At 40.6% G+C, this 101254-nt stretch overlaps 3 protein-coding genes and 1 pseudogene across 4 annotated transcripts in view; 1 reads left to right on the forward strand and 3 right to left on the reverse strand.

The window, feature by feature from the left end:
- Nucleotides 1–4571, forward strand: part of PKD2 (polycystin 2, transient receptor potential cation channel) — a 23920-nt gene extending 19349 nt beyond the window's left edge. For both annotated transcript variants that reach the window (XM_060779259.2, XM_060779260.2), the window contains exons 14-15: nt 251–398; nt 1120–4571. In XM_060779259.2, the coding sequence (XP_060635242.2) occupies nt 251–398; nt 1120–1359 (388 nt within the window). In that variant the 3' untranslated portion in view covers nt 1360–4571. The remainder of the gene's footprint in view (nt 1–250; nt 399–1119) is intronic.
- Nucleotides 4572–8729: 4158 nt separating this feature from the next.
- LOC132777014 (broad substrate specificity ATP-binding cassette transporter ABCG2-like) lies at nt 8730–39581 on the reverse strand. Its single transcript, XM_060779258.2, has 16 exons — nt 39556–39581; nt 38913–39137; nt 35145–35204; nt 34825–34939; nt 32783–32935; nt 32481–32638; nt 29984–30135; nt 27413–27517; nt 26232–26473; nt 19774–19856; nt 17709–17798; nt 17406–17530; nt 15623–15777; nt 14135–14224; nt 11831–11916; nt 8730–8927 (listed from the first exon to the last, which is right to left on the reverse strand). The coding sequence occupies exons 1-16, from the start codon at nt 39564–39566 to the stop codon at nt 8780–8782; spliced, it is 1998 nt and encodes a 665-aa protein (XP_060635241.2). The 5' UTR covers nt 39567–39581; the 3' UTR covers nt 8730–8779.
- On the reverse strand, nt 11993–12154 carry LOC132777375 (U2 spliceosomal RNA; annotated as a pseudogene).
- Nucleotides 39582–44092: 4511 nt separating the features above from the next.
- On the reverse strand, nt 44093–84296 carry LOC132777013 (broad substrate specificity ATP-binding cassette transporter ABCG2-like). The gene is made up of 16 exons (XM_060779257.2): nt 83961–84296; nt 72932–73149; nt 69256–69315; nt 66841–66955; nt 66448–66600; nt 64804–64961; nt 62973–63124; nt 61414–61518; nt 59209–59453; nt 56060–56142; nt 53736–53825; nt 52703–52827; nt 50697–50851; nt 49832–49921; nt 48741–48835; nt 44093–47394 (listed from the first exon to the last, which is right to left on the reverse strand). The coding sequence occupies exons 2-16, from the start codon at nt 73126–73128 to the stop codon at nt 47247–47249; spliced, it is 1971 nt and encodes a 656-aa protein (XP_060635240.2). The 5' UTR covers nt 73129–73149; nt 83961–84296; the 3' UTR covers nt 44093–47246.
- Between the last annotated feature and the right edge of the window lie 16958 nt (nt 84297–101254).

The raw sequence follows: 101254 nt of genomic DNA on the forward strand, positions 1-101254 counted from the left end.
CAATCCACTCTGAGTCCCCCCACTCTTTCAGTTGGTAAGATTTTCATTCCTGGGCAATTCCTGGTTGCAGAGATACTGTGATTTCAATTTGGGCCCATCTTTTTGAAGCACACTGTATTTTGCCTCTGCTGGAGCTGGAAAAATCCATTGAATTGCACTGGAGGACCTAGAAAGACCCACAGATATTTCTGATCTGTGGGAAAAATAAGCCACTAACAGTGATTAACACTAACATGTGATTGGTTTCTAGATTGGTTCGACGCGTGGATCGCATGGAACATTCCATAGGCAGCATTGTTTCAAAGGTCGATGCTGTCATTATGAAACTGGAAATTATGGAGAAAGCAAAACTCAAGAGGAAGGAGGTCTTAGGAAGACTGTTGGATGGGGTCACAGAGGTACATCTGCTTCTAGAAAAATATCAGTTTTGCTGTGCAGTGATATTTTTGTAGCCTTTTCTAAAGCTGAAAGTGTTAGGGGAAACTCCTAAAATATAGCAGAGCATCCAAAAACAAACAGGATACAAAAGTTGAGCATTCAGCAGAGCGTGAAGTGCTGTGTGATGACTGTAAAGAATTCAGAGCTTAGGAAGCAAGCATGCAGAGTCCAATCTTAAAAAAATCACAAAAGGCTTCTTTACAATAATAACGAACTACATTTCTTCATGGTAAAGAACTGGGTCTGAGCTACTCTAACACTCATCTCTTCTAATGTTTCAAAAAAACCCAATCTCTACATCTCTTCTTACACACAAGCAGAGAGAGATCTCAAAGCACACAGCACATACTCTCCATATTAAAGTGTAAGGAGGCAGAAGTCATATTCAAAAAGCTTGTAGTAGAAAAATATCCATTTTAAAAAACCAATCAGAATGAGAGCAGCAACAGAGGAAAGAAGAAATAGATACATTCTCAACTGTCATACAAGAGATATGGGGGAAGAGAAATCCTTAGTCTATACTAACTAAACTGTTCCTCATTGAAGACTTGAGACTTGGGCAGTGTGGAATTGAATTCCAACAGAAAGAGTAGCAGGTTCCAATTTACTCTGCTGCAGTAGAGTTTTTTTTTTAAGGTTCTGGCAATCTCTTCATGATCTGTTACGGTATTTTCTACTTAGGATGAAAGATTGGGCCGTGAAAATGAGGTCCACAGAGATCAGATGGAGAGGCTTGTGCGAGAAGAACTGGAGCGCTGGGAATCGGACGATGCCGCCTCCCAAGTGAGCCACCGCTTGGGGACCCCAATGGGGCTCAATGGCCAAAGCCGGGCAAGGAGCTCCCGCCCCTCTTCCTCCCAGTCCACAGAAGGCGCCGAGGGTGGCGGGGCCGGGAACGGCGGGAGCAACGTAAATGTCTAGGGGCATTTTTCTTGTAATTTCAAAAACTCCCACATTTAGTGACCTACGTAAATGAAACGGTGCTGTATCTTACCTACACAGCTGGGTAGAGTCAACAAGCAGAGAAGCAGCTTGGCTATTCTGGTTAAAAAGAACAAGACACTTATATGAAATATTCCTACCTGTGTTTTGAGGACCAGATACAGCTAAACTCCATTCCAGCCATTTACACTGAAATGGCATCCATTTTTCAAGTTAGAAGGAAATAAATGGCCAAACTAGGGAGGTTAATTATAGACTAAAGTTTTACTCTATAATTACCTAGAGACCTACCCGAGAATAAGCTCCATGGAATGCAGCGGGACTTACCTTTCAGTAAACATGTACTTTAGATACAAATTAAGTGCAAATTGAATATGCCTTATCTGAAAATTTTGAGACTAGAACTGCTTTGGATCCCCCCCCCCTCCCATATAATAATTGTATGTATATGTTTACATTATGTGGTATCTTGGAGATGGGACCAAGTCTCAATATGAAAATCATGTTTCATATACACCTTATGGGCAATCATTTGTGGCCAAGTAGGATTGTCTTCCAAAGACAAAGTCTTGGTGGTGGTTCCATAAGTGACTGTAGAGGCCTATTCTGGATCTGCGTGGTCTTTCAAAGTGAGGACATAGATTTGCAGATGGAAGGCAGTCAAGGGTTTGTTTGACGTGCCTTCTTCCTCTTCGCATGTTTCTCAATTTCACCCTCTATTTGTGCTTCTTCAGAATCCACAGCAGTCTTGGTAATAGCTGAAGTAATAACAATGATTACTTTTTCTGTTATAGAGCCTAATCCTATTTGTTTACCCAAAAGTTAAATACCTCTGATCACAGTGGAGCTTACTAACTATTATGGAAAAGGTATCTTTGATCTTTTCAGCTTAGAGATCCAACAGTTTTAGACTTTGAATTTATATTAAGAATTTATATTAAGATCTTTTGTCCATGTGATGGAAGGTTCTTTTTTGTAGTGTGTGGTGGCATTTTGCTTGACTGGCAAAATGAACTAGTCATTCATAAAATCAGTTACTTTGCCCTGACTGTTTGGTATACCAGTGTTACTTACTTACTTAGGCAATCCTTCATTGTTTGAGTAGGATAATCCTCCAAGGTGGGTCCGTAGGTGACTATGGAGCCTTATTCTTGATCTGCATTGTCTCCCGCAGTGAGGGCATTGGTTTCCAGGTGGAAAGCGGTCCCGGTCAGGGTTGGCTTGACGCACCTTCCTCTTGGCACATTTCTCTCTTTCACCCTCGATTTGTGCCTCTTCAAATTCTGCAGCACTGCTGGTCACAGCTGACCACCAGCTGGAGCGCTCACGGGCCAGGGCTTCCCAGTTCTCAGTGTCTATGCCAGAGATTTTAAGGTTGGCTTTGAGCCCATCTTTAAATCTCTTTTCCTACCCACCAATATTCCATTTTCCAGTGTTAAGGAATGACTAACACTAGATATTTTGGAAACAAAGATCAGAGATAGAAAGACTGTTCAATGTCACTTTGGATCAGTCACCCACATCCATACTACCTCTATGGATTCTTGAGCTCCCTAGAGAAAATGTAGAACACATGTTGAGTATTTTAACTCATTTCTCTGGGAACAACAGTTATACTGTTATACTTTTCTTCAAGCTTCTCCTCAAAGGGCTTGTTCTCCAGACAGTTGATCAGTTTAGTCGCCCTTCTCTGGACACATTCCAGCTTGTCAAGGGAGATGTTGACAAGCTGGAATGTGTCCAGAGCAGGGCAACTAAAATGATCAAAGGTCTGGAGAACAAGCCCTATGAGGAGCAGTTTAAACAGCTGGCCATGTTTAGCCTGTAGAAGGGAAGGCTGAGAGGAGGCACAATGAGGGCCATGTATCAATATGTGAGGGGAAGTCATAGGAAGGAGGGAGCAAGCTCGTTTTCTCTGCCCTGGAGACTAGGATGTAGAACAATGGCTTCAAACTACAGGGTAGGAGATTCCACCTGAACATTAGGAAGAACTTCCTAACTGTGAGAGCCGTTCAGCTGTGGAACTCTCTGCCCCATAGTGTGGAGGGTCCTTCTTTGAAGGCTTTTAAGCAGAGTTTGGATGGCCATCTGTTGGGGGTGCTTTGAATGCGATTCTCCTGCTTCTTGGCAGGGAGTTGGACTGGATGGCCCACAAGGTCTCTTCCTATGATTCTATGATTGTAGGATCTCAAACTTGTCATGAATTATTATCCCAAAGGAGAAAGATTCTGTAAAACGTCACCTACAGTATTATGATTTTTTATGAAATCAAGAGAGTTATGTCTTTCTTTGATGAGAGTTGTTTCTGTTCAAGGGGAAAATAATTAAACATAAAGAGTTAAAAATTCCTGCTTCCCCAGAGAATGACAAATTCTCAGAAAAGAAAACATTGACTTTACTGAATGGTTAAATAGCAATTGCCAACAATATATGGCTAATATTAGATATGACACAACAATCAAAAGTTGAGTTGGTATTATGGTGACCATGGAGATGTAGGTTTAATAGTTAATAAATGAACATGGTGCTTCTCTTAAAAAGTATGAAAATGAATATGATTTTTGTGGGCATGTCCCATTGCTTGTATTCTGGGAGCTAAACCTGTTGTGTTGGCCACTTTTGACTCTCATGGCAAAGGAAAACAAGCACATTTATTTTGTGCAGCAGTGCCAAAGGTATTTCAGGGAAAAGCTGTGTGCCTTTCTCAGCACCATTTCCTGAACTCATATCAGTGCCAAGCAGTTGAGCACGGCTTGAAATATGCATTGTAAAATGCTTTTTGGTCTTATTAGCAGCCACCAGAATGACTTTTGCAGTCTTTCTTTTGCAGTCTGTTATATGAAAACCAAAATGTTTGCTTTCATATATCATATTCGTTTATATTTCTGTAACATGTTGTTACGTAATAACAAACTTCATTTTGAAGTGCAGTAAGATTTCATGGTTGTCCATGTGTGCTGACAATGTACATACGGTTAACGTATGGCGGCTAAGACTGTACCTTTTTATTTCCCCAAAGGTAAGGATAGTAAATCCTTGCCTCCTTGATTGTAGAATAATTGTCTTTATACCAAAAATATGAATATCCTTGCTTTAGGAAGTAATTATACATACCATTTATATTGGAAAAATGTACTGGACTAGTAGCAGTTGGCTTCTCATCTAATAAAGACATTATATGATTTACCCAAGTTTGTGTATATTGAAATTTGTCTGGAGGATGTGGGTCATTTTGTATTGGCGTTATATAATTATAATAATAATAAACCTTTATTTATACCCCGCTACCATTTCCCGGAGGACTCGGTGCGGCTTACAAGAGGCCGAGCCCAAATACATCAATAAAAACAACACAGCAATACAGACAATAAATAAGTCATAAACAAAGCAATAAACAATAACAGTAACACCACGACGCATGAAAACCTATGGCAGGGCCAAATGTAGTAATTCAAATTTTAAAATACTGGGCATGACAAGGTGACATATAACTAGGATGGGTATTAGAAGAGAAGTGGAGTGAGCAGACAATCCTAGATCATTAGTAAAGTGCGATTAGGGACATATTGCTTAGGGTTCCTTATTCTGGGAAGGCACACTGGAACAACCACATTTTCAGGCTCCTCTTAAAGACTGCCAGAGTTGGGGCATGTCTAATGTCCATGGGGAGCGAGTTCCAGAGTTGAGGGGCCACCACCGAGAAGGCCCTATCCCTCGTCTCCACCAATCGTGCTTGCGATGGAGGTGGGAATGTGAGCAGGCCTCTCCAGATGAACGAAGAGATTGTGTGGGTTCGTACACAGAGATGCAGTCACGCAGGTAGGCGGGTCCCGAACCGGTTAGGTCTTTGTAGGTAAGCACCTGCACCTTGAATTGGGACCGGAAAATGAACGGCAGCCAATGGAGCTCCTTGTACAGGAGGGTTGACCTTTTGTTCTTTTGTTTTTAAACAAAAGCAAAAGGCTGCATATAAAATAGCAGCTCAGGAAATGTGGTTTACAGTATTTCTTTGTCCTTTACCTATTTATCAACCTCAGCCAAATTTACACCCTTACTAGGGAATACTAATGGTATGGGTAAAATGGTCATTGACTCATTTTTGAAGTTAATGAGAAAAAAATGTCATAGACATCAAATGTTTCCATTAATCCTACACAATCACAGGTGACTGCTTACAATTGGATGACTATTCAGCTGAACCTTAGACCTGGCAGTGTTTGGTGTCACTGGGTCACAGTAGTTTTGCTCTATTGGATTATTATGGGGGGTTAGAGATCTAATCTCTCTTTTTAATACTTAATCTGTCTTTATCATCATGTTTGGCTGCTTCTCAGTACAGACAAATAAATCCCTGCACACAGGGAACTAATATGTCAATGATTAAGTCTCAGGTTTTCCACCTTCTCTTTTGTTTGTGAAAACTAGGTCAAAACATGGAAGCCAGATTGGTTACCTAGAAATGACTATATTACACTAAAGCCATTCTGTTGGCTGCCAAAGTATTGGTTATTATCTTCGAAATCCTACATGGTTTAGGTCCAGATTATTGGTAGATTGCCTCCTCCTTTACAATCCACCACATACACTCAGGTCCTCTGGGAGACATTTACTTTCAAACTAGTCTGAATTACACAGAGGAATTTCTTTTGACCATCCCCAAACTGTTCAGTGACTTCGTGGGAGAGATTAGTTAGCTTGAGATGCTATCTGAATTCAAATCAGCAGTGAAGACCATTAAAGGTAAAGGTTGTCCTCTGACATTAAGTCCAGTCATGTCTGACTCTGTGGTGTGGTGTTCATCTCCATTTCTAAGCCGAAGAGCCAACACTGTCCATAGATAACTCCAAGGTCATGTGGCCGGCATGACTGCATGAAGACCATTAGTGACGTGCATTTGGGTAAAAACTTGTCCCATTTTGTTTCCAGGCATTTGTTGCGGGACCCAATCCGTTTTCAGTAAGCCTCCCGAAATTGGGAGTCACTGTGCTTCTCTTCCTCCTCCTCCCTCCCTCTCACCCGCAATGCCCCACATTTACTCATGGGAGTCATGGCCGGGCAGCCCGACATTCAGACCTCAGCAAGCATGCTTTATCAGGATGGAAGGACGCACCACCCCTCCCTCCTTTCCACTCGGAGTGTGTGGTGGGCAGCAGAGCGTGTATGTGTGATGAGGGGTGTGACTGCGGGCGCTCAACTACAGGCAGGCACTGACAGGTGCGCGCAAGCTTTCCAGGTCTGCCTGCACACCCGGTGCCACATGCACTCTTTCTCTGGAAAGAAAGTGTTTGTATGGCAGGGCACAGGCAGGCCTGGAAAGCGCACGCGTACCTGTCAGTGACTGCCTGCAGCTGAGTGCCTGTACGGTCATAAGCCTGGAAAGGAGGGAGGGGTGGTGGTTCCTTCCATCCTGATGCTGAGGTCCAGATGTGGGGCTGCCTGGCTGTGACTCCTGTCAATGAATGTGGGGCATTGTGGGCGTGAGGGAGGGAGGAAGAGAAAGAGAAGAAGCAGACACACATGAAATTTCGGCTCCACACAAAAGCAGGTTTTTGTGTCGGGCTGAGTTTCATGTGAGGAGGGGGTTTCCTGATTCGTGCTTCCGAATAAATGGAAGACACGGAAGAAACACATTTTGAAATGTGTTTCTCACTACTCTGAGGATGTTTGCCATAGATGCAGGTGAAAAGTCAGGGGAGAATACCTCTAGACCATGGCCATATAGCCCGAAAAACCTACAACAACCCATACATTTTGGCAGGCCTATTAAGATCAGTTTTTAATTGTGGCTTCTAAAATATCTATTGATAGATATTAATGTGGTTTTATTTGTGATTTTAACTGCTATATTTGTGTTATTGAGAGTACTTCTTTCTTCCTCCTCCTACACCACCACCTCCTCATCATCATTATTAATACTGTTATTATTATCATTCAAAGATCAAAAGGGCATTGCTTACATTTTGGTTTTACATGACTGATATTCTGTCTGTCTGTCTCTGTTTCTCTCTACACACACACACACACGGAGGGAGGTAGCCAGATTGGGACGAGTTTTTTTGCACTTCAATCTTTCAGCTCTGCCATTTGCAATTAGAGGAAATCATCCATTGCTATCACTGGAATCTTTCCTCCCGCAGTAAATAAAGAGTTCTGTAGGAAACACGGATTAGGACCACAATTTATTATTATGTATTTATTTCTTGCACTTCTACCCCGCTCTTCTCTACCCCCGAGGGGGGACTCAGGGCGGCTTACAAAAGGCACAATTCGATGCCAGCACAACGATGGGGCAAAGAATTCTTCTGATCAGTTTGTCCTTCTTCCCTGCATACATCTACACCAGGGGTCCTCAAACTAAGATCCGAGGGCCAGATACGGCCCTCGGAGGTCATTTACCCGGCCCTCGCTCAGGGTCAACCTAAGTCAGAAACAACTTGAAAGCACACAACAACAACAACAACAACAATCCTATGTCATCAGCCAAAAGCAGCCCCACACTTCCCATTGAAATAATAATAAGTTTAAATTTGTTAAAATTGTTCTTCATTTTATTTATTATATTGTTTTAAGTGTTTTTTGCAGTACAAATAAGATATGTGCAGTGTGCATAGGAATTCACTCATTCTTTTTTCAAAATTATAATCCAGCCCTCCAACAGTTGAGGGACTGCGACCTGACCCTCTGTTTAAAAAGTTTGAGGACCCCTGATCTATACAAACACTTACCTCAGTTAACAAAGCCTCTGACAAAGATGATACTTTTTACAGCCTTTTTGTGCCTTTTTATGCATTTAACTGGATTTTTTAGCAGCATCCGCATTAGGAGGAGGATGGTGAAACAGGACAGGACAAACACAGACTTTTGGAGTCAGTTTACAGCAATGTGTTAGCAGTAAACTATAAAGCTTGAGCTAAGAATGAATGGGATTCATAAGACAGAAATAATTTAGAGGCACACAACAACTAGTCTCCAGAATTTCTTACATGCATAAACAAAACACAGCAAAAAAAAACCATGAGTGCAGGTAAGCTTACTTACCAGCTACGTATCTCCATCATGTTAAAATAAAAGCATAGATAGCCGCTAAAATGGAATTTGTAAGAAAAGTGGAGGGTGGTCAAAGAAACGCTCTTCTTTCTCATAGTGTAGTAACCTATTCTTTCCTTGCAACGTCTGTCTCTGGTAGCACACTTTCTATTGAAGAAGCCATACCCAGGAACACATCTGCTCCAATAATGGTTAACAGATTCATACCTGCCGTTACAAGTTCTATAAAATTCACTACAAGGGGACATAATTCAATCAGAAATTTTTTTAATGAATAGCTTATTTTATAAATATTACACGTTTCCTATAACAGTACATTGCCGTCTTGAGGAGGAATGTGCACTCTACTTGTTTAAGTATATTTCTTTAGATATCTCAGTTTCAGGTATGCCACTGCCAGGAAGATCACTGTCATGACTGCAAGTGCAACATAATTCTGCAGCATTCCCCAATCACTGGCATCAATGCCTTGACTCGCCAGGTATTGTTCTCCAGTGCACCTAAGGAATTAAAACCAGCAGTCAATTTTTGTTAGAAATGCCCCATAAGCACACTATTATTACTATTTACTGTAAATCAAGATTCCTAGTGTAATTCTCAAAAGAATAATTAAGAGATAGAAGGTATGGGAGGTTAAAAGGCAAACAGTATAGAAGAATAGTGAAGAGTAGAGACATCAAGCGTCTGGAGAACAAGCCCAATGAGGAGCGGCTTAAGGAGCTGGGCATGTTTAGCTGAAGAAGAGAAGGCTAAAAGGAGATATGATAGCCATGTATAAATATGTGAGAGGAAGCCACAGGGAGGAGGGAGCAAGCTTGTTTTCTGCTTCCTTGGAGACTAGGATGCGGAACAATGGCTTCAAACTGAACATGAGGAAGAACTTCCTGACTGTGAGAGCCGTTCAGCAGTGGAACTCTCTGACCTGGAGTGTGGTGGAGGCTCCTTCTTTGGAAGCTTTTAAACAGAGGCTGGATGGCCATCTGTCTGGGGTGATTTGAATGCAATATCCCTGCTTCTTGGCAGGGGGTTGGACTGGATGGCCCATGAGGTCTCTTCCAACTCTTTGATTCTATGATTCTATGATTCTATCACATTGGCAACAAAGATCTGCATAGTAAAAGCAATGGTATTCCCTGTAGTCACCTATGGATATGAGAGCTGGATCATAGGGAAGGTTGAGCAAAGGAAGATAGATGCTTTTTGAACTGTGGTGCTGGAGGAAAGTTCTGAGAGTGCCTTGGACCACAAGAAGATCCAACCAGTCCATATTTCAAGAAATAAAGCCCGACTGCTCATTGGAAGGAAGAATATTAGAGGCAAAGATGAAGTATTTTGGCCACATAATGAGAAGACAGGGTAAGCTTAGAGAAGACAATTATGCTGGGGAAAATGGAAGGAAAAAGGAAGAGGGGTCAGCCAAGGGCAAGATGGATGGATGGCATCCTTGAAGTGACTGGCTTGACCTTGAAGAAGCTGGGGGTGATGACGGCCGACAGGGAGCTCTGGCGTGGGCTGGTTCATGAGGTCATGAAGAGTCGGAAGCGACTGAATGAATGAACAACATAGAAGAATATATACCTTTAAATCTCTGGAGAAAAAATGATAAGATCCAGTGAAGGTTTTGTCAGCCTATTCCATCCCATGATCACTCAGGATCTCTCATGGATAATGTAATAAACATTACATTTTTAGGTCATAGGTCCACACTCTTGTTACATCCCGAATAGATTACTGCAATGCACTCTACATGGGGTTACCTTTGAAGATTGCTAAGAAGCTCCTAGTAGTCCAACGGGTGGCAGCCAGATTAATCACTGGAGCAACGTACATGGAGCACACAACTCTGCTACGTTAGCTCCACTGGCTGCCAGTCTGCTACATTTCAAAGTGGCTTTAGCCTATAAAGCCCTGAATGGTTCCAACTCAGCTTACCTATCCAAACATATCTCCTTCTATGAACCATCTTGGACATTAAGATTTGCTAGGGAGGCCCTGCTCTCAGTTCCACCTCCTTCGCAGGTACTACTGGTGGGAACGAAAGACAAGGCCTTCTCAGTGGTGGTCCTGCAGCTGTGGAACTCCTTAGTAAAATCAGCCCCTTCCCTCCTGACCTTCAGAAAAAAGCTGAAGACGTGATTGTGGGATCAAGCTTTCGGATAGCAATCTCCCAATGCAATAAGTGAATGTGGAATAGTACAATGACAATTGGAATGGCCTTTGACTATGGTATTAGATTACGTGATTTTAAAAAGTAGTTTTAATGTTTGATGTTTTTAGTGCTTGGTTTTAGTGCATTGTTTATTTTGTCTGATGTATAATTGTGTGGCATCAAATTGTGCCTTATATGTAATCTGCTCTGAGTTCCCTTCGGGGTGAGAAGGACGGTTTATAAATGCAGCAAATAAATAAATTACAGTATTTCAAACCACTGTCAAAATTATTTTAATCTAATAATGGCATCTTTTTTAAAGGGACAGGAGATCATGTAGATTGGATCTACTTTTTACATTTCTGTATTTGTTACACACTCTGGATCTGAATTGTAAGGAACCTCCTTACTTCTGCCAGTTTCAACTTCAAGGAACCAGTTTGTCTCCCCTATCTGCCCATAATGGCAAGAAGACATATTGAATACTCATTCACAAAAATAAAAAAGGAAGTCAAAACCTGAAATTGCTGTGGGCTAATGCCTTACAAAGCTACTTTGGGTCTCCTTGTGGAGAGAAAAAGCAAGGCATAAATAAACATCATCATCATAAATACAAAGTCTAACGTAAACGTCTTTCTCTTAACTAATTTTTAGAAATAATTTGAGGGGACTAACTATATTAATCTCTTGGTCTAAACTTTGTATACATAATTCTAGAAGAAAGTATCCCATAGTACATTTTTTCAGTAACAGCAGCAAAAAGAGACCTCGGGGGAAAAAATAGAATGAAAATGTCCCTGCCCCAGTCCCCCCATATTTTTTCTAGGCTTTGTCATCTCTAACTTGGAGAACCTTTGTCTTGTTGCTATTTGTCCTTTTTCAAATAACTCAACCTATACATTCAAGTGGGCGTATCTACAGTGTACACTACAATTCCCACAATCTCATGGCATTGAGCCGTGCCAATTAAAGTGGTGTTAAGCTGCATTAATTCCACAATGTAGATGCATCCAGTGTCATCAAGAACAAGTAGAACATGCTCAGCTACTGCTTTTGTAAAAGGACAAAGTCAAGTATTCAAGATAATGTCATCCTGTCAGTTATGATCACTGCAGATTACTGGATTTCGATATTAAGAAATGAATTTAAAATGTTGTTAATCAAGGGACTAGCACTAAAAGCTATATAGATGCAGAACCCATTCTTAGCTTAAGAGTGGGCAACACTTTGTAATGTGATAAAAAAAATACTTACAGGTCATGCGAGACGTATGACGCATTGACTCCTGGCGGGAGATCCCTACAAAACTTGAGCCCAATAAATTCATTGACTTGCAGAGCCTTTGAAGACAAACAACTGAATTACTTTGTTATATTTTCTAATATGGCTTTCCTTTTCTTTCTTCCTTCCTTTATTTTTTGGTGCACGATTCTTCGAGGCACTACAATACTGGTAATGGATGGAACAAGCCCCTATTCCATCCCAGACCCAAAAATTCATTTAATATATAGTTCTCAAATACCAAATTGATAATAATAGATACTACACTTGATCTTAGCCAAAAGGCAGAGAAGATGACTTTCATTTGATGATATACAGAGGAGCAAAATTATAGCTGCAGTCCAAATATATATATTCAATGACAAACTACAAATTGTACTTCTCAGAGCCACCCCTAGTCCAAAAGACAGGGACCACCAAGACTAGTTCACCTCTGTGTGCCAGAGGAGTGCAATGTGCAACAGCGAAGTGATTGCTTTTATTGTGTGCCACCAAGACATTTCCAACTTACAGCAATCCTAAATCAAAACTACCTTGGGATTTTCTTGGCTAGGTTTATTCAGAGGTTTGCCACTGCATTCCTCTGAGATGGAAAGAAGGTGACCTGATCAAGATTAAGGTTTTTATGGCCAAGTGGGCGCAACATGGCTATCATCTGTTGCTTGTTGTTAGGAATGTCACCAGAGTTGCCTGGAATGAACAAGTGGCCTCATTGCTCCAGCCATCATCACTCCAGGCAATGAGCCATGGACACTAGCTAAGTCGTGCCCACTGGCCATCATTATGACAAGAATGGAAGGGGGACAGCAATTGTCATCCAGGGTCCCTGGGGTTGCCAAGCATGGAGAAGACAGAATATGTAAATAGTTGCATCCAGGTCTGTCTCAAAACCAGGCCAGCAGCTTACAAAGGCCCAAAGTCACAGTTTGCTCCAGATTCTGGGGGATAATTTGGAGCAACCAGACTGGGGTCAAGAGTATTGGCCCACATTAACTTGGAGCCATTCCATTTTTGTTTAGCTGCCACAGAGCTAATTTAATACCACGGCATTTGATGAGGACTTCCAGGTTAAACATCATCATTTGCTTTGGGGAGCAAACGGTGCGTGATTCTATAATATCCAGGGCTACTGAAGGGGAATTTGGTTTTTAGAGCCGTAGCAAACTAGAATTTTGCGAGAGCAAACTAAGCCAGCACGATTGATGCTCCGCCTCTTTCTCCGCCTATTTCCCTTTGCTAGGGCAGCGTTGCGAGCATACGCTCGTGCCACAGCAAACTACAGGAAGCTTGCGCTCGGGCTTGCTCCGAAGCCCCGCCTTCCCCCCCCCCCCCCCCAGGCTGCTCTCTCTCTTGCTAGTGTGCCTGTTTTCCATTGCAGAGGGCTCGCTCTCACTTCCAGTAGTTTGCTACGGCTCTAATAATGAACACACACGCTGTGCAAAACATGCCGGTTTCTAACCACTAGATGTCAGTGTTAGATATTGAGGATGATTTTGGTTACAAAACTGGAAAATCCTCAGCTTTTTTGGAAAGCCTTCCATGGGAAATTTTAATACTGTGTGCATTTCTGAAAAATAACATATTTGCTACCACCACCTGCATTTAGAAGTGTTACAAGTGACTGAAGACCAAGTAAAAATATTAAGGAATTGTGATTTACAAAAGAGGAAGACAATGTAATACCTTCAACTGTTTTACTTCCCTGTCTTTCTACTGAATACACTTTCAAAACGGATTTGTGGACCTCCTCATACTTTATGATCTATAAAAGGATCTTAAAATCATTTAATTCTACAATTTTTACCCCATCTTTCTCAACCCCCGAAGAGGGACTCAGGTCAGCTTACACTTGGCAACAATTTGATGCCGTTACATAAAGCAAACACAATAAAACAAATCATGACTGTATTGATGCATCCATGGAATCATGGGAGTTGGCAGAGGAAGTATTTTGATGTTTCTGCCAAGGATTGCTGGTGGCTCACCAAACTACAGATCCCAGGATTCCACAGTCTTGAGCCACGGCAATTAAAATGGTGTCAAACTGCATTAAGACTCAAACAAGGAAGATACAGACCCAAGTTTTGCAAAATCTCAGAAAAGTGCTAAGCAGGGTGTCTTAGAGGAGGTCTCTCATTCATAGGACCACCGGAAATAGATACCGACTTGACAGCCCTTCATAATAACTTGGACTTGGAGGACATCATTTGACGTCATGTTTAGAACTTTGTACAACAACTCACCATTTTAAAGAGAGAAAAAATACTGAGTGCTTACATTGTAGCCGTAGCGAGGGATGCTGAGATACTGCAGCCACATCAACCAAGGTGAAATGGTTAGAAGATTTACCAGCAAGCCAGAGAAAACCTGCAAACAAAGAAAGGTTTGGAGTGATACAGAATAAAACTCTGTTCTCTCTTGAATTTCTTCTCATCACCACATTGCTGGAGCCCCCAGTGGCACAATGGGTTAAACCCTTGTGCCAGCAGGACTGCTGACCGAGAGGTCAGTGGTTCAAATTCGGGAAGGATGGGTTGTGCTCCCTCTGTCAGTTTCAGTTCCCCATGCAGGGACATGAGAGAAGCCTCCCACAGGGATGGTAAAACATCAAACATCAGTGCATACCCTGGGCAACGTCCTTGCAGATGGCCAATTCTCTCACACCAGAAGCAACTTGCCGTTTCCCAAGTTGTTCCTGACATGAAAGAATTTATTTATTTTCCTTCCTCTGCAGAAACATTGTTGTAGTGCAAAGGATTTTGGAGTGCCTTATATCTGAATGTGCAATTAAGATCCAATAGCTTTACAAAAGTCTGACATCTGACAGTAATGAAAGCTGTAATTCTAAGTAAAGGTGCATCTACACTGGCACAACTTGGGGATCACAACCAGATACAGTGAAGGCATCTGCCCTTGTGCTTTGCTACTCTGCTGCTGAGTATGGATGGCCACTGTGGAACAGATCTCACCACACTAAAACAGTGGATATGGCTCTTAATGAGACATGCTACATTGCCACGGGGTATCTGCGCCCTACACCACTGGAGAAATTACACTGTTTAGCCGATATTGCACCACCTGACATCTGCCGGGAAGTAGCAGCCAATAATGAAAGGACCAAGGCAGTGACATCTCCAGCCCATCCCCTATTCGGATATCAACCAACATGCCAACGCCTAAATAATTTTCTATGATCTACAGAGACACTCGCTGGAACACCTCAGCAAGTGAGAGTCCAAAAGTGGGAAGTTAAAACCCAGAACCTCAATCAATGGCTGATACCAAATGAGGGATTCCCTCTGGGCACAAAGAAAACCGAGCGACTTGGAAGGAGTTTTTTTTTTTGTTTTTTTAAATAATATAGTGCAACTGTTTGTTTCACTCCTGATATGATAAATAAATAAATACTGCAGAATTAATGTAGTCTGTTAAACTACGACTCCCAACATTACATAGCATTTAACCATTGCAGTTAAAGTGGTGTCAGACTGCATTAATTCTACAATGTAGATGCACCCTTAGCCTACATTAAGCAGATGGATAAACTTTCTCTTTATCCATGTATTATTTTTATTCATATCCAACCCTTCTTGGGAAAGGTGCAAAAGGACTCACAACCAGCACACAAAACAAATTACAACACACACATTCTTAAAAATAGGATCACAGATGCATAACAAAATACAATGAAAATTATAGGAGCAGTTACTTCCTTTTAAAAAAAGATAATGTTCAAAATATTCAAATAATGTCATCACAACTCACAATCATAAACATGAAGCAAATGTTTATGAGGAGATTTGCAACCGATGTAACGCTTTGTCCTGTTGCTACTGCGAGGGCCAGAGAACTGGCTGCATAGGCTACTAATATAAGTGTGGCCATCATGATAAAGAAGGACTCTACCTTTGGCTTGAAACCTAAAAAGATAAAATTAACATTAACATTTAAATGAAATGCATATATTCAGGATGAACATTTCTGCATAGGAGAATATTTACATAATAACTGTGTGGTTCTGCATACGTCTACTGATAATTTAATACCACGGCATTTGATGAGGGTTTCCAGGTTAAACATCATCATTTGCTTTGGGCAGTTTACTGCAAACGCTGCAAGGCTCATCATTTTTGTGGCTCTGGAAATATAAGGCATATATTTCCAACACAATGCCTTCCTGGTGTGTTGGACTACAATTCCCATTATTGCCAGACAATACGGAAGGCATCGGGAGATTGAAGAACATGCCTTGTTTTTGTTATTGAAAAGAACAATTGCATAGCCCCTGGGCCAAGATGGAAATTGTAGTTTCACAGATTTGGAAGTCACTATGTGTTGCACTCCAAGGCTGGGAACCACCTCTGTTCTTGAGTTCGGAGTAGAGCAACTGCTCTGGGAGACGGTGGTCGGGCATCCGGACAATGTGGCTGGTTCAGTGGAGTTGATGGTGGAGGACCATCGCTTCAATGCTGGTGGTCTTTGCTTCTTCCAGCACACTGACATTTGTCCACCTGCCTTCCCAAGAGATTTGCGGGATTTTTCAGAGGCAGTGCAGGAATGTATAAGCAGGTGATGTCCAAATATTCAACACAAGAACAGTCCACAGGAACATGACACATGAAACATTTAATCAGGAAGCGTGAACACGAAGCAACATGGAACTAAAAATCCCTTGGAAGACTTGACTTGGCTCCAAAATCAACGTTGTCTGGACTGAGGGAATACTCTGCTGGCCTTTCTAATATAGACAGAAAACCAGACTGATAAGGGCTTCTTCATTAATAGGCAAGCTGACCTTCGCTGTGCTTCACGAGATACCCTATGTTGATGGAACATTAATCTTTTATCTAACCATTGCTCATTAGCTCCTCCACCTGGAGTTGTCTTTTCCTCCCTTGCATATTCCTACCTTGAGCTCATTTCTGCCTCTGACCTTGCATCTCAAGGGAACTGCCTTTCTGGAAGAGCTCTCATTTTCAGAGCTTAAAATCTCCCGATTCTCTTGCTCATCTGCAATCCCAGAATCCCCACTGTCAACATCAGGCTGCCTAAGAGGCCCAGAATCCCAAGTGAGATCAGGTACAGGCACAATCAAAGGCTGGACTACAACACTATGTTGGCAACTGGCAAACAGCAGCGACCTCATCAGATGCAAGTCCTCTTCCATTTCCACACACTTCTAAGACATTTCAGGGATGAAGTGCGTGAGTAAATTCTCCATCTTCTTTAAAGATGGAACCCCATGAAATGCCACGCATAGAAGATGATTTCCCCCATTTCCCCATTTTCCCCAGCTCCGTCTGATGAAATCCTCAGTGGGTTTCCATAGTTGAGTTGAGATTCAAACTCCAGAGTCACATACCAGTACTGAGACGACTATACTACATTGACTCTGTTGTGTTTCTGTTTTACTCGTATGGTCTAGAATTAAACTTCCATCTAATTTACAGTAAAAAATACTTTGGAGGCTAAAAAGAGAATGAAAAGAATGTATTTAATATCCCTATATTGAAGAGGAAATAATATTTCCCTTTGAGTGCATACTTACCTATTGTGAAATAATTTAAGCTGGTGATGATAATGCCTGGCAAAGTCCTCATGGGCATCATGTCAGCTATGATCTTTGAGAAGAAATATGCAGACACTCTATAGTAGCCACCGATATATTCATGCCTGCAACATCACAGAGGTAAATCATCATTCAACTCTTTGAACAATTGCTTTTAAATTAGTGATAAATAAAATAGGAGAAATGTGGAGGTAGGGCACATTTGTGGCTGCATTGACCTAAACTCTCCTTATAAACTCACTACTCAAGTGTCTTTCTTTTCCAAGCTGCATAGTTACTTACATAAATAGCCTTTTCTCTGTGATAAAAAGTTCAACAGTCGTAATACTATTCAAACACTGACTGGTCGTCATGAAGAAGAAAGCACCGACTCTAGAAAAAAAAAGAATACCCACAGAAATGTTGAAGTTCAAAAAAGAAACAAAAAAATGGGGCACAAACATTTAATGGGACTGTATCTGGTAACATCACATTGCAAGGAGGCAAATTAGGATTGGAAGTTTCAGGTTGGAGAAAGCTGAACTAGAACATGGATGCTAGGAGTGGCAAAATCAAGTGAGACATTTATAAGGTTTAATTAACAACTTCCAGAAAGCCCAGCCAACACATGGCCAAGGACTGTAGGAGTTGTACTCCAAAGCATTTGAAGAGTCAAAGGCTTCTCAGTTTTGAACAAGATGATACAAGGACTCTTTCCAGGTTCTACTGACGAGGATGTCCACATACAGTTCTCACATTCAGAAGGACGTTGATGCTGGGCTTAGCTTTACACATATGCTTTTCAGGGTGCTTTTACACCAGGCATGGGCAAACTTCGGCCCTCCAAGTGTTTTGGACGTCAACTCCCTAGCCAACTTAACAGCTATCAGGAATTGTGGGAGTTGAAGTCCAAAACACCTGGAGGGCTGAAGTTTGCCCATGCCTGATCTACACTATAGAATTAATGTCATTTCGCATGGAATCATAGGAGTTGTGATTTTACAAAGTCTTGTGCAAAAATACTGCTGATGTCTCACCAAACTACAGTTACGAGGATTCTAGAGCACTGAGCCATTGAAATTAAAATTGTTGAGAATCAGAGCTGTTAGGCTCAAAATAACCCTCCCTTGGGGTGATTCCACCAAAAATATAGCAGAGTGCCAGAAGTACACTTCATAACCAGCAGAAACGTATGTGTGGCAAATCAGCATTAGCTTCAATTCAACAGGATGGCACAAGATTGCAGTCACAAGTTTAGGTTCTATATATATTTACTGAAGTAAAAAAGAAATCCATTCTAGATAGAAAAGGATCTTGGAGCTAACTAGCTTACTAAGCTATCTTCTAAGGAAGGTACAAGGATAAAATATCAAAAGTATACATGCAGCTACATTTTGTCTGGAGAATGACAAAAATATGTCCTAACTGGAAGGAAGGCAAAAGCAGAAGAGAGGAGGGCCAAAATGGAGAATGACCACATGGCCAAACTCAGGATAGTAAAAATACCTTTAAAGAGGAAGTGACCCCATCCCTCAAGGAGATTTCATTGCTACATTTTCAAAGTGGGGAGGAGATAGAGGCAAGCATGCATAGGAATGTGGAGGGAGGAATCCCTCACTCTAATCCTATCTAGTCTACCCATTGAGGACCGGAGACTTGTGCAGTCCAGGGATGAAACCCAACAATCATTGTGTCAAACTCCATTGATTCTACAGTGCAAATGCACCCTCAGTGGTAAGGAGCTATGTGTAATGACTATTTACTTATGCCTTAGTGCTGTCTCTCTTTATCACACTAAACTGTTAAGAGTGGAATATTGTGCTATAACAATGCAGTGAGATAAGGATGTCAGTAAAACTCCTAAGGCAGCTTAAAACCAAGTAGTCAGACCCAAAATATAATGGTAAAATTATGTATATTGCAGTTGGTTCAATGATAGAGGAGTCCAGAAAAAGTCAATGTGCCAGATAAAATAAACCCAAAATCAGTAAGTTAGCCCTGCCAAGCTTGTACAGTCCTCATTACTGCTCAGTACATAACCAGTGATGGGAGTTATCATTCCACACAGCTGCAAGGCACTATGTTAGTAAACGCTGAACTAGGTGTTTAAAACTTTGACAAATATGTCAAAGGAAATTCTAAAGATGTCTCATCATAAACAACTGGAAATTATTCACTTTGTTCCAAAAGACTGGAAAAAAACAGGATAGTTTTTCTGACTCAAACCAATACACCGGAAAAAATACCCTCCCTAAGTCTCACGCTGGACTATAAAGCATGCTAATCTTTCCCCAAAAATCTTTTTTGCAGACACTAAAGCGACTAAGAGAAAATTAACTTTTACAATGCATTCCTAATATTTACTGACCTATTTTGAATGCCAGCCATATCATTTTTAACTCCAGCATAAACGGCTCCAAAAATTATTGCCATACCAGTGATAATAGCCAGCTAGGAAGGAAGGGATAAAATACTTCAGGTTACAAAGACATGCCGTGCTGAGCAATGGGAGGGGGAGGTTAGGAAATTAAATGTTACAGCTGCAGATTAAATATTATAACTCCAGTTTATTGTGCTCTCTCTCAGGAAACCAAAATGATAGACCAAAATGACCACATCTGCCTTTGCCTGCAATGGAAGTGAATACTAGTCATGCGACTGTTAGCCCTAACATGCTGGACTTCTCAAGCATTAATGACAGGGACCAGACTGGGATGAAGAGAAAGACACCCAATTTCTTAGTCCAAAGTTGGTCCTCAAGCAATTGCTAGCATTCAAAACCACAAGAGTAACAACTTTCAAACTGGTTTGGTTTATAAGAGAAAACATTTCACCTTAGCACCCGAAAGGTAAACTGCAGAAAGCAAGGGTTTCCAAAGGGATCATTGGAGTGGGACCCTGTATCTTGAATGGTTATGTAGAAACAGGAGTTTCTGCAGGTCACACAACTAATGCACAAGCCACACCTGCTGAAATTCCTACTTCTAGCCATTGAAAGTACAAGAGCTCTCTCCTGTTTTTGCTGTGGCAAAATTGCTTAATGATTGTTTGATTTCAGAACACAACAGGTATTTTGAAGACATGAAAACAAAGGAATGCAACTGTTAGACCTATTTCCAGAAAAAAACATAAGGCAGGTTAAGTATCCTTTATCTGGAATTCCAAAACTGTCTGCATAGGTGACACCTTTGTGTTTTGATGGTTATGCGGAGAGGAAGTGGATTAGACACTGAGAGATCACTACCAGAACCTCTGGTTGAGTACCATTTAGTACCTGGACTCAATCTAGTTTATGCTAGCCCCGTTACAATCACTGGCTATACAACCAACCTGCACAACTTGGTGAACTATCATTCATTTCTATAAATCAAGGTGAATATTTCTTTGTTTTATGCCATTATACAATTTTTGTTTGATTATGGTGGGTTTAATTTATTGATGTTAGGCTCTTATGTTGTTTTGATATGTGGGGTTCCTCTGGGATTATTATGTTGATATTTGTCTGTTTGTGGAGACATTGAGGTCCCCTGGTGGAATAGTGAGTTAAACCGCTGACCTGCTGAACTTGCTGATCCAAAAGGTTGGCGATTCAAATCTGGGGAGTGGGGTGAGCTCCTGCTGTTAGGCCCAGCTTCTACCAATGTAGCAGCTCAAAAACTTGCAAATGTGAGATCACTTTGGCAGGAAGGTAATGACATTCCATGCAGTCATGCCGGCAACATGACCTAGGATATGTCTATGGACAACGCCAGCTCTTTGGCTTAGAAATGAAGATGAGCACCACCCCCCAGAGTCAGACATGACTAGACTTATTAATGTCAGGGAAAACCTTTACCTTTACCTTTACTATAGAGGCATTGAATATTTGCCATTGTATGTTGGAATCCACCCTGAGTCTCCTTGGGGAGATAGGGTGGAATATAAATAAAGTATTTTATTTTATTTTTCATGCACAAAGTTATTAAAAAATGACCTTCCTGCTATGTGTTCATGAAATACAAATGACTTGTGTGTTTCGACATGTGTCTCTGATATCTGATGCATGTATATTAGGGTTGTTTGATCCATTTCGTTACCCTCATTACTCGTTATTTCTTTGTTTTTGTTTTTTAAGCAATATCAACCCGTTTCTGGATCCCGGAACTGTTCTGCCCATATCGAAGCCAATTCCGCCATTTTGGAAACGACTTCTGCCAGGTTCAGAAATGATGTAATAGATCCAGGGATGCTCGGAGTGCTGGTAGCCAATTAGGAGAAGCCAGGTAGTGGGGTGTGGTTTGGAATGGGCGGCCATTGGGGTTTAAAAGCGGCTGCGCGTGCTGCGTGGCCCCATTCCAGGCAGGAAAGCGAGGGTGGAAGAAGGGCTTGGGAGTGCTGCAGCTTTTTGGGGTGCTGGTGTTGGGAGGTTGGAGGTGCCTGACTGGGCCTTGCTGTGGCTGTGCATGCCTGCCTGTGGGTGCCACAGGCGAAGAGGGTTGGGAGGGTTGGGAGGGGAAGAGGAATTTTCTTTATTATAATTTTTCTTATTATTCTTATTTTTATTATTCACATTAGTGTAGTTGCAAATCTGTTGGCACAAAGATATTTTACTTGTTAACTCTGGTCAGTTTGGCCAAACAGGGGCCAAAACCTTTGAGATACAGCACCCTAGTTACAAATCTGTTGGCACAAAGAACTTTTACTTGCTAACTCCGGTCAGGAAAGGAAAGCTTCAGAAGATCCCCCTGTCCCGTTTGGAAGTGTTTTTTGCGCTTTGCGCAATCACGTCCGCCATTAACGAATCAATTCGTAATTAACGAAATTTTGTAAATTTCGAAATTTTGAAATCTTAAATTTCGGAAGTCCTAGGAAATTCGAAACGCTGGCACCCCCTGGAAACGAAGCGAGTTTAGAACCAATTTTTTTCTTGATCAAACAAGCTTAATGTATATGCAAATACATGTTTTTCAAAAAATCCTAAATCCTAAACATTTCTCATCCCAAACATTTTGGCTAAGAGATACTCAACCTGTACTTACATAGGAGTACTTCTCTGAATGTCTGCTTACAGATAATTATGTGCATTTTTACACTGAAATCAGTCCCACTGAGTTTGAAGGGGACTGACCACTCCTAGATGAATGTGCAGAACAAGTGACAATGATGAAACCTATTGAAAACTGAGCACAATGCTTGCTGAAGAAGGAGCAAAAAGTGAAGAAAATCTCTGCCCACATAATGGTAACAGGCTGTTCAGGAGTGTTTAGGCAAAAGGGGTTGCTTGACCTGTTAACGCTCCAAAGCACATTTGATCCATGGTACCGTAGTGCTAAGGACCGGCTGAAAGGACAAAATGTCAAGGATAATTCGACTGCTAAGCCAATTGAAGTGGGAAACAAAGATCATATCAAGACTAATTTAAGAAGATTATTGAAAACAAGGTCAGGGGGAGGCCTTAAGGAAACGTGGGTATTTTTCAAGAATGCACCCAAAATCCATCCGTAATGAGGTTAGGGAGATTGAAACGATTGTGAGAAAAAAGTCATGTCCATTAACCCTGGAAGATTATAAACGCTTAAAATTCATAATTCTTGTCACAAGGTCAAGCTTTTACAAAGCAATTAATAGAGATCCTCATAATATCAACACACATGGAAAGCTTTTAAACTTCACAGGCTCTGAATAGATGATTAGCCATCACTATGGGGATTTTTTGAAAGTTATTATTACTTCCAAAATTCCTTGAAAAATCTTGCTGGAAGCAAAGCTTGCATAAAATGCTGAGATTAGAAATACTGAGAGCTCTGCAAGGAGAATGCCTGCTGTCTGGGTCCTAAGACATCCCAAATAAACTATTGAAACGTGCTCTACATGGAGTTGCCTTTAAAGACTGTTTGGAAGCTTCAAATAGTCCAACGGGCAGCAGCCAGATTGCTCACTGGAGAGGAGTACAGGGAGCATACAACCCCCTCTGTTATGTCAGCTCCACTGGCTGCCAGTTTGCTACCGAGCACAATTCAAAGTGCTGGCTTTAGCCTATAAAGACCTAAATGGTTCAGGCCCAGCTTACCTGTTTGAACACATCTACCCCTATGAACCACCTCAGAGATTAAGATCCTGCTCTTGGTCCCACTTGCTTCCAGACACAATTGGTGGGGACGAGAGACAGGGCCTTCTCAGCGGTGGTCCTTTGGCTCTGGAATTCCCTCCCCAGTGACATTAGATCAGCCCCCTCCCTCTTGGTCTTCAGAAAGAGAGTGAAAACATGGCTTTGGGATCAAGCCTTTGGAGAAGTGCAATAGAAGGATATGGAATATGTACAATGACTATTGGATTATGATTGGTTTTTAATAAGGGTTGCAATGTTTTTAACCATTTTAATGCGTTTTAATTTTAATCTTAATTTAAATATTTGTTTTAATTTTATCTTTTTAAGGCATTGAATAGTTGCCTATGTGGAAAACTGCCTTGAATTCCTGTCAGGGTTGAGAAGGGTGGGGTATAAATATGGCAAATAAATAAATAAGATTTGTTGCTTGATGGTCCCTTCCATATTCAGAAGGTGTCTGGTCTGTTATTTGAATATTGTTGATGGAATAGCAACCTCACCATAAATGGTAGGTGATCATGTTCATGCTCTGGTCACTCTCTGGAATAGGGAGAAGACTAGGGCAATAGACATGATTGCTCCAGAACATCCCACCTCGAGTAGCAGAGCTAAACCATCTCCTTGGTTCAATGAGGAGCTGGCAGTGATGTAGTGAATGCAGAGGAAACTAGAGTGCATGTGGTATTCACAGCATAACGAGTCAGACCGAGCACAGCAGTGTCTCTATCTAAGGGCATTCGATGCCGCAAAAATATATCTCTTTGCATCCAACCCAGTGTCCACAAAGAACTGTCCAACAGAGCTGTTCTGAATGGTCAGAGGTTTGTTAAACCCCACCTCACAAGATGAGATCCCTGACCATTCGGTAGCCCGCTATGAAGCATTAACTCAGTTTTTTGCAGACAAATTCGCTCTGATCTGCTCTGATCTGGACACCATGTTAATGGCAGTCTCTGAGGATGTAACATGAGCACCTGCTTGTCCGGTTTTGATGGATTCATTTCAAGTGGTGCAGCTCAAGGATGTGGACAAGATCCTTGGAGAAGTGAGGCCAACCACATGCATCCTAGATCCCTCCCATCCTGGCTGATAGAAGAAGCCAGAGGGTGTTTGGCAAAATAGGTGAAGGTGGTGGTTAACGTCTCCCTTCGGGAAGGCAATATTCCAGCCAGCTTAAAAGAATCTGCAATAAAACTGCTGTTGAAAAAAAATCAATGGACTCCACTCAATTGAACAACTATTGGCCAGTTTCCAATTTCCCCTTCTTGAGCAAAGTCATGGAATGTGTGGTGGCCTCACAACTCCAGATGTTCTTGGAGGAAACTGATTATCTGGATCCATCGCAGTCTAGCTTTAGACAGGGCATGGAACTGAAACAGCCTTGGTCTTAGTGGATGATCTACGCCAGGAACTGGACAGAGAGAGTGTGTCCCTATTGGTTCTACCCGACCTCTCGGTGGCCTTCAATACTGTTGACCATGGTATCCTTCTGGGACGCCTCAGAGGAATGAGTCTTAGAGGTACTGTTTTGCAGTGGCTCCAGTCCTTCCAGGAGGATCGTTCCCAGAAGGTGTTGTTGAGGGACACCTGCTTGGCCTCACAACCATTGTCTTGTGGCGTCCCACAGGGCTCAGTACTGTCCCCCATGTTGTTTAACATCTACATGAAGCCATTGGAAGAGATCATCCAGAGTTTTGAAGTTCAATGTTATCTGTCCACAGATGAAGTTCAACGTTGTTACTCCTTTTCACCTGCTACTAAGGAGGCTGTTCAGGTCCTGAACCAGTGCTTGGTACCTGTGATGGTCTGGATGAGGGCAAACAAATTGAAATTGAATCCAGACAAGACAGAGGAACTCCTGGTCAGTTGCAAAGCTGAACAGGGTATAGGGTTACAGCCTGTGCTGGACGGAGTTACACTCCCTCTGAAGACACAGGTTCGCAGCTTGGGAGTTCTCTTGGATTCATCGCCGAGTCAGTAAGCTGTTAGGAATTTTGGAAGTTAGAGTCCAAAACATCTGGAAAGCCAAAGTTGGCCCATGGATGGTTTAAAGGCAGCGCTTTATCTCTGCAACTCCAAGAACCTACTTGATTGGAAAAGACTAATCTCCAATAGTTCAATAACATTTCCAAGTGCTCCCTATACACAGACCCTTGAGTCATTTATCCCTACATCTCCATCCTTTCCAGATAGAGGACCTACTTCCAGCCCCATCATACTCTTATATTATCCAATTCTTGAAAAATTTACCATACATTTTCATGGTGGTTGAGCTGCTACTGTGACCCATCTTAGGTTCAAGGTGCAATTCAACCCACTAACTGAAGAGCACTGGCTGGTTATCCATTCAATGTTCTCGCCCTCTTTATAGAAATATATATCAGTACCTTACACATGTATTCTAGTATGAAACAATGTAAAACTATAAAGGTTTTCTTTTTAAGAAATCACTATAGAAAATGACTAGTACTGAGTCTGGGTAAAAGATCTCTAGCTCTGTCTGGACCTAGAATCCTAATAGTTCTTTGCAAATCTTGGAGAAGTTACTTAAGTGATTTAAACATTCAATAGAGAACCAAATAAACTGGTTTGGAAGAGAAGAAAAAGATACATACTGTATCACAGAGAGTAACAAATATAGTAACCGTTGTAAATACATTTTTCCTGAAATGAAATGTATATGCTTTCCAATATGAACTACTTATTAGCAATTTTAAAGCCAGTTCTCTTTGGGTTACCTGGGCAGTGGAATTTTGTGGGTTGCCTATCAGATTTTTAAAGGTGCGCATCGACAACCATTTGAGCTGATGAATAAAGGGTGTGGAGTATGGAATCTCTTTATAAACTTCACCCTTTTGGGTGACTTCAAAGGACAGCTGATCCAGGTCTTCTCTCATCATCTTGTAGTAATCACATTTGGAAAACTTCAAAGTCAGTATTTCTGCAATGGTATCCTGGTCTTCTATGGTCCTATCAATCTCTGTTTCAGATGACAAAGAACATTTGAGTTATGACAACGTAAGTAAGCTGTATACAAAATGTATCTCTTAGTCTGTATATCTCAATGCTTTTAGACTGAGGAATGCCTTGTGGGGCCCAGATACCCTAAAGCCGTGTTTCTCAACCTTCCTAATACCATGACCCTTTAATACAGTTCCTCAGGTTTTGGTGACCCCAAACAGTTGCTGCTTCAGAATTGCTATGAATCGTAATGTAAATATTTGATATGTAGGATTCACAAATACCTGATACGCCTAAATTTGAATACTGGTGTGGTTGGAGGAGGATTGATTTTGTCATTTGGGAGTTGTGGTTGCTGGGATTTTTAGTTCACCTACAATCAAATAACTTTCTGAACTCCACCAATGATGGAATTGAACCAAACTTGGCACACAGAACTCCCATGACCAACAGAAAAGACTGAAAGGGTTTGGTGGACATTGACGTTGAGTTTTGGAGTTGTAGCTCACCTATATCCAGAGAGCACTGTGGACTCAAACAATGATGGATCTGGTCCAAACTTGGCACAAATCCTCAATATGCCCATACGGGAACACTGGTGGAGTTTGGGGAAAACAGACCTTGACATTTGGGAGTTGTCATTCTGAACCCCACCAATGATAGAATTGGGCCAAACTTCCCACACACAGAACCCCCATGCCTTGAAGGGACTATTGATCTACTCATATTTGCATGTTTTTGAGCTGCTAGGTTGGCAGAAGCTGGGCCTAACAGTGGGAGCTCACCCTGCTCCCTGGATTTGAAATGCCGACCTTTCGGTCAGCAAGTTCAGCTGCTCAGAAGTTTAACCCGCAATTTGTTTTTTTATTAAGTGCATATATATCTGGTTTGGCACCAAGAAATACGTTCCATTTGTCTAACAGCACATCTCTAGTTCAAGTAGTTTGAGTATCCATACCAAAAGTGTCAATAGAGGTTTTACTCATTTCTACAGCAGTTGAATCTCCATTGATGATATCCAGAAAAAAATCAGCAGGATTGTCAAAAGGCTCATGGACAAAACCTGTAAAAAAAAAAAAAACAAGGATAGATTTAAACAGCCTTTACTTGAGGCAGAATTAATGAAAACATCCAGAGGATTCATAAATATTTTCAACAGTAATTACAAATTAATTACTAAACTCAATTAAAATAGAATTACGGCCTGAGCATTCCTTATATAGAATTCGAAATACTTCAAAATCCAAGATTATCGACATGGACAGCTGAGATAGTTACACCTTTGCTTTCTTAAGATCCAATGTACACAAATGTTATTTCATGCACTATTTTTTTAAAATAACATATGGAACAAAATTACCTTCCAGCTACTGTACAAGGTGTCTATGAAACATCATTTAATTTGGGTCCAATTTCCAAGCTATCTCATTATGTATGTGTATGCAAATGCAGGTATACCAGATTCCAAAAAAATGTAAAACGCAAACCTCTTCTGGTCCTAGCCATTTCAGATAAAGCATACTCAACCTGTACGAGCTTTTAAAGATTTTTTTTCTTGCGGGGGAGTGAAGGCTTTGTGCACTTTTCACTCCCTAAGTTTGCACAATGCCCTGATACAAAAACTGTTTCTTCTTTTTTTTTGATCCCCGTAGGCCGTAGCTTTAGAGCTTTCTCTGTCTGAATTTTTTAAAAGAAGATCATAATTGCCAATTCATTTCATGAGATATTAGCAGAGGGCTTTGTTTGTAAACCGTATGTAGACATAAACTCACATTTATTTAACACTAGCTTGGGGACCCAACATTGTCCAGGTTGTTTTTAAAAGTCATATTTTTTATTTTACAAAATGCATAAGGTTGTGGGTGAACTACAACTCACATCATGCCAGGTTAATCACCTGAAACTCCATCAGTACTTAATAATAATATAATAAAACTTTATTTGTACCCTGCTACCATCTCCCCAAGAGACTCGGTGCGGCTTACATGAGGCCAAAAGCCCACAACTTAGTTTGCCATGTTGAGAAAGTTTGCTTGAGATGAATCATGAGGGGGGTTCGGTGTGATCTCTGGCTGCAGAATAAACTACAGCTCCCACCATGGTGGGTCAGTCCCCTCAAATCCCTCCAGTTGGTTCAGTTGGTCATAGGGGTTCTGTGTGCCAAGTTTGGTCAGATCCGTCATCAGTTGTGGTCTCTGGATGTAAGTGAACTACAACTTCCAGAAATGAAGGTCAGTTCCCCCCAAACCCCTCCAGTATTTTCAGTTGGTCATGATAGTTCTGTGTGCCAAGTTAAGTCCAGGGCCATCGTTGGTGGGGTCCAGAGTACTCTTTGATTGCGTGTGAACTATAAATCCCAGTACCTACAATGGCTAAAAATCAAGGTGAATTTCCCCCAAACCTCTCCAATATTTTTCTGAGTTCATGGGGGTTCTGTGTGCCAAATGTGGTCCAGGTCCACTGTCAGTGAGGGGTCACAGTGCTCTGACTTGATACGGGGTGAACTACAACTTCAATCATGCGGAGTCAATCCCGCAAACTCCTCCAGTATGTTTAGTTGCTGATTAGTTCTGCTCTATTTGTTATGCAGACAGAGTTGAAAAGAGTAGGAAAGGGTTAAGGGAGAGGCAGTGGGCGGGATCTTGCAAATTCCACCCCAATGAAGAGAGTAAGAATCACTGGGATGTCTGTATTGGAGAAAACATGTAAAATCTAGGATGAAATTGTCCCCAAATGAAAACATTCTTTGGGTAGTGGGCAGTAAGAGTTTGGGGAGGACATTGGCAGGGGTTGGGCTACCTCTTCATGGCGCTCTTTGATTCTATGATTCTATAACCTGAAATGTCATTGGAGGGAGGGCTTTTGGTGGCTCCTCAGCATTGTGGGTTAAAGCTGTTTGTGGAAGTGGGAGCCTGTTTGTGGAAGAGGACACCCCAGCCACATACACACACATATATTTTCATATTTATTGGGTATATAGATAGATGGGGAAAGAGAGTGAATTCATAGTGTTGCAATACCAAGCAAATATCTGCAACTAAGTGCTTCTTGGAAATGAGTTGGCCACCAAACCCTTCCAGTATTTTCTGTTGGTCAGGGGAGTTCTGTGTACCAAGTTGGGTTCAATTCCATTTTTGGTGGAATTCAGAATGCTCTTTGATTGCAGGATAACTATAAATCCCAGCAACTACAACCCTCAAATGACAAAATCAACCCCTCCCCCAACTCCAACAGTATTTAGATTTGGACATATTGGGTATTTGTGCCAAATTTTGTCCAGTGAATGAAAATACATCAGATATTTACATTACAATTCATAACAGTAGCAAAATTACAGTATCAATGAACATAATTTTATGGTTGGGGGACACCACAGCATGAAGAACGGTATTAAGGGCTCATGACGTTAGAAAGGTTGAAAACCACTGGTCTACATGGAAAAATTTCTTTAAATTGCCATTTCATCACTTATTTCGCACAATGTATCAAACACGGAACATCGGTATTTCTAAATTTAGGGGGAACTCACCCAAATTTTTAAAATACTCGAGAGCTTCATCAGCTGGCCCATGATAGATCAGCCTTCCAGCAGCAAGAAGTGTCAGGGTGTCGAACAATTTGAAAATCGAATACCGAGGCTGGTGGATGGAAAAAATTATTGTTTTTCCTTGATGTGACAGCCTGAAGGCAACACAGAAAAGACAATTCACTGCTGCAAGTGCCACATGTTTTTAACACTTTGAATCGTTTAAAGCAGTGTTGCTGTGATGTGAGGGGCTGACAATTATTTTATTCCCAGTGTGACAGGGTCTAATACCATATTTCTTTCTATCTTTGCTGAAAACTCACAACAGGATAGCAGTGAATGGCTCTAGGAGCAGCACTAGTTTGATTAGCACTATTTTATAGTATGCATGAATGTGACTTTGAAAAATAGCACTGTTATCTTGAGCAGAACTTCAAGATGATGGGCAAAATGTTTCAACGTCTCTTCGTCTGGCCTTACCTCTTTCATTAACATCTATCCATTTGGCATGACCGCTACCCAATTTTTCCATTGCTCTTCTTTAATCTTTAAAGATACTAAAAATTGACATAATAAAGGCCACATAAACAGCTCAAAGAGAGACATGTGAGAAGCAGGCAGGTTCAGGGAGCCTGGGGTTGGAGGTTTGAATGGAGTTACACTCCCACTGAAAATTTTGTTTACAGCTTATCAATACTCCTGGACCCATCTCTCCAAATGTCAGTCCATGTAGATGTGGTGGTCAGGAGTACTTATTAACACCTTTGGCTGAAATGCCAGCTGCATCCCTTCCCAGAAATGGAGAGCCTAAGGAAGATAATGCTCACACTGATAATCTCTGCTACCTATGTACCAAGTTTGGAAATTCCTGTTAGTTCAAAACATTGAAGTCAAATGTGTTATGGGTACATCAAGGAGTGAGGCCATTATACCTATACTAAAATCACTCCACTGATTGCCAATTAGTTTCCAAGCATTGTTGGCTATTACTCTTAAAGTTCTATTTGGATCACGTTCTGTATAATCCACACTGTACACTTAGGCTACATCAATAGGAATATACTGTCTAGGTCAAGGGAAGTCATAGTCCCACTCCATTTTGCTGTGGTCATATCTCAACTGGAATAACACTGGGTCCAGTTTTGGGCACCAAAATTCAAGAGGGATATTAACAAGCTGGAATGTGTCCAGAGAACGGCGACCAAAATGATCAAAGTTTTGGAAGTTGTAATCCAACATCAGAAGGTCCACATAAAATGATATGGGGGCTGAATTCGGCACATGTGGTGTAGATACACCCATAGTAGACAAACTGTAAAGGTAAAGGTAAAGGTTTCCCCTGACATTAAGTCTAGTCAAAGAGCAGCTGAGGAAGCTGGGTATGTTTAGCTTGGAGAAAAGAAGGCTGAGAAAGTACGTGATAGTCATGTTTACATATTTGAAAGGATGTCATGTTGAGGGAGCAGACTTGCTTTCTGCTGCTCTGGAGACTATGACACAAGGACACAATGAAACGATTGATTCAAATTACAGATTCCACCTTGGAAGAACTTCCTGAAGGTAAGAGCTGTTCGACCATGGAATATGCTTCCTGAGAGTGTGGTGGTGGTTTTAAAGCAGAGGCTGGATGGTAATCTTTTGGGGTTGCTTTGACTGTGTTTTCCTGCATGGCAGAGGGTTGGACTGGATGGCCCTTGTGGTCTCATCCATCTCTAGGATTTATGATTTAATGATTCTCTGGGGGCATCTTACTTCAACCAGCCAGAACCTCACGAGCAACGATCACCCAGAAGACCTTCTCATCAACTCCCCAATACTTTGGAATGTGCCTGCCAGAAGAGCTTTGACAGCTAATCCAGCTGCAAGAGGTTAAAGCAGAATTAAAGGACCTTACAATGTTTGCTCAGAGAGGGTTTGCTATTGCCTCCCTCTGAGCAAATAGAGAGACTTGCTCATGATTACCCAGTGCATCTCCATGCTTGAATAGGAGTTTAAACCATAGCTCTAGTCCAGAAGAACTAAAATATGGTCCGCAGCCCCACCATTACTACACCATTGCAACGAGAGCTACTGGTCTCGCAAAACCCTCTTATAGTGGTGAGGCTTATTAAATATGGTTTTCCATGGGCGAGCAGATGGTAACTACTGGATGGCATATGTTCTGCATTAGGAACTAGAGCTGATGTGGTCTATCCAATGCAGTTTTCTCAAATAATCAAACCAAATCTAAAGTTGACCAAAAACTGATTCATAACCCTTTTGGTACTAATGTTGGAGAGTGGTCCCTGGTCAAAATAGTTCCTGGTCAAGTGGTCTCTGGTAAAAAAAAAAAGGTTGGGAACCACTGTCCTAGTCCAACACTCAAACAACTAAACTACACTGTCTCCTAAAAGGAATACTATCTTTAAAAACAACCTTGTGTCCTTGTGTGTAATCTTATCTGGACATTTTTAAGGGTTCTAAAACTTTGACACTTCTCTCAGAGACTGGAATGGTTTACCTTTTCAAGAGCATCAGGACAGCATTGGCTGTGCTGGCATCCAGTCCAGTTGTGGGTTCATCTAAGAACAAGACTGTCGGGTGCGTAATCAGCTCTAGCCCAATGCTGGTCCTTTTCCTTTCTCCTCCAGAAATTCCACGGGTAAATACCGTGCCAACCTAACATGGGTAAAGAAATGGAAAATAGAGGCCCTTTGCACTGTAACAACATCCCTTTCATTTACAGATATTTATAAAGCACTTCTGACATCCCAAAGAATGTGCAGTGTCATCAAATCTAATCACGTGCAACCACAAATGTACCTTTGAATCTGCAACTTTAACCAAGTCCAGTTCTTTGATGACCATTTCGACTCTCTCTTGCTTTTCCTCAGCGTTCATTGACAGAGGAAGCCGAAGGGCAGCTGAGAATGCTAAGTTTTCTCTGACTGTCAGAGTTCCCATCACTATGTCATCCTTAAAAAAATACATAGAGGTTTTTATTGCAGTACCAGACTCTGTTATACCACATTCTTGTGACTGTTCATGTGCTTTAGCATTTACATGCTTCAGTCTTGTGGAATCGTCCAACCAGAATCAGCAGACCTACATTAAGCATTTAAGGCAAAACAAGCCACCCAAGGCAGACAGGCATATATAAAGCATTAAGGAATTAGGCAGCGATGAGCACATGCCTAACTCAACATCATGGAGTCTGCAACAGAATCAAATGCACCACCTCCATATTCACTTCTGGATTTCCCTCAAGTAGGAGGAAGGCAGCTATGGTGTTACTGCTATTGTTAGATGACCTGGAGTTTGAAATTCTTTCCAATCTGCTGCAAATGAAACAGAATTTACCAATAGGTCCTCATATATTTACCAATAGGTTCTTCTGCTCACATAATAATAAAAGCTGATAGGAGTTGGGCTGTTGTAGGTTTTTTCGGGCTATATGGCCATGGTCTAGAGGCATTTTCTCCTGACGTTTTGCCTGCATCTATGGCAAGCATCCTCAGAGGTAGTGAGCATCACTACCTCTGAGGATGCTTGCCATAGATGCAGGTGAAATGTCAAGAGAAAATGCCTGTAGACCATGGCCATATAGCCCAAAAAAACCTACAACAACCCAGTGATTCTGGCAATGAAAGCCTTCGACAATACACTGATAGGAGTTGTGATACAGTAATACCTGAAAGGCTGCAGTTTGTTCTGTTTAGTCAAGAGAGTGGGGTTTGAATTTAGATACAAAATCCATACAAGGCTTGTGGAGCTGATGTCTGGCTTTAAAATGTCCTTTCACCTTTACCCAACCTCATAGCCACATATTTTAGAAACATCATGAGAAGGTGTAACTCACTAGAAAAGACAACAATGCCTGGTAAGACAGAACGCAGCAGGAAAAGAGGAAGACGGCATTACAGAGGGGTAGATTCAATCAAGGAGGCCCCATCTTGAAGTCTACAGGACCTGATCAGAGCTGGAAGGGTGATTTAGGGCCCTTCCACACAGCCCTATATCCCTGAATATCCCACGATATGTCTTCTGAACTGGGTTATCTGGGTCCACACTGCAATATATCCCAGTACAAAGCAGATAATGTGGGATTTTATTCAGCTGTGTGGAAAAGCCACTAGGGCCCTTCCACACTGCTCTTTATCCCAGGATCTGATCCCAGATTAAAGGTAAAAGTAAAGGTTTCCCCTGACATTAAGTCTAGTCGTGTCCGACTCTGGGAGGTGGTGCTCATCTCCATTTCTAAGCTGAAGAGTGTGCTGTTGTAGGTTTTTTTTGGGCTATATGGCCATGTTCTAGAAGCATTCTCTCCTGACATTTTGCCTGCATCTATGGCAGGCATCCTCAGAGGGCAAGCATCCTTAGAAACCTCACAACTTCTGAGGATGCCTGCCATAGATGCAGGCGAAACATGAGGAAAGAATGCTTTTAGAACATGGCCATATAGCCCTAAAAATCTACAATAACCCAGTGAATCCAGCCATGAAAGCCTTCAACAATACATTGAAGAGTGGGCATTGTCCATAGACACTTCCAAGGTCATGTGGACAGCATGACTTCATGGAGAGCCAGTAACTTCCCGCCGAAGCAGTATCTATCGATCTACTCATATTTGCACGTTTTCAAACTGCTAATTTGGCAGAAGCTGGGTCTAACAACAGGAGCTCACCAAGTCTAGGGATTTGAACCACCGACCTTTCAGACAGCAAGTTCTGCAGCTTAGTGGTTGAACGCAGATTATCCTTAGGGATATAGGGGCAGTGTGGAAGGACCCGTACAGGTCTCTCATTCATAGGTCTAAGTCAACTTGAGAGGAGTTAACAAAAATCATTACTGCAGATTTTATTTACCTGTACTACATATCCAGAAATACATTTAAAATGTGGAGGCAGCTTGTAGCCATTTATCAAAATTTCACCAGACAGCCCTAAAGGATCTTTCCTTGTAGCTAAGATGTCCAAGAGCCTAGAAGAAGAAAAACAAAACATATTCCCATAGTTATATTTAACATTGCTTATGGCTCATGCTGATATTTCTATCCTTATTAAATATATCCTTATACTTCTAGACAGACTGTTCTCGTTGAAACTAAATATAATAAGATATAGTAATATCCTGAAATGTAACATTAATATAAAATCAATTGTGTTTTTATTATTTCAACACTTACGAAGATTTGCCGCAGCCAGTGGGTCCTAAAATGGCATTGAGACCAGGTTTCATGACACCACTGTAAAAGAAAATCAATTTGGCACTAGTCAAAATGCTTTTAAAATACAATGTAATTTTAAAATCCACATTAATAGCCCAATTCAAAGTTCACAGAAAGCCGTTTAAACTGTCCAGAATTCTTAATTAGACAAGAAGGAAAGGAAACGATAAGAAAATATAGGAAAAGTGATTCATGTTTAAAACATGATCTAAGTCTAAATGAAAAGTACATGGAGGCTACACCCCTTGCCCCTCTTTTTACCTTTCTTTCCTCTCACTTTCCTTGTTTTTCTCTTTTCCCTCCTTTCCTTGTCCCTTCGTTCTTCCCTTCCCCTTTTTTTTACTTCCCTTCCTTCTCCTCATAACTTGCTTCCCTCCATTTTCTTTATCTTTTTCTTCCTTTCCTCCCTTCCTCTCTTGATCTTGTACACCTGTCACCATAGTTTTAAATGCATGTGATTGATTTGCCTCTTCCTTACATCTAAGCACTTTTTTGCAAAGTTAGAGCTCATACACCATAAATCAGGGCTAGGGAATATCTCCCTCACTGTCCAGTCTTAGAATCATAGAGTTGGAAGAGACTTCACGGGCCATCCAGTCCAGCCACCTGCCAAGAAGCAGGGAGATCACATTCAAAGCACACCTGACAGATGGCCATCCAGCCTCTGTTTAAAAGCCTCCATAGAAGGAGCCTCCACCACATTTTAGGGTAGAGAGTTCCACTGCTGAACAGCTCTCACAGTCAGAAAGTTCTTCCTAATGTTCAGGTAGAATCTTCTTTCCTGTAGTTTGAAGCCATTGCTCCACATCCGAGTCTCCAGGGCAGCAGAAAACAAGCTTGCTCCCTCCTCCCTAGGACTTCCCCTCACATATTTATACATGGCTAACATGTCTCCTCTCAGTCTTCTCTTCTGCAGGCTAAACATGTCCAGCTCTTTAAGCCACTCCTCATAGGACTTGTTCTCCAGACCTTTGATATTTTAGTCTTTCTCATCGCTCTTCAAAATTTCAACACCTATAAACAGCATGGCATCCTGTTTTGGGTTTTGGATTAAGACTTTGGAGACCAGGATCTGAATTCCTGATTGTTCATGAAAACCCACTGTATGACCCTGGATAAGTCATATACTTTCAACCCCAGAAACCCCTATGATAGGATCGCTCAAAGTCAGAAATGACTTGAAAGCATACATAACAACAACAAGCAGAGCGATTCCAGATGAAAATGCATAAAGAACATTAGTCAAAGGCCATTTTTGGTGTAAATGTTATATTTTACCATCTACACCATTACACCATTTTGCCAGGAACCACAGTGGTGCAATGTGTCAAACCTTTGTGCTGCTGAACTGCTGACTTGAAGATCAGCAATTCGATCCAAAAACGGGGTGAGCTGCCATTTGTCAGCTCTAGCTCCTGCAAACCTAGCAGTTCCAAAACATGCAAATGTAAATAGGTACTGCTTAGGCAGGAAAAGGCAGAGACACTCCAAGCCATCGCGCCAGCCACACAACTAGGAGGTGACAACACAGGCTCCTCGACTTGAAAATGGAGGAAGCACCTCCCCGGAGACAGAGATGTGCCGGAAATGAAAGGAGAAGCCTTTGCCTTTGTTTGTGTTTGTGTGTCCCATTGTATATGATTGTAAAGGCATTGAATGTTTGACTATGTATGTAAATGCTGTAACCCGTTCTGAGTCCCCTAAGGGAGAAGCGCAGAATATAAATAAAGTGTATTATTATTATTATTATTATTATTATTATCATCATCATCATCATCATCATTATTATTATTATTACTATTATTATTTCAGAAATAATCTGCACATGGGTTGGGTTGCAGTTCAACAGCATCAAAAGGGACACACCTGGAGCGGTCTACATCCCTCCTACAGTAATATCTTTGCTATATTTTCAGAGAAGTAGCTGTGAAGTATAAAAAGCAGGAAATGTGGAAAGGAGAAAAAAGAAAGGCCAAAACTAACAAAATGAAGTTCAGCAGGGACAAATGCAAGATATTCCACTTAGGCAGAAAAAATGAAATGCAAAGATACAGAATGAGGGATGCGTGGCCATCCAGTCCAACCCCCTGCCAAGAAGCAGGAAGATCACATTCAAAGCACCCTTGACAGATGGCCGTCCAGCCTCTGTTTAAAAGCTTCCAAAGAAGGAGCCTCCACCACACTCTGGGGCAGAGAGTTCCACTGCTGAACAGCTCCCACAGTCAGGAAGTTCTTCCTCATATTCAGATGCAATCTCCTTTCTTGTAGTTTGAAGCCATTGTTCCACGTCCTAGTCTCCAGGGAAGCAGAAAACAAGCTTGCTCCCTCCTCCCTGTGACTTCCTCTCACATATTTATACATGGTCATCATGTCTCCTCTCAACCTTCTTCTCTGAAGGCTAAACATAACCAGCTCTTTAAGCCGCTCCTCATGGGGCTTGTTCTCCAGATCCTTGATCATTTTAGTTGCCCTCCTCTGGACATATTCCAGCTTGTCAACATCTCTCTTCAATTGAACACAATATTCCAGGTTTGGTCTAACCAAGGCAGAATACAGGGGTAGCATGACTTCCCCAGATCTAGACCAGTGTTTCTCAACCTTCCTAATGCCATGACTCCTTAATACAGTTCCTCATGTTGTGGTGATCCCCAACCAGAAAATTATTTTTGTTGCTACTTCATATCTGTAATTTTGCAACTTGTTATTAATCATAATGTAAATATCCTATATGCAGGATTTCATTCATTGGACCAAATTTGGTACAAATACACGATGCTGGTGAGGTTAGGAGAGATTGATTTCTTTCATTTGGAAGTTGTAGTTCCTCCCATAGTTAACCTACAATCAAAGAGCATTCTTAACTCCACCAAAAATGGAATTGAACCAAACTTGGCATACAGAACTCCAATGACCAACAGAAAATACTGGAAGGGTCTGCTGGACATTGACCTTGGGTTTGGGAGTTGTAGTTCAGCTACATCCAGAGAGCACTGTGGACTCCAAGAAATATGGATCTGGACCAAACTTTCCATGAATACTCAATATGGTCCAGTGTGAACACTGGTGGAGCTTGGGGAAAATAGACCTTGACATTTTGGAGTTATAATTGTTGGGATTTGTAGTTCACCTACAAACAAAGAGCCCCTTGAAACCCACCAAGGATAGAATTGGGCCAAACTTCCCACACAGAACCCCCATGACCAACAGAAAATATTGTGGTTCTTGTAGGTTTTTTCAGGCTATAGGGCCATGTTCTAGAGGCATTTCTCCTGACGTTTCGCCTGCATCTATGGCAAGCATCCTCAGAGGTAGTGAGGATGCTTGCCATACCTCACTACCTCTGAGGATGCTTGCCATAGATGCAGGCGAAACGTCAGGAGAAATGCCTCTAGAACATGGCCCTATAGCCTTAAAAAACCTACAAGAACCTAGTGATTCCAGCCATGAAAGCCTTCGACAATATACAGAAAATATTGTGTTTTCTGGTGGTCTTTGGCGAGCCCTCTGACACCCACTTGCGACCCCTCCACAAGAGGTCCCAACCTCCAGGTTGAGAAACACTGATCTAGACACTAGACTCCTATTGATGCAGGCCAAAGTCCCATTGGCTTTTTTGACACAGCATCACATTGTTGGCTCATGCTCAACTTGTTGTCCACGAGGACTCCAAGATCTTTTTCACACGTCCTGCTCTCGAGCCATGTGCTGCCCCCCATCCTGACTCACCTGACATCGTTCAAAACCCTTTTCTTGACTTCTTTCCGGAACCCGTAGTGGCCAGTTTTGATTTTGACTTGGTAGTTGATTTTGTGGAAGGTCATGGTGCTCCCTTCCGACTGCCTGCAACTTGGGAAAGTGATCCTCCTCTTCCGCAGGGCTGCCACCCGGGCCTCTTTCTCAGACGCTTCCTGGGACTTCTGCTCAGGCTTCAGGAATCGTTGGAACATGTTGCTGTTGGCATCAAGCAGAGGGAGAGATCATAGAATCATAGAATCAAAGAGACATCCAGTCCAACCCCATTCTGCCAAGAAGCAGGAATATTGCATTCAAATCACCCCTGACAGATGGCCATCCAGCCTCTACTTAAAAGCTTCCAAAGAAGGAGCCTCCAACACACTCCGGAGCCTCCACACACACTTCAGCACAACAGGTAAGACTAGACAGACCCAAAGGTGAGCCAAATCCCCCCATCTGCTTGCTATGACAACCTGGCAGACACACTCTCTCTCTCCTCTAGGAAGCATCCAACCCCCCAGATACCCCACCCTTCTGTTTGGGTGTATTGTTACACATCCTCTGCAGTGTGAAACCCGAGATTTCAGCGCTCCCTGGTTCAGCAAAGAAAGGTGACACCAGGGGAGCGACTTACAAGGTTTCCATACTGGCAGGTGAGGAAGGCGCTGCAGGTAAACGCAGAAAGGGGCCTCTCTGGGTCTTCGTGGGTCACCTCCTTCCTTCCTCCTCTCCTCTCCTCCCGGCACGTAACGTGTGTAACGTTCCTCTCCGTCTGTGGCTTCCAACGGCGACGGAATGCGGCTTTGGAATGAGAACTCCTGGCCATGCGCTCTGATTGAGGCTTGTTGTTGCAGTCGGATCTCCGTATCCACGGATTGGAAAGAAGCAAAAAAGAACCTGTCGAAGGCTTTCATGGCCGGAATCACTCAGTTCTTGTGGGTTTTTTCGGGCTATATGGCCATGTTCTAGAGGCATTTCTCCTGACGTTTCGCCTGCATCTATGGCAAGCTTCCTCAGAGGTGACCTCACCTCTTCCTCTTTTATTTTAAATTGGTGAATTTTTTTCCTTTGCCATTGCATTATCGTGTGGCTTCAGCATCCGCGGGTTTCGGTATCCGCAGGAGCGGGGGATAGTCTTAGGCTGCATCTCTCTCCAAAGCCAGAACTCTTGGGTGGGGAGCAGGGAGTGAAAATTGGGGTCCTGGCCACAGTTTTAAGACAATATTTTCCAGATCCAGTCCTTTAGCTTTGGAGACAGTGTAGAAGTGAAGCCAGGAAGATACACTTCCACCATCTCTCCTGGGTGATCAATTGGGAGCCAATCCCCCCAGCAACAATATAGTAATCAATAATACTAATATTGTGCTGTGCTCATAATATAATATATTGTATACACATATAATATTGATAGGTGTATAGTACAATATATTAATAAACAATACTAATATTGTGCGGTGCTCATAATATATTGTATACAATATATTAATAAATAATACTAATGTGCTGTGCTCATAATATAATATATTGTATACACATATAATATTGATAATAATATTATTATGTAATTCAATATAATACTAATCATAATACAATATAATAATTTAATATATTAATATATAGTAATATATAATACTAATGTGCTGTGCTAATATTATAATATATTGTATACACATATAATATTGATAATAATATTATAATTTAATACAATATAATACTAGTATTATTACAATATAATAATTTTATATTACACCTAATAGTAATATATATTTATTTGAAAGATCATTCATATGACCATTTCAAAATAATAGTAATATAGTATAGTGATATACTACAATATAGTAATAAATAATACTAATATTGTGCTGTGCTGATAATATAATATATTGTATCCACATATAATATTGATATGTGTATAGTACAATATATGAATAAATAATACTAATGTTGTGCTGTGCTCATAATATATTGTATACACATATAATATTGATAATAATATGATTATGTAATTCAATATAATACTAATCATAATACAATATAATAATTTAATATATTAATATATAGTAATATATAATACTAATGTGCTGTGCTAATATTATAATATATTGTATACACATATAATATTGATAATAATATTATAATTTAATACAATATAATACTAGTATTATTACAATATAATAATTTTATATTACACCTAATAGTAATATATATTTATTTGAAAGATCATTCATATGACCATTTCAAAATAATAGTAATATAGTATAGTGATATACTACAATATAGTAATAAATAATACTAATATTGTGCTGTGCTGATAATATAATATATTGTATCCACATATAATATTGATATGTGTATAGTACAATATATGAATAAATAATACTAATGTTGTGCTGTGCTCATAATATATTGTATACACATATAATATTGATAATAATATGATTATGTAATTCAATATAATACTAATCATAATACAATATAATAATTTAATATATTATATATAGTAATATATAATACTAATGTGCTGTACTAATATTATAATATATTGTATACACATTTAATATTGATAATAATATTATAATTTAATACAGTATAATAATTTTATATTACATGTAATATTACTAATAATAATATAGTATAGTGATATACTACAATATAGTAATAAATAATACTAATATTGTGCTGTGCTCATAATATAATATATTGTATACACATATAATATTGATATGTGTATAGTACATAAATAATACTAATATTGTGCTGTGCTCATAATATAATGTATTGTATACACGTATAATATTGATAATAATATTATTATGTAATTCAATATAATACTAGTTTCAATACAATATAATAATTTTATATTTCATGTAATATTACTAATAGTAATATAGTATAGTGATATACTACAATATAGTAATAAGTAATACTAATATTGTGCTGTGCTGATAATATATTGTATCCACATATAATATTGATATGTGTATAGTACAATATATGAATAAATAACACTAATGTTGTGCTGTGTTCATAATATATTGTATACACATATAATATTGATAATAATATGATTATGTAAGTCAATATAATACTAATCATAATACAATATAATAATTTAATATATTATATATAGTAATATATAATACTAATGTACTGTGCTAATATAATATATTGTATACACATATAATATTGATAATAATATTAAAATGTAATACAATATAATACTAATGCAAATACAATATAATAATTATATATTTTGTATTACATGTAATATTACTAATTTTTTTTTTTTTTTGGTCGTGTCAGGAGCGACCTGAGAAACTGCAAGTCGCTTCTGGTGTGAGAGAATTGGCCATATAGTGCCAAAAAGCAGGAAAATCTCATTCAAAGCACCCCCGACAGACGACCATGTAGCCTCTGCTTAAAAGCCTCCAAAGAAGGAGCCTCCACCACACTCTGGGGAAGAAAGTTCCACTGCTGAACAGCTCTCACAGTCAGGAAGTTCTTCCTCATGTTCAGGTGGAATCTCCTTTCTTGTAGTTTGAAGCCATTGTTCCACATCTTGGTCTCCAGGGCAGCAGAAAACAAGCATGGTCCCTCCTCTCTATGATTTCCCCTCGCATATTTATCATGTCTCCTCTCAGCCTTTTCTTCTGCAGGCTAAACATGCCCAGCTCTCTAAGCCAGTCCTCATAGGGCTTGTTGTTCAGACCCTTGATCATTGTAGTCACCCTCCTCAACATCTCCCTTCAATTGTGGTGCCCAGAACAGGACACAGTATTCATAGTGGTCTAACCAAGGCAGAATAGAGGGGTAGCATGACTTCCCTGGTTCTAGACACTGTACTCCTATTGATGCAACCCAAAATCCCATTGGCTCTTTTTGCTGCCGCATTACATAGTTGGCTCACGTTATGTGCCAACAATTCTCTCTTGACGTGTTGACCACATCTATGGCGGGCATCCTCAGAAGTTGTAATGTGACCTCACAATCTCTGAGGATGCCTGCCATAAACATGGGTGAAATATCAGGAGGCAATGCTTCTGAAGCATGGCCTTACAGCCCAGAAAACTCATAAAAACCCAGCCATGAAAGCCCTTGAGAACATAGAGTAATAATATTTATTTATTACCCGCCTCTTCTTTTGGCCCGAGCTGAGGCATAACATAATTAATAAAACTATAAAATGTTTACTAAATATCTTAAAGGCACCAGATCCCAACTGATATTAAAAGCTAAGCAGGATCAGCCCTGGTTAATACTTGGATGGGAGACCACCAATGGTTTTGTAGCTATAGCTCAAGCCCCTTCCATGCAGCGGTATAAAAGCCACATTGAACTGGATTATATGTCAGTGTGGACTTAGATAATCTTGTTCAAAGCAGATATTGTGGATTATCTACCTTACTATTCTGGGTTATATGGCTGTGTGGAAGGGCCCCCAGAGGAAAGAACAAGCAACACCACCTCTGAATATCCGTTGCCCAAGAACATACTATGAATTTCATAAGTCATCTTGAATGAGCATTTCTAATAAATAGCATTGTAAAATGCCCAACTTGAGCAACGCCAGGTGAACTACAGCACTCAGAAGTTTGGGAAAGCCACTTTTTCAGTTACTAACAGATAACCAAAAAGCATCTGATTAAATCTTATATAAAAACCCTTTGTGCACTATTATAGTTCATTGAATCCCCCATCCATCATGGTCAGTGTTGAATTTTATGAATTGTAGTCTAAAAAGGGAGCTCCCTGTGGCACAGTGCGTTAAAGCGCTGAGCTGCTGAGCTTGCTGACCAAAAGGTTTGATTCTGGGGAGCGGTGTGAGCTTCCGCTGTCAGCCCCAGCTTCTGACAACCTAGCAGTTTGAAAACATGCAAATGTGAGTGGATCGATAGGTACCGCTCCGGCGGGAAGGTAAGGGCGCTTCATGTAGTCATGCCGGCCACATGACCTTGGAGGTGTCTATGGACAATGCCGGCTCTTCGGCTTTGAAATGGAGATGAGCACCACACCCCAGAGTCGGACATGACTGGACTTAATGTCAGGGGAAAACCTTTACCTTACCCTAGTCTAAAAAGTTCCTTTCTCCAGCCTTCTCTACCTGAGATATTTCTTGCTCTGCTATCAGTAGTATCTCTTCCTGGCACACGGCATGCTTAGAGGATGGAATAAATCCACTCATTCTGATGTTTTATTATTTTCAAAATAGCTACAGATACAAAGTGTTGTACAATGAAAAAACAACAACAGATATAATCTGCTTTTACCATCAGGCTCACAGTCTTTAGGAAAAACACAAAAGTAGCTGCATTGTTCCATAAGAAGTAGTAATGAAACAACATAATCCAGAATTTGATCAGTTCATTCATTACAATGGATCAAAGTGGCACAAAATACACTATTGGATTTTTGTTTTTCACCTCCCCGTAGTGATGGGAACCACAAATAATGGTTCCCAATTGAATTAGTTGGTTCTAAATAAGGACTTTAAATTTTACATACAATAATTAAAACATGAGAGTGGAGGTAGAACCCCTATCTTAACCATCATATATATTTGGCTCAGAATGGGATAAAGAGGCAACATAATAGAAAAGCATTCTTATTCTTTAAATATATCCTTGAAGAATTAATAATACTCTGTACTTGATTGTACTCCAAAGAACACAATTATTTACATCAATTATGTTTAATAAGCAGTTATCCATCAGCTATTGGGTTATATTTTATAAACACTTCATGTGATGAATATAATATGACATACAGAAACATATCTAATTACACTTCATTGATTGGCTTCTACAATGGAGTAAGTATGGGATAACATATTGTGCTAAATACAACAGTGCAATGAAACAATAGCTTTCATTTGATAATGGGGGCAAGCTCAATGGAGTGTGAAGCCACAAGAGAGATTCATTCCTCCCAATACTTTTCATACAGCCAATCATCCCCTCCCCTCAACACAAGACTTCCTTGTGTTGAATGTAATTGAAACATCAGTTATTATATTGCATGCAGTTAGCTCTTTACAGGTTTGTTGATAAGTTAACCTTTGTCACATCTACACTGCCAAATAATTAATACAGCTTGAAACTGCATCATGTGATTGGTGTAAACTCATATAATGCAGTGCAGTGCCGTTGCATTACATGATCAGCATAAACTCATAATGTAGTTTAACTGCACTGAACTTTAATATATAGGTCTACACCAGTGTTTCTCAACCTGGGAGTTGGGACCCCTAGGGGGGTCGTGAGGAGATGTCAGAGGAGTCGTCAAAGACAATCAGGAAACACAGTATTTTCTGTTGGTTATGGAGATTCTGTGTGGGAAGTTTGGCCCAATTCTATCATTGGTGGGGTTCAAGATGCCCTTTGATTGTAGGAGAACTATAAATCCAAAATGTCAAGGTCTATTTTCCCCAAAATCCACTAGCATTCACATTTGGGCATACTGAGTATTTGTGCCAAGTTTGGTCCAGATCCATCACTGTTGAGTCCACAGTGCTCTCTGGATGTAGGTGAACTACAACTCCAAAACTCAAGGTCAATATTCACCAAGCCCTTCCAGTATTTTCTGTTGGTCATGAGAGTTCTGTGTGCCAAATTTGGTTCATTTCTGGGTTGTTGTAATTTTGGGGGGTTTTTTTGGGGGGGGGGGGGGCTATGTGGCCATGTTCTAGAGGCATTCTCTCCTGATGTTTCACCTGCATCTATGGGAAGCATCCTCAGAGGTAGTGAGGATCTCACTACCTCTAAGGATGCTTGCCATAGATTCAGGTGAAACGTCAGGAGATAAGGCCTCTAAAACATGACCATATAGCCCAAAAAAAACCCTACAACAACCCAGTGATTCCGGCCATGAAAGCCTTCGACAATACATTGGTTCATTTCCATCATTGGTGGAATTCAGAATGCTCTTTGATTGTAGGAGAACTATAAATCCCAGCAACGGCAACTCCCAAATGACAAAATCAATCCCCCGCAATCCCACCAGTATTCAAATTTGGGTGTATCAGGTATTTGTGTCAAATTTGATCCAGTGAATGAAAATACATCCTGCATATCAGATATTTACATTACAATTCATAATAGTAGCAAAATTACAGTTCTGAAGTAGCAACCAAAATAATTTTATGTCTGGCAGACACCACAACATGAGGAACTGTTTTAAAGGATTGTGGCATTACGAAGGTTGAGAAACACTGGTTCAGTTTGAAACTGCACTATTTGGCAGTGTAGATTGGGCTTTTGTGAGCTGACCATAAATGACTTGACACTGAGGCATGCACATACCATATTCAGAAGGCCCCATCCATCCAATTCACCATGTTCATAATAATTTTAAACTAGAAAGAGAGCTAATGGCTGGCCACCTCACTGTGAGCCTTGTGGACTCTCTTCTTTTAAATCATCATGCCAAACACATGGAGCCAAGGGGAGGGAGCCAGCAGAAGATATGATGTTGGAGACAGATCCCCAGGAAATACATTAGTTCTGCTCCCTCTGTGCATTTATCAATCACACGAGTGGAAGTTCATGAGTGAAGACATATCTGTGCAACACATTCTCTGAACATGCCAAAAGTGCTTTCCAAAGTAAAAGTAGTACAATGCTGCAAAAAAAATGATTGGTTTTTCGGTATCCATGTTTCTTGCTCCTAGCGTAGCCCGTGTTTGGGACAATGTGTTTACCATCCCTCAAAGTATGAGGCAACCAGTCCTTCAGGAATTATGACCCATGCAGGGGCTCTTTCACACTGAACAGTGTAAAATGCCACTTTAATATATACATGGCTGCATCCTATGTGAACCCGGGATCTGCAGAGTTGTGAGGCACAACAGCTCTCTGGCTGAGAAATGCCTTTCCTGGGATTCCATAAGATGCTGTCGGGCTAGTTCAAATTGAACAACTTAAGCCCTTTTGCCCATAGCTTTCAGTAGGAGGATTAATTTAACTCTCTCTTGTTTCAGTTTATGAAGCTTGCAAAGTCTTGATTACTTTATGTCACTTATACGTTGCAAAATGTGATATGATTTTCTGACTTCTGATCACTGCATGGAGGGTGTCAGTATAACAAATGAGAAAATGAATTATTTAAAAAATGCCAGTTTTTTGGCAATGCTGTTATAGTCATCCAGAAATAAAGAAAAAGGTGGGTTGACAACGGTATAGTCCATTTTATAGCACAGTCTTCTGCCAACCTGGTGCTTCCTGTGCATAAGTCTTCATTGCCCTGTGGGCTGGAGATGATGAAGGTTATAGTCCAAAACATTGGATATGAATTTAGCTTCTTTGCTGGACCACAGACCTGTCTACATGTCTAAGAGAGCTTTTTCATGAAAACCAACTTCAGGTATGCAATTGTAAGGAAAATGATAGTCATGCAAGCCAATGCAACATGGTTCTGCCACAGGCCCCATGAAGAGGCATCAATCCCTTGCTCTTTGAGGTACTCATCTCCAAGGCACCTGTAAAGAAGAAGAGGTTTAGAGAATTAGCCCACAGTTCATAATATGCTACATTCACCAAAGGCACCAGATCTCATCTGATCTTGGAAAGTAAACACAGTCATCCCTGGTTAGTAGGGCTGGGCGGTTTCGTTTCGTTAATTCGTAATTCGTTAATAATTCGTTAATTTTGTTGATTACGAAGTGATAACAAACCATTCTGGAGCAATTTTTTTAAAAAACGAATTTTTAAAGACTTTTTGTAAATGCTTCGTATTTCGTTATTGTATTTGTTTCGTTATTGTTCCGAGGTCGTTTCGTTATTATTTCCGCATGTCTGGGCCAGTTTTATGGTTTAATTAGTGAAAAATATTATAATATCACACCAGCAGTCAACAACAGAGGGAGAGGGAAGCTTCAGAAGTTTTTGGAGGTTTTTTAGCATATTTCGCGGTCGCGTCCGCCATTAACGAATCGATTCGTTATTGTTTCGGAAATCGATTCGTTTTTTTTTTTACCATTTACGAAATTTTGTAAATATCGAACTTTTTAAAAGGAAAATTTTGTAATTATTTTAAATATCGAAACGCAAAAACCCCCAAAAAACGAATCGATTTTAGAAACAATTTTTTCCGTTGTTACCCAGGCCTACTGGTTAGTACTTGGATATGAGACTGTTGGCAAATATCAGGTGCTGTAGGTTATATTTCAGGGGAAGGAACTAGGAAAACCACCACTGAGTGGTCTTTTCCCTAAGAAAACCCTATGAAATTCATGGGGTGGCCAAAAGTGACCATAAACAGTACATAAACAGACATAACACTGGCCAACACACATTTTGGTGCTTCAAATGGTAGACCTCTTTCTTAGTATATTTGACCTGCTGGTTCCAAAAATGGCACCAGTTTTCCCATATCAGCTGTAGTTTTTGAGATACAGAACATCTACCAGCCATCATCTCCTCACCGATAGAAAATCATGATAACTATATATAAGAAACTCGAGCTTATGCAATCAATCTGTTCAATGCAATTCTATCATGTGCTTTTTATCCTAAGAACAGACAAGCATCTCGAACTCTGAAGATTACATCGAGCATTGTAGCACACCCAAATACCTGGGATTTAACCTGGACCAGTTGCTGACTTCTCACATAAATGAATTCAAGAGTGTGTCCATTAATGTTACCATTATCCTAGTATGCCATATAACATTGAAACTCATAGTATTCCTTTCTGTTCTAATGCTGTTTTGAGTTTGCAGGTCTCCAAAAATATACATCAACTTGACTGATTCTCTTGCTAGGATTAGGGATGCTTCCAAATTACTGGCTATGACTGTTTAAAATAAAAAGGCATTGTACTTACTTGAGAAATGTACTATTATCTACACAGTAAGAACTAGTCAAATTGTTCCTCGGGCCACAGAAATCAAGACCAGTAAATTCATTAATCTGGAGTGCCTTTAAAAGTAAGGAATATATTCACTGAGTTAAAAAAGGCATATATGCACCAAATATAATAACTAGGCAACATAATAACCTGACTAATAATCTAGTTCTATGTGGAATGGCATTTTTTATTTATAAAGACAAATTTAAACCCCATGATAGAGCAGAACAGAAAAGCTTCTCTCCCCATTCCTGCCTAGTATTTAATTTTGAAAAATCCACAGTATCACTGCTAATTATTTCATTAACGTAATATGTAGTTATGCCCTCAGTGAGCTTACATTAGTTGTTGAAATTCAGTTTCACTAAAACAGAAGGGGAATTGTTTCTTTTTTAACTAGTGTGGGATACAGGATGATCCCTGTGGCATTTTGTTCTTACTTCAGTCTTTTGCAAAACAGCTTTACATAATGACTTATCATTCAGTTAACATTCTGCAGCTAACATTGTGCCAATGCAGGATTATTTGTTGGACTACAGTTCCCATCATTCCCAGGCAAGATGGGCATTAATCATGCTTGCTGGGGTTACACGACTTGTCATCCAACACATCTTAAAGATTGCAATCAGGCTTGGAAAAGCTGTTTTGAAGAACACCAAGGACAATAAAAAATACTCTCAATACTTATTGCGTTTTTCCTCTTTTAAAACCCATCTTGCTATGAATATGCTTTGTTTAAAAACTGTGTCTATCAGCAGGAGAATGGAGAAGCAGAAGGATAGGCAAGGAGTTACTCAGTATACAAATGCTCAGTGATCCATGTTGCATTCCTACCCAGTTCCTAAAAGGTTTTGCTTTTTAAAAGCAACTAATAGCCCTAGATGTGTCAATTCTACAGGATTATATTTGATTGACTGGCCAAGCATCAATGTGAAATTATGGGACCAATAAAGTAAGGCTTGAGCTAGTCTGATGAGTAGTTTCAGTTCACTATTCCATTATCAATAGAAGTGATGCTTTCTGAATAACATTTTGTAGCCTACTGTACAAGATAGCATTGTACTTACTGTCATGCCATATCGAGGAATGCTGAAATACTGGAGCCAAGAAAGCCAAGGCAGGATGCTGGTGAGGTTTACCAACAACCCAGAGAAAATCTGGAGATAAAACCATAATTGAGTATGTTAAAGTATATATAGTATTATCATTGTATTAAACCAGAATCCCTCTCTCCATCTAAAAATGTGTTTGTGTTTAATTCAAAATGCTGATCTGTCTCATAAGGCAAATAGAGTCAGTTAGCTGTACATCTTAGCAGCAAACAGATAAATATTAGTTTATTTATTTACAGTATTTATATTCCTCCCTTCTTACCCTAAAGGGGACTCAAAGCGGGTCACAGAACACATATATGGCAAACATTCAATGCCGGTTATACAATGACAAAACAGACACCATAGAGAGAGGTATATACAGGCGTTCCCATCTTTCGGCATCTTGGAGGCTGTGCTCAGTTCCAGCCACAGGGGGGTGGGGTTGCTCCATCTTCCCTGCTGAAAAGCTTTTTTGTTTGTAAACTTTCTCCTTTTTGATACAATTGCCATGTCTAAATACCTCTCAGCTTTTAATGCGGTCCTTATTTATCTACTCACATTGCTGATTTTGATCAGCTAGGTGGGTGGGGAGCTGAGCTGAAGGTCAGGAACTCACCCTGACCCAGCTTTGAACTGTCAACCTTCTGGATCTCCTTTGTAGTGGCTATAGTCCCTCCATAAATGGGGCCTCAACTGTAAAGACCTCTAGTCTATGTAGGACCAACAGATTATATGATCAGAGAGTGACATAACTCAGTTTTCCAGTTCTTTAAAGTGACAAATGTCATGAACCTTTCAATTTTCCAAGCCTACTGGAATGGCCAGAAAAAATACTCACAATCATGAAAACAAAGGCAATGGTCATGAGCAGATTAGCCACAGACACCACACTTTGCCCGGCGGCAATAGCAAGTGCCATGGAAGTAGCAGTGTAGGAGACCATCATCATGGTAAACATCATTATAAAGAAGGCTGATGCCGTTGGTTTAAAACCTGTGTGGACACAAAAAAAGAAGAGTGTTAATCTTTGCCTTTTCTTTGTCAAATAGTAGACCACATCTGTTAGTGTCAACTTACCTACTTCCCATTGATTCAGTGAGCTTCTCTATATGGATCTAGCAACTGAATTCAGTCCATTAAAACACCCTTTATTTTCATTTAGATGCTTTTTTATTTTTCCATAAGTCCTGCTTTCAAAAGTCTGAAGGAACGGGAACCAGCCCTCGGCTTTAAAAGTTTGAAAACTTCTGGAACACGGCTATATAGCCGGGAAAACTCACAGCAACTCAGACATTCCAGCCATGAAAGCCTTTGACAACACATTGAGATTGAAATTGATTACCATTGTTATTTTAGAGCAAGGATCCTCAAACTTTTTAAGTCAAGGGCTAGTTCACGATTCCTCAGAATGTTGGGGGTTGGAGGGGAGGGCTGACTATGGTTTGAAAAATGTATCTTATTTGTTTTGCAAAAAAAAAAAACAACAATGAAAACACAATATAATATTACAAATGAAGAACAATTTTAACCAACCTAAACTTACCAGTATTTCAGTGGGAGGTATGGGCCTACTTCTGTCTGATGAGATAGTCAAGTTAATTAGGACTGTTTGTTGTTAGATGTGTCTTCAAGTCATTTCAAACTTAGGACAATCCTAAGTCTAAAGTTTAGGGTAGAAGGCAAGTAAATAGCCTTGGAGGGCTGGCATCCAGCCCACTGGCCTGGGTTTGGAGACCCCTGTTTTAGAGGGAAAGCTCAAAAACTTTCTAAGAACTTTGTGTCTTTGAGATCAGATTTGCAAATCAAGCCCATGGTTATCTCCGGCAACCAAGCTCATTTGCAAAATGCAGATATAAGGATCAGATGTCTTACCACTTCAGGGAACACTGCTTTTAAATGCAGAGCTAATCCTGGCATCTGACTCTACTTTACTCAGATTTCACCTTCTTTTGATATCACGTATACCAGCAGCAAACTCAGTGCTCAGAGAGTGGATCTTTATAAAGCCACAACTATACCATCCATGCTCAAGAAGTAGGCTTCAAAGGTTTTCCCTGGTATTAAGTCTAGTCGTGTCCCACTCTGGGGAGGAGGGAATGCTCATCTCCATTTCTAAGCCAAAGAGCCAGTGTTGTCCATAGACGCTTCTAAGATCATGTGGCCGGCATGACTGTATGGAACACCGTTACCTTACTACAGAACCAGTCCCTATTGATCTACTCACATTTGCATGTATTCGAACTGCTAGGTTGGCAGAAGCTGTGGCTAACAGCGGGAGCTCACCCAATTCCCCAGATTCAAACCACCAACTTTTCAGTCAGCAAGTTCAGCAGTTTAGCGGTTTAACCCACTACATCACCAGGGGAGGGGGCAGGATTGGAATAGCATCAAATAAAGTATAAAAACTTTAGAGAGAAAAGTCCTCAAGGAAGGGAGAACCATCCACTGAGACCATTCAACAGGCCACAGAATCGCTATTGGTTGGTTTCCACATCTACAGATTAAGCACCAAAGATTCAACCATTCATGTCTTGGAAATAATTTGTTTAAAAAATCCAGAAAGTAAATCTTGATTTTGCAATTTTATATAAAGGACAGGATCTTACATCACCAATATATATAATGGTACTTGAGAATCCAGATTTCAGTATCCACATTGGGTCCTGGAACCAAACCCCAGTGGATTACTGAGGGCCTATTGCATTGTATCAGAAGGCATAACTGACTACTTAAAAACCTGCATTTCAGTCCACCCCACTGCAATATTGTATTGCAGGTTAACCCTGAAATCGTCTACTGTACAGCTTCGAGAACAATATATTAATATAAATTAGTGTTACTTACCTATCATGAAGTAAACAATGCATGTGAAAATGATGCTTGGTAAAGTTCTCATGGGTATTAAATCAGCCATTAGTTTTGAAAAGAAATATGCAGAAATTCTGTAGTATCCACTGATATATTCGTGACTAAAATACAATGACAAAAATAAAATCAGTTAGTTAAAAAACGTCACCCAGAAGCAGTCAAAGAAACAGACATTGTGTGCACTCCTTTCAACTGTTTGTGAGAGCTTTTGTCTGGAAAAGTGAGGGTCAATGGTCTTTAACATGTATTGTATGTTGTTTTTATGCTTTTTATACTGAATATTGTTGATTGTTTGTAGAGCTGTAAACCGCGTTGAGTCGCCAATTTTGGCTGAGAAACGGCGGTATACAAGTGCAGTAATAAATAAATAAATAAATAAATAATAAATAACAGAGACGCTTCTGCTCTCTCCTGAACTGCAATTCCCAGGTCCACTGGCAGAAACTATAGCAGTTAATCAGTCACAGAAATAGCATGGTTGTCATATAAAGGAGACCACTGATAGGACATGTATTTTGTCACAAAATTAGTGTTATATTGTTTTTTGCTGTTCATAACAAACTATCCATACTTTAAAAATTACTTCTGCATAACTATAGTTCCTTTCTGAATCCCATCATTTTGTTTCCTCTTTGTCCCACTGAGGACCTTTCCAGACAGGTCCTATATCCCAGGATCTGATCCCAGATTTTCTGTTTATCCCACATTATCTAGCAGTGGAGACTCATATAATCCAGTTTAAAGCAGAAAACCTGGGATCTGATCCCAGGATATTGGGCCTGTCTGGAAGGACCCTGAGCAAAGGCGTTTAATAAGTGGTTCAAATTTCAAATGACTAATTACAAGAGTTTAAGTTTGCAGCTCCACCCAAAAGTCACATTTGATAAGATAGCAAGAAAAGCTTTGTTTGTGATCACAAAGTATATTTCTAGTATTAGAGTCTCAATAGGCTCCTCTCAAGCAGTGATGCTGACAGCCAGCATGACCTACTCAGTGGTGGTGTACTTACATAAATATTTTCTTCTCCACGATAAACAGTTCAATGGCAGAGATGCTGCTGAAGCACTGGTTAGTGGTCAAAAAGAACATGGCACCAACTCTGTGGAAAAAATACAGATCATCTCCATAAAAATCAATAAAGGAAAATCAGACTTTAGGGGGGGAAATCGTTTGAAAGAAGCCACTATTATCTCTGTCTTCATACGCTTCTTAACATTTCCCTGATTTGAGCAACTTGAGAAACTGCAAGTCGCTTTTGGTCTGAGAGAATTGGCTGTCTGCAAGGATATTGCCCATGGGACACACTAATGTTTTGATGTTTTACCATCCTTGTGGGAGACAATGGGAGTTCATCCAAACTCTACCTGGATTCGAACCTCCGACCTGTCGGTCTTCAGTCCTGCCAGCACAAGGATTTCACCCAATGCACCACCGGAGGCTCCTGAATGTCCTCACAGGATCCTCTCTACCACTCGACCCTCTTTTTAGTCCATTTCCAGCTGATGACTGCACCAATGGTGTAACCCAATATATGCCACCTTCTGATTACTTTTCTCCCAAGACTCTAAACCAGAGCTTTCCAAACTATGTGTCATGATACATTACTGTGTCTGCTGCAATGTGTAGATGTGTCACATGAACATAACGCAAAACCTTTGAGTCTCTGTGAAGTAAGCAATAAAGAGTAAAGACAAAGATCCACCCAGAGGAAAAATATTCTTACTATACATCAAGGGAACCTCTGAATGTGTTGGGAAGCTGATGAAGAAACACAACCTACAAACTATCTACAGGTCCATCAAGTAAATCCAACAAATGATACATTCACCAAAGGACAACAGGTATCCTCTCACCTATGCAGGAATTTACTGTATAACATTTTTTTTTGTCGTGTCAAGAGCAACTTGAGAAACTGCAAGTTGCTTCTGGGGTGAGAGAATTGGCCATCTGCAAGGACATTGCCCAGGGGACGCCCGGATGATTTGATGTTTTTATCATCCTTGAGGGAGGCTTCTGTCATGTCCCCGCATGAGGAGCTGGAGCTGATAGAGGGAGCTCATCTGCCTCTCCCCGAATTTGAACCTGCGACCTGTTGGTCTTCAGTCCTGCCAGCACAGGGGTTTTACCCACTGCGCCATCGGGGGCTCCATACTGTATACCATGCAGCTGCGGACAAATCTACATAGGGACCACCAAAAGGAGCAGCGCTGCCCAAATACGAATCAAGGAACATGAAAGGCACTGCAGACTAATTCAACCAGAGAAGTCAGCCATAGCAGAGTACTTGATGAACCAGCCTGGACACAGCATAGTACTTGAGAACACAGAAATGCTGGACCACTCTAACAACTACCATGTCAGACTACACAGAGAAGCCACTGAAATCCACAATAATGTGGACAATTTCAATAGAAAGGAGGAAACCATGAAAGTGAACAAAATCTGGCTACCAGTATTTTAAAAAACTATAAAATCAGGACAGTAAATCAGGAGCAACACTCAAAAAACAGGGGAATTCCAGACAAGAATCAATCAGGGCCAGCAAATACCTCCAAACATAGAATCCACCTAGGCAGCAACCAGACAGGCTATGAAGCTACAAGGTCATTAAATGCTAATCAAGTTGGCCAACAGCAACATTCATACTTGCCTGAAGCAGACAAGAGTTCTTTCTCTCACTCTGGGCATTATTCCACAGAGATATAAACCTCACTCGCCTAGTTTCCAACAGATCTCACAATCTCTGAGGATGCCTGCCATAAATGTGGGCAAAACGTCAAGAGAGAATGCTTCTGGAACATGGTCATACAGCCCAGAAAACTCACAACAACCCGATAATTCATGCATTTTAAATATATATTTATGGACAATTTTCAAAAATTTCATATGTTTCTGTATGTTTAATTACAACAACTTATGCATGTGGGCGTATCTCTTATAAGGGATTGGTTTAATCTTCCATTTGCTAGTAAAATTGGATTACTGTGTTGCAAAATGATTCATGCCTAAAAAGTGTCACCAACAGGAAATGCTTGGAAAGCTCTGCTCTAGGTTCTCAGTGGGAATGAGCGCAGGTTTGCATAAGGCAATAGAAAAGGCAAGAATAATAAAAGCAAAACCTGTAGAAATCTAGAAATTTAAGTGAGTAACTGGAGCAAAAAATGGCAAAGAAATTGAAGTGCAAAGTGGTTGGAGTAAGGACAGAATCCTGTAACATGCTGTATTTTTGAGTCCTTAATATTTTGTAAGAGGGAGCTGTAACACTGGCTGCCTCACAACGTAATGAAAAACATAACATTCATTTTATCATCCAACAGCCTAAAAACTACTCACCTGTTCTGCATACCACTAGAGTTATATTTGGCATCAAAGAATATGGCACCTACGACCAGCCCCAGGAAAATGGTGACACACAGCTGAAACATAAAGTGACATTGATTTACATGCAGTATTGGTGCAGACTTCACTAGATGTCAACTACAGAACTGTAGACAAATATAACTGTAAAATAACATAGAAGGGTTATTATAGGGCATATTTATTATGCCATCCCATAAAATCACAGAGGTCGAGACTAAGCCTCGAGGAGGAAGAGAAGGATAAATGGTGAGAGGAAAGAGTGGAGAATAGAGTAGATTGACTAGAATAGCCTGAAACTCACACTGAGCATTTATGGGACTTGTTGTTGTTGTTTGCCTTCAAGTTGTTTAAATTCCATCATTGGTGGAGTTCAGAATGCTCTATGATTAACTATAAATCCCAGCAACTACAACTCCTAAATGATAAAATCAATCCCCCCCAACCCCACCAGTATTCAAATTTGGGTGTATCAGATATTTGTGCCAAGTTTGGTCCAGTAAATGAAAATACATCCTGCACATAAAATATTGACATTAGGATTCGTAACAGTAGCAAAATGACAGGTATGAAATAGCAACAAAAATAATTTTATGGGGATTATTTGGGGGTTGGGGGCAATTTTGTCATTTAGGAGTTGTAGTTACTGGGATTTATAGTTAACCTGCAATCAAAGAGCATTCTGAACTCCACCAAATATGGAATTGATCTAAACTTGGCACACAGAACTCCCATGACCAACAGAAAATACTGGAAGAGTTTGGTGGGCTTTGATCTTGTGTTTTGGAATTGTAGTTCACCAATGGGGTAAAGGCTTTTTTAAATGTTGGACTTGATTCTGGAGGTAGTAGAGTAAGCATTTGAACTCCATTTTAGGCAGAAAAAAGTAATTAAACTTCACATCAAAAACGTAAGCAGAGATCATTAAAATTTTCAGCTTAGATGGTAGTATCAGGCATTTTCGTTCATGTAAAAAAGAAAAAAGAAAAAAGAAGAAGCAGAACTTGAACCTTAGCACCGAAGAGCCCTCCAACCATGGTACCGTAGTGCTAAGTACCTGCCGAAAAGACCAAATGTCAAGGATAATCCAACCGCTAAGCCAATTGTGGTGGAAAACAAGGATCATAGCAAGGCCAATTTGAGAAGCTTAGCCCAGGAGGCTCAGCAGACTCTGGAGCATTTGAAGACTGCATTTCAAATCCATTCCTAATGAGGATATAGAGATCAAACAGGATGGGGAAGGCATGATGGGCTGAGTGTGGGAGTCAGGACTCTTAACCCTGGAAGATTAGAAGGCTCCAAAAAGGGCATAATTCTTGTCACAAGGTCAAGCTTTTACAAAGCAATTAAGAAGGATCTCCATAATATCAACATACACACAAAATCAAAGGCTGAGGCTCAGGGATTCAGAGCAGATTTTGGTCCTGTCGAAAGCAAAGCTTTAAGAAGAAAACAAATAGAGCTAATGATGTCTTTAATAAAGCCTCAGTCAGAAGGACCAACCAGGCCCAGGGCTCTGCTGAACTATATCCACCAATTGTTCTCATTTGGCAGGGACAGACCAAATGAATCTTCTGCTGTCCCACTTTTTCAGCTGCTTTTAAAAGATTCGAGTTTCCTCCTTTCCTTTTCTTTGTCTTGCATATTCCAAATTATGATGATAAACAGTGAAATCAGAATTAATGATAGGAATGATAGTGTGATGGCATGCCCGGTCCTTTGGGAAAAACTATAGTGTCTGGCTTTACTCGGGGGCTATCGGTATACCTTCTGTTAAGATTAAGACCCTTAACAGACAAAGGCACTTTAGGCAAGGTGAAAAGATAATCAAAATGAGTTTACTGAAAACAAGATGAATAAAGGGTTAACTCCACCTGGGACAGTTCTAAGATAGCTTAAAACAATACATTACAAAAGGAGATTTTGCTGGTTTCAGTCATCTTTCTGGAGTTTTTGAAAGTCTCCTGCCTCTGGTGCAAAGCGATGGTTTACTAGCTGGTGCTCATAAGCTGTCTCAATCTTCTTCCTTGTGAAGTTTAAACTGGTCAAAAGCTTCTGTTGTCTCTGGAACTGCTGGTATATATGAATACTGGCTGAATGCAGGTGCTAAGGATGCCTGTTTTGGATGGCTTGGGTCTTGGATTACCAGACAATGCCCAAGCCTCTGGTCACTGTAGCTCTGCTACAGAAAAGGGGAGGAGTCTAGCAAGAGAGCACTGTACAGGCAAATGGAATAAACCAATTAAGGCTGGCCTCTAGGCAGTTTTTATGCTCCACCCAAAAGCTAATACAAAAAAAAGGTACACTATTGGGAAAACCTATAAACAGGGGGAACTAAAGCAGAGGAGAGGAAAAGCCAGAGCCAAGACTTCACAGATAGGAGTTGCAGTGGCACAAAGGCTTAAACCACTGAGCTGCAGGACTTGTTGACCCAAAGGTCAGAGGTTCGAATCCGTAGAGCGGGGCGAGATCTCATCATTAGCCCCAGCTTCCGCAAATGTGAGTAGATCAATAAGTACCACTCAGGCGGGAAGGTAACAGCACTCCCCATGCAATAATGCCAGCCGCATGACCTAAGAGATGTCTACAGACAACGCCAGCTCTTCAGCTTAGAAATTGAGATGATCACCACTCCCCAGACACGACTAGACTTAATGTCAAGGGGAAATCTTTACCTATGTTATATGAACATGCCCATTATATTTATGCAGCTCCCAAGAAAACCCTGTGATAGAGTTGCCTTAGGATCACCATTTATTTGAAGACACACAACAAGAACAACCAATCCCTAAAGGAAAAAATTGAGAATGAATATGGTTCCCTAAGGTTTTGGGACAAACATTGATGTCATCTGGACTTTGAATATGCAGTGCATACTTCTCTCTTCCACAAAAGAATCCATTTGGAAAAATCCAAACCTAAAGTCAGTTTTTTCATAACCAAACTGGGGGTAATGAGAGAAATGGGTCAACATATATAGAATACAACAGAGCAGGGATGGATGGCTTACATTTATTTCTTGTAGGAACCGACACTACCAGCTTTGTAAGTAAGTGTAAATGAGTATATATGTTGAAATAAAATGATAAATATCCTATAGAACACATTTAAATGACTACGATTACCTGTGCTATAGAAGCTTGCGGGTTGCCTAGCAAATTTTTGAAAGTCCGTTTTGAGACCCATTTGAGCTGGTGGCAGAAAGATGTGATATAGGTGATCTGTCGGAATATGGGCTCTCTTTTGCTTGTTGGGAAAGATAACTTTTCCAGCTCAGCTTTTGTTTCTTGATAGTAGTGTGAGCTGGCATACGTCTCTGCTAATTGATCTGCCAATGACTTATCACGATCTAGATGCTCATCGATGTTATCTGTAAAGTAAAGGGACAGGAGGACATTTGCTGTGTTTACTCAGATCCTCTGGATCAGTAGGAGTCACACTCAAGAGCTCTGTTCCTCTTTTCTGGTTTGATTTTCTTATGTCTGAATGGAAGAAGCAACCACCAAAATATTTTACCCTAAATCATATTAACAAACATTGTGGGTAACGGTCAATACTATGTAAAAACCAACATAGAGTTGCTAGTTTGAGAAAGCTATGAATAGGATGGGCTGTATATTAGAATCCAGCAGGACCAAATGTTTATTTAGAGATGAAAAGAGGGTCCTAATTTGAAAAGGGGGATAACATTAAAGCACAGTGAAATAAGAACAACAGCAGGTTAAACCACCAGCTGCAGTAAATCTTGTCAGTCAAAAGGCTGCAAGTTTGAAGCCTGGGTCACGGTTGTTGTAGGTTGTAAATGGAAATAAACAGAAGCTTTACCACTGTTTCTGAACCAAAATATACCCTGCAATATAATAATGTGTCACTCAGATTTGTGTAACACGTAACAGTAACTTTACTTCAGTTCAAAAGGTCAAACAAAGCAACAATATGTACAGCAGTTTCTGAATTCTTACAGAGAACAGAGGGAATAAACAGTCCTTTTTAAACAGTCCCTAAAATATGCTTCATGCCTTAGACATTATCAGGCTTCAGAGAGTTGGCAGCCATTTCCTTCCTGGCTGTTTCCAGTTAGCGCTCTCTTCACCCTCTGAGATGAAAATGGCAGCTAAAACCGTTTCTCTCAGCAGCAAGCTAGAGACAGTAGCCAATCAGAATTCTGGCTCCTGGCATGCTCAGCCAATCAGCTGCCGAGACATACCTTCCCAGTCAACCCATTAGACCATGGTGCCTTTTTACAAATCCCCACAAGGGTGAGCTCCTGGCCTTTAGCCCAGCTTTGAAAGCAAAATGTGAGTAGATAAATAGGTACCGTTTAAAAAGCAGGGAAGTATTCTGAGGCACCCATAAAGAATGCCAGCAATTTGATCAAAAAGGGGGAAGTTACAAACAAAGCTCTTTTGCAGGGAGATGGAGCAACAGCATCTGCCCATGTCCAAAACTGAGCCCAAAGCATTCAAGATAATAATAATAATAATAATAATAATAATAATAACACTTTATTTATATTCCGCCCTTCTCACACCAAAGGGGACTCAGGGTGGATCACAGTACACATACACGACAAACAATACACAGACAATACACAGACAGACAGAACAGAAGGAAGTACCATGGAAGGTTGGGCTCGAGTCCAAGGGGTGCTATTGCTCTTTCCTCTATGACAAAGAGCCGTCAGGACTTCTTCCTTCCTTTTGGTCACCCAGCATTTTCTGATCTTCTTTCTTTATGGCGTCGTAAAACACCTCCCCCAGTATTTAGCGGTATCTAATTTCTCTAATCACAGCTAAAGCTGTTTTCGAATTGCTTAGGTAAACAATGAGCTAGGCTGATAGTTGGCAGCTCATGCCAACCCAGGGCTTCAAACTTGCAACCTTTTGGTTGATAGATCTTATAATTGCTGATGATTTACCAGCTGTGCTAAACCTCCGGCCCAAAGATGCCGATGTTTGGAAAAAGCTGATATATATATATACTTCTATCTATGTATAATCATCTGTCTTGCTTGTGTATAAAAAAAGCACTGAATGTTTGCTGCATATGTATGTTTTGTGATCCGCCCTGAGTCCCCTTCCAGGTGAGAAGGGCGGAATATAAATACTGTAAATAAATGAACAAAAATATCACCAAAAAGTGATTAAATAAAAATATCAAAAAAGGCAATTAAAAGCCAAAAATAAAGAATAAAAAAGACGTGAAACATAAATAAAGGTGCTGATATCCATTGATATCCAGGAATATTGAGCATAGATAAATAATAAAATAGCTTCCAGTACTAATAAGGTTCTTGTTCTTCTAAAACCAAACTTCATTTTGCATATTACCTATATCAATTTCCTCGGTCTTGTTCGAAGTCACCGCTGTCGAGTCTCCATTAATGACATCCAGAAAGAAATCAGTGGGATTGTTGTATGGTTCACATTCGTAACCTACAAAGAAATAAGAAATAAAAGGACCTCAAGTTATATGGCAGTCAGTGCATCATCTTTGGCAAATCACTTGGGATAAACATCTTGAGATAAAAGCATCTCTTAATAGTAGCCAGATTCCAAATGAACAGTAGAGGTTGGGTCAAATAGAACTCTTCCAGGTTCATGGATTGGCCATATGGAACATCAACATCAAAAAGCAGGGACACAGACACTCATTCTTGGACAGTGTTACATCATTGGCGGTTCAAATCCGGGGAGCAGGGTGAGCTCCTGCTGTTAGACCCAGCTTCCACCAACTAGCAGTTCAAAAACATACAAATGTAAGTAGATCAATAGGTACCGCTTTTGCCAGAAGGTAATGGCATTTCATGCAGTCATGCTAGTCACATGACCTTGGAGGTGTCTACGGGTAATGTCGACTGTTCGGCTTAGAAATGAAGATGAGCACCATCCCCCAGAGTTGGACACGACTAGACTTAATGTCAAGGGAAACCAAAAGGCATTTTATAAGTTTTTTTTCCTGCTTTGGTGAACACTTTGTTGTAAGGAGGAAAAAAGAGAAAGCTCAGGAAAGCATCAGAAGCTTACTGATGGCAGCTCCTTTCTCCACCACCTTGAAATCTGGTTTTCGGGGAAAATAAGGTACAGAATAATAGCCCCATCTCAAAACACCATTAGACATGGCCATCTTTCATGATGCCAGGAGATCAGGGAACAGATTGTTTTCTAATATATTTTCCTTTTTTTGAGTGTACGTGCTTTCCAGTCACCTATCAGCCTATAGCATTCCCATGGATTCTATAGGGTTTTCTAAGGCAAGAAATATTCAGAGGTGGTTTTGCTAGTTCCTTCCTCTGAAGTATAGTATACAAACAAAACCTAGTCCTCACAACTGGTCTTCCATCCAAGTACTAGTCAGAGCTGACCACAGAAGCATTCAAAAGATTTGGCACATTTTGGATCAAACATGTGCACGCGTACATATGCCCTGTAAACACTTACTAACCCAAAAGTATTCTCCACAAAGTTAGTATTGGTTGCAAACAGAAATCATAAAGTTGCAATAAAAGTACTCTATGTAATCATGCTTTTATTTATTTCGTATCAAAAGCATTGCATAAATTAATATAAAACTGATAAAAATAGAAGGTGTGCAGGCAGCTAAATATCTTTTGACCAAAAACAGGCAACAGCAACGGCATTTTCTGTAGCCTCCAACAATTCCTCCTCTGTACAATCATGTTATAGATGGATTGATTGAAACAACAAAGCCTGTGTTTGCAAAATTTGCAGGGTTGTTGATGGCCCCTGAAAGGTCTCTCATTCATAGTGTTGCCCAAAATCATCTTGACAGCAAGTAACAGCATTACTGGGAGATCCCTTCCCAAATCATTCATGGTTTGGCCTTCTGTGCTATATGGTATTATGTAGAGTGGGTTGTGAAAACCTACCAATGGACTTGAAGTAATCCAGGGCATTCTGAGCAGGTCCATGATACAGCATTCTTCCTGCAGCCAGCAAAGTCAATTGATCGAATAGTCTGAAGATGGAGTACCGAGGCTGATGGATGGAAAAGATTATTGTTTTTCCCTGCTTTGACATCCTGCAGGGAAAGCAGCCAGAAAAAGAAGAAAGAGGTCAACGGGCTACCAATGTTTATGATACACAGTCATAATAGTTTGACTTCACTTGAACTGTCTTGACTTCAAAAGGCAGCCACAAACCCACACTGTTGGAGGGAAGGCATGAACTGTACCTAACAAAAGAATTCAGTGAGGAATATAAAAAGAAACAGAAGACAGAGCTCACTCATTCAACAGCTATGCAGTATATATTGTTTATCAGGTTTGTCAGAAGCAGACTGGGAGACTGTGAAAAGGGTTAGGTCTCATTAAAGAATGTTCAGATTCCTAAACCTCTTCCTGGAATAATAAGGATAGCCACAATAACACTATTAACTATAAAAAAACATGGACTATGCATATCCACAGACAGAGAAATAGATGGCCTATGTACGGTACTAAAATTTGCTTTATTTATTGCAGTTGTATCTCACATTTTACCTAAGTAGCTCTGGGATGCATATGTGGACTTTACCCAAGTCAGAACATGCTTATGAGATAAAGCAATCTAAGAATACATTTACACTGCAGAATAAATGCAGTCTGGCACCACTTTAAGTGCCATGACTCAATTGAATTGTGGGATTTGTAGTTTAGTGAGGCACCAGCACTCTATGGCAGAGAAAGGCTGAAGTCCTTATAAAATTATAGCTCCCATGATTCCATAGCATGGGGCCATGTCAATTGAAGTGATGTCAGATTGTATTGATTCTACAGTAGCACAATGGGTTAAACCCTTGTGCCAGCAGGACTGAAGACAGACAGGTCAGAGGTTCAAATCCCGAGAGCGCACGGGTGAGCTCCCTCTGTCATCTCCAACTCTCCATGTGGGGACATGAGAGAAGTCTCCCACAAGGATAGTAAAACATCAAAACATCCAGGCATCCCCTGGGCAGCATCCTTGCAAACGGCCACTTATCTCACACCAGAAGCAACTTGTAGTATCTCAAGTCACTCCTGACATGAAAAAAATTCTACAGTGTAGATGCACCCTGAGAAAGCATCACTAACACATTGCAAATTGGGTTGCTGTGAGTTTTCTGGGCTGCATGACTATGTTCCAGAAGTATTCTCTCCTAAGAAATGCTTCTGGAACATGGCCATACAGCCCGGAAAACTGACAGCAACCCAGTAATTCTGACTATGAAAGCCTTCAACAACACATATCACAAATTAACCCATAAGTGCATATGCCTTGTTCTTGATTAATTGCTCTGGTCTTTTCTTTTGCAGTGGTATGGAACTTCTTTCCAAAAGAAGTCCTTATTTTCTTGTCACTGCTTTCTTTCTACAGCCAGGAAAAACTCTGTTTGACTTCAATATCCCACACGTGATAGCTATTTTTCTTGCACATGAGTAGCTTTTCCCACTTTTGAAAAATAGGGTTATAATCAAGCACTGCTTTATCGTTGCATGTTAAATATTGACACATTAACAAGAATTACATGCTGTGGGACATTTTAAGCACAATGGTAAAGAAAGAAATGTAAATGCATTTTGAAAAAACAGCTTTGAGTGCAAGTCCAATACACACACTTTCATTAAATCACGCAACCAGGCTGGCTTGGACTCTTGCCTCTTTTTATTCCAGTTGAAGCAACTGCTGTCCAGTTTACTAGAGGCAGAATGGAGAACAATGCCACCTTGCATAAACAATTACCTTTTGAGGAGCAACAGCACTGCATTGGCTGTGCTGGCATCCAGTCCAGTGGTTGGCTCATCTAAGAACAAGACGGCCGGGTCGGTGATGAGCTCCATTCCTATATTAGTTCTTTTCCTCTCTCCTCCTGACACGCCACGAATGAACTGGGTTCCAACCTAATGCAAAACAAGGATTTTCATGGCACCATCTGATCATATTATGGAAACCCTTTAAGACAGACTGGTTTCATATAGAAATGTTGATTTCAAACTCAAAAGCAGAAGTGGAGGAGGAGGAGGGTATGATACTAAAATGTGCAGTAACTCATTAAGGTCAAAATAAACAAAGCTGCAAACAGTAGCTTCAAATGCTTAATTGGGTGTTACCAACTTCCAAGACCTAATTACCAGTCCCCTATTATCTGAGGTGACAAGGCCCTTTCCATTCTAGCACCCCACTTATGGAATTGTGTTCCCAGGAAGGTTTGTCTGGTGTCGTTTTTCTCTTCCTATTGGAAGTCGGTGAAATCTTTTTTACTTGCTAAGGACCTATATTCATCAACATATATTAAACTAAGATCATTATTGACCCTCTTATATATTGTATTTTGTTGTGCATTTTTATTGCATAGTATTATTTTTATGATTGCAAGCTGAAGAACAGCTAATGAATATAGTAAATAAATGAAGTATGAGTTGCTTTAGAAAATATTTAAAATGTCCTATTTTATGTTGGAGCATGCAAGGAATCAGTAAGTGTGTGTGTGCCAACTGTAAAATAAGATGCATGAAGCTGATTGTTTGGCCAATGCCGGGGGAGCAGGCTGAGCATGGGACTTTTGGATACTGTTACATTTTTATTCAGACTTGAGTTATGCAAGTGAACAGAGAGGAGAAGAGAGAAGCAGAGGGAGAGAGTTTGAAGACTGTTGTGCTTCTGGCTGCTCAAAGAAGGTCTTTTCACGTGGACAAAAGAAAGACTATTTTAATTCTTTCATAAAAGGACATAATGTGAGTTGATACAACTGATCGCCTTGTACATATGTTGCTCTAAATTAAGAAGAGTAAATTACTTGTTCTTTATTATTCACCTGCATGGCATATTTTCTTTCTCTGGCAAGGTAGTGTGTGGGCTGATCAAATGTGAACTACACATGTTTTTTTTACATTACGCCACATTTTATTCATCCATGTGTATGTAATGAAGTTCTATCAATCTAGAAATAAACCAATGCAAGATTATGGACAGCAGTACGCAATTAAGTACTTGGCAACTCTTCACTTTGGAAGTATTTCTTTGTTGCTGTGTATTATCAAATCAGTTATAACTTATGGCGATATTAAAGGTGAACTTATCACAGGGTTTCCTGGCAGAATTTGCTCATAGAGAGTTTCCTCTTACATTCCTCAGAGCCTGAGCGAGAGTGACTTTCCCAAGATCACCCAGTGGTTTTCCATGGCCAAGTGGAGATATAAACCCTGACATCCCAGTGTTTGGTCCAGGACTCAAACAACTATACAACGTCTTAATACTTTGCATGTAGCACTTTGTAACAACAGATTTTGGAGGAGTCACTTTCTTGGAATACAACTCATAGACTTGCCTCCCAAAAAGAATGAATTCATATATGGAACTATTTCATGCTCTCCAGTAAGCCATTACCTTTGAATCTGCCACTTTTGTCAAGCCCAGGTCATTGAGGATCTGGTCAATCCTTTCATTCTTTTCTCTCTGCCTCACAGTCTTTGATAATCGGAGGGCTGCTGAGAATTGGAGGTTCTCTCTCACAGTCAAGGTCCCCATCACCACATCATCCTGAAAAGTCCAAAGGAAATATATAGGCCACTCTACGCACATGCCTTCCTGAAGCACACAAGAGGATCTCCATGCAAACACCCCTTGGCCCCTTGCTCTGCCATGCTAATCATGCACTTAATTCTTAACATATACAGCTTATTCTAAAAGGAAACTGGTCTACATACAAAACTAGTTGCTTCTGGTTTATCAGTGGCTTGTTTGAATGGTAAAATAATTGTATCAGAGATACAAATTTACCTGTACAACATATCCAGACATGCACTTGAAATTGGCCGGCTGAGGAGCCCCATTGATAAGAACATCTCCACTCAGGCCATGAGGATCTTTCCTTGCAGCTAAAATGTCCAGAAGACTAGAAGAAGAAGAAGATGAAAAACAAGTCTGTGTCACAGGTGACCTTATTCATGTTTAAAACACACTGGGGTCCAAACTAGAAATTGCAGCAACTGCAAATATTTCTTAAAGTTTTTGTTATATAAACAGGAGCCATGGGGACAGATCATTATTAACTGTCTGTCTTGGACTGTCTTGAGTGCATCATCTTTCTGAAAGCTTCTACTTGTTTTTCAAAGAAAGCGTCTATAAACCCAACGAACACTTCTTTTGAAATGCAAATAATAGTTTCAGATATGCCATTTTTACCAAGACTGTCATACCAAGATTGTTTAGATGCCCACTCCAAAATCTTGCAATTCAAACTTGCTCAGGTTTTCCCCAGTCTGTGATGCACACAATAAGCTGCGCACTCACTTTACTCAGATACCCATATATACTCGAGTATAGGCCGACCCAAATATAAGCCAAAACACCTAATTTTACCACAAAAAACTGGGAAAACTTATTGACTCAAGTATAAGCCGAAGGTGGGAAATGCAGCAGCTACTGGTAAATTTCAAAAATAAAAATAGATACCAATAGAATTACATTAATTGAGGCATCAGTAGGTTAAATGTTTTTGAATATTTACATAAAACTGGAATTTAAGAAAAGACTGTCCAACTCTGATTAAATCATTATTCTAACCTTCTTCAATATAAACGTGCTTACGTATCCTTCCAATAATCACCATCGTTTATTTTAACTATACATTTTGGGGGAAATGCTGTGTGTATATCAATAAGGAAAAGTGGGAAAGGCTGACACTGAGAAAGGAGAATAAGGTGTGTCCTGCATGAGAAAGGAGGAGAGGAAGGTGCACGCTGAGCAACAGAAGAGGAGAGGAAGGAGAGCTGGGTTGCTGTATAGAGAGGTGAGGTCCTGGCAGGAGGATGTGGGGATGAAAAAAGCCCTTCTTTCAGCCCCATGCCTTCCCACCAGGACCCTCACCCGCCTATAAGTCAAGGGGGCTTTTACAGCCTAAAAAGGGCTGAAAAACTAGGCTTGTATTCAAGTAAATACAGTAATTCATACATTTCATTTGATTCTGAGGTTTATAAATAAGTGCCACAGTAGATAAATTGCACAATGACATTTTCACATGTGATTCAACACAAAGCAAAAGATACTGTTCATTTTTGTTTGTGTAAAGGTTGGATTAGCAAGAAAAAAGTCAAAAGAAACACTGGCAACATAGAAACAGCTACAAATGAGAGTCTGGCTTGTATATACCTACAGTAAGCTTCTGTGTTTGAAGAAGTACAGTTGTACACTAAAACCTTTGTTTGGAAACACTCAGGGTAACTATGTCAATAAATGTGGTAGGTTACAGCAAGGAACCCACAAATCGATAGTACAGCTGTACCTTTTAGTTTTGAGTACCACCAAGCAATGGTAGATAATATGTAAATTAAGCCTATATTGGGCAACACCAGAACATCAGTTAAGATCATAGCAGTAAACATCTTGATAGCAGGCTGTCATTCATCAGTACACAGTTGTAGTTGAGATAATACCAAATATCACAGGAGAAGGAAGATATACCTACAGCATATCTTGGCAAAAATTCTGGCAAAACTGTTTGGAGTTGGACAAACACCTTCCTGATGTCTATGAAATCATGATTTCGTCTTAAGAATTTGTGTTTAATAAAAGTAAACATCTTTATTAATTATTAGAAATTATACTGTTTAGCCAGTATTGCACTACCTAACATCCAGGTAGCAGCCTGTAATGAAAGGACTGAGGCATTGATATCTCTGGCCCATCCCCAGTTCAGATATCAGCCAGCAAGCCAATGTCTTAAATCAAGAAATAGCTTCTTAAGATCTAGAGATCCTCGCAGGAACACCTCAGCAAACCAGAGTCCAAAAGTGGCAGGCAAAAACCAGTGGCTGATACCAGATGAGAGACTCCATCCTGGGCATACAGAAGATTGGACGTCTTGGAACATGCTGAACAGGCTGTGCTCTGGCACCACGAGATGCAGAGCTAACTTTAAGAAATGGGGGTACAAAGTGGAGTCCACAACATGTGTGTGTGGACAAGAGCAAACCACAGATCACCTACTATAATGCAACCTGAGCCTTGCCACATGCACAATGGAGGATCTTCTCACAGCAACACCAGAGGCACTCCAAGTGGCCAGCTTATGGACAAAGGACATTTAGCATAATGCCAAGTTTTTAACTTTGTGTTTTTAAATACATTTTAATTGTACCCTCCATTCACTTCTGGCATAATAAATAAATGAATATTAATTATTAGAAGACTTACGAAGATTTGCCACTGCCAGTTGGCCCCAGAATTGCATTCAGACCAGGTCTCATTATGCCACTGTAAAATAAAAATAGCCCATTCAATACGATCAATTTCATCACTGGAACATTACATCTGTGAATCAAAAACGATCACATTTCAAGTAGATTATTTTAAAAAGCACCTTTTGAATGAAAAGGTGGAATCTGGAAAGTAACATAATACCAATAATCAGAAGACTTGGATGTTTGTACAAGCCTTTGAGAATGTCTAGTCCGAATGGTCTGCAATTTAATGCCTCAGCACTGCACTTTCATCCCATGCCCGAGTTCATTAGCTAAAATTCACACTATCCTATACCCTGCTCTTATTTACAGTTGGCTATGCTTTATCACAGCTCTCTTAATAGGTTATGGGGTGCTGTTTTGAGCTTAAACTCTGTTTTATTTGCCTTTGGTTTTATTTTGTATTGTATTGTGTGTTTATTTTTATGCGTTGTTTTAGGCACACTGTGCCATATGTAAGCCACCCCAAGTCCCTTTGGGGAGATGGGGGCGGGGTACAAACATAAAGCTGTTGTTGTTGTTGTTGTTGTTGTTGTTGTTATGTATACAAAAAATCTATGTTGTCTTTTAAAATATTTTCATATACTGTGAAAAGCAATGAAGGAAATAAGCAAAGAGTTCCGGCAGCCATAGACCCACAGATGTGAAACATTAACATTAATTTTGTGACACGTTGTGGTTTGAAAACGACTGCTTTCATAACACATTGTTACAGTTTATGTAAGTACATATTATGGAACAGTCTTCAGGGAGTGACCCTTTCACCTCTCACACAATAAGAGCTACGTAATTCAGCTAGCATACAATATAAAGCAAACGGAAGTATTTAAAAGAAAAGAGGGAGCCCAGTTCAGAACAGCCTGACGTGTCATGATGACTTAGGGTGCATCTACATTGTAGAATTAATGCAGTTTGACACCACTTTAGCTGCCAGGGCTCAATGCTATGGAATCATGGGAGTCATAGTTTGGTGAGGCACCTGCAATCTTTGGCACTGAAAGCTAAAGAGGTTGTGAAACTATAGTTCTGATGATTCCACAGCAGTGAGCCATGACAGTTAAAGTAGTATCAAACTGCATCAATTCTACAGTGTAAATGCACCATGTAAGAAAAGAAATCAAGGAGCAATAATATGTGGAATCTTGAGGTTTACCATTTAACCTTTCACTGTATCTACACCAGTGGTTCCCAATCTTTTTATGACCAGAGACCACTCTCCAACATTAGTACCAAGAGGGTTACGAATCAGTTTTTGGTCAATTTTAAATTCGGTTTAGTTATTTGGGGTGCTGTTTCAGAAAACTGCACTGGATAGACCACATCAGATCTAGTTTCTGATACAGAACTTATGCCATCCAGTAGTCCCCATCTGCTAGCCTACAGAAAACTATATTTAATAAGCCTTGGCACTTAAAGAGGGTTTTGTGAGACCAATCGCTCTCGTTGCAACAATGTAGTAACGGTGAAGCCGTGGACCACATTTTAGCTCTTGCGGACCACTGGTAGTCCGTGGACCACAGGTTGGAAACCACTGATCCACACTGCCCCTGTTTCTGTAAATGTAACTGTTACATTTCCAGTTTCACACAACACAAAAAGAACAGAGGTAGTAGACTTGGATGGAGAAAAGGCAGTAATCCCAACATTTGACTTAAGGATTTAAGCCGGTGGCGCAGTGGGTTAAACCCCTGTGCTGGCAGGACTAAAGACCGACAGGTCGCAGGTTCGAATCTGAGGAGAGACGGATGAGCTCCCTCTACCAGCTCCAGCTCCTCGTGCGGGGACATGAGAGAAGGCTCCCACAAGAATGATAAAACATCAAAATCATCCGGGCGTCCCCTGGACAACGTCCTTGCAGATAGACAATTCTCTCAGACCAGAAGTGACTTGCAGATTCTCAAGTCTCTCCTGACACGACAAAAAAAAAACTTAAGGATTTGGGGAGTTTTAATCCAATAAGAAACTGTTAGATAACTACTGTTTCATAACTCATTATTTCAGCTTGTGTAACTTACATTGCGGACTCCGGCGCAGGGAGTGAGTCTGTTACCTTTCACACACATGGCAGCACAACACAGTTAATTATTTATAACCATATTGAACGTTTATGGTTTCGTATGCTCAGAGACCAAAGGGAAGTCAAATACTGAGGCTGAACTCCAAACAAGGAACACACACGTGAAAAAGAGAACTGTGTTCTCAGAAAGAGCTTTGCTTACACTGGTCAGGTTTTCTAAGAGGTGGTAAAAGTTACATGTTTGAGACATGAGCAGCTAGTGGTCAGGCTGTCTGGGGATTCTGGGAGATGTAGTCCCAAAAGATAGCATTTCCAAGTTTTAGGTTTTTCACTCTATTTTCTGGAGAGATGAACATATTTCAAATTGGGCAGCAGTTTATCTGTTTGGGGTTGCTTGGGGAAAGATGACAGGCAGTCTGGTACCAAACAAAACAGATTTATCAATAGCAAAGTAAGTTGCCTTAGAATAGTGTTTCTCAACCTGGGGGGGGGGTGTCAGAGGGGTCACCAAAATCCATAAGAAAACACTGTATTTTCTGCATTGTCAAAGGCTTTCATGGCCGGTATCACTGGGTTGTTGTAGGTTTTTCGGACTATATGGCCATGATCTAGAAGCATTCTCTCCTGATGTTTCACCTGGATCTAGGGCAGGCATCCTCAGAGGACCTCACAGCCTCTGAGGATGCCTGCCATAGATGTAGGCTAAACATCAGGAGAGAATGCTTCTAGAACATGGCCACATAGCCTGAAAAACCTACAATACAGTATTTCCTGTTGGTCATGGGGGTTCTGTGTGAGAGGTTTGGCCCAATTCTATCCTTGGTAGGGTTCAAAATGCTCTTTGATTATAGATGAACTATAAATCCCAGCAACTACAACTCCCAAATGTCAAGGTCTATATTTCCAAAACTCCTCCACATTTGGGCATATTGAGTATCCATGCCAAGTTTGGTCCAGATCCGACATTGTTTGAATCCACAGTGTTCCCTGGATGTAGGTGAACTACAACTCCAAAACTCAAGGTCAATGCCGCCAAACCCTTCCAGTATTTTCTGTTGGTCATGGGAATTCTGTGTACTAAGTTTGGTTCAATTCCATTGTTGGGACATGGGATAAGCCTCCCACCGGATGGTAACACATTCAGGCGTCTCCTGGGCAACATCTTTGCAGATGGCCAATTCTCTCACACCAGAAGTGACTTGCATTATAGTCAGGGGCGACTCAACCCATTACGCAAAGTGAGCATTTGCAGTATAGTTGATTTAACCCAGGGGTGCTCCTGGGGGAAAATAGACCTTGACAAATGCGAGGTGTCGTTACTGGGATGTATAGTTCACCTAAAATCAAAGAGCGTTCTGAACTCCACCAATGATGGAATTGAACCAAATATGGCACACAGAACTCCCACAACGAACAGAAAATATATATCAGTGATTGGTTGGGGGAGGGGGGCAAAATACTGTTTGCTTACCATTGAAAATTACCTAGGGCTGCCTGATTATAGTCTCGATTCGCTTCTGACACAATAAAAAAAATAGGTGAAGGTAAACTAGAAATTGTAATTATCATTTTAAAAGAAATCTAGTGGACAAATAGATTGAAAAACACATACTTGATATCCTTCAGAATGTCTTTTTCAACTGTTTTTCGACAACAGAGAAAACCGCTCTTCATCTTTACTCTGTAGTAGATGTTGTGAAAAGTCACGGTGGTGGCCCTCATTGAGCTCCTGGTAGACAACTTCCTGCATGGAACCCCGTTTGTATTGGGCTCCGTCATTGTGATGTTGACTTGTGGGTTGTGAGCCATCTTTCTGGAGCAGCTTTACCTCTGTGGACCATTAAAAAAATAAGGATAATATATTAATGAACAATGTTCAGGTAAAGATATTTGCACACCACACCTCATTAATGGGAGGAGGAATTCCTTGTGTCCGGGGCAACAGGAGGAGGGGTGAGAGTAGTGACTAAGATTAGTGTTTGATCTAATGACAACTATATATTTGAAAAATGAGAGAAAGCTGGTCTTGCTTTGTAGGAGAATAAAGTACTCTACTACTACCACCACCCCTCTTATACAGCATATTTGACAGACAACTTATAATTACCTCCAGCAACAATCTTAGCCATCCATCTTGCGCTTCACCCAAGTTTTTAGCTTTCAAGTTTTCTTTAAACATGTTTTTGGCATTTCTTGAGGCCCCAGAAGTTTCTAGGGGCAGAACATTCACTCTCAGGTTCATCAGAGCTTCCCACTCCCCATTTAAAAATCAACTAACATTGAATTTATTTACAAAAAGAAGAGGAAGACTAGGAAAAAAATCTAGGGATGGAGAAAGATTTTTAAAGTGTTATCCCATCAACACTGTTCATAGACAGCTTTTGCTGCAGAGGGAACCCAATGAACTTCCTTGATCTTAATCCTGGACATTATAGATCTGTGTATTTTTATTGTTTTAATGCTTGTTGGTGTACTGTTTTAATTATGATATATGTTTAATTGTGGTTTTACTATTGTAATTGTTTGTGTTGGCATCGTATCAGTGCCCAATGTAAGGCATTGAATTTTGCCATTATTTATGTGTGAACCGCTTTGAGTCCCCCCAGGAGTGAGAAAGGCAGCATATAAATACTGTAAATAAATAAATAAATATTTCATGTTAAATTCACCTCTACTGCATCTTTGATGCGCAATACTGTGAGCAAGCATGAATTTCCAGATTATAGCATGTTTGTTTATTTATTATTTATTTATTTACAACTTTTCTACCCCACATTTATCCACCCTGAGGGGAACTCAAGGCTGCTTACACATAGACAACTATTCGATGCCATAAACCAGTGTTTCTCAACTTGGGGGTTGGGACCTCTGGGTAGACCATCAGAATATACAATATTTTCTGTTGGTCATGGGGGTTCTGTGTGGGAAGTTTGGCCTAATTCTATCATTGGTGGGGTTCAAAATGCTCTTTGATTGTAGGTGAACTATAAATCCCAGCAACTACAACTCCCAAATGTCAAGGTCTATTTTCTCCAAACTCCACCAGAGTCCACATTTGGACATATTGAGTGTTCGTGGCAAGTTTGGTCTAGATTGAGCATTGTTTGAGTCCCCAGTGCTCTCTGGATTTGGGTGAACTACATCTCCCAAACTCAAGGTCAATGCCCACCAAGCCGTTCTAGCATTTTCTGTTGGTTATGGGATTTCTGTGTGGCCAGGTCTGATTCAATTCCATCAATGGTGGAGTTCAGAAAGCTCTTTGATTGTAGGCGAACTATAAATCCCAGCAACTACAACTCCCAAATGACAACATCAATCTCCTCCAACCCCACCAGTATTCAAATTTGGGCATATCAAGTATTTGTGCCAAATTGGGTCCAGTGAATGAATTTACATTACAATTCATAACAGTAGCGAAATTACAGTTATGAAGTGGCAACAAAAATAATGTTATGGTTGGGAGTCACCACAACATAAGGAACTGTATTAAGGGGTTGCGACATTAAGTAGGTTGAGAACCACTGCCATAAACAATCTACAATTTAAATAAACATTTAAATAGAATAAGACAATATCTTCACAATTAATCACGTAATCCTCAAGCATAATCCGGACTGTTCCAGTAGTCATTGTAAATCATTGCATTTCTATCTATTCCACAAAGGCTTGGTCACAGAGCTATGTTTTCACTCTCTTGCAGAAAGTCAGAAAGGAGGGGCCTGATCTAATATTCCTGGGGAGGGAATTCCACATCCGAGGGGCCATCACTGAAAAGGCCCTGTCTCTTGTCCCCGCCAATCACGCCTGCGAAGGAGGCATGACCGAGAGCAGGGCCTCCCGTGACAATCTTAAACTGCAAGATAATTCATAGGGTGATATCCATTCAGACAGGTAAGCTGGTATTACTAGCACTGCAAGAAATACCATGTTCTCCTGATACAAGCAGTATAGCAGGTTGCAGATGTACTAAGCCCTTTCTACCAAGAAAATACACCATTAGAGGAAAGACCATTTGGAAAACAATTTACTACTTTTAAGAAATTATTCACATGATCTCATTTTCTGAATTATCTGTTAAGAGTCCCTTCGCTCAGAAAGGATCTTGCTCAGAACCTCTCATTTGTTTTGTCACCTTCATCACCTATTTCTGTTCATCATGTTTCCAGCAACATACTCGAGTTCCTGGTTAGTTTCCATCCACTTCCCATCCTATACAATTTAAAGGACAAAATAACACCTGCAACTTTCACATCATGCTCATCACTATAGGTGACATCTTGAGGCACCATGACTTGGTCTTTCTGCATTATCTTTTTAGAGGTCAATGCTGATTCAAGCATCTGTTCTACTAGCCTTTGGAAGGTGGGAAATTCTTCAGATGCTTGGCACCAAATGTGTCAAGGAGGAAGTATTGTCAGATGATGACCTAATGTCATCATACTGTGATACAACTGCATCACAAAGCTTGAATAGGAACACAAAGTAGACAAGCCTGGGTTAAACAAGAGGTCTCACTTGGAGTTGGAAGAAGGGTAGGCTGGACTTTTTACAGAAATGTGTTTCCTTCCAGGAATAATCTATATCCAAGTATATTACAATGACAAGTTGACAAGCTATGTCTGTCCTTCTGTTCCCAAAGTATACTGTATATAGCAGGCATGGCTGTTAGGAATTGTGGGAGTTGAAGTCCAAACACCTGGAGGGCTGAAGTTTGCCCATGCATGCTATATAGTCATGTATAAGTCTAGAAATGGTTGTAAAAAATGATCCAAACCTGGATGACTTACCTATGGGCCAAAGTTAAATACACAGAGACAAAACTCAGCAGGAACCCTGTAAACTATGGTGCTGCTGATGGAAAAGGGAAAATCACACAATCTGAAGATGATTATCTTTTAAAGCAGCTACTCAAAACTCTGCACTATCTTTGCGGTCTACACTGCAGATAGGTAGAAGTGGCTTCATTCACCCAGAATAACCCCAAAGCCAACAGAGGGAAGAGTCAACCAAGTAAGCAACAGGAAGTAAAACTGAAAGAAATACAACAGTACTTGAATAAACTACAAGGTTTATGTGTGACCTTTCGTACTCTCTCCTGATTAATTAAGGAATTCCTGATAAATACCAGTGCTTTTGAATGCCGAGGCAACCATGGGCCAAGCTGAAAGTGGGGGAAATTCAGGCACAACTTTCTCAAAATATAATGCTTGCCTCTCCCCTTGAATCCCATCTTGAGGTTTATTTGTCTCAGTTGGAAAGAAAGAGGAAAGCAGATGAACAAGTTGTCTGGAAGAGTCAGCATTTACTAGTATACTTCCCTCTAACTATGTACCGAGGGGCCCTCGGAGACCAACACCTTTCTGGGAAGGATCTGCAGGGCAGGGCAAGGCAAGCGAGAGAAACTGGTTCTGGGTTGCTTTATTTTGTGCTTGTTGCAGTCTTTTCAAATCCTTGTCTTAAAAAATTTTCAGAACATTAGTTAATATTTTTACTGACTCCAAACTGCAGCATGCCCAATTGCATCTTTGTGATGGCCCTTTGAATCCCCCCCGCCCCATGACCGCAGAAAATGTAGGAAACAAAGAAACTGGCAAGAGTTAGGGCCTTTTCAGTTCTGTGCTTTTATTGACACTACATATTTGTAGCACTATGATTCCACTTTTACATCTACTGCAACTTTTGTGTTTGATGTAGCAATTGTGCTCTTTGGCTGAGAATAGCAAATTTCCCTCCCCAAACTTCACATCCCAAGATTACATCAAACATTACCATGGCAGTTATTGAGGGATCGGAACATTATAACTATGGTACAGGACCCTTTTCTCTTTCTCCAAGCGGAAAAGAAATCGAAACTGGTCTTAGTGGCTCTCAGTTCTTAATTTCCTGATTGTATTCATTTGTTGTGATCATTGTGGTTTCAATTCCTTTTCTAGCTCTATGAGATTATTTTTTTCTGCATCTGTATGATAACTTGGAGAAAGTCAAACTTTCATATTATTATTCTTAAGTAGTTTTTGTGTGTGTGTGTCAGGAGTGACTTGAAAAACTGCAAGTCGCTTCTGGTGTGAGAGAATTGGCCATCTGCAAGGACGTTGCCCAGGGGATGCCTGGATATTTTGATGTTTTACCATCCTTGTCGGAGGCTTCTCTCATGTCCCCACATGGGGAGCCAGAGCTGACAAAGGGAGCTCATCCACGCTCTCCCCAGATTCGAACCTCCGACATGTCGGTCTTCAGTCCTGCTGGCACAAGTGTTTAACCCACTGCGCCACCGGGGGGGGGGGGGGGGGGGTTGGTATGGTTATATCTAGATCCTAACTAGATATCGTATGGTTATGTCTAGATTCAACTTTTAAGGAACTAGCAGGGGCAACTAACTGCATTTTGATCTAGATTGCCATTCTAAAAAAGTATTGTTAAGTGTATGTATGCCAATCTAGAATCATAGAATCATAGAATCATAGAATCAAAGAGTTGGAAGAGACCTCATGGCCCATCCAGTCCAACCCCCTGCCAAGAAGCAGGAATATTGCATTCAAATCACCCCTGACAAATGGCCATCCAGCCTCTGCTTAAAAGCTTCCAAAGAAGGAGCCTCCACCACACTCCGGGGCAGAGAGTTCCACTGCTGAACGGCTCTCACAGGAAGTTCTTCCTTATGTTCAGATGGAATCTCCTCTCTTGTAGTTTGAAGCCATTGTTCCGCATCCTAGTCTTCAAGGAAGCAGAAAACAAGCTTGCTCCCTCCTCCCTGTGGCTTCCTCTCACATATTTATACATGGCTATCATATCTCCTTTCAGCCTTCTCTTCTTCAGGCTAAACATGCCCAGTTCCCTAAGCCGCTCCTCATAGGGCTTGTTCTCCAGACCCTTGATCATTTTAGTCGCCCTCCTCTGGACACATTCCAGCTTGTCAATATCTCTCTTGAATTGTGGTGCCCAGAATTGGACACAATATTCCAGATGTGGTCTAACCAAAGCAGAATAGAGGGGCAGCATTACTTCCTTAGATCTAGACACTATGCTCCTATTGATGCAGGCCAAAATCCCATTGGCTTTTTTTGCCGCCACATCACATTGTTGGCTCATGTTTAACTTGTTGTCCACGAGGACTCCAAGATCTTTTTCACACGTACTGCTCTCGAGCCAGGCGTCCCCCATTCTGTATCTTTGCATTTCATTTTTTCTGCCAAAGTGGAGCATCTTGCATTTGTCACTGTTGAACTTCATTTTGCTAGTTTTGGCCCATCTCTCTAATCTGTCAAGATCGTTTTGAATTCTGCTCCTGTCCTCTGGACTATTGGCTATCTCTCCCAATTTGTTGTCGTCTGCAAACTTGATGTTCATGCCTTCTAGCCCTTCATCTAAGTCATTAATAAAGATGTTGAACAGGACCAGGCCCAGGACGGAACCCTGCGGCACTCCGCTCGTCACTTCTTTCCAAGATGAAGAGGAAGCATTAGTGAGCAATCTAGACTACAAGAGGATGCTGTCGAAAAAAGGAGAACAAGATGAACATTGTTTTTGATAACAATAGGTGAAGTGGTAAGATAGAGAAATATGGATGTTGTCACATGTGAATCTATTGACGGACAGGATTCTTGTTCATTTATTTATTTTCTAAATATTTCATCTTGTCAGTCAGCAGGATAAAATAAAATACTGATATTGCTAGTGAGGGGAAAAGAAAAGCAAGAGCAAAAATAAACAGCATTCACAGTGCAACCCTATATCTGCCTGCAACTCTATGCATGCCATTGAGCTCAATTAGGAGCCTCCGGTGGCGCAATAGGTTAAACTCTTGTGCCGGCAGGACTGAAGACAAACAGGTCGCAGGTTCGAATCCAGGGAGAGTGCAGATGATCTCCCTCTGTCAGCTCCAGCTCCCCATGTGGGGACATGAGAGAAGCCTCCCCCAAGGATGGTAAAACATCAAAATATCTGGGTGTCCCCTAGGCAATGTCCTTGCAGACGGCCAAATCTCTCACACCAGAAACGACTTGCAGTTTCTCAAGTCGTTCCTGACACTGGGGGAAAAAGCCTGCAACATCAATTGGTCAAGTGTTCTCCAAAGCAGAAAAAATTAGCCAAATTTCTAAATGACTTTGCTAAAACTACCAATACGAATCTCAACAAGTGTTACACTGCACAAGAAATTTGCCATCACATAATAAACCATGATTGTCATAAACATAAGCCAATAGTGAGGCCTCGTAGGGTGATCTTGGGAAACAATTAAGACACAAAGTACAATAGAGTCTTACTTATCCAACATAAATGGGCCGGTAGAATGTTGGATAAGCGAAAATGTTGGATAATGAGGTATTAAGGAAAAGCCTATTAAACATCAAATTACATTATGATTTTACAAATTAAGCACCAAAACATCATGTTTTACAACAAATTGACAGAAAAAAGCAGTTGAATACATGGTAACATTGTGTAGTAATTACTGTATTTACAAATTTAGCACCAAAACATCACAATGTATTGAAATAGCTGTGGATCCGGGCACACTACGTTGGATTATACAGAACGTTTGATGAGCAAAGGTTGGATAAGCGAGACTCTACTGTAGTACCATAAATGATCTCCTTGATATATCTTGATATAACCCAATTATTTAGCAAAAAAAATCTGAGCAAGGAAGAACCATTTGCTTCCTTGTGCTCAATGTTACATAACTAAAAGATACAGGGAAAGTACATACATTAGTATCTGCTACAGATTATTATTAGATTGGCATTGATATATCTAATATCGTTATTTTTAAAAAGTCATTTGCAATATGTTTGAAAAACATTTAAAACTTCTAAAAAAGGAAAATCTTTGTGTAAGCTCTAATTCTGGAAGTAAAAAATGTGCTGAGTTCACATGCACTTTGTTACACAATTTTATGTGTCTTTCTGAGTCACCAATCTGCACTTAATTAATTTAGTGGACCTCTGAGTTACAAAAAAAGCAAATTAAAATTACATTTTTAGGAGGAGGAGACTACAATTCTGAATATCTCAGTAGGATCCAAAGAAGTAAATTTTCTAATCTGTTGAGACACTCCACAAGTTGAAAGTCTGTCCACTCATTATCCTGACGACTAAAAAAAAGCACACTGTTCATCAGTTTTCAATGTCACACAGCACTTTTCTATCTAAAAATGCACAGTCAGTGGGTAGACAAAATGCCCTGATCTTAGTTCTTATTTTAAATGGACCTAAGTGCAATTGATGTTTTTTTGGTGTTGGGTTCAGCTGCGTTTTAAATGAAATGTGAGCAAAAATCTCATGGTGAGTTTCCACAAGCGATATTCACAATAACTTTACATACTTTCTTGACAGATAAATTCTCCTGAAGCCCCTACTTCTTAATCAAAAAGTAATGTATTTATATATATTACATTTGTATCCATTATTTGGGAGCATTCTTATGTAGGGTTGAAAGTAATTTTCTGATTCGACATGCATTCAATGGCATTCTTACATCTGGATTAATAATAAGTTCTTGTGGGTTTTTTCGGGCTATAGGGCCACGTTCTAGAGGCATTTCTCCTGACGTTTCGCACAGAAATGCTGGACCACACCAACAACCACCATGTCAGACTACACAGAGAAGCCATTGAAATCTACAAGCATGTGGACAATTTCAACAGAAAGGAAGAGACCATGAAAATGAACAAAATCTGGCTACCAGTATTAAAAAACTCTAAAATTACAACAACAAAACAGCAGAGAGGAAACAACCAGGCACAGCTTAACACCTCTCAACAAAAGATTTTCCCAGGCTCAGCCAGGCCTTCAAATGCTAATGAAGGTGGTCAGTTGAAACATTCACACCTAGCTCCAGCAGAGAAGAGCTCTTTGCCCCACCACAGCCATTCCACAGATATATAAACCCATTGTCCTAATTCCAACAGACCTCACTACCTCTGAGGATGCTTGCCATAGATGCAGGCGAAACGTCAGGAGAAATGCCTCTAGAACATGGCCCTATAGCCCGAAAAAATCCACAAGAACCTAGTGATTCCAGCCATGAAAGCCTTCGACAATACATTGGATTAATAATGTTAATAATATTAAAAATGAGGAATGCTTTTCCTGGCTGTTTTCACTGCGTAATTAAAAACTCTTTTTATAAAAAGCTTTTGAAATACATATTGGCAAAGGCTTTTATGGCTGGAATCACTGGGTTGCTGTGAGTTTTTCGGGTTGTGTGGTCATGTTCCAGAAGCATTCTCTCCTGATGTTTTGCCTACATCTATGACCTCACAACCTCTGAGGATGCCTGCCATAGATGCAGGTGAAATGTCAGGAGAGAATGCTTCTGGAACATGGCCATACAGCCTGAAAAAAAGCACAGAGATCCTTTCGGAATATGCTTTACTCATAATATTTAATATTTTTATCTGTTATATATTATCTCGGTCACTCCTTGGCCAAGAGATGAAAACAAAGACTTAATAGGTATCAATTAATGTCATTTAAGTGACATTTCCTATTACTAATTCAACATACATATTCATGCCTATGTTATTTAAACCAAAAAAAAAATTATCCCTTTTGAGAAAAGAAGTCCTGTGTTTGGGAGAGGAGAGCAGGGAAATGAAAAAAAAAAAGGAAAATTACATTATTTTGCAAACCTTCTAATGAATTGGCAAAATCACCTCTGTATGTTCCTTGCCTAAGAAAACCCTATGATATCAATAGATTATAAGTAATGGTAGTAATAATAATAGTAAGAGGTCATAAATCATTTTTTATTTAATTGTGTCAAAAAAGACTTGAGAAACTGCAAGTCACTTCTGATGTGAGAGAATTGGCCATCTGCAGGGATGTTGCCCAGGGGATGCCAGGATGTTTTACCATCCTATGGGAGGCTTCTCTTATGCCCCGCAAGGGAAGCTGGAGCTGACAGGCGGGAGCTCACCCCGCCTCATGGATTTGAACCACCAACTTTCAGTTCAGCAGTTCAGCTGGCACAAGGGTGTAACCCATTGCACCACCACAGCTCCTGTATAAGTCATAGTAATAGTGTATGTATGTAGGTGTCTTCAAGACGCCTATCAACTATAAATTGGTAGGCGTCATAATGACACCCACATACACACAGTAGAGGTAAAGGTAAAGGTTTTCCCCTGACATTTAGTCCAGTCGTATCCTACTCTGGGGGTTGATGTTCATCTCCATTTCTAAGCCGAAGAGCCGGTATTGCCTATAGACTGCATGGAGTGCATGGAGTGCTAGCATGACTGCATGGAGTGCCGTTACTTTTCTGCCAGAGCTGTACCTATTGAAAACATTTGCATGTTTTTGAACTGCTCGGTTCTCAGAAGCTGGGGCTAACAGCGGTAGCTCATGCTGCTCCCCAGATTCGAACCTTCGACCTTTTGGTCAACAAGTTCAGCAGCTCAGCGGTTTATCCCACTGCACCACCGAGGGATACTAATCAAAACCTATTGCTATTATTATTCGGTAAGAGTTATCATCACCCATAGAGATAATACATTCCTGCAGATTTTAAATAAATAAGGCCAGGTAGAAACTCAGTAAGAACCTAATACTTACCAAACTAAAGTGCTAACTATTCAAAAGTTAAGCGAGTATTGAAAAGCTGTAGACAGATTCACATAACTTTTGATTTGACCCATTTTATCCCATTATACTGATTTGTATATTTCTTTGGAACCTAAATATTCTAGAGACACCAAGTTCTGCCTTAATTGTGAATCTAAGAAAAGTCAGCTCTGGTTAGTATGTACTTGGATGAGAGAGCCCCCCTCCATGGATTGTCACCTTGCTGTGGTGAGGGGTTTGCATGTTCCAATGAACCTGCGGGTGTAACTACCGGAGTGGTTACACTCCCAGGAGGGGACACAGAGGAGGATCCAGACCAAGAACAATCTAAAGACCAAAAGATCTCAATGGCGGAGCAGGCAGAGGATAACATGGTACATGTTACAACAGCTGTGAAGGCGGAAGAAGGCTGCAACAAATTGAGAAGCCACCATCATCATGTTAACCATGCCACTGGTTGGGACCTCACTCTGTGAAGACTGTGTGTTGATCGGCTGTGCACCGACCTCCACACATTAAAAAAACTCATGCACAGGCATCTTCCAAGAAAAAAAGTAAGTAAGTAAGTAAGTAAGTAAGGATGAGAGACTGCTGCCAATTAATATTAGACGCCGTAGGCTATATTTCAGAGGAAGGAATTTGCAAAACCACTTCTGAATATTCCTTGCCTAACGTTCATTGGGTCACCCTAAGACAATGGGCAGCTTGAAGGCACATACCGATATGTACATATGTCTATCATTTCAAATCATGCTCACTCAAAGCTGGTATCTTTAATTAACTAGTTGTGAGCCTTTCTCCCTTGATCTGGTGAAGTGTAATTATAAAACTTTCCCTTTTCGTTAGAGCAGCATGAAAAGGCAAGAAGTAACAGGCCAGTTGCACAAGCCGCTGGCTTGTTATCAGCACAGAACACTAACTGCAAACCCACAAGTTCTGTTGCCCGCCCATGTGCAACTGCAATTCTCCATTCACAGAGAACCACAACCGCAAAAAATAATAGCAACTACGGCTAAAAGGAAGACAGAAAAAGAGAAGGTAGAAGACAGTTCCGAGGGTTGATTTTGAACTTACCAGCTGCAGAGAATAAGAATGAGATGCCAGAAGAATAGGATGCCAGAGGCAAAACCAGATCCAGTTGGAGCAGGAGTTCGATTCTAGTATCTTGGAGAGTTTGGAGAAAGGCAGAGTCGTCCTCTTGAGAGGGGCATCCAAGGGCCACTTTCTGTGACTTGCAGGGCTACCCTATTCAGACTTTGCTCCTTCTCCGTCTGTCATCCAGACAACTGCTCTTGCAAAGGCTTTGTACTGGAGGTTGTTCACCCCTCCCATTTCCAGATGCAGTTATTGAAGGGGTGAAAGTTCTCTTTTTAGGGAGGGGCAAACACAGAAGCACGCTTCTCCCTTGACTTTTTGTTTGAAGAGCTGACAATGCTGGCAGGAACCACCCGCTGCTCTGTGGCAGAATGAAACACTTTGGTCCTATTGCCAAGCTAGAGACCAAATTTGCAGGATAGGTGGGGGGGGGGGGGGGCTGGGTGCATTGATTTGGGATGGAAGCCTGTACATGGGAAAGAATATTAAGGCTCAATGACTGGTCATATTTGACAATGCTTATGCAAACTTATTTCTTTGTCATCCTTGCCCTAGTTGGGTGTTCAGATGACTCATGGCACAAGGGAGAGGTCTGCCTTGTCATATATTCTGATATCTTCAATTTGCAATTTAGAAAGGGGTAGGTAAAGGTAAAGGTTTTCCCCTGACATTAAGTCCAGTTGTGTCCGACTCTGGGGTATTGTTTTGTGCTCATCTCCATTTCTAAGCCGAAGAGCCGGCGTTGTCCGTAGACATCTCCAAGGTCATGTGGCCAGTATGATTGCATGAAGGACCGTTGCCTTCCCACTGGAGCGGTACCTATTGATCTACGCGCATTTGCATGTTTTCGAACTGCTAGTTGGCAGAAGCTGGGGCTGACAGTGGAAGCTCATGCCACTCCACAGATTCGAACCTGTGACCTTTTGGTCAACAAGCTTAGCAGCTCAGCGGTTTGACCCACTGTGCAACCAGGGACTCCTAGAGAGGGGTATCTAGATATAAAAACCAGCATGGTACAATGCTTTGACTGGAGAACAGGATTTGAATCCCTGTTTGGCCATGGAAACCCACTGGGTGACCTTGGCTGAGTCAATCTCAGACTCGTTTTAGGGTCACCATAAGTCAGAAATGACTTGAAGGCACACAGCAGCAACAGCAATCTGGAATTATCATAGAGAGCCATCTGAAACTACAAATCCTAGGATTTCATAGAACGTTGCTATAACCATTTATTTATTTATCATGTCAGAAGTGAACTGAGGGTACAGTTATAATGCATTTCAAAACACATAGTTAAAACTTGGCTTTATGCTAAATGTCCTTTAACCAGAAGCTGGCCACTCAGAGTGCCTCTGATTTCGCTGTGAGGTGGTCCTCCATTGTGCATATGGCAGAACTCAGGTTGCATTTTAGGTGGTATGTGGTTTGAAATAGAACCATGGTACTTCTGCTGTGTGGTGTGGACAGATACATGGAATGTGGAATGAGTGCCACTTTTTCCACACTTCGGACAGCAAATTGCCAGCTCAAGCATATAAATATGTTTTGATCACGCAATGTTTGCTAGAAACAAAGAAAGCCAGAAGTTTGAAACAAAGCAGCATTCTGAATAATGAGTTGCTGACTCAAGACCAGAAAAAGAACTTCTCTTGGAAAATGAGGTTCTGTTTTCTAGAAGAAATGTGTATGACTCAGGGCCCTTCCACAAGCCCTATAACCCAGAATATCAAGGCAGAAAATCCCACATTTTCTGCTTTGAACCGGGATATATGGCAGGGTGGACTCAGATAACCCAGTTCAAAGCATAATTTTCTGCCTTGATATTCTGGGATATAGGACTGTGTGAAAGGGCCCTTAAAGGCAGTCCCCAAGTTACAAACAAGGTTTGCTCTTAAGTTAAATTTATATGTAAGTCAGAACAGGTACTTTTTAAGTCTAACTCCAGCCATATAAAAAGTATAATTGGATTTTGAGATATATATTTATATTTCAAAATCCAATTATAATCCGAATATTTCAAAATCCATTTTTCAAAATCCAATTATCACATGGAGAAAAAGTGAAGTGAAATGTTCTGAACATGGGAGAGACAGCAAAACAAACACCACAGGGGTGATAACTCCTATGCTGTCCTGTTCAGAACATTTACCCCCACTTTTCATCCCTGTGATAATTGGATTTTAAAAAATGTGACTTCTTGTGGAAACAATGATTGGTGATCAACCTTTAGTAGAGACACCTTTCCCCCATGATAACTCCTTCAGGAGTTAATTTCTCTTCCTACGGGTAGTTTTCTCTCACTTCCTGTAGTTCTTAACAATTTGTGTGTAAGTCAAATGTTTGTAACTCAGGGACTGCCTGTATTCTCTTAAGAACCTCATATCTCAGAGCTCCTTAGCTGCAACTTACTAATGTCATTTTCTGTGTAAATGCTGAAAATCTAATGTGGCACTATAAGAACAAGGTATGTTGTGACCCAGTGCTGCTCACTGAGTTTAGTAACCCAAATACACACACACACACACACACATGTATGTATGTATGTCCCTCCAGCATGCCAGACAGAACTGACATTAGAATAGACTCTTTAGACACACTGGTATCAAAGTGCTTTATCTAAAGAGAATAGCCCCCAGTGGTGCAATGGGTTAACCCTTGTGTTGGCAGACTGCTGACCAACAGGTCAGTGGTTAGAATCTGGGGAGATCGGGTTGAGCTACCTCTTTCAGCTCCAGCTCCCCATGCGGGGACGCCCCCCACAAGGATGGTAAAACATCAAACATCTGAGTATCCCCTGGGCAACATGCTTGCAGATGGCCAATTCTCTCACACCAGAAGCAACTTGCAGTTTCTCAAGTCACTCCTGACAAGAAAAAAAAATCTAAAGAGAATCATCACTCCAGTAAAGTCAACAAGGCCAACCCAAAACATTTCTGCTCCCTGAGACAAAATATCAAATGACATCTATAATGTTACATCTATATAAATAAAAATGCAATGTTTGTTTGTGGGATTAACATAACTCCAAAACCACTGGATGAATTGACACCCAATTTGGACACAGTACACCTATCAGGCCAACGGGTGACCATCACTCATAAAAGCACTGAAGAACACAGCAAAAGAGACTTAAAAGGCCAAAAAAAAAAACCCTCACAAAATTATATTACAACGCATGCGCAAAACCAATATATATATGCAAACACATATGTACACAAATATATACACACAAGTATACACACACACACACATATATATATATACATACACACAGAAAACACATATACATAGACTAGGCCACAGCAATGCGTGGCGGGGATGGCTAGTAAGCTATAAACATAGTGTGTCCCTCTGTATAGTAATGTAATGCCCTGGAAGGCTGATAGAAAGGTGTGGAACGCCTGTGATGAAGTGTATTTGCGTAAGGATGGAAACGAATTAAGAGATGAAGAATTTTATCAGAGGAAGCAAACAAATCACACATGCAACAAGGCTTATCACATGGAGTTGTCCTCTTCTGTTCTTGGAGAGGGGCGAGGCCATTGAAGCGTTTTTATATAACTGAGGTATTTTTATATTTTTAATGCTTAAATTTACAAATTGATTCAATATTTTAAATTATATCTTTATATTTTTTGTGTGTTTTTTAATATGTTGCTAGACAACTTGCATCCCATCATTGGGAGAAAGGCAGAATTTAAATATAAATAAATACAATAAAAATTTAAAATTGACAGATATTTGAGTTTATAAATGAAATGCTTTCTGCAGCATATAGAACTGCGGTGGCGCAATGGGGTTAGACCAGGGGTCCTCAAACGTTTTAAACAGAGGGCCAGGTCACAATCCCTCAAACTGTTGGAGGGCCAGATTATAATTTGGAAAAAAAACATGAATTAATTCCTATGCACACTGCACATATCTTATTTGTAGTGCAAACAATACAATAATTAAAAATGAAGAACAATTTTAGCAAATATAAACTTATTAGCATTTCAAGAATGTTATTTCTTTTTCAAAATTTACCGATAATCAGGAACCAAAAAAACATAAAAGAATGGAGCAAAGATATTAGGAAATTTATATGGCTCAACAAAAAACCGAAAATAAACCACAAAAATCTAATTGATGAGAAGGAAAGAGGGGGACTGGCTCTTCCCGACCTGGGCCTATACGCAGAAGCCTGTGCACTAGCCTGGGCGGCAGACTGGATTAGATTGAAAAAGGATAAAATCTTAAATCTAGAAAGCTTTGACCTGCGCAGAGGTTGGCACGCGTACATTGGATATGAGAAATTAAAAATTGAAAAAAACTTCGGTAACCATTATATAAGGGCGGCAATTATCAAAACGTGGAATAAATATAAAAAGAGAATGTACAACAAAATACCAACATGGCTCTCCCCACTAGAATCATGCCAGAGAAAGGAATTAGGCTGGATAAAATGGCCAAACTACAAGGAACTAATAAGGGAAGAAAAAAGAAGAAGTAGCCCTAAGACCACTAGCGGAAATAAAACTGAATTACCCAAATATGACTTGGCTCCAATACAGGCAGATACAGGAATTCTTTAGTAAGGATGGAAAACTGGGATTTGAAAAAAAAGGAAACAGATGGGACAGAATATGGGATTCGGAGAAGAAAAAGATATCCAAAATATATAAAGAATTACTCAGATGGAGTACTGAAGAAGAAGAGATAAAAGAATGTATGGTGAAATGGGCCAGAAATGTGGGAAGAACAATAGGAACAGAAGAATGGGAGATGATATGGAAGAAAAAGCTGAAATATCTAAAAGCCCACGATATGAGAGAAAACTGGCTTAAGGTCTTCTTCAGATGGTACATGACTCCCACAAAAATAAATAGATATTACAAAAAGGCAAACTCAAAATGCTGGAAGTGTGGATCAACAGGGGGAACGATGTTTCATATGTGGTGGCAGTGCAAAAACACGAGAAGCTACTGGATGGAGATACAAGAAACACTACAAAAAGTTTTGAAAATCAAAATTCCCCTAAAACCGGAAATATTCTTACTGGGTATCACAACAAATGTAAAAATAGACAAAAATACGGATAAACTACTATTCCTGGCAACAACAGCGGCAAGGATCAGTTTGGCAAAACTCTGGAGGAAGAAAGAAGTTCCAAAGATAGAGGATTGGAAAAGGAAAATAATGGAAGTCAGAAACATGGATAGACTGAGTTTTATCATCCAAAGAAATAAAGGTATAAATGAATCGGAAACTGACTGGACAAAACTTAATGAATATTTAAAACTAAACAATTAAATCTAAGAACAAACTCAATAAGAGTGCAATTAGAATAAAGAAGAAATCCAAAGATGACATGAAAAAGAAATAAAGGAAAAGCCGATGAACAAGGAGACAGACATAAACCATATACTAGTCGAAATAGGATAATAGGACAACGCAAACAGAGAGAAAAGAGAGGAAGAAACGAAAGAAAAGGACAAGACCTCCCCCAACGGATCTTGGAAGTCACCCGAAACGAAGGAAGAAACTTCTTGAATCTTCTTTTTTTTTTAACTGTCACTTTCATCTCCCTTACACTCCCCCCTCCCCCTCCCCTACTTTCTTCTCTCTTTCCCTCCCACCTAAACACGCCCACTCCTCTCACTCACTGCCTAACGCCCCCCCCCCCTCTTTTTCTTCCCTCTTTCCCCAACCCCAACCGGCCATATATGTATTTAAGAAAACTGTAATAAAGAATTATTTTTTTAAAAAAAAATAAACTTATTAGCATTTCAATGGGAAGTGTGGGCCTGTTTTTGGCTGATGAGATAGGATTGTTGTTGTTGTTGTTGTTGTGTGCTTTCAAGTCATTTCAGACTTAGGTTGAACCTGAGCGAGGGCCAGGTAAATGACCTTGGAGGGCCGTATCCGGCCCTTGGGCCTTAATTTGAGGACCCTTGGGTTAGACCCTTGTGCTAGCTGGACTGCTGACCTGAAGGTTGGGTTGCTGACCTGAAGGTTGCTGGTTCGAAATCCACAAGGTGGAGTGAGCTCCCGTCTGTCAGCTCTAGCTTATGCGGACATGAGAGAAGCCTCCTTACAGGATGGTAACACATTGACCGAGCATCCCCTGGTCAACGTCTCTGTAAACGACCAATAATCTCACACCAGAAGTGACTTGCAGTATTATCTCAAGTTGCTTCTGACACGATAAAAAAAGGGAGAAATACATTGATATGTGAACTTCTAGCAAAAATCTTTATTACTGTGGATGTTTTGCAATGGTAACAAAGTGTTGATGTGCTGGAGGATGGTAAGGAGCTGGATATAGCATCACACATTTGTAACTAATAAAATATCCATGGTGACTTCCAATAGAGATTAGAGATTAAATAGATGGAAGGTGAGAATCAAATAGCTCGGCTAACTAAAACTCCTAGCATGTTTGACCGTTTGCTGTGCTTTCTAGGGCTGCTGGAAATGGCACCCCAATAACATTTGGAAGTCCGTTCCTGAATCAGAGCGTGAAAGTTACAGGTTTTATACACTGGAAGAAGTGAGAGCTGTGACTGATAAAGATGCTGGCAGCAGAAAAGACCTGCAAGAAGACATTTGTGTTTATTAAATATATTAAATGTATATTAAAACATTAATTGTGCTTGTTATGTGTTTCAAAGTCATTTCCAACCTATAGAAATTCTATCACAGGGTTTTCTTAGCAAAATTTGTTCAGCAGAGGTTTGCCATTCTGTGTCTGAGAGTGGAACTTGCCCAAGGTCACTCAAAGAGCCAAGATTTGAACCCTGTTCTCCAGAGTCGTAGCCCATCACTTGGAACACTACATCACATGTATGTTTAAATATGCTTGCCATGATATGGAGCAAAGGGACTTCCAGTGTCCTCTGCCCCCATCGCTGGCCCTCCACCACATCTTCTGCTTCAGCTCCACCCTCGTAATAAATATACCTGCTCCCATCATCGCATCCGGCTATAGTCAAGCAGCCAGAAATTAAGGTCCTTAAACAAAGGGAACTAAAACAAGCTAAAGAACACCACTTTTCCTGTTTTTCAAAACAATGCTTCCTTGTCGATTTTCCAGATCGCACAAGGAATCCTGCAGGAAGGGGAGCATGTTATTCTTTTGCACTGGTCCAAGAGAAATAAATGTTTGGGCAGTGACCCAAGCTGTACCCATTAAATGGAATCATAGAATCATAGAGTTGGAAGAGACCTCATAGGCCATCCAGTCCAATCCTGCCAAGAAACAGGAAAACTGCATTCAAAGCACCCCCGACAGATGGCCATCCAGCCTCTGTTTAAAAGCTTCCAAAGAAGAAGCCTCTACCACACTCTGGGGCAGAGAGTTCCACTGCTGAACAGCTCTCACAGTCAGGAAGTTCTTCCTAAGGTTCAGATGGAATCTCTTTTCTTGTAGTTTGAAGTGCTTGCGATTATTTCAGCTTTTATGGAAAGGAGTATGTTTCAGTAGTAGGATGTGGGATTTGTCAGAGATAAATGATGCCCAGCGGAAGGAATGCTAGATCAAGCAGACACTGAGTTGCAAAATAAGGACTCTGCAGGCTTTGAGTTACAAAAGAAACTAAGTTTACTAAGTACATACATCAGACACGTCTTTCTACAGTGAGCTACAATTCAGAACTAGTCAAAACCGAAAGCTTCTTCACATCTGCTTATTTTCTCTTGCTGAGACTGGCAACTCCCTTCTGTTCCCAGCAAGAACAACCCTTATCTTACTTTTCTCAAGTTCACTTAATCACAGCCTCAAAGTATAAACATTTCTGCATGGCATTTTCAATTCACAGTAGCATCCATCTTGGCAATACATAGAAGTACATTGAAAAACACATACATAACTAACTTAATCCTGACAGGATTTTCATGTTTTTATTCATTCTCATTGATCATATGATGAATGTCATTGCTATGATCACTATTTCATCATCATTAGGCAGCCTGATGGCTCTACATTTTCCAAGGTCTTTCTTTTATCCACATATCACCAATTAGAAGTAACAATCCCAAGGATTTGTGTTGACATTGTGTTGTCACAAAACTTTAGCCACGAAACCAATGTTTAGATAAAATATAAGGCATTGCTGGGACTAGCACAGCTGTCAATCATTATTCCAAACATTATTCCAAATGTCCTCATCCATAAAACGTTTTTCTTTTCCTGTTTGGTAATAAATGCATGACAGCCACTCATATAACTATAAAAGTACCCACAGCAATATCATAAAAAGCTGCCCTGCCCCAAGAGAACTCGTTATACAAAACTTGACCTTTTAGATCTGGTATTTATGATGATCTGTCAATTATAAAACATATGTTTTAGATATGAAAACTATTTGACATTCTCTTCGTCTGGACCAGTGTTTCTCAGCCCCTTAATACAGTTCCTCATGTTGTGGTGAGCCCCCCCCCCCCCCCACCATAACATTATTTTTGTTGCTACTTCATAACTGTAATTTTGCAACTGCTATGAATCGAAATGTAAATATCTGATACGCAGGATGAATTTTCATTCACTGGACCAAACTTGGCACAAATATCCGATACGCCCAAATTTGAATACTGGTGGGGTTGGGGGGGGGGGATTGATTTTGTCATTTGGAAGTTGTAGTTGATGTCATTTATAGTTAACCTACAATCAAAGAGCATTCTGAACTCCACCAGCAATGGAATTGAACCAAACTTGGCATACAGAACTCCCATGACCAACAGAATATACTGGAAGGATTTGGTGGGCATTGACCTTGAGTTTGGGAGTTGTAGTTCACCTACAAGCAGAGAGCACTGTGGACTCAAACCATGATGGATCTGGACCAAACTTGGAATGAATACTCCAATGTGAATGCTGGTGGATTTTGGGGGAAATAGACCTTGACATTTGGGAGTTGTAGTTGCTGGGATTTATAGTTCACCTACAATCAAAGAGCCCCCTGAACCCCACCAATGATAGAATTGGGCCAAATTTCCCACACAGAAACTCCATGACCAAGAGAAAATACTGTGTTTTCTTATGTTCTTTGGAGACTCTTCTGACACCCCCTCATGACCCCCCCCCAAGTGGTCCTGACCCCTAGGTTGAAAAAAAAACTGATATAGACTTCTATGAAATCTTGGAAGTTTTATTTTTTTTAAAAACACGGAGTGACTTCATATAAACTCTGTCAGAAAGTATTTGAAAGCAGGCTTCTTTTATGTTGTCTTTATTCACTATCTACTGCTAAGTCTCACAAAGATATGGACTTGACTACTCCAATCAGTAAAACCCAGGAAACACATGTTCACTGTACTGTAGAGTAAAAGGCAAGAGAATTGGGAACAACCAAGAAACAGATTCACATATGCAGTTATTTGTAAATGGTAAGTTCTCCTGCTATCAGCTTTAGGATTTCTACAGGCATTATTATTAACTGAGTTTTCTGGGCTGTATAGTTATGCTCCAGAAGCATTCTCTCCTGATATTTCACCCACATCTAGGCAAGCATCCTCAGAGGTTGTGAGGTCTGCTGGAAACTAGGCAGGTGGGGTTTATATATCTTTGGAATACCCAGGGTGGAAGAAAGAACTCGTGTCTGCTTGAAGCAATTGTGAATATTGCAATTGACAACCCTGATTAGCAATGAATGGCCCTCCAGCTTCAAAGCCTGACTGCTTCCTGCCACTAAAATCAGGACAGCAAATAAAGAGGAACACTAAAAAAAACAGGGTAATTCCTGACATGAAAAAATCAGGGCCAGCTAACACCTCTCAAAAAAGGATTTCCCCAGGCAGGAAGCAGCCAGGCTTTGAAGCTGCAAGGCTATTAAGTGCTGTCTTGCCCTTTTATTTCTTCCTTTTGCCTGAAAAATGGGAAAAAGCAGGTATAATTCCTTAGTCTTGGAGCTGAGTGGTGGCAATCTTCTGCCAATTGCACACAGACAGCCTGAGAAACAGGGATCCTTTCATCATGACACTGTGACTCCACCTTATCTATTATGGCAACATCCTATTAAAAACTGGGGAGGGCTCCTGTATCTTTAAAAGTTGTGTAGAAGAGGGAATTTCAGCAGGTGTTGGCTTGTCATTTAACCCGGTAACATATGACACCTGCTGATATCCCCTACACAACTATTAAAGAGACAAAAATAACTTCCAATCTGGCAAATTTACGATGGAATTTTGCGCTTCACAATTTATAGAAAGTCATTTAAACTACAAACTGCAGGAATACGTGACAGCTAGAATCAAATCATAGCAACACAATATTGCAGTATGAAAGGGTCTGAGGTTTAAAGATTATTTTTCTATCCCCACCTTTTTTGTTCACGTACTCACAAAGGTTCTCTTTCTTTCTCTCATCTGTCTCTCCTATGCACATAATACACATACCATATAGAGACATACATATGAACAAACAAAAGTCCTAAGAAAAACCATTAAAACAAGAATTTTCCAGCATTATAAATATGGAGAAACCAAACTGATTAACAATGTGGAGTTTATGCTGATCCAGACTCTCTTTCGAACAAGATTTGCTGCTCACTAAAATGGAGAATGCAAAAGGAAAAGGTGAGCTTCCTCAAGAGAAAAGGAGGGGAGGTGATAGTATGATAGCTGGTACCCAGGCCTTATGGCATTATGCTGTTCCCCCAACGGTGGTGTGAATAAGGGAAGGGAACACGTAAATAATAAATAAATAAATAAATGAAGTAAATAAACATGTGTCCAATTACGTGGTCCCACAGGGGAGCGGAGTGAGAGGGGACAGAGTGAGACACGAAGGTGCTTTGGCTTAGAAGGTAGTGCGTGGTTGGCTTAGAAGAAAGGATAGAAAGGAGGGGAGAAATACGATAAGTCTTGTAAAATGAATCTAATCCAATTTATAGAACAGTTTCGGACAGCAGAGCTGGCTGTGAGTTTCCCGCAGGCACGTAGAATAATAGAGGAAGGCCCTCCAGTTTTGTGGGGAGCCAGGATGTGGGCTACCGTCTATCCCCTTCAGTGTTATGTGTTTCCCAAACCCTTGTTTATCACTTCTCAATAAAGAACTAAAATTCATTCACTGTTATCTCTGTTTTAAATGTCTTTACTGGTATACTTCTGCGGATTCTGTAGCAGTTTCTGTGTCCCACCTCAGCTAAATTACTTCACTGGTATCCTTCTGCCCCTGCGTTCCACAATCAGTGTTTCTGAAGCGACGCTCCGGAAACAGCGTAACACCATGAGACCTGGGTAGCACCTATCATACTATCACCGGATGTGCATATGTAAGAGGAAATAAAACCAGATCCCATCTTATCTTGGAAGCTAAGCAGGGTAGGTCCTGGTCAGTACTTGGATGGGAGTTTCAATTAGGACCAGTGCTCCAGGCTAGAATTTCAGAGGAAGGAACTAGCAAAACCATCCCCAGAGTATTTTTTGTTTAAGAAACCCATGTGAAATTAATAGAGTTGCCATAAACCAACAAACGAATTGAAGGCACATACATCCACAAGGAGAAAAGTGTGTGTGATTAATGATCCAGGATTGTAGTGGGGACTTCTTGTGTGTTTGGTGTGTAGAATATTTAATTATTCTGTGCTTTGTTTCTCCTGTTTGGGGGGAAAAAAGGTAAAAGTATGATAACTGGGACCCAGTACTGGTAGCGCTACGCTGGTAGCGCAACGCGGCTCTAGCGAGACAGTGCACCGAGTGAGACGCAGCTGCAGCAGGATACTAATGAAATAATGTAATGCAGGTGGGACAGGATAACAGTTAAGTAAAGTAACAGTTACTTGATTTGATTCAGTTTTCACAAACTGAATCCTCCTTTTTATCCTTCCTTCCAATGAAACTACGTTTTTGAACATCTTTCCATAGGATCTCCGGTTAGCCTACCTCACTATGCTTGCCTGTTTCCCCTTCCCCTTTCTACCGAACTACCTTGCTGACTCTGTCCCAGCTGCGTCTCTCATTGCGTCCAGTCTCTTGCACATGTGATGCTGTGACTTGCGCACGTGTTCCCTTATCTAATTCAGAGCTGTGTTACGCAACCAGTGTAGTGCTACCAGCACTGGGTCCCAGCTATCATACCTTCACTGAAAGAAAATAGTAGAATAAGCAAGGATACAGCCTGGTAAAATGGTTTGAGTGCTGGACTACAACTCTGGAGACTAGGGTTAAAATCCACACTTGTCTATTAAAACAGCACACACATCCATCAATTTTTGTAAAAGAAAACCAATTGCAAAATACCAAAGCAAGAAAATCCAACCATTTCATTTTGGTAATGAAATAAACCTGGTGGTTTTAAGCCTATCACAGTATATGCTTTGCAAGCTTCCCATGAGTGTACACAAAAAAATAGAAACTACATATAATTGGTTGGATGCTACGAGACTGAAACACAATGAAACAATATAAATGCAAATTGCACAGAAAACTATGTGTACTTACCAAAAGTAAAACATGAACAGAGATCTGGAAAGTAAGTTTCAGACTAACAAGTGACAATGGAAATGAATGCCAAAGGCTTTATGGAGAAAGAGCAGATAAGAAAGGTTAAGCCTTAGGGAATCTCACTGATTTCCTGCCTTCACAAAAATGGAAAGGATTTCAAGGAACTGGTTTAAGCACCAATCTTATTGCTTTGTTGATGTTTGCCTTCACTTTGGGTGCATCTACACTGTCGAATTAATGAAGCTGAACACCACTTTAACTGCCATGGTTCAATGATATAGGATGTGTAGTTTGGTGAGGCATCAGCACTTTTTGCCACAGAAGACTCATGACCTTGTAGAACTACAACTCCCATGATTGTCTCATGTGAAGAAAGGACTTGATGGTGGAAAATATAAAAACTGAGCAGCTATTAATATATCTTTATATAAGATCTTACTTAAGACAAAAAAAAAATAGACTGGACTCTACTTTGCCACTATTTTGGTTCCCAGTGGAATTTATGTTTAGCTGAGAAGGGCTAAATCAGGAAATAGATTTCCTTCCTCTTCTATAATGGAAAAAATTCAAGGAAGGCTTGAAAAAGGATTCAATTTATTTTTCTTTTAATACAAAAACAAAGCATTTTACAGACACTCCCTTGAGCCTTTGCAGACATAGGCAACCCATAAGTTTCCCTGCGTATTATCTTATTAGAGACCTCCACAAGTGAAAGGTCATTTGAACTATTTTCCCAAGATTTATCCTTGTCAATAGTCATTTCTTCAAAGCATTTATGTAGAGAAAACCATCACGTAAGAACCCAGGCCTATAAGCAATTTGTCATTTTCAAAGAGATGTGTGATTTTCAGAAAGTTAGCTGCATTTGAATTGAGCAAGTACAGTGCTATTGTTATGGAACATGATCATCCCTACCCCTGCTAAAGGGAGGCCTACCATCAAGGGAATCATAGTTTCCCAAGAACATGAGGCAAGGATGAAATACGAGAAAGTAAGTTACAAGGCACATAGATCTCACAGGGACTTTTTGTGGGAGAAATTGGTATCACTGCTGTGTAGCGGGAAGCCAGCAGAAAGAAACGAGCAGTGCCGGTCGTCAGTAGCTCATCGACTGGCATTGTGGTGAAGGTTAAAGATAAGCGTCCTCATTCTGTTTCCTGCCAAGTGCAAAGTTTGCACTATAATACGCTACCTAAATACTAAAGGCATGAACGCTGCTGCAATTCATTTCAAAATTATTTCAGTTTATGGAGCAGATGTAATGTCAAGACAGCATGTGACAAAATGGGTATGGAATATATTGTAAGACCATGAAGAAGCTTTGCAGAACCATCCAAAACAAACATCGTGGGATGCCAATGGCAGGAGTCTGTCTCCTTCATTACAATGCATGTCCACACACCACACATGCAACACAAGAGTTGTTGATTTCATTTGGTTGGGATGTTTTAAGCCATCCCTCTCACAGCCCTGATCTCGCACCCAGTGACTATCATCTGTTCACTAAGTTGAAGGAACAGCTTGGTGGCAAACACTTTTCTGATGGGTTGTTGTAGGTTTTTTCGGGCTATATGGCCATGGTCTAGAGGCATTATAGTCTATGGCCATGTAGCCCATGGTCTATGGCCATATAGCCCGAAAAAAAACCTACAACAACCTAGTGATTCCTACCATGAAAGCCTTCGACAATACTTTTCCGATGACGACAGAGATTAAAATCAAAGTGATGAACAAGCTGAAAAAGGCGGAGGGAAACTTCTATGAAATAGTCATCAAAAACTCATCCATCATATGACAGAATATATTGAACTGAATGGTGGTTATGTGGAAAAATAATGTAATACCTATGCTACAATCTATGTATTTATTATTTATTTACTATATTTATATACCGCTTTTCTCAGCCCTCGGACGACTCAAAGCAGTTATGTAAGACATAAGAGATGCTAGACATAGGATGGTCCATTTTACAGGGGTGGAGGACATTTTACAGGAGCCCCCGGTGGCGCAGTGGGTTAAACCCCTGTGCTGGCAGGACTGAAGACTGACAGGTCACAGGTTCAAATCCAGGGAGAGGCTGATGAGCTCCCTCTATCAGCTCCAGCTCCTCATGCGGGGACATGAGAGAAGCTTCCCAAAAGGATGATAAAAACATCAAATCATCCAGGGGTCCCCTGGGCAACGTCCTTGCAGACGGCCAATTCTCTCACACCAGAAGCGACTTGCATTTTCTCAAGTCACTCCTGACACGACAAAAAAATTAAAATATATTAATTCTTTGTATTTTTTTTAAAAGATATTGTAACCTTATTTTCCGGATAACCCTCGTATATTGTCTTCCGTCCCTCTAGTCTCCTTTGACCATCCCCGGACCAGCAGCAAATCCCCCAACTCCTTTAACTCATCTCCCCACATACGCACACATCCCAGTTCAGCTGTTCAGCCTGAGCTGGTTCACATCAGTGATCATCCAGAGCTCCGCTGGAGATCTCTCCATGGCCTCACTTCCATCACAACAAAGTTAAAACCCAATTCATAGATAACTACAGTGTACTTCCATTACTAGACTCTGTCCTATACAAAGTATTTTTTTTCTTTCCTTCCTCCCTTCTGTGAAGGTGCGCAGTGCACTATCACAGAGGAATGTATGAAAGCAAATAAAAGAAAATAATATTTCCTATCCTACATGCAGCCAAGATAAGACCCCTCTTCCTTCACCCTTATTTCCACCTATAAACTTAGAATCATAGAATCATAGAATCAAAGAGTTGGAAGAGACCTCATGGGCCATCCAGTCCAACCCCATTCTGCCAAGAAGCAGGAATATTGCATTCAAATCACCCCTGACAAATGGCCATCCAGCCTCTGCTTAAAAGCTTCCAAAGAAGGAGCCTCCACCACACTCCGGGGCAGAGAGTTCCACTGCTGAACGGCTCTCACAGTCAGGAAGTTCTTCCTAATGTTCAGATGGAATCTCCTCTCTTGTAGTTTGAAGCCATTGTTCCGCGTCCTAGTCTCCAAGGAAGCAGAAAACAAGCTTGCTCCCTCCTCCCTGTGGCTTCCTCTCAACATTACATTAACTCTATTTTTATTACATCATTTTATTGAACTATATGAAATAGAAGACAGGTCAGAATGAACTCGAATAACCTCTTGAGCAATCTCAGCCATTCCAAGAATTCCGTCCACACCCTGCGTGGGAAACATGGACAAGGCCATAATCTGTTGGACAAAGAGACTTCCTGGCAACCAGTGGGGGGGCATGTCACCCTGAACTTCCTCTCTGGGGATCTCAGCTATCCGCTGGACAAAGTCCCAAGAAGAAACTCTGATGACAAACACATCTCCAATAGACTTTTCTGGGACCTTTTCTTTGTCTTCCCAACATGGGAAGATATCTGGGGGACCCAACACTCACTGTCCTTGCATCCAGGACCCGGTATCTGCGTAATCCTATCATTCATCTTTCTGGGCTCTCATTGACTTCAGCATTTCATTGCCACACACCCAAGGATGGACACCATCCTGGAGACCTCTCAGCCCCAGGAACCACCACTGTTGGCCCACTGGAGGCCCCAGGGCTTTCCCACCTGGCTGGCAGGGGATCCCCTGCTGTGTCATCACCACTTCCCCCATTTAGTGCATGCACCAGCTAAGGCCCACTTCCTGACCAATCAGAGGCCTGGGAAATGTCAGCTGGCTTTCTGGTGCTGGCCAATCAGGGGAAGGGGAGGGAATTTTGAACAATGTTAATGCATGGAAACTGTTATGTACATAGATGCCTGCTTTTTCCTTGTGCTTTTTGCTTGTATGCTTTGAGCACCCACTGCTGTACAAGTGTCACTTCTACAGGTTGATTAAAACTTCGGTTGATTGCCTTCATCCTGGTAAGACACAGAACATTTGTGGTTAGTGGCGCTTGCAAGGCTTTCCTCTGTATCTGCAGATCCTTGGAAAACTTCAAATTTGTGGCTTCACTAAGTTGGGCAAAGGGTGCATTAATTAATACAGTTTGATAGTACTTTAGCTGCCATTGCCCAATGCTATGGAATCGTGGGATTTATAGTTGGGTGAGGCACCAGTAGTCTTGGGCAGATAAGTCTAAAGACCTTATAAAACTACAGTTCCCATGACTGAATAGCAATTGAGCCATTGCAGGTAAAGTGTTGTCAATTGCAAACTATATATTGACCATGTAAATTTGCTTTCAATCTGTCATACATTTCAAACTTTATACACTGTCAGATTTATGTACTCTTGTTTTATTTTGTAGACCTCGAGAAAGGTCCCAAAGATACATTCTGGGCTGAAATAAAATCCCATTCCAGTTTACAAGATTTAAATGTGTTTAAATATAAAGGCTGTTCCATTGTTGCTTGACCACTTCCACAGAATTGAATAAAATACCACATTTTCTGCTTAGAACTGGCAGTGTGGACTCAGATAACCCAGTTCAAAACAGATACCATGAGATTTTCTGCCTTGATATTCTGGGGTATGTGGCTGTGTGGAAGGGCCCCTTGTGTAACCCCCCTCCACTCATTTTCTGTCAATTTTGTGACATGGCAAATATGACATGCTTTTAATATTCCAAGTATACTGATGGGTTTAAATGGACTGGGAACTCTGAGATGGATTCAGTTGCTGAACATGCAATTCCTGGAGAAAATTCCTGGTGCACCCTTTCCCCAATACTCACCATATTAAACTTCTCAAATTCCAGCTGTAGTTCCATGGGATTCAACACTCCCAGTTCCCATGAGAACCACTAGATGGAGGCATTGAATTTTTAATCATTTTTCTTAGGCCTCTTCCACACCACTGAATAAAATTACACATTTTCTGCTTTG

Source organism: Anolis sagrei, chromosome 5 (assembly GCF_037176765.1).
Source record: "Anolis sagrei isolate rAnoSag1 chromosome 5, rAnoSag1.mat, whole genome shotgun sequence".
In the NCBI taxonomy this organism is placed as follows: domain Eukaryota; kingdom Metazoa; phylum Chordata; class Lepidosauria; order Squamata; family Dactyloidae; genus Anolis; species Anolis sagrei.

What these genes read in the sequence shown, in the direction of transcription:
- LOC132777014 (XM_060779258.2), bottom strand. An exon ending in AGGGTTTTGAACGATGTCAG is followed by an intron (nt 35,205 to 38,912) that starts GTGAGTCAGGAT and finishes TTTCTTTTACAG; the next exon opens with TGGTGTCATGAAACCTGGTC. An exon ending in ATGGCTGGCATTCAAAATAG is followed by an intron (nt 17,799 to 19,773) that starts GTCAGTAAATAT and finishes TTTTTTTTCTAG; the next exon opens with AGTCGGTGCTTTCTTCTTCA.
- LOC132777013 (XM_060779257.2), bottom strand. Translation starts at nt 73,128, where the DNA reads ATGGCTCACAACCCACAAGTCAACATCACAATGACGGAGCCCAATACA. An exon ending in TGTCTGGATATGTTGTACAG is followed by an intron (nt 66,601 to 66,840) that starts GTAAATTTGTAT and finishes TGGACTTTTCAG; the next exon opens with GATGATGTGGTGATGGGGAC. An exon ending in GACCGAGGAAATTGATATAG is followed by an intron (nt 59,454 to 61,413) that starts GTAATATGCAAA and finishes TTTACTTTACAG; the next exon opens with ATAACATCGATGAGCATCTA.